Source organism: Pholcus phalangioides, unplaced genomic scaffold, assembly GCF_987345545.1.
Source record: "Pholcus phalangioides strain wild (caught in Gottingen) unplaced genomic scaffold, Ppha-v1.0 ptg000039l_1, whole genome shotgun sequence".
NCBI classification, from domain to species: domain Eukaryota; kingdom Metazoa; phylum Arthropoda; class Arachnida; order Araneae; family Pholcidae; genus Pholcus; species Pholcus phalangioides.
In genome coordinates this window covers 364,534-486,429 of record NW_028301625.1, presented here as the reverse complement: position 1 = coordinate 486,429, position 121,896 = coordinate 364,534, and the positions used below count along the sequence as shown (strand labels likewise).

General features: G+C 36.2%; 3 protein-coding genes across 8 annotated transcripts; 1 reads left to right on the top strand and 2 right to left on the bottom strand.

Annotated features, from left to right (window-relative positions):
- The first annotated feature begins 246 nt into the window (after positions 1–246).
- On the top strand, positions 247–36,907 carry RNaseX25 (Ribonuclease X25). Of its 3 annotated transcripts, none has more exons than XM_089253506.1 (9): positions 247–529; positions 3,881–3,971; positions 7,277–7,323; positions 18,612–18,681; positions 19,320–19,387; positions 23,022–23,135; positions 24,881–24,929; positions 26,821–26,892; positions 36,712–36,907. In XM_089253506.1, exons 1-9 carry the CDS (start codon positions 465–467, stop codon positions 36,874–36,876), a joined length of 741 nt encoding a protein of 246 aa, XP_089109632.1. In that variant the 5' UTR covers positions 247–464; the 3' UTR covers positions 36,877–36,907. The 3 variants fall into 3 exon arrangements, with proteins under 3 accessions (XP_089109632.1, XP_089109631.1, XP_089109633.1); XM_089253505.1 differs by having other exon boundaries at positions 264–529; positions 3,866–3,971; XM_089253507.1 differs by lacking the exon at positions 247–529 and adding an exon at positions 709–765.
- Positions 36,908–37,957: 1,050 nt separating this feature from the next.
- LOC149065434 (alpha-(1,6)-fucosyltransferase-like) lies at positions 37,958–83,443 on the bottom strand. Of its 4 annotated transcripts, none has more exons than XM_089253502.1 (10): positions 83,197–83,443; positions 70,529–70,737; positions 69,257–69,342; positions 66,726–66,900; positions 59,478–59,592; positions 58,538–58,775; positions 52,247–52,484; positions 48,590–48,766; positions 47,499–47,649; positions 37,958–38,882 (listed from the first exon to the last, which is right to left on the bottom strand). In XM_089253502.1, the coding sequence occupies exons 2-10, from the start codon at positions 70,723–70,725 to the stop codon at positions 38,559–38,561; spliced, it is 1,701 nt and encodes a 566-aa protein (XP_089109628.1). In that variant the 5' UTR covers positions 70,726–70,737; positions 83,197–83,443; the 3' UTR covers positions 37,958–38,558. The 4 variants fall into 4 exon arrangements, with proteins under 4 accessions (XP_089109628.1, XP_089109629.1, XP_089109630.1 ...); XM_089253503.1 differs by having other exon boundaries at positions 38,127–38,882; positions 82,995–83,440; XM_089253504.1 differs by lacking the exon at positions 83,197–83,443 and adding an exon at positions 83,008–83,027 and having other exon boundaries at positions 38,127–38,882.
- Positions 83,444–102,323: 18,880 nt separating this feature from the next.
- Positions 102,324–106,831, bottom strand: LOC149065433 (uncharacterized). The gene is made up of 4 exons (XM_089253659.1): positions 106,169–106,831; positions 105,428–105,553; positions 105,171–105,231; positions 102,324–102,535 (listed from the first exon to the last, which is right to left on the bottom strand). The coding sequence occupies exons 1-4, from the start codon at positions 106,262–106,264 to the stop codon at positions 102,486–102,488; spliced, it is 333 nt and encodes a 110-aa protein (XP_089109785.1). The 5' UTR covers positions 106,265–106,831; the 3' UTR covers positions 102,324–102,485.
- Between the last annotated feature and the right edge of the window lie 15,065 nt (positions 106,832–121,896).

Below are 121,896 nucleotides of genomic sequence, written 5' to 3'. Positions count from 1 at the left end.
TTCATTAGTTAATACTTTTATTGATTAATAATTTTTTATTATTATTTTTATTGATAACAAACAACCAAAAAATATATGAAAATGAATTGACCATAATTTGTCCCGAAAAATATCGAAAACTTGTGAATTCATAAATCGGGATATATGGTCTGAAAAATCCTGAGTCAAGCTTTATCGTTAAATTTCGGATTATTTCACAGAAAATCGCGTACAAAGCTGCATTAAGAGTTTTTTACCTTTTTTTTAGCCTTTCAAGCGGCTTTGATCGCGTATGATTGAAATGAAATCGTAAATCGTGTTTGATAAATAGAGCATAGATTAATAATTATCGAACCAATAAAAGCAATTTCTTTTAATGCAAGGGGAGTTGCTGGAAAATAATGACGATTCAAATATCGGAAAACAAATATTCAAATATTATGGTATTGGTTTACTGAAAGGAAATCGTTGAAAAAAAAGAAACCATGTGCAAGTGCAGTTTATCCATTCGAATATTAGGAGTGATTTCGACTATATATTTTATTATAGAGTAAGTTAGAAGAGAGAGAGAGACACGACATTTATGAATTATTGGGAGAAAAAAATTAATTATAATTCATAATTCGATTGTGTCATGCTTTGCTCCTTTCATTGGAAATAATCCACAGAATTTCACAATTGTTAAGCATAAACAAAGGCGCAAAGACCAATTGTATTTATTCAGAGTAATAAAAACCCTTTAGAACCCTGTCTAATATTGAATTGAATGTTTAATAATCTCTTAAAGTAATAAGTGTCATTAAATAATATATTGTCATTTATGTAATTTACTTAATTAGATTGTGAAATAAGTATTTATTCATTGTAATCGTAATCTGAAATAGTATATTTATTGAGTAAATCCTGTCTAGTTGAACATCTTTGGCTTTGATAACATTTATGCAAATCAGAAAGGTATCCATTATAGAACAAAATTTCTTATGACATCATTAACAGGCAGCAGTGTCTGAAGAAGTGTTATGTACCTGAGGGTGCTCGGTTTGAGCTTTATACGGTATATTTTGAATTCTGGGAGTGATTAGACCTGTGGTACAGAATACTGTGGGTGATGGAGCTTCCACTGGTCCCCCCAGCTCTGACACCACTGCTAACACGCCTACATGATGAAGTATGACAAAAATGAATAAAAATAAATTATGCTTACAAGTACAGTCGAAGTGCAATTCCATGAATGTCCTATATACGAACCAACTAGTTTTTACATCAGAGGCACCGACATGAAGAAAACATTGGAGGGGCTTAAAGTTGCTGGTCGCCAGGGCCGCAGCTAGATGCTTGGTCATCCGGGGCAAGCGTGCATTTTGACACCCCACTGTAATGTTGAAGGAGAGGTTTCAGAATGAAATTTGCGCCCGGGTCATGAGACCCGCCTGCTCCCCCCCTAGTTTGCTGGTCGACACACGTACGTGCAGGACTTGACAAGATCCTGCGCAGGAGGAGAAAGGTGCATTGCATCTTTTTTTTTTCAGAAATTATTGGGGAAACGCAGCCTTCTTACAAAATGTATTAGGAGCAGGCTCAAACGGTCTCAGCCCCTAGGTTCTGGTGCCTATGTTTTACGCTAACTAGCTCTCTAGTTCTAAACAATGTCATTTTTTTAATGTCTTTCTGATAATTATGAGCTGATTTTTTGAGTTCGTAAAAGCGATCATCAACTTCATTCATGAATATAACATTTGGAAGATGTATATTTTTGTTGCTAGTACCTCACTGGGGGAAATAAATGGAGACAACATATGGAAAACAAAGAAGTTAGTGTTATGGCAAATATTATAGCAATTTTCTCTACACATTAATGCAGGGGTTTCAAACTGTGCACCGCAGCATCCTGGTGCACTTCCAATTTTTGTTAGGGGCATAGCAGAGGCTCATGACAAAGATTTTTCAAAGTGATTCTTTGTTAAACTGCTCTGGGGAGCCATGGATAAGTGTTGATTAGGAAAGGGGTGTCTGGGAAAGGGGGGGGGGGAGTTTGAGGACCCCTGCATTAATGTATGTATTGATAGGAATTTGTGTTTAAAATTTGCAATTATTCTAAGGTTTGTTAATTCAAGATATGTGGAAACTTGAGCAAGTATAGGTGTCCTTGCTTTTCATGATTCATTAGTTCTGTGAAATAATTGCATCAAGTGAGTTGAATGAATGTATGATAGGCGTAGAGGTTTCTCCACGATGATAAAAGAATGAAAATTTTACACCAGGCATCTTCATCCTGTTGCTCACGAGCACCACTGTGCTCCCTGAAGCACCCAGAGTGCTCAATGCTCGTGTCCGATTTCATGCTCACCAGCACTTGTTCAACATTCCAATTAAATACCTTGTAAAAATTGCAATCAAGGCATGAATTTGTATGCCAAACGTGCCGTAAGGGTGCACTTCTTTTGATGATGGGTATAGGTAGTACTCTCGACTAGAAAAAGGTTGAAGACCTCTGTTTTACACCAGTGTGTAAAGGCAGCAAACACAAGCCATAGTGGCAGAGATAGACTTGGGGTGGGGGGGGCACAGTGATGATTGCTGAAGGGCATGATGTCAATTCATATGCACCTATATGCATTAGATCAGTCCAAATAAATTTCTGGCTGCGACCCTGAGTGAACTGAGGCAATGATGTGCCTAGTGAATGAATTGCTTAAAGATTTCTCTCAAAATTCTGTTTGGTGAATTTAGCACAGTTTAATAACTAAGGCTAATACAGGGTTTTGTTATAAATAAACTAACACTACACTCAGACATTCTAATGGAGGTATTTTGATAAAACTTGGTGTATAGGATGCACAGACCATGGAGGAAAAGTAAGATATTCAATAAAAAAAAAAGTTCAAATTTTGACCACCAAGTGAAAAAGTGGCTCTTTTTATCACAGTTACCTTTTCCCATGGTCCAAATAACGTATATACCAAGTTTCAATGAAATATGTCTACCTTAAAGATCTTTTGGGAATGTGTGATGATCATATATTATTATAACTGGTGCTACATAAATCGGAGTAGTGTCCAGTATAATTAAACTGACCCTTCTCCACTTAATTATACTGTTACTTCTCCAACCTATGTAGCCAGTGCGGTCTTAACTGCTGGGCCCACCCGGGCACCTCAAGAAAAGAAGGGGCCTCACAAAAATAAGATCTGGTGGAAATTTTCTAAAATTTACCCGGTAGGGCCTCACAAAAATCACTTGGCCCAGACGCCCATGATGCTCTTAAGACGGCCGTGTATGTAGCACCCGTTGTGGTGAACGTATTTCATTCAAACTTTGTATATACGTTATTGCTCCATTTGAAAAAGATAACTGCAATAAAATCACCACTTTTTCACCTGGTGTTCAAAAATTGAACTTTTTTTTTTTATTGAATCTTCCTTTTTCCCCATTGTCCATATATCTACCAAGTTTCATCAAAATGCCTCCATCAGAATGGGCACTACATACGTCTGAATGGCATCAATGTATTTATAACCACCCTGTAATAATAATTTTAGCCTTAATTATTAACTCACAAATTCTCTCCAAGACCACTGTAAAAAGGAAGTACTGGAACATTAAACTTAAGGAATATTAGATGTGTAAAAGCATGTTCTGTTGATTCTTATTATAAAGGTTAACAATGTGAAACACTGTCAATGAATCTATTTATTAAATCCACCTGGAGGGCAGAGAAATTCTTTCCATTTTTATAACACTAGAGGAACTGTACTTGTGGAACCCTGTATATAGATTTATCCAGCTTCTTGTTAACAATTAAAAATAATTGGTGTGTGAAAAAATGTTTTATATTTTAGTTAAGATTCTGTTCTGTTATAAAGCAGTCTAATTCAAGCAATTGAAGGACTTCTTTTTTTAGATTTGGTGGTTGTCATCAAAAAGACTGGGATTACTTAGTTTTTGCTCAGCGATGGCCTCCAGCAGCATGTCTTGACATGGTTAAAGACAAGGTATTATAAAAATGAAACATTTGTGGAGGCAGCAATCAGATTAAATTTTTTTAATAAGCCCTGTGTCATCATATACAGTGTTTGTACCATCTGAATTTTTGTATATACAACCTCTGACAATAAAGTTCGGTGAATGAAGTCAGAACGGCCGATCTGGCAACACTGGCGAAGCAAAACGCTGCACATGCGTAGCGGCAGGTGTTGATCATCTGCCACCACCGTTGTTCAGTTGAGCGTCGTTTGTGTTCCGTGAAAGACTTGTTTTACAAAGTGCTTGTTTAGTGTGTTGGTTCTTAACTGAGAACAGGAAAATCCACAAGGAATTTCTACCTGAGGGAACGACGATGAATACTGCAAGGTACATTGAAATTTGACCTGTTTCATGAAATGTGTACGCAGGTACGACCTCAGTATGCACAACAAGGTTCATGGTTTCTTGTTCATGACAATGCTCACCCTCACACAGCCAATATCGTCAAACAGTTCCTGGCAAAAAAGGGGGTGGTGCAAATTGACATCCCCCATACTCGCCAGATCTTAAATCATCCAGACTTCTTCCTATTCCCACGACTCAAACTTGCTTTTAAAGGAAAGAGATTTGACGATATTCCTGACATCCAACGAAACGTGATGAGGCTTTTGTACTCTATCCCAAAAGAAGACTTCTTGCAAAGTTTCCAGGACATGTATAGGAGATCTCAGCGGTGCATAGTAATGGGAGGTGACTATTTCGAAGGACAGTAAGGTAACTTTCGTTAACATTTCATCTACGTTAATGTTACAGGACTATTCAACAAACTTTATTGTCAGAGGTTGTATTATAGAAAAAAGTACTGCGCATAATTCTATTAAGTTTTATGAAATGCAATTGGTTGGGATGCATAGTATTATTAACAGTTTTTAATGTTCTTAAAGGTATCAAGTCCGCCAAATCCTAGTTGAAACCAGTTAGTTAATGATACAGGTTTTGTTTTTTGTCTTTTTTAAATTAATCAATACTTTTGTGCAATAAATGAGAAAATAAGTACCTTTTGGTTTTAAGAAAATGAATTAAGGGAGTAAAATAGTCTCTGCATGAAAAAGCAAAACTTTTTCCATTGCAACACCAATCATTGTAGTTAATAGTACAGACCTGCCAACTCTCTGGATTTAGGCGGGAGACCAGATTTTTTACTCTTCCTCCCGCTCTCCGGAATTTTTAGAAATTTCTCTCAATTTTAGCCAAAAAATTCCAAGCGTCGAGTACACTATGCCATTTTCGGCATATGCTTTACAGGATGAAGAGTAGGGTCGCCAGATGATCTTGAGGATGGCAAAAATTATGCTGCTCTTGATGGGCAGGTATTTTTTCTACTACAAAATGAGTTCTTCCGGGAAAAGCTGCACTCGACTGACAATTCTGCCATTTTTGCTGTACAGCGATAATCATGCTCGTCTGGCATCAGCCTAACTGATTTTTATTTTTCCCCCTTTTTTATATGCAATGTTTCGGAAAACTAGTTCATTAGCTCCAGAGAATGCTAGATTCTCAGCATACAGCATATATGTAGATTTCTACAGCCCCCATTTCATTAATTCTGTCACAGCGTCAGAAACAGCCTCGCTTTCAAATCAGTTTTTCTTTGGTTTGGCATGGTACTGCACAGTCAGTGTGGGCTCTGCTTTATGTTAACGACTATGTTTGCCGTAGGTTACGGTAGCAGTGATGATCTATGGGAGCTCTTCACGGTCGCTGTTGTGTGCTGACCGCTTAGAAAAAGATTGGGCGATACAGTTGTATTGAAAATAAAGCTGAGGACATTCCAGATAGCATAAAAATTCAGTGGTAAATGTTTTGCATTATTATATTCTGTTCCGGCATAAGTACGCCAGACTTACCTGGGGGAGGGAGGACTTATGCCGGACTTACCTTTCTTTAATTAATTGATAAAAAATTTTTTTCAAAAATGAATAAAATTTTTTTTTGATTGGAGCTATTCAGATTTCTCTAGACTCTAAAAGTTGGCATGTGTCTGATAGTATTATAATTACAGTAGACTCTGGACTCTCCAGCCTAATGTGGTGGAAGGGCGGGTGGATAACTGAAAAGCCGGATAGGCCAGAATTCTATAAATGCTTACTTCTTACCTCCACCCAGTGTTATCCAAAAATATAATTTTGAAAAGTAATTTCACTTGAGGCATGCTTCCAAATAAACATAGTGTCCAAATAAACATAAAAAAAGTGTCCAAATAAACATAGAACTCATGTGTCATTATGTTGCAAGAGGCCATATAGTTGTTAAAATAAAATATTAACTTTTTATATGGACACCTTGTGCTCAAAAGCCCAATTAAAAAGTTGTTGCCCTGTCTTTCCTGATGCAAAAAAATCCACATTTCCAAGAGATATTCAAATTCTGAAATATTCAAATAAGCTGAGATATTTAAATTAAAAAAAATGGAGAAAAGTTGGGGGAAAAACAACATAAACTAACATACACAGAATGCTTTCTTCCCTCATTTATGTCTTTTTTCTAACTTTTCTCTGTTTTTTAAATTCAAATATTTCAGCGAATATTTCACTTAGAAACATGGAATTTTTTTTGTTGGCATAGAAGAGATAAGGCAACAACTTTCTAATTGGATTATTGGGCACAGGGTGTCCGCATAAAAATTTGACATTTTTATTTTAATAACTATACAACCACTTGTAACATGAATATCATCTCTGAGTATTATACATTATTTGGATATTTTTTCTAATTGGAAGTATGCTTATAGTATCAACGAACGGTTCACTAGTAAAGTGCCATACGCCCTGTATATATAATATTTTTTATAAAGCATCATTCAAAGCTGTGTATATATTTTATTAAACAAAATTGTTTATTAAAAATTACTCATGCAAAATCAACTGAATAAAACAATGAATTTCTATGCTGAAGATGTGATTTATTGCCTTACTCCTTCAATATGTTTTCATCAAACCTTGCTTCTTCAAACAATAATTTCAATTCACATTTACCATCTTCACCATTAGGCAAATCTGTAACAATTCATGTCTCCTATAGACAATGTGTTCATTTAAATTTCATTCTTTTGAAATTTACTACGTAATGATAATTTTCTTTTGTAGTTTCACTTATGATGTTAGTTATAGCAGGTACAAATACTATTTTATTTAGTATTAATATGATCTCTGTTTACCTGGTAAAAAACACTTCAGTCACCAAGAAAAATTGTTCTTTTTTTATAATAATCCAATTTGAAATTTAGAATAGAATTTCTTTTGAAATACATTACTATAATTTCTGTAAATTTCAGTGTGTTATTCCAGAAGATGTGACTGATTGGATTATCCATGGCTTATGGTAAGTATCTTTTTATTCACCAGCTTTTGAAATTCTCTTCATAACTGATGCAAAGAGAACTAGCGGTGATATTGCAAGGCTGCGCAGCCACTGGTTTTTAAAGAAAGAAAATTAATTATTATTAAAAATCTGTTTTATTAGTAATTTGTTCACTTATCGCCATTTTATAAAGTAGTCTTTTTTTTTTAAAAAATCCGTAGATCTATTTTATTTGAAAAATTGATTAAAGACCCAATTAAATCCATTTAAACATCAACTAAATGCCTACATGATCATGCTTGTTTTGCTCATTTTTGTCACACTACAGCCATTCAAGGACTCCCAACTTCAAGGGGCAAATGCGAGCTGATTTCCCAGTTAAAAAGTTTTGTCACAGAGAGCAACAGGCCTACAACAATACAATTATTCAATCAGGGCCATGGTGTGCCTTCTCGGAGCCCTGAGCAGACTTTTCCTTGGAGCCCCTCTTGAAAGGGTTATTATTATGCAAAACAAATGTCAACTTTTATGGGGCCTCCATTCGGGCTGTGCTTCGGTTGCCTCGGCCTAGTAACGGCAATCATTACACTCATAGTTAGAAGAATAGATGGCAGTACTGTAACAAGCATTACACATAAGCAAACAGCCGCCTGGCAGTCGAGTGGTTAAGGAACTAGCTTCTCACTGTGCAGGTCTGGGTTCGAATCCCGGTTTGGACATGGATGTTTACTAACACTAACAAATTCCCTGGAAGGATCATGCTGATCCCTTGGATATACGTGAGGATCACATTATTATGAAAAAAAAACAAACTTCACATCAGATTCACTACACGCACATACAGATTCCAACATGTACCAATTTGTTAGAAGTTCCACAGAGGAATATGGACGAGATGCAAATGTGATTCAGTAATAGTACCCCAATAGCAAACTATATCTTGAGTAAATCAAACTGATACCGGTATGACATTGCCAACATCATACCGGTACCGGTCCAATATACTGACGATATAGTGTGCTACTGGGGTTCGAGGGCTCACAAAGGCAAGAGACAGAAACCTACAGTTTATTGCAGATTCCAAACTGTAGAGTTTGATACATTTTTTCTTATATGTCTCATCAAGAATCCTTTAATGGCGGACCACCTATTGTAGCATTGCTTTCTGTTGCTGTCCTGTCATGTTATCGCCATTTTTTTTATCTACATGTCAGAAAGCAGAATATTTTTCAGCCTTTTGACATTGTTTCCTACAGATTCCACTGTGCTTTTATGCAATTATTTAATGTGTAATTTCTTTGCCTCTCTCAATGAAACAGACAGGCTGATCTCCAGTTATTGCTTTCCGGTTTTTAATTTTTTATATACTTTTTTTTCAAGACAGTCAACCCTCTTCATTCATTATTAATTAATTTCTAACTAATGCACCTGTTAAAAAGCCATGTACAAAACAATGACAATCCTGAACAAAATGAGTAAGAGCTGAGGCCTATTTACAGGGGGGCTAAGCAGGCTTTATCCCAATGCAGTAAGTTCCAAAGGCAGCAAATTTTAATATTTGGTGGTCAAGAACATCAAATTAGAACTAGAGAGAGGCAGCAAAATTTGAATAGCCCACAGGCAGAAAAGCCTGTGGCCTTTTTCTGCCTAAATCCACCTATGAGTAAGAGAAACAGACTCAAGTAGGATAATGAAGCAATACACAGTGTGTTCGTAAACTGTTTAGAAAAAATTTGATGGGGGGAATAGTACCATATCCAGGTAAACAATATTTACAATGGAACCTATGGTCACAATCCACTGTGTCAGAAAAGCGAAACTTAGAAATATGTCCAACAAGCACAAGTCCAAGCACAACTTTCTAGAAATTTTCATACAGCAAATGATTGGTGATTATGTTCTGGAAAAGTATTGCTTCTTGAATAGAGCAGAAGTGAGCGCTTTTGTTTGTTGGACATGTTTTTAAGTTGTGCTTTTCTGACCCTCTAAGTGGATTTCGACCATAGGTTCCAAACCAGGCTATGAAAAAATCATGATTTTTTTAAAATTAAAATATTAACTGACTGCTTGTTAATTAAAACAAATCTTTTTAATCATTAAGAATGCATATTTTCACATCACCTTAACTGCTTTTCTCTCCTAATCGCTCAAATTTTATTAAACATTAATAAATAAACAACAAATGAACTATAAGCAAAAATATGAACACCAAAAATCTATGTTTATGTAACATGAAAGGTGATTGAGCACAAATTAACTTCATGGATTAAAATTTTTTTTGTAGAGAAAAGTGTTTTTGTTCATGAACCCCCACCCCCATTAAAATGAATGAGTGGTGGCATCGCAATATCACGTATCTGGTATAGACATGTCAATTCACTCAATGTACCAGCAAAGGGCCATTCAGCATCAACTAAATAAAACAAATTCTATATTGGCAAGATTGTTTCTTGCACAATGAATGGATGTGTTTCTGACTTGCATGATGTTTCTTAATGGTTTACACATTTTCATTCTTTCATAGATTTAATGAGTTTTGGTAAACAATAAGCAACACAAAATTTTAATACAAAAAAGTAAAGTCGAAAGCCCAATGATATGTTGGTACAACATCTATTATTGTTTTTGAATCAGCAATCAGGGCCTAGAATTCAAGCCTTGGATCTATCATCGGATAGATCGTAAAGATCTCTTGGGAATACGTGATGATCATATTATTAAAAAAAAATAATAATTCCTCTGTTTTTTAATCATTGGAACCCTAGTGCCATATGGCAATGCATTGAATATAATGCAGTTCAGCTAAGTTTATCTCCCTAAATTTTTCTTAGAGGTTTTCCATGCACAAAATCTAGAAATAGAGCAGCTCTCTTTCTGCACTGTTTCTAGGGATTAAGTTCACGTCTATATGTACCCCAAAGATCTATGCTTCTTTTAATCACATATCAGTAACATGCAAACCATATCAGGTTACATTTACTTCAATATCATTGAATTTATGTAAAGAAAAAACAAAATTTAAATTTTGTGATTTAAATCAGCATACCCTGTTCCAAACAATATTACTATTGTAAATATTGTTTGTTTTGATGGGTACTATCACCTCTCTAATTTTTTCTAAACATTTTACAAACATCCTGCATTTTGAAAGATGAGTTTAGAATAAATACACTTATTGTCTAGAAAAAAAATTCCCCTTTCCCTGCCATACATAAATAATATGTATATACATATAATCATGACCCTGTTCTAGAAGTTATCACTCACACAAACTGGATATACAACTAATCACTCACACAAACTGGATATACAACTAATCACTCACACAAACTGGATATACAACTAATCACTCACACAAACTGGATATACAACTAATCACTCACACAAACTGGATATACAACTAATCACTCACACAAACTGGATATACAACTAATCACTCACACAAACTGGATATACAACTAATCACTCACACAAACTGGATATACAACTAATCACTTACACAAACTGGATATACAACTAATCACTCACCCATCTTGCTCCATAACTAAACCTTGACTTAAAAAATCAGATCAGACCAGTAGTTTTATTTGTTAAATCTAGAAAATCATTGAGTCAGGAACTTGAATTCTTGGTGAAGTTAAGATATTTTGTACATTACTTTCTGAAAAAAAAAGGTTTGATAGGCAAAATATCCAAAATTTCTAAATAACTATAAGATTGTGTTGAAGTGTTTTTCTTGAAAATAGTGTTGAAAACTTTTGTTTTAAAATGTTTCACTTTGTGCATTTATAAAGTCAAAGCTTAAAAATTCACTACTACTTTCCACGAAAAAAAACTGTTCTGTTTTCTTATAAGATGGTTTATTTTACTGACAAGCATTATTAATTACATGCATGAAAGTTTTCAGTTTGTAATTTACTTGTTATCTGCTTGAAGCAATGGAAGTAAAAAGTGGTTTTTTTTTTTAAAGACATATGATGATGTAAATTATCTTGTGTAACTACACTACTCTTTATACCATATTTTCCTGCATATAATCCATGACTCATACATTAAAAAATATATGAATTTCTTGATATGGATCGTACTGCATTTTATCTGCAACTTTTTTCCAAGAGGCCAGAATAGAGATGATTTTTTTTTTAGACTATAGATGCAAGTAGAAAATTAATATTTTTTTCTGCAAAAGTGTGACCACCTCTTCTATTTCTTAAGATTTCATTATTGATGAATATGTGAATTATACATGCCATGGATTATACAGAGGAAATTACAGTAATTTTAATTTTAAGTACATACAGGGGTTGGACAAAATAATATGAATACCAGTGAAATGAAACAAAATCTTTATTAATAGGCTGTTGACCCTCCTTTTGCATTAATTACAGCTTGTATCCATCGTGGGATGGACAAATACAAGTCATGCACCACAGTCACGGGGATACGTAGCCACTCCTCCTGCAAAAAGGTCACTAATTCTGAACATGTTTTTGGAGGTGCAAACCTACTGCACAGTTTGGCCTCCAAAATACCCCACATAGGTTCAATTATATTAAGATCAGGGAACTGAGCAGGCCACACGATGTAATGTAGTTTGGCCTCCAAAATACCCCACAAAGGTTCAATTATATTAAGATCAGGGAACTGAGCAGGCCACACGATGTAATGCAGTTTATCATCGTGTTCATCAAGCCAGTCTCCGACAATTCCAGCAGTGTGAATGGGCGAATTACATCTTGGAACACAGGTCGAGAATCAGGGAACTAATATTGCACCATTGAATGAAGATGGTCGACCAGAATACTGACATAAACCGATGCTTTAACCCGCCCATCCAGGACAACAAGTGGGCCGATACCACGGTGAGACATGATGCCCCACAGCATCACTGATCAACCTCCATGCTTAACAGTAGAAAGGAGACAGTCAACATCGTAAGCTTGTACTGGCATTCTCCAAACGTAAACACATCCGTTGATCTGGAATAATGTGAACGACGATTCGTCTGACCAGATGACATTCTACCATTGTTGTTGTGTCCAATTCTTATGTTTGTGACACCATGTTCGTCGTTTCAAGGCATTGCATTGTGTCACCGATGATTTTGGAATAGTCGCTCTACTTTGTATGTTTGCTGCATGTAGTTCACGGCAGATAGTTTTTGTCGATACACCTTCTTTTAGATGTGTGTTCATCTCAGATGTTATCTGGGATTCTGTTATCTTGTGCTTTCTGGCCACAATCCGCTTCAAAACCCTTCTGGGTCTATCAGCCATCTTCGACTTTTGGCCACTGTAATGCTTGGTAGATGATGTCTTTCCCTATTTGCTATAGGCTGTCATTACCATCAACACAGTATTTCTTCCGACACCAACAAGGGTGGCCGTTTTCGTTACTGTGGCCCCGGCAAGACGGGCTCCAATAATCATGCCTCTTTAGAAATCTGTGAGGTCAGCCATAACGAAGTTTTAACGCCCCAGTATACATCGCATACGAATGCTATCACTGTTCGTTTAGACTGATGTGTGCACATTATCGCCCACTAAGTGGAACTCTTCCACACTAGAGGGCAGGCGTATATGACAGGTTCCCTCGAGTGTTGTTTTTTGCACAGGTGTTCACATCATTTTGTCCAACCCCTGTACTTTATAACCCTATTTTCTCTATAAAGCGAAATCATCTATATAATCCATAGACTAATATTATTATTGTGTAAAGTATCATAAATTCTCTTTCCTTATAAAATAGATGAATGCAAATCCAGTACTATGAGATACAGTTAGTGGCTGTTGATGATCTTGACAATTATGACCATTTTCTGTTTTGCGCATACCAGTGTCAATGAATATTCATCAAGAAAAAACAAAGTTTTTCACACATTTTCCATTTTATTTGATAAAAATAGTGAAAGCCAAAAATCTATTTTCAAAAAAAAAAATTGTACTTTCAAAAAGTTGAAAATTATGGTAAGAGGCGGTTATAAAAATTAACATTTAGAACACTAAATGGTAGACAGAAAATTGTGCATTTTATTTTCCATTGTGGTTGTCATCATTACACTTTTAAATAGTATTCTTTTGAGAAAGTAATGATCAGTTCTTGTCCCAAAGCTGAAAATGATGTTAATGTGGAAAAAAAATAAATAAAAGTAATTTAATTTGCACTGCACAAAAAATTTTCTGTGAAGGTATTTTATAATACAATCTAGGTTTGAATCTCAGTTCATGTAGATGGTTGTAGCGATTCAAAATAGGTGTCTGCCTGTAGGTTCATGTGTAGTTGGCACTCAGTGCTGTGATTACGATAACATCCAGACCTTAAACTAATAATATGCTAGAGAAGAATTCGAAAGAAAAAAAATTCAGCATAGCCAATACCTTACTGCCTTCCGACAACAAGATTGTCAATATACTGTAAAAAAAAAGTTTGATTTGGTTCTAGTGTTCTTAGTGATGCAAGTACTGCTACAAGAATAATGGAATATCAGAGAAACTGCTGCCTAGGGAAAAGGGAACGTTCAGCCATTGCAGAACATATGTGGGAAACCGGTCGCAAAATTAAATTTGAAAATACTGAGGTGATATCGTCTGAGATGCACTACTATGCTCGCTTTCATAAATATTCAAGCACCACAACATAAATCAAAAGGAGGAGATGATGAAGGTGCATCCCATTTGAGTCCCATTACTTCAGTGGCACAGAGAGCCCAGATTTGCCCACGACAAGAGTCAGAGAGCTATCAAATGACTTTGACAGCCATTCACCACTAGACCCCACACACAGCCAATCTGAGCACAACACATCCACTCAAGTCAGCCAATGCAGCTCTTCCGTGGCTGATCAAGCCTCAGCAGTCTATATAGAGAACAACTCGACAACACTAGATTTATGAAGCCTTTTTCACTTGTTGCAGAAACCCATATGTGTTTAACCTGAGAAAATGCCTGCCACAGATGTGGGCAAAATGTCAGGAAGAAATGCCTTAGAACATGACCTAATAGCCCTGAAACTGCTTGTAACTCAGGAAACTTCTTGTTCTTGTACATGCGTACTTATATTTTTTAAAATTTTCACTTCATACTTAATCACATGAATTATTGAAACCTGCTTTAAAACGTTTTCACACGTAGAAAAATTATAAATCAGCGAACCTGTTTTTTTTTATGAGTGGAACAACAGGAAAATGAAGTATACATGCTCATAATCATCCCCTACCCCAAAGAGATTACAGTCATTCCCTAACTTAAAAAATTCCAAAGCTGTGAATAAAATATTATGGCAGCCTCAGCCAACCCTATAGATATTTAGATTGATTTTAAATTAACCCCCCCCCCCAGAGTGGCCTTGGCAGTATTTGGCAAAAGTTGTTCAAATTTTCCTGATAAAGACATGATAAAACTACTGTATGCTGTTTAAATATATTATCAGTAGTAAATTTATAAGCATTGTTAAACACATTACTAGACTGGATCAGGCACAATGCAACTACAGTACTATGCACATGATTGAAAAATCCCCATTTGGATGGACAACTATGCATAAACATGCTTATTATTTCTTCAGAATAAGTCTTCAATTGGCCACAAATAAAAAAAAATTACATAAATAAGCAAAAATTCAAAAATAAATAAAATTCTACAGCTTCAATGCTATACAGTTTTGAGTTAAAGCACTTTTCACATGTAAGGATGGATTGATGTTAGATGTTCCAAGCATAGAAATTTTTAGAAAAGTCTACAGAAGTATTTGGAAGACCTTTACTTTACAGTTTTAAAATTGATTTATTCATTTTTGAAAATTATTTGATAGAAAAAAAATCTTGAAAAGGTGCAATGCGTTGCTGTTAAAACATGTTTACATGTTACAAAGTCATAAATATCATTAGATTGAAACAATAGCCTATGATAAAGAGAGGAAATACACCAGCTCTGAATCTCCATCACCACATTAAAGTTTTGATATTTGATTGCTTGTGATTCATCTGTCAGATCCATTGCACCCAATGAAGGGATAAGATAGAATGATTATATGGAATTCGCAAAATGGCAGAATGGAAAACAACTTGTCATTATACACTCATGTCCATAAATTAAGGATAATTCAGAATCACACAGAAATCGAAATCTAAAGTAAAAATTTCACCTGTAGAATTATCACACACATCTGCAAGAATGATATGCAAATTTCAGGAAGCCACCAGATGATGTCGATAGTAGGTCACAATGACGAGAGTGTAAGAGGGGGGGGGGGTATATAAGGAATGGTGGCAAAGAAGTGAAATTGTTCACAAGAGTTCTGTAAGGCGCTCAGTGCCATAAGCGAATAGTTATGACACAGAAGACGCATGTGGATGATTTTTTACGTGGTAGAATTATCGGCCGCCTGGAATGTGGGCGTACTCAGATGGAAGTATCCGAGGAACTTGGAATTGCCCAAAGTGTCATCTCTAGGCTTTGGCAACGATTCCAAGATAACGGAAATGTCAGTAGACGTTACAGTACAGGTCGCCCCGAGTTATAATGCCGAATAAAGACCGGTATTTGGCAGTAACTGCCAAAAGAAGCAGACGGAGCATAGCATCCAATCTGTCTCGTCAGCTATCTGCAGCCACGGGTACCACAGTTTCAAGGCAAACCGTGTACAGACGTTTGGGAGATATTGGTCTATATGCTCGCAGGCCTGTCAGACGTGTTCCGCTCACGGCAACTCACTGTCGGCAGCGATTAGCCTGGAGTGGAGAACATGCAATGTGGACATCGTCACAGTGGGCTTGTGTGATGTTTTCCGATGAGTCCAGGTTTAGCTTGCAGTCTGATTTACGCCGGACTTTCATATGGAGAACGCCAGGTACCCGTTACCACCAAGACAACATCATTGAACGACACCGTTACGGTGGTGCAGCATTGCTCGTTTGGGATGGAATTATACTGGGTTCCAGAACAGATCTGCATGTTCAAACCGGAACCATGAAAGCCCAAATTTATCGGAACATCATTCTGGAACAACATGTACATTTGTTTAGGGGTGCCATGGGCGCAGAATTTGTGTTTATAGATGACAACACCCATCCTCACCGAGCAAACATCGTAAACGAATGCCTTGAATCTGAGGATATAACCCGTATGGAATGGCCAGCATTCTCACCTGACTTGAATCCGATAGAGCATGTGTGGGACATGCTTGGCCGACGAGTTGCAGCCCGTCAACCACCTCCTACATGTGTACCGGAACTTCGGAGAGCATTGCTTGCTGAGTGGAGTGATCTTCCCCAAGATCAGATCGATAATTTGATACTCAGCATGCCTAGGCGTTGTACGGACTGTATTTCATCGCATGGGAGACATACAATGTATTAACCATCATACCAACCATGTAATAGTAAGTTTTTGTAAAGGAGATATTTTTTACAATTGCTCCAGGGAGCAAAAATCGTAGTTTTTATGAATGGTATCTACATACACCATCGTTTTTGTTCTTTATCTTTTGTTTAATAAATGGGCTTTATGAATAAGTAACGTTTGTTTTGTTTCTGAACCTTTATTTGCCGGAGCTGGCATTATCCTCAATTTATGGACATGAGTGTATAAAGTATAGCCAATTGAATAAGATTCAGAGATGAAGCCTGAAAATGGAAAACACAATAAGTGCCTAATTGCAAATTTTACAGGAAAGTGAAGAATAAGTTTCAGGTCAATTTTGGCACTTATTACATTTTCCAGGTCTGATACTTACTACTGATAATGATAATATATGCAAGGGTAATCATGACACTTCCTCCAGTCTCCAGGTCATCACCTCTCGCAGTACTTATGTCACTGGCGACATCTACCAATGCATTCAACTAACTTAGAGTGAATTGGACATTTACACTGTTTCCTGGGTTGAAATCTTGGTATATTTACTACATTTTGATGTGGAAAAGAAAATTTTCTTTTGGTTCTCACTGCATTTTCCATTTCTAGTCCTCAATATTTAGACACAAATATATCAATTCATCTTCTTCCCATTTCAGTCAGTCCGTGAAATTATTAGAAAAATTTCACTGGTCCACAGGTGTAAAAAGGTTGAAGAACACTGTTATAAACAATATAATGACAATAAAGAGGAAGCTAATAATAAAGGCAAATAGCAAAACAAAATCCTTATGTACTTGGAACATACTGTGAGTTCTACCTTCATAAGAAAAATATAACCACTACCACACATGCTGATCAGAGATTCCACACTTTGAGTTGTTTACCAAATCTTAAAAATCCTGGTTGCTTAGTATATGTCTGAAGAAATCGGACACTGCTATCAGAATGAAGCTGAATGCTTGCATGAAATCTTCAGTGGTGATGACAGTGAACCCAATCTACTCGTTACCATTAGGGATCTCATCACAGAAATATTTGGAATAATGTCCTGTGGACATCTACAGTGAATCCTGCTTATAACATTCCCATTTAAAACGTTTTTCCACTTAGTAAGAGTTATTTTCATGGTCCCAATTCTTGCCAATATTCATTGCGCTTTCTATATATTCTTTCTATATTTCTATTCATATTCTATTTGAAGCTTTTTCCTGCTTACAACATTCTTTCATGATGATTTTTTTAAAAACATTTTAAGCAGGATTCACTGTATAACCAGAAATCTACTGATGATACTGATTGGGGAAGCCTATGTTTCTTTGCTAAAAGTTTTGTTCCTATTAACTTCACTTTCTTCATTTTTAGTCATGTTAGAATAGTTTTTATGACATGAAAAATATATATATTTGTCCTGATAATTTGCAAAAAAAAATCTGCCTCATTTATTTTTGGTCAAATCTCTCAGTAGGCTGACTTTATTGGTGCATTATATTTTTATCATAATGTCTTTTAATTATGTCTAAAATTTGGAGTACAACAAGGATAAAATTAATTTATTTTCCATTAATGCAATTATGAGTTATGTCAACCCTTAAACTGCTCAATCCCTTATGAGCAATTAATTTGATATCATAAGTCTCGATGGAAATAACATTTGAAAAAAAAAAAAATTAATGTAATGTGACTTCTTTAGAAATTATGTACTGCAAGTTGTCTTGAGCTGATGTGATTCCTCAATAAATATGTTTCAAATTATTTTTCCTTTAAAATGAAAAATAAAATCCATACAATGTAATCAGAAAACAAATACAGAATTTTTGCTCAGTTTAAGTGTTAAAAAACAGATTATAATGATTTATAGACAAGTTATTTTAAAATACAGTGACTTAAACATATGCAAAGTTTAGATAGTTTTATGAGAATTATTTAATAGTGTGTTGTTTTTATATAATTTAGGCCAACTTATATACATGGGTATCCAAGTTTCTGTAACAATACTTGGAAATTTAACAGCAAAGATGTTGAGGTATGCATAATTCATATCTTTTAGTCTTTGATTTAGCTAAGCTGAAGCAAAAACAAATCTCTTGTATATTTTGTGGCAAGACATCTGAAAGATTATGAGAAACTTTTCATTTTATTTACCACTGATAATATGCCATTTTCTGTAAGTGCTTGTGTAAAGTTTCAAGTCTGAATCTGTCAGGTTGCTATATAATGCAGTAACATTTAAAATAATGAAATATCTGGTTTATATCAAAAGCATTACGTGGAAATTAAAAATATTCAAGACTGGTTGGCTTGCTGCCTGCCAGCCAGGGCTGTCTTAAGAGCATCACGGGGGCCCTCCATACCAAATTTTAACGCTTGCGTTAAGATTTGGTATTCAACCCAAGTGGGAAACTCGGTCAGCGTGACTAGTGGTTAAATTTTCCTCTGAAGACGGCACCCATTGGTGTTGAAATGCATTAGGACTTTTTATTTTCGTGTATTTGCCTTATTCGTTGGTGTCTTTTTAATAAATGAGAATGAGTCAAAACCTCAGAAATGCTCATTTCAAGATATTTTCAACATAACTCGAAAAGATTTTGCCGAAATTCAACGTCTAAAATAAATTGGGCACTAACAAATTAATTAATATAAACATAAATTTTTTATTTTCAGCCAATAATACCAGAGCTAGAGGTGAAGTGGCCCAATTTAATATCAGGGTCTTCATCAACTTCTTTTTGGTATGTATGATTTTCAAGTTATTTGGCAAATAATTTCACATTTTTTACATCTAAATATAGGATCTCACCTATAGGTGTTTGTGAAAAAATACAGGCAATACTTCTTATTACATGATTTTTGTGCTTGATCGATTTTTGATATGTGATCTAAAAGTATGGCGAATATTATTGCTGATTGCCATCTAAAGGGATACCGGAAAAATTTTACCTGGGCTACTTTGGTAGAAATGCATAGTATATTTTATTGTACTTGATTCATTCAGCCTGTTTGAGCTACTAATGGAAGAACATGTTATTCAAAAAGTGTTGTAAATCATGGATCATAAAAACTGTATTAACATGAACAAATGTATTCTGAACCCAGAAGTTGTTCCCATCAAAAAACAGTACAGTGTGTTCTTGTCACTCTATTACCAGATTTGAAACCATGCAACTTCTGGCTCATTCCCAGAATCAAAATTCAAATGTTTCAAATAAATTCAAGACATTGAGAAGGACACAACAGTACAGCTTGAAACACTCACAAAAAAGGACTTCCAGCCCTGCTTCAAAAAATGTCTAGAGTGATGTTGAAATTCATCAAAGAAAGATTGATATTGCAATTTTCAAAGCAAGGAGTACGCAAGGAGTACGCAAGGAGTTTGAGAGAAACTAACTGTAACTGTGAAAGAAGTTTTGATTGACAACGTACAGAGCTATCATTTCAACTTTTTCTGAGGGGGGGGGGGGGCAAAGAACATATACTCAATGTATGCACATATATATACATTTGTATATATATATTTCTAGTGTATTTTTTAAAGCCAGGGGAAGCAAGTGCCCATCTCCCTCCCCCAAATGAGTCTGGCAACATATATTTTTTATTTAACTATTCACCATATTTTCTGATCATATCTTATATGAGTTATTAGAGTCAATATGATAAAAATAACCAATGTAAGCGAGTCTAAAATATAGTATAGCAATAGCTAAATGCATATTTTGGAACTTGGAACTTTGAGAAGTTCTTCCCTTAGTATCAAAATAATAGAAAAATAACGAACACAATAAAAATACAAAAATATGGTAATTTTGTATGTAGTACTTTTTGTGCACACCCTTGTAGCACAAGGTTTTTTTTTTTGTGTGTGCGTTCTGTTGATCAAGGAGATGCAGTATAGTCCTCAGACCACGAGATGAATTTTCGCTGCGTCATGTCACGTCATGTCGGATGATTTTATTCAATTTTTTTTTGGTAAAACGATTGCACATCGAGAAAAGTTCATCAGTGACTGAGCTTTCACGATTGGCATGTCCTTCTAGGATAAAATAGAATTGTTTGACGTGCCGTAGCCAAATCTCATCTCGTGGTAGGAGGACTATAGTCCTGATTGACAGCTACAGCTTTAAGAGGATTTTGTTCATCTGCAAGCTAGTTCAGGCAAAACCAGGTGTCATAGGCACATGATGTAAATGCATTGGATGCTGCTTATTCTTGTGCCTGAGGATGTGAGGCACAATTATGGGGGAAGGGTGTTCAAGATCAGTAACCAGTATGACCGGGAACGCAAGCTGACTATTATACTCTTCCCCTGCAGCAAACTAGATGCGGGGAAGGGGGGGGCCTTAGTGGAATTCTGATATTTTTTATTTTATTTTGTGGACTGAACACAACACATAAAACATGCAATCAAAACAACTGAGAAAAACACACAAAAAAAATCCCCCAAAAAAATGACATCATGATGACACAGACACTTTGACCCCAAGGAACTGAAAGTCTTTCCAGTAGGTCAGTATAAATTAGATTAAAGAGTTATCGGATATTAGTATCAGATTATGCAACAGTCTTGTTACAGTACTAATTGGTTAATATTTTATGAAGTCATATATATATTTTGAGATATTTTTTAACTGAACAAAGAAAACATACATATATATATTTAAATACAAACATATAAAATTACTCAGTTGACATACACAGAATTCACGTACAATCATATAATCACATGTACATTTCAGTTGATTAACAGGAATGGTTATATTTTTAGAATTGCATGTTTTATGTGTTGTGTTCAGTCCACAAAATAAAATAAAAAATATCAGAATTCCACTAAGGCCCCCCCCCTTCCCCGCATCTAGTTTGCTGCAGGGGAAGAGAATAATAGTCAGCTTGCTTTCCTGGTCATACTGGTTACTGATCTTGAACACCCCTCCCCCATAATTGTGCCTCACATCCTCAGGCACAAGAATAAGCAGCATCCAATGCATTTACATCATGTGCCTATGATACCTGGTTTTGCCTGAACTAGCTTGCAGATGAACAAAATCCTCTTAAAGCTGTAGCTGTCAATCAGGACTATAGTCCTCCTACCACGAGATGAGATTTGGCTACGGCACGTCAAACGATTCTATTTTATCCTAGAAGGACATGCCAATCGTGAAAGCTCAGTCACTGATGAACTTTTCTCGATGTGCAATCGTTTTACCAAAAAAAAATTGAATAAAATCATCCGACGTGACGTGACGTGACATGACGCAGCGAAAATTCATCTTGTGGTCGGAGGACTATACTGCATTCCTTGATCAACAGAATGCACACAAAAAAAACAAAAAAAAACCTACAATATTTCTGAGAAAATCTGCTACAAGGGTGTGCACAAAAAGTACTACATACAAAATTACCGTATTTTTATTGTGTTCGTTATTTTTCTATTATTTTGATACTAAGGAAAGAACTTCTCAAAGTTCCAAAATATGCATTTAGTTATTGCTATACTATATTTTAGACTCGCTTACATTGGTTATTTTTATCATATTGACTCTAATAACTCATAGTATTAATAATAATAATAGTAATTCATTCACTCCAATGCATACAGGGTGCGTAAATACTTGACATTTTGAACACTTGTAGAATTCATTCTTGTCTATCACCAGATCTTTACATACGCTGCATCTAGAATTTTCCATTTTATTATTTACTAAAGCACTGTGCTTAAAAAAAAAGTGAATTTTTAGTTCATATTTTTCTTTATGGATGGCAACTCTGTATTTCTTTGCTCAGTTCGTTTGTTTCAACCAATTACTAACACATTCACTTATTTTTTGTGTATTATTTCATCTAAAATTATATTACCATAACAGATTTACAGACTCTTTTTGTTCCAGCAACTTCAAAAACTGAGTTTCTGGCTTATTTATATCTATACGACACTTATATTTTTATAATTAATATATATTTTTATATTATTATATATTTTTATATTATTATATATTTTTATATTATTATATATTTTTATATTATTATATATTTTTATATTATTATAATTTTGCAAGAGCTGTCCGATTGCGTGTTTGTAAACATTGATGGCCTGTTGCCAGATGATGCCCCCATTTATGGTCAAGAAGGGCAAATCAGTTGTCATCCTATCAGATTTTGAAAGGAAATTGAAGTATATGACAAGGTTCAATTTAAAATTAAATGCACATATTGGCCACTAAGGCTACTAATATCAGTGTATTATACTTTTGTACAGCAGTGCATAGTGTTTAATGATAGATGTGTTTTTAGAATTCCTACTAAGTTAAAACAGCTGTGTATGCTGCCTAAAGTTTTTTTTTCTATGTGATAATGGCCATGCTTTCATGATAGGAAACATGAATGGCTCAAGCATGGTACTTGTGCTGCATCATCTGAAAATCTTCATGGTGTATTGAAGTATTTCAACTATACATTACAGCTACATGAAACATATAATCTGTATGAGTGAGTATACAATATAGAGCTATATAAGTTAAAACTATTGTGTTGCTATTTTTTTTTTTAAGCTTATGTTGTTCTTCCCTCACTTTCAGCAATTTTTGAACTGAAATATCTTGACTAAAAACACACTTAGCAACATGGAATTTTTTGTTGGGCTCAGAAGAGACAGGACAACAACTTTGTAATTGATGGAGGACCGTATAAAAAATTAAATTTTATATCACACTACATATACGGCCAGTAAAAGAAATGATATATCTAAAATGGGCCTGTTATTTGAATATGTTTCAACACCAACCATTCAAAAAGCAAAGGGTGTATGAATACATGAATTTACACCCTGTATACAGTGTGCACAGAAAATTTTTTACCCTAGACATGTTTTTTTCCAACTGTTTGCTACAGAAACACTTTTAATTTGAAAAAAGTACCCAAATAATGTGCCTATTATATATATATATACCTATGTCATATGTTTTACTGGGAACCGTATATGTAGTGAGATACAAAATTTAATTTTATATGGTGCCCCATCCTCCAACTTGCAATTAAAAAGTTGTTGTTCTGTGTTTTCTATAAGCCCAACAAAAAAAATTCTGTTTTCAAGTGCAATATTAGCGGAGATATTTGTGGTCAAAAATTGTTGAAAATGAGGGAAGAGTATAAATTATAAGGAACAAATTCAATAAAAAAATTCAAAACATTTGTTTAAAGTTGCAGTTTATTAAAACTTTTATAAATTCCTTAACTTTCAATCAGCAGTATCTCAGTAAATATTGCACTTAAAAACATGGAATTTTTTTTATTGGGCTCAGGAGAGTCAAGGCAACAACTTTCTACTTGGATGTTAGAGGACCAAAGGACCAGATTAAAAAAAAAATGAAATTTTGTATCTAAGTACAGGGACACTTTATAAGAAAGTCAAAAATAAAAACAAAATTACAAACACATGACCGATTTTGGGGAGGGGGCACACAGATTTCTTTTCCAGAAAAATGTTAAGTTATCAACACTCAAAAAACATTTTGAAAAAGAGAAATTGACAAAGATAGCATATAAAAGTATTTCTTTTGGTAATTTAATTTTTTTTTATATGTGCCACTTCCCTTCCCCTGCATATGCCTCTGGTTAGAGATAATACAAGGTCACTTTTCAAAATTTCACTGAACAGTGTTGTTTATTATTTTGTCAAAATTTAACAAAATAAAAAGCTACCTTGATTTAATAAGACATATTTTTTAAATTTCATCTTATCAGATTATGTATTGGGGCAAAGAAATAAATTCATTAAGTTGATTAAACTTCATTATTATTTTCATAGTGTACCAAAATATTTTTGTTATTATTTTTAACCAGTCACCTAGCTAATTAATTTCTCCTTGTGGTACCCATGGTACCTTCCTTTTAATGAAGATGTGCACGTTTTTTTCCTCTTTTTTGAAACTAATAAAATATATTTTTTGACTGAAATTTTTTATGAATACAATAAAACTGAGATTATCATGTTCTTTGCTGTTCTTTAGAATAAAATCATGAATGAAAAAAGTGATTGAAGTAAATATCAATTAGTTTTCTAAAGCAAAGTATTTAGTTCTTAATTATATTCGGGATAGGCCAGAAATTGGCATGATGTTCTATTCTGTCATAACCAGAAGGGTAGAACCATGGCTGGTTAGTGTATAAATTAAATCATGATTAATTGTAATGTTTGTATAAATGTTTTTGAAAATGATTTCTTTATTTTTCAGAGTTTTGAAAATTTCTGATATTTTGCCAGAAGTTGGAAGACCCTATGTAGTAAGTGATGGTTGTGATATATGCAGGGTACATAGCAAACAGGAGTATGGAATTTTACTGGTGAACCGTTGATTTTAGAGGTATACTTCCAATTAAAAAAAGTTTCCAAATAATGTGCAGTACTCAGGTATGTCATTCATATTTCCAAAGGACCACATTGTTATTAAAATAAAAAAAAAATCTTTTTATACAGTCCCAGTGCTCCCCAAAACCCAATTAGAAAGTTGCCCTGTCTCTCTTGGTTCCAACAGAAAAAAAATTCCATGTTTCCAAGTTCAATATTCACTGATATTTGAATTTTAAAAAATGGAGGATAGGTGGGGAAAAACAGCGTTGAATGAGGGTAAAACAGTTTATCCATATTTAACACTGTTTTTTCCAACTTTTGTGTTTTTTGTATTCGAATATCTCATTTAACATTGCACTTAAACATGTGGAATTTTTTTGTTGGCATCAGGAGAGACAGGGCAATAACTTTCTAATTGAGTTTTGGGGCACGGTGATTGTATAAAAAGTTAATTTTTTTCTCTTAATAATTATGTGACCCCCTTGAAACATGAATAACATACCTGAGTACTACACATTATTTGGAAACTTTTTCTAATTGGAAGTATACCTCTAGGATCAACAGTTCGGCAGTAAAATGATATACTTCCCGTTTGCTATGGACCCTGTATATACTGATATGCATAATTTTTCAAATGCGATTGATCATGGTTACTCCCTTCAATACATTATCTTAACATAAATTTACTCATGAGTAATTAACACATTTTTATACCTAGTATCCGATGGTCATTTATATGATAGTTTTGTGTGAATGGTAGAAAAAAGTTATTTCATGATACAGGAGATTATTGTCCTAAAATATGGCATCATGTGGGATGCTACCCAACATTCTCGAAATGAAAACAGGACCAAATAATGAAATATGTGATTAAAAATGGTATGTAATTTTTTTGTATATGTACGTGTATCCCATATTTGTGTGCATAATTTTATCTCAACTCATCTGGTCATCATTAGTTTCACTTATTGTGTATCTTTGGGTATTGCTACATTCATCTTTAGTAGTGTGACCAGTGCCGTCTTTAAGGCATGGGCTCACTCGGGCATGGCCCGGGGGCTTCAAGAGAAAAGGGGGCCTCAGAAAAATGGGATCTGGTTGAGATTTACGAAAATTTTCCTGGTAGGGCCTCAGAAAAATCATTTGGCCCAGGGGCCCCCATGATACTCTTAAGACGGCCCTGAGTGTGAGCTGTATTTTATGGGCCATTACCATATTTTAAGCGATCCGAACTTTTTTTACAGAAATGTTCTATTTTTTCTACAAAACTTACTTGAATTTCTAATATTTACTGAAATTGTTATTTGATAACTTTCATATTGTATAAATTATATTTTGACAATTTTAAGTATAAATATTTATCCTTTTTTTTCATCGTGTTCTCAACTGCTTTTTTTCCCTAGTGAAATACATTTTAATTCACTGCAATTTACAGTAGCCCTTTCTTTCCCACCTGTTGGTCAATTTTATCAATAAATTGGAAGGCAATTTATACCTGTGTTTAGGATCTTAACTTCATGTATTTTCCCCTATGAAATATGGTCAGCTTAATCTGGTCAAGCCAACTAGAAATGAAGACAAAGAATTTAATTTTTTTCAGAACTCAAAGACCATTTATGATCATAAGGCCAATTATAGGTGAAATTTTTTATTGGGGCAATTGCTTCATCAGTGGTCTGGCTATGCCACTGATAAGAGTTTTTCCCCCTTACAAATTTTTAAATTGTAAACAAGCTTGTTGGTGATTTAGTTTTGTATTCTATTTCATTTAATTCATTTTGGAATATTTATTTTTTTTAATCATTCTGCTATATATTTTTCCAGTTGGAGTTTATGGAGAACAGTCTGCACACAGTAATGGGAAAGAAACCAAAAATATTTTGCAGAAAACATAAAGTATGTAAATCATGAATTAATTTCCATGTTGTAATGAAATTTTAGCTTTTGAGAAATCAAGTACTTAGAAGGATTCTGTAACGTGTTGTTATATATTATAATTTTTTTGTTTTTTTTAATCTTATTTTCATTTTACCATTGTAGAATATTTTTAGTATACACATAATAGTTCTCACATCTATACTATGTTATTCACATTTTACTTTGTTTCATTTTTTTTAACGAGAGTGAATGGATGAAAATATACAGAAACTATTTACTAATGACACATACCAGCGTTTCAACCAAACGTGTCCAAGAGAATAAAGTTTCTACAGTTTATTTTGAAGTTCAAGTTAGATGAGCATTGGCAGAAAAAAGAGGGAATTTTTCTGTGAGGGTTGAACCTCTGATAGGAGAAACATAAAAAAAAATGTAATTTTTATACATCCTATTTCAAAAAATCCCTCTATGGTATATTCTTCATATATAGAAAAATTGGTAGAGGAAGCCTTGTCAACACTCTTTGATGATATGAAGAAGAAGAAACAGCAAACAAAAATCACAATGTTCTTTCAGAAAACATCGCCAACAATCATTTGCACCCTTTTTTAATTCCCTTCTACCTCTGCATCATCCTGCTCTTCTCATGATATTAAATGAACGAAATATACAAAAAAAAACCCATGATTGTGGTTATTCACAAATTTCCTGTATTCGCGGTCAACCCTGGAATGTAACCCCTGTGAATATAGGGGGGGGGGGGCAGACTATACTAAATTTTACTACATACTGAGATCAAATTTTTTTTGTCAAGTTACACAATTAATGTTCAATTACACTATATGAAAATACATAAAAAATGTTAGAATTTTTTTTTTCAATTATTATTTACATATCTTTTTTAAAATAGTCTGAAAGTTTAGAATGATGCATAGTTTTTTCTCTTTGAGCCTTCACAGTGTCTATTATCATAGTCTATATTATCAAGAGCTGCAAATAATTTGGGCCCTATCTCAGTTTGCTCCATCAGTATTTTTACATCATGTACAGCATTCTTTACTGTCACTTTTTTCTAATTCTTCTGGATCATCTTCTGGTGTATTTTCATCACTCAAGTCAGTCATACATTCAGGGCCGTCTTAAGAGCATCATGGGCCCCCAAGTGGTTTTTCTGAGGCCCTAGCTAGTAACTTCTCAAAACATTCAACTACGTCTCGTTCGGAGACCTCTCTTCTTTTGAGGTGCACGAGTGGGCCCATGGGTTAAGGCGGCACTGCATACATTCGGCAATAATTTAGATATTAGTCAAGGTGCAGCAAGTTTGTGATGAACTGTCCATTTTCACAAAATCAAAACTGAAATTTAGGCATTTGTGTTTTTTTAGTAATTATTATGTTCCTAATGTTCTGAAATTTCATCTTTGGCATTTTTTAAGCATCATTGGAGTTTGAATGAACCACCAGATCTGATCCATCGCTGTGGCAGCGCAATCCTTGGCCTCTGTCCATGACCCAACCCATTCGTTTTGGACAATTTCAACCCCAATATGCATCATTAGTTTTATGCACCTATGTTATGATTATTAGCAGATACAGGATCTTCAAATGGAGGGGGTAAGGGCACAGGCAATATTACACCCCCCAAATTTCATACCTGTACCACTACTTTTTTAAGTAAACTGCTCCTTCCCCCGTCAATCCTAGTATCTGCATATGATTGACAAGATCCATCAGTATCATACTACCATTAATATCCTTTCTTATCAGTTTCTTTCACCTCCAGAAAAAAGCCAGATTAGTGTAAAAGAAAAGGAATTTCCATGGTTTTTTTTTAGTATCATTGTGGGTCCGCCATCGAGATAGAGAATTTTTGAAAAACACTTCAAGACACGCAGGTGAAAATACACTGATTTAGTACAATAAATGCAGGAATTTTTTTCTTTTTCAAGAAATAGTTTCAAGAAAGAGAGGTTTGACTGTATAATGTCTGAGGTATACGGTTATGTGTCAATCTATCTCCTAATTTAGAAACCTGTATCTGTTACATGGTCTAGAACAGTGTTTCTTAACCTTTTTTTGCCCGTGGCCCCCTTTGAACCATATTTTTTTTCTCGTGGCTCCCTTGTCTTACCCAGAGTTTTCGACCCTCATCTAGAAGCAAGATCCTTTATACGTATTCAATTGATTTTTTTCAGTGAATTTATACTGAATGAAAATTTTTCAAATAAGATTGGCCTCCAGACCACTGGCCTATAATTTATTGAGCGCTAGTCAGAGTTCTATTCGGGGCCGTCTCAACATCATGGGCGCCTTAGGCAAAGTGATGCTATGGTAGTCTCATACTTAGCTGGAAATAAACAGCCTACATATTTCCAACTTATTTTCAAAATTTATTGTACTATACAAAATATCATAAGTTGGGGTCACTTATGAGACCCCCGGGCATGTCCCCTCACAAGAGTGGGAGTGACAGAGCTGCAGCCCATGTCTAATATGGCTTTCATAATTTTTTTGTTTTTCACACTATAAATTTAATATAGAGGAGGGGTCCGTGAAAAATGTAGCCGAAGGTCTGCGAAAAACCCCATCCTAGGGAAACCTGCTGTGAAATGTAGGCGGTGAGGCCCGGATGGGTCCATGCCCTAAGACAGCCCTGGTTTTATGGGTGGCTTTGTTAAATTCTGTAAGTGTATAGTAATTAATATGAAAGCTTTATTTCTTCACACCATAATTTTTCTTCTCAGCTCTCTGCAGCCCTCCAAACTAGCTGTCATAGCCCCGTTCTCCATTTTCTTCCGTGGCCCCCTTGAAATATCTCAGTCCCGGTTGAGAACCACTGGTCTAGAACACATATGATATACTTTCTTTCTTGTAACTTAAATTATTTTAAGAAATTCACCCATATACCCTTCTGAATGGATGTTCCACCCCCCCCCCCCATCCATTTCAGATACCTCCACATCTGAGAAAATTGTTTCTTATCAATCCTACAAATTATTCTTCATATATCACCTATTTAGTTTTTCATTGCCTAATCTGGATATAGTACAAATTATTGTGTCTGATAATGAATGCAGTGACTGACTCACTTTTAAGAGAATCCTCAGATTTAAAATCACTAGTGGAAAAACAATTCAAAAATATCCTATTATATTTTATGTTTCATCTTTTCATATTTTATTCATTCAGTATGACTACTACAGCCAAACTTTCATATCTCTAAGTGCTTCTGGCTATCAATAGGCCTATTACTCAAATTTATTATCCTGATTAAAATTCTACAAGAGATTGAAATTGTTTTTAGACACCAAAATTTCAAGGTATAGGACTCATTAACCCTAGATAACGTTTATCAACGTTTACACTAAGGCAATAATCTCTACAGAACTTTTCCAGAATATTAATTTTTTTCTGTAATCCTGTCGGCTATCCACCATTATAACTGCATCATCCGCGCAAAATAGTGTGTTCCTATGTGGTTATTAATGCAGATTGTTGCTATTTCTGAGACATTAAGTTTCTTAACTAATTCAATAAGGTACATTGAGACAAATATTGACAACAGAATTTCACGCAGGAGAATTTCCCACCTAATTTAGTTCTCACTCTCAAAGAAGCTCTTGCATACATTTCTTTAATCAGGGCAATAAATCGAGGGCCTAGGCCAAGTCTCTCGAGTGTGAGCTATAGCATATAATGTGAAACCAAATCATATGTAGAAACGAATTACCTTTTGGGTGAGATAATACTAGGGAAAGACCAACGTGTGTAGACCCAAAATTGCAAAAAAGAACCATGGCTAAACACATTTTGGAATTATATGAAGTTCCTTCATCAGTAGCAAAGAAAAAATAGTGAAAATACTCCTTATAGCTGGAGTTACTCGCTGTTATAGAAAAATAGTCAAATTCAAATTGAAACAAGAACAAAGGAGGAGGAAAGAAACAAAAAATGGCAGAGCCAATCACAAACGAGAACGTGATGCCGATGATGAAAAAATAATTATTGTAGAAACTGTTGCCAGATTTTTGAGTAGGGTTGTGTACTAGTTAGGTCATTGACCAACTGGTTTGAGTTTTTGTTGATGTGGAATTATTCGAAGAAGTCCAAGTCAGACGGTGAAGGACATTTTTGAATAATTTTGGCAGAAAAAAAGTCAAATTTATGGTCAAAGGACTAGCAATGTTAGGCTATGGATGAGCGGTTAAAGTCTTGGTTGGTTATGTATCTTCTATGCTCATTTTAAACAATATTTTAGGGCACGTTTAGTTTGACCTATATATGATAATCTGCATTGGCATAAAATGATGTAGATGCCCCAGTTGTTGAGTGGGCCAATGGGATCTTTTAGTTTAGAGAAACTGAGTTTATTGACACAAGTGAAAATCACAGAAAAATTATATTTTCGAAGGACTTTAGCATGTAGATGTCACTAAGTAAAGGGCTGAGAGGATTTCCCATGCCAAGACCTTCAGTCATGCGATAGACTGGTTTTTTGTATTCTCTTCTCGTTTTTACAACTCGTTTGTTTTTTTCGACTGAATTATATCTCGAATTAACAGATTTTACAATTTTCGTCTTAAAAAACACAGATTCTTGAGCAGCTTCATTTTCTCCTTGACTGTAAATGTAAGAAGTTGGTTCTGAGTTTTATTGCCTTACAATGTAATTTAACAAACTTGCCCAGGATCGCAAAAGTACTACGTAACTCCAAACTCATTATTTTAAGAGCTCATTGAACATGAACTTTTTGATCTCCATTTAACTCTTTCCAACACAATTGATGACTGGAATGCTATTGAAAATAGGTCTCGGATAAGAACTATGCAATCTGTAGTTAACCATATAGAATGTCTCACTAAAAGAAATTCTCCAAACTCTTACATAAGCATGCTACTCAGAAACCTTTTCCCCTCCCCAAGGTTAACAACAATAATGGGGTTAATTTATTGAAAACTGATATTAATGACCAGGAGCTCTGCTCCCTAAAATTTAATAACAATTTCTCTGTCCCACGTAGACCTTCTGCTATGCAATTAGTTACCCCCCATCGAAAGCTTTCAAGTTCAGCTCTCTGGCGCCCACACAAAAAGAGGTTTTAAGACAACTGAGCCAGGGGCGTAGCCAGAAATTTCATTCGGGGGGGGGGGGGACCAAAGTGACAGAACAATGGATTTGGCCATCTTTTTCCCTTTTTTCGGTCATTTTCTCACATTTCGGGGGGGGGGGGACCAGACCCCCAAGTCCCCCCCCCCCTCGCTACGCCCTTGAACTGAGCGTTGAATCCGTGGATTTCAATGCTAAGCCCCGCCATTCCCAATCATGTATGACTGCCAGCATGGTAGTCAAGAAATTAAGTTTTAACTCAGACCTAAGGATAACCAAGGCTGACAAAAGCAGGGTTGTAGAAAAAGTGGGTTTTTTGGGCAAAATGGGGAAAATTGAATTTCCTTTTCCCACAACCACAAAATATCTAATTTAAACATGTATGTACATTCTTTGTGTACATCTTACATTACGCCTAAATATATATTTTTAGTGCATGTTAAACTATGTATTTGATTAATAAAATTGACCATACAAAAAGGGAATAATTGTTCACTTACAGCCCGGGCGGGGTTTTTGGTCAAAATGGGAGGAAAATTGAATTTCCTTTTTCCACAACTTCAAAATATGTAACTTAAACATGTATGTATATTAGGGTGGGTTGAAAAAAATTGAAGTTTTTATTTTCAAATCGCTATAGTGCAGAAAAGTTGCCTCCTTTAATAAGAAAAACAACATAAAAAATTTTAAAATCGGTTGATATCTTCCGATTGTGCATAGTACTTGAAGTTTATGGAAACTGATGAAATTGAACATTTTTCTTAATTTTTTTTAATATTACTTAAAATTGAACGATCGACACTCAAAAGTTTGTTACGCTTATTTTAGGGTTCAAGTAAAATAAATTGAAACATAATTTAATTTCCAATGTTTATCGATCTCGCAATGTGTTTGAAAAACAGGAATGACCAAATTTTTGCAAGTTTCATTGTACAGCTCTTCGCCTACTTTGTCAGAACAAAATGACCCAGAGGTGGCTGCATGTCGAGTTCCCTCTACACCCTATCCAATTAACCATCCAAAGTAAGAGAGTGTGTGTATTGTTTAAAATGAGCATAGAAGATACATAACCAACCAAGACTTTAACCGCTCATCCATAGCCCAACATTGCTGGTCCTTTGACCATAAATTTGACTTTTTTTCTGCCAAAATTATTCAAAAATGTCCTTCACCGTCTGACTTGGACTTCTTCGAATAATTCCACATCAACAAAAACTCAAACCAGTTGGTCAATGACCTAACTAGCACACAACCCTTCTCAAAAATCTGGCAACAGTTTCTACAATAATTATTTTTTCTTCATCACTATCACGTTCTCGTTTGTGATTGGCTCTGCCATTTTTCTTTTCTTTCTTCTTCCTTTGCTCTTGTTGCCAGTTAATTTTGAATTTGACTATTTTTCTACAACAGCGAGTAACTCCAGCTATAAGGAGTATTTTCACTATTTTTTCTTTGCTACTGATGAAGGAATTTCATATAGTTCTGAAATGCATTTAACCGTGGTTCCTTTCTGCAATTTTGGGTCTACACACGTTGGTCTTTCGCTAGTATTCAAATCATATGTATTTTTAAAATCAACAAATAAGACATATAATCTGCCTTTGGGCTTTCTAAGCATCTGTTGTATCAAACAATGGAGGGTGAAAATATGATCTATGCAACTATATCCTTCTCAAAAACCAACTTGTCCCTCAGAGATGAATGACATTGCACATGTTTAACCAAAGCTTAAATCTATTATTCAGTATTATAGTGAAAATTTTTAGTGTTGACGAGAGCGAAGAAATCGGGCGGTAATTTTCCACTCTGCCCAAGTCTCCTTTTTTAAAGATTAGCACCACCATTGTCTCCATCCAACTAGCTGGGACCCACCTATTGGAGAAAATATTGTTGAACGCAGCTAAAAGGTAATTCTTCACAAACTCATTCAGCGAGAGGTCTGCACCATGAGCCTTACCAGGGTTACATTGTATGATAACCCTATTTAGCTCCACCATAGTGATCTCACTGTCCAGAATGGGATTAGAGGATGCAATAAAATTTATGTCGGGTTCCAAATCAAGGTTTAATGTATTAAATGTTTATCAGCAAAGAGTCCCGAGTAGTTACGAACCCACTCAGTAGCATGTATAGGTGAAAATGATTTTCCACTTCTTCTGAATTTATTGATAATTGTCAAAAACTTCATCAAGAGAGCAGAAAAAGATCCACATCTTTCCGAAACAAAGGGATTTGTATTTATTTCTAAGAGTTCGGTATTGAGTAGCGGATTCTGCTGTATATGATTTACGCATGTTACTAAAGCTATGATTAAGTTCATGTTTACTTAAGCATTCATTATCATACTAGAGGTTCAACGCTATCCGCATAGCAGGGCCCAGAGTGTGAGCGATACCTCTGACTAGTTCGGGAGACAATGATTTTGCAGTAGGGGTCAGATTAAACGTGAATGTCTCAATGTTGGCATTTGCAAACTCAATCTAACAAAATCGCATATTTAATACATTCTCGAACAGTGGTTTTGCATTTCCATATCAGTATAATCTCAGGAGGGAAACGATGACCTGTGGAGTTTTCGAAATATGGTTTCCCAATGTAGCAAAATTAAATTGTGTTATAATTGGGACGTAGTTTGAAAATGGTTCTGGTTTGATTCGAAATCTTCCACAAACTTTTGAGTATAATGCAGATAATACGAAAAATAAATCTATAACACTAGCCCTATTATGAGCATAGTACATAAAACTTCCTTCTCCGAGGGGCATAAACTGTTTAGTAAAATTAAGTCTGTTTGAAGAGCAAAATCAAACAGCTTAAGCCCATGGAAATTAGAAATTTTGTCTTTGGATTTTCGTGCGAGCATAACAGATTGACTATTTTGAAGATTCAGTGGAAAATACAGTTTGTCACCCATTTTGGCATTAAAATCACCCGAACCTTTATGTATTTGTGAAAAATACATATAACTTTCACAAAGGGTGGTAGCTAATGATAAAAATTGCAAAAAACTGGGATCGTGATCGTGGCTGGGGGGGGGGATAACAAAAAAAAAAACCCAGTAAACTGTTTTTCAAATTATATAATAGGAGCACTCTATAATCAGGTAAAAGTGGTCCCTTTTTTAGCAGCTTAATTTAAGTATAAAATTCTTTGTTATAAAATAATGTTGAGCCACCACTAGGTCTGCCAATATTAGAATGTCCGTACACAGGTTGATCAATTGCTTCAAATTTTGTACTGGGTTTGGGGATGTTTGCTCTATCTTTTGGCAACACAGAATGTGTCAATTGTATGCAAGTTAGGCCAAAACAAGGGTAAAATTATTTTATTAGCTATGCCTTCTATATTATAAAAGGCAATTTTAGAGGTTATTATATTTTGAGAGATTGATTTAACAAATTTGGAAGGGCAATTGCAGACCCAGTGGTGGGTACATCAAGATCAACAAGGTTATTATTAGTACAGCCAGTTTCGGGACAGTTTCCTAAATTGTTAAACACCATTACATCTGACAATAGAGAGAGAGAGAGTTTAATTTTATATCAAATGTAAATTTCACCCCATCAATGGATAAACTTGAGGCACCCAAGTTTCTAGAAATCAGGTTGTTTCGACAAGAGTAGTTTTTAGCATTGACCAGTTTCCTTGAGAGCTGATCATTGTAAACATTGATGGTTGGTGGCCAGCTCTTCAAGCCGTTTTTCTGTACTTTCACATCTTGCATTCAGATCCATCAATTTCATGTCAATGCGATCCAGCCTTTCTTTCATGGATCAACCTTTTTCAGTGTTTTGGAAAATCAGATCCTTGATCTCTGTGATACAGCTATTTCGTTATCGTCTGCCAGGTGTGGATATAAATCTTGTGGGCAAGAAATAATTCTTGGGCTGTTGTTAGAGTTCGATGAGTTGCTGATTGGTGATTTTTGTAGCTTGTTTCTTGGTCTAAAAATATCAAAATACAGGCCCTTCTCATCAGTAGGAGTTGGTTGCATGTGGACAAGCTCATAGGTTACACCATTTGTCCCTCTAATGGCTCCTGCAAAGCTATTTTGAAATTTCTCAACATTTAACAAAAGCTCAATGAGAGACATGTAAAAATTCAGGGGTAAATGCGAATGATAAAAATTTAATTAAAATTCAAACTTGAAACTACTTTGCATGTTAAAAAAATATTTCAGACAGCAGAGCTCTGAAGAAACGTGGCCTGACCAGGTGAGATCAGTGTTGCCACCCATCTGTACTTATGTATACCATACTACTCCAACTAGTGTTGTTCCTAATTCAGCAGCTTAATTTATCACAGACTGGAACCACCAAGACCCTTCTTCAAACTTAAATTACTTGCATTCATGCGGTAAATGAAACATTGTGTCTTGGGGGGGGGGGGGGCAATATAAGTTTTTCTGATTAAATTTGCAAAAATTTTATCTCAGATTATTTGGAACCTCAAACTTTGAGAGTCTACTAAGTAATGTTTTTATCAAACATGACATTGCGAAACCGTGTTAAATTGTAAAATAATTCCAACTTTTTTATATAAAAAAGAGCCACCCTCTCTCAAAAATGAATATGGATAAATTTAAGATTGATAAAAGAGAGAGATTGGTTATATGCTACTTAATTCAGAATATAAGATATCATATAGTCTGTTTATATGCTGGCATTTAGTATTAAATATTTTTTTGTTTTTAGGCATTAGATTAATTTATATTTTCTGTTTCACTTTCTAGGAATACGATTATTCAATTTTAGACACTGTTTATGTATGCATGGACAAAAACTTTGAGCCTATTGATTGTGATATCAGTGAAGAAGCATCATGTAAAGAAACTTATATTTTGTACCTTCCATTACATAGTCATCAGCCCACATGCCCAAGATTTACAGAACTTTGACTGTATTAAAATTATTAAACTTGGCTGGTTAGCTATTGTTTTTTTTGCATAGAAAAGAATGCATATAAAGGTGTGATGAAGAAAAATATTTTCCATGAAATTTAAATAAGATGATTATTATTAATAATAGCCATTCTCAAACCCTCTACATTCATGGTACACTCGGAAATTTTAAAATATCTTCTGGCTTCTCTGCCGATGTTGAGACTGCATCCTAAAGTGATATAACACATTTATTGGTAAATTACTACTTCTGATATAATTTTTCCTCAAAATACTTCACTGTACCCCTGATCAATCTCACCACGCTCCAGGGTGCTTCAGAACACCATTTGACAATCACTACACAAAAACTTGTATATCTTTATCTGAAACATTAAATAGAGGTAGATAAAATTTTTTCAGGGGAAATGTATAGTATGAACTATAAAAACTTCATTATTAGAAAGTTAAACTGTTTTAAAATAATAGCAAAGCATCAGAACTTTCGGAAAATCATTTCTACTCAAAAAGAGAATGTTGATGAATATTTTATAACAAACATATACATTCAAGATTTTTGAAACTTTGACTTCAAATTTAATAGCTAAATGTTTTGATAAACATTATTTTTTACTTCCTGAATTTATAATTTTCAAATGTTAATACAACTTTTTTTTTCTAGCAACAAGAAATTTGTATCAATAATATAATCTAGAATTATAGCGTTCCAATACATATCTAACCCTTGTATTTTTTGTTGTGATTGGATTTTCAATTTGCCAAATAAGATCATGAAGAACTAGAACCATAATCAGGGTTGTAGTGTGCCTTCTCAGGGCTCCAGGGCAGACTTGAAAAGCTTATTATTATGCAAAACAAATGTAAACTTTTGTGGGGGGGCCCCCCCCCCCTTTTGCTCTGTGCCCCAGTTGTCCCAGCCTAGTTACGGCCCTGACCATAATTATTTAGTATGTCAGATGCAAAGAACAAAAAGAAAAAAATCATCTATCGTATCACTGACCAAAACAATAGCCATCATATTTGTTTTGCAACGACTAAAGTTAGAGCAGGAAATTAGTAATGAAGTTTCAAACAGGTAACAACTAATTTTTATTTCCCTCATTTAACTGAACTGGCTGACCCTTGCTTCAGTTAGGCGAGTTAAGAGAAATTCTACTACATACTATGTCAAAGGATTAATACCAAGTTCAACAAAAAAAAAAAACCCCATAAATTTATCAGTAATTTAGCAAACATACTAAAAAATTAGAATGCACACAAACTTTATTCCTGATATAAAAAAATATATTTCACATGTTAATAAAATCTAAAACACATGACAAAATTTGTTTCCAATAACTTAAAAGTATGACGACTGCATTACAATGCATTTTTTTTTTCAATTTACATATACACAGTTTTTTAACCTTCCATTGAGCATGCCTGATCTAGTTGATACACATCACATTTTTTTCTGAATTCATCTTCTGATACTGGTAAAAAAGGCACAAAAATGTGTTTTCGTTTTTAATCTTTTACCTATATCTTTGAAATAAAATATGTTTTTTTACATTAATAATATGTTGCACTTATGAAGTATTTTCTAAAAACAAAAGAATAGATGCTGTGATCATTTCAATACACTGTACCTGCTTTTGTTACATCAGAAACTGTGTCCGAAGGAAGGTTATTGAATTATTTCAAGAGTTTTCATCCACTTCAGAGTATGTAGGAAAATCAACAATGTCAATTCTTTCCACAGTTTTATAAGAAGGATATAATCCACTTTTTTTAGTCCTCCGATTCACTCCCTTGGAGAAACCATCCCAGTGGTTTCCAGCGATACCAATGATATCACCTTTTACCAATTCAATCTCATGAGCTGAACTTGGAGTGTGATTGTACACAACAATTTGATTATGATCATTTTGTCCACCAAAGTAAAAGATGTCATCCAAGGAATGAAAATTGAAAGATGCATCTGGATGATAATCTTGCATAATTTCATACGCAAGGCGACATACCTATAATAAGAATTTTTTTTTTTAATTTTCCATTTTGTAAAAGAATGTACTCCAACCTCTGCAAAAGTTATGAGGTATAAAGTGGAGGGAAATTTTTTTTATCTTATTCAAATCAGTCAACACTCATTATAACGATTGGTAGGATGCGTCCCAAATGTCTATACATATAACAACTATTCTCTACATATTTTCCTTTTTATAAAACAACCACTCGAAGTAACATTTGTTTTTGATAAAACAATGGAGAGTCATTATAATAAGCATCAACTGTATTAAATTTCTGCTTTATTAACCCTCCAGCCACAGGCAACATGAATATTGTATGCTTCACATATTCTATTAAATTTTGTGGGATATGTTATTACCATGTTCTATATACATAATGGATAAAAATAGCCCATGATTTTGCACAGAAAAATTCAAAAACCGCCCGCGGTTGGAGGGTTAATATACCATGCAAAATGAGTTTTCTGAGGAAAGGACACAAAGTTCAAAAAAGTTGTTTATATTAAACAAACTTCTTATCTGTGTGCTCTTAAAAAAGCCTTAAATTTCTAAAGCAATAAAAGAGCAAAAAATGGTTTTAGAAATTCACATATCAGCTATGATCTCATTATTTAAGCTAGTTTAACTGTATATGAAGTTCTCATGCACCCAGGGGTGTATGAAAGACCTACCTTTCAGAGGAGGCGGGGGAAGGGGGGGGGCACAAATTCGCGGATAGATGTTTGAGGAGGGGGCCTAATAGAAAATATGAATTGGAAAAATAGTTTTGTACAACAAAGCAGGGTTAAGTTGAAATGTACCGCGAGTCATTCAGGTGGTCTGAAAGTGTGCCACGAGCCGTTTGAGTAATCTGGAAATGTGTCGCAAGTCACTTGGATGATACTAAAATAATCTATAAAAAATACATTGAGCCACTTAAAGTGTTAATGTATCGCAGACCATTAAGTGATCTGTGCGCTGTGAGCCACTCAAGTGATCTTGAAACGTGCCACTCAAATGATCTGTAAATGTGCCTCCAGTCACTTACAGTATAATCTGCAACTGAACTACATGCCACTCAAGTGAACTGGGGGTTTGCTGCAGGTTGCTCAAGTGATTTGGAAATGTGCTTGGGGTCATTTAGCTGATCTGGATATATGCTGTTGGCAGCTTGAATGATCTGCGAATGTGCCGCAAGCCACTGAAGTAATCTGGAAATGTGTCCCACTTAAATGATTTGATGATCTTTGTGGGCCACTTGTGTGGTTTTGTTATTCGTCCTGGGCCACGTGAGATAACTCTAAGGGTCATGGGTTAGCGTGTTTGTTTTAAGGCATACTAGGTTCAAGCGTATGCTATTGACAACCTGGATGTCTATTTTTTTTTAAAGACGCCTACCCTCGTCTGTGAAAAAAAAAAGACATTCATGAGCATATGCAGGCCATTATAATCATTGTATTCTTTGAATGTAATGTAACTGCAGGAGATGTTACATTAAGGGTGTTCAACATTGAGTAGAGTGTGGGCCATTTCATCGATTTTGAAATGTGTCGTGGGTCATTTAAGCTGACCTGGGTCAGTTGAGTACTCTGGAATTGCGCCACGGTGATCAGTAAATTTTCCGCGGGTCACCTAAATGATCTGGGAATGTGTCGCAGCACACTGAAAGAATGTGGAACTGTGGCGCAGGTTGTTGAGTGACCTTTAAAAGTTTCATAGGTCAATTGAGTGCTCTGGAACTGTGCCATGGTGATCTAAATATGCTGCAAAATATTTAATGATCAGGGAATGTGCCGCAGGTCACTTGAATGATGAGTAAATGTGCTGTGGGTCACTTGAATGACATGTAAATGTACCTCGGGTCACTTGAGTGGTCTGGAACTATGCTGTGAGTCACTTAAGTGTTGGTGAACAGTGTCCCAGGTCACTCGAGTGATCTAGGAATGTGCCACAGCTCACTTAAGTGAAGTGGAACAGCAGCTTGGGTAACTTGAGTAATCTGTAACTGTGCTGTGGTGATCTGGAAAATGTGATGCCACTTGAATGACTTGAAACTGTGCTGCAGGATTTCTTGAACGATCTGGAAGCATATCACTTAGTTCATTTTTTCCAAATTAGGTTTGAAAATGTGGGCCACAACAGATGACTCTGGGGCCACATTCAAACTGTGGGCAATGGGGGTTAAGCATGCATGCGCTACATTTCTATGGCATCTAGACAGTTTTTTTTCCTTTCTTCGAAAAGCGAGGGGGGGGGTTGATTAATTTCTTTTTTGTTTTGCCATTTGCATTGTTTTTGATCCCACATTCTGTGAAAATAAAAGATTTTTTAAATTCATTAGAGAGAAAGAGAGAGAGAGAACTTGAGTTTCTTGAAATATCAGTAGATAATACTATAATTAAAATATATAGGGTGTGAATCTCAATGACACAACATTTTTAAATGCCACAATAATTTGGGAATTACATTTTTTCTCTCCTATTTTTTGTCGGTGGTGTTCCTGTTTTTCCTACTTTTTTTTTTTAAATTTTCACTTCTACGCCTGGGATGGGAAGTTCCCTGAATTATGGGGATAGTAGCCAATAGTTTCAAGTGTAAGGGTTGTTTGTAGACAGCAAGATTACAGCTCAAGGTCAAAGCATTACGAGAGAGAGAGTTAGGGTTTTGGAGGGACCTGGTATAACGGAGCCACCTGTTGTCAAAAAAGCAATCTCCACAAACAACAACAAGTTTAGAGGGGGAATGGGTGGTTGAGGATGAAGTAGAGTGGGGGAATAGGGGGTGTAATTATCAGCAATTCTATGATTGGGGAATAGGGTGTGTAGGGATTTTCAGGGTTTCAAGCACTGTTGTCTTCCTGGGGGGAAGATTAGCAACGTTCGAGATGTTTTTCGTCAAAAGTTTCCTGGTCAGGTAATCCTGTGGGTAGGAATGAATCAGGTAGGAGCATATATTAGTGAGTCTCTGTCAGCTTACTGGGACTCACTATTATCTGCTCAAAAAAGGGGAGGGGGGTTCCAGATGTGTCAGTGATTCCAGCACTGCCAATGGGGAGTAGCAGTAGGACCCACCAATTCAACTTAGCCTGAAGGACATTTGCTCCTCACTTTGGGTCATGTTTTTGGAGCTCTCTACATTCACTGATAGGTGGCTTCGTAGAGATGGGATTCACCTGAATAGGAGGGGGAGTCTGGGAGGTTTACGATGGGCTTAGGTTAGGTTTTTTTACTCCCAGACCACATAGATGGAAATGCAGGTTAGTTAATGACAATAACAACAGTATAGACAGGGAATCACACACCTCTGATTTGGATGGCTTCTCAATTCATCTTATATCACAGGGCAAATTAAAATGTGTGCTAATAAATGCCTTTTAATAAAAACTTTTTTAGAAGCTATGATTGTTGTGGTGGGCCTAGACCCTGCAGTCATAACAGAATCTTGGGCAAACAATAAGGGTGAATATTTCTTACGCATCTCAAGATACAATACTTTTTTAACAAATAAATCTGATAGGAAAGGGGGTGGAGACTTGATTTATGTTGAAATCATGTTTGAAGCCTAGAGAGTGTAACGTACAGAAAAGTGATATTGAAACTACACGGATTGATCTTGAACACAAAAAGTGTCATAAGCTTTATTGCAAGAGTTAGCTATAACCCACCGAATCGGGATCCAAACGACAACCCTAAGTTTCATGAAGAAATTTTGTATATGTGTAAACATAAGAAGGTAGTAATATTAGGGGATTTTAATTATCCGGGTATCGATTGGGTGAACCAATCAGCTAGGGATGAATATGAGAGAGATTTTTTTAAGTCAGTGCTTGATAATTTTCTGTATCAGCAGGTATCAAAAGCTACTAGGGGTACATCTATTGTATTGACTTGATTCTCACTAGTTCCGAGGATTTTGTTGAACATGTTTTGGTTTTGGACATGTTATGAGAAAACTTTTCTTCTAGTGATCATAGGGTTATTAACTTTTTTGTAGCTTCGTTACAAATTCAAGAATCAAATTGAAGCAATGAAAAAAATATTATTCAACTCAATTTTCAAACTGCGCTACCCCATCTGAACGTTGGAAATTAATAAACACAATACTTGAATCTGGTAATAAAAAAAATCATACACTGCCTTCCGATACTAATTTACAATTGCTAACAAATAATTTTAATTTCCACTTTATAAATATTTCACAACAAAATCATGCACATGATGATAGTTTTGAGCAATTCATTACTCACAGTCAGTGATAAATCCATTTTTCTAGCTCCCACTGACAGTAATGAAATCCACAGAATAACAAAATCACTCAAAGACAATGCCTCTTGTTACAATACTTTAAGTACAAAAATTCTCAAAAGTCTTCCTGCATGCATGTTTCAACTACTGGCAGATCTAATTAATGATTGCATTGAAAGAGAATTTTCTGAATCACTTAAATCAGCTATTGTTATTCCTATTTTTAAAAGCGGTGACCCAAATAACAATAGCAACTACAGGCCTATCTCAATATTATCACCTATCTCGAAACTAATTGAAACACTAATTAAAGACAGGATTTATTCCTTTTTAAATAACAATAAATTCTTTTCTAATAATCAGCATGGTTTTCTCTCTAATAGAAACATAGAATCTGCTCTTTTAAACCTTTCTAAATACATCTACAGGAATATTGATCAATCAGAAATGCAATAGGCATTTTTCTTGACATAAGAAAAGCATTTGACAGTGTAAATCATAAAATATTGTTATCAAAACTATTCCTATGGAATAAGGGGCAATGCTTTCGATTTTCTCAAATCTTATCTCACCAACAGAACTCAAAAAGTCAAATGCAATAATTATTTAAGTAATGCCATGGAGATAATCAGAGGAGTCCCACAAGGATCTAATTTAAGACCATTATTATTTATAATTTTTATCAATGATCTCTGTAATATGAATATTAAAGGTAAAATTATCACATTTGCTGATGATACTGTAATATTTTACTCATAAAATGACCTACCAACGATATAAATACTGCCCTAACAATAGTTCATAATTGGTTCATTGCTAATGATCTCCTAGTCAATGTCTCCAAAAGTAAATTTATCAACTTTGTTTTACAAAATATTCCACCTATTGCCTACGACATAATTTTGCATGAACCAATTTGTACTATTTATAATTCATGTAACTGTCAACGTCTAGAGCAAATATCCACCATAAAATACCTTGGTATTTATATTGATCAAAATTTAAAATGGCTCTTGCATTGTAATTATTTAAAAGCAAAACTCTCTCTGTTTCATTATTTACGAATTGTACAACCTGAAACCATATGTAAACCAATCTTTTTTGTTAACGCATTATCAGGATATGATTGAAGTGTTTAGAATTTTCAATGGAATGGATTAAATGAAGCATGAGTTATTCAGAGATGCAATTGACGCGCTGTAACACGTCAAATACCCGGAATTCTGGAAAAGGACGCATAAAAATTTTGTTCACGCATCCTCCAGGATGCATTCTTTCCTAGTTTTAAGAAGAGGAAAAACCTTAACCAACTTTTTTCCCTTTCTTTTTTTCTTCTTTTTATAGTGTATCATTATCGCACGACCTTGAAAAACTGGTTTTACTACTTTGTACACTGTATTGTATTGCAGGGGTGGGAAGTGACAAAGTCCATTGCGGAGCAGTTTTGGAGCAGCAAATTCAGGATTCAGAGCAGTTTTGGAGCAGCAAAATATAGGATTCTGAGCAGATATTTATAAATTGGAGCAGTGAAATTAACAAGAATATTTTCGTTAACCTTCACCCCTTTTCAAAATAAAACAACTGCACTGTCTTTTGCTATGAACCATCTTTTCATCAGCTTGTTTTTTGTTTTTGGTGTTTCAGGCTTTTGACACCTTGTTTGAAAGAGCGGCTGTCATAAAATTTTTCACATCAGTCTATTTAAGATGATTTTTGCTTACAGAGGGCACTATTTGCTGTCTTTAACAGCAGCACTTCAAATGAGCTAAACTTTTTGTATAAGTTTTCAAGTTTTTTATACTCGGAAAGAAATTGTTGCAAAATGGGGGAGAATTTCGGAAGAATCAACACGATGTTTGGCGATTTAATGCTCGTTATTCAGACACTGCCGAATAACGAGCATTAAATCGCCAAAGTTTCTAAATTAACATTCGTAATTCGGCTGACATGCGTTTTTTACTCCCGGAATGAAATTTTTTTCATGAAACATCAGGATTTGACGCAATGACGATCGGCTACAGTAATTTCTGCTGCTTCCAGTGGCGACTTTTTTTTAAAAATGGACACTGACTCTCATTTACGCTTTAAAGCTGAAAGACATTGCAAACCATCTTCAGTTCCGCGATCACGGATAATATCGAGGTTTCGCGATGGAAAGCCCGATGAGGGGCCGATAGTACAATAGTAATTCCATTGTACTTAAGTACAGGGAAGAAAACACGCTCTTCTCGGAAAGAATCGTTTCGTGACTAGCAGGAACAAAAACATTTTTGACGTCCTTTCCGAAATTCCGGATATACTGCAGCAAAATTTGCTATTTGGTGCAGAAAACTACGAAAATACACTATTGAAGCAGGATGGCGCAAGATGTTAGTTTTGGCGCAGTACGGCGCAGAGTTCCCACCCCTCTGTATTGATATACACGCGGGTTGTTGAAGAATAAGATGGCGTATATCTAGTTGCTTCCCTGAATGAGGTACAGAACCTATGTACAGAAGTTTCAAATTTTGGATTTTTTATTACCCTTTTTTTTTCTCCTCCTGGTTATATACGGGAAGTTATGGTACTTTTGCGGCTATCGGCCGGCATTCAAAGACAGTGTCTCTACAGCGTAAATTCATCTTGTTCCTACAATATTGTGAATGAGAGTTTTTTTTTTTAAAATCGTAAAGGATTGGAACGCCCGTTCAAATTGTAAAACTTTCCTCATATCATGAAGAAAACCTGACCTTGAATATCCACAGTTTTGTCATCTGCTGCTATGCAGTAGTCACCATTTCGCATCGCTAAAATCACGGGTGTGTAAGCAGAATCGGCTTTTGGAGGAGCACAAGGATCTAATTCTTCACAGACAGTATAAAAGAAATTATTTTATTCCACTATTTTAATTCTCTACAAAAATATTTTTAATTTTTATCTCCGTGTGGGGGGGGGGGCCTTATAACCCCCCCCCCCCCCCAAATTTTGCTTTTGGTGAAAATCCATGTTTGGAACTTGCGATTGTGCAATGGTAATCGGCTAAAAATATGATTTTCTAAAGATTTCAAATTTTGCGTTCGCTATTCCTTTGAAAAAACTTCTGGTTGATACAGCGATCACACAGACCTACAACACAAATATGCATACATCAAACTTCAAATGCACGCATTACCAATTTGGAGGATAGATGTAGGGCCGCAACTGGGAGGGACAGGCGGCCCTAGTTTCCTGGAGTCTGGACTAGAGGGGGGCACCAAATTCACCCTTTATAACTGCTTCTTCTACATTACATGAGTGCCAACATGTGTCTTGCCCATTTGAGAAAGTATCTAATTGCAGCGCTAGATAGATGGCACCATCTACTGAACACAAAACACGCCAAATGCTGGGCATGCACACATAAGTACACCACTAAGTTTCTCAAACACAAATCTGACATAGCTCCCATATTCAGGTGTTAAAATAGGTGGCAGTTAAATGGTGACAGATCAGAATGGTGGACCAGCATATAGGGAAGGAAAATAAAATCATTCTACCAGGAAAACCAAAGTATGAATAGGGAATGAGAAGATAAGTGTCAGAGAGGAGAAAGAGAATCTAATTTGCTTTGAATTTGATCAGAAGATATTGAAAGTGCTAAGATTTTTTTTACAAAATCAATCAGAATGCATTGATTATTAGTAAATATATAAATGTGTACCTTCAACTGTTAAGAGTCTCAACGAAGAAATATAAGCAGGTGATCAAAGACCTGGGGCATGCTGGAAGAAAATCCATAGAGATACCAGTGAATTATGGGAGAGGGGGCATAATTTTTTTTAAGATAAATTTTTTTTGAGAGGGACCCACTTTCACTCAAAAAGAACCCAGATTTTTCAAAGGACCCAGGTAAATTAAAGTCCAGTCGCATCTCTGGTTATTAATACACTGTCAATCAATTGCTTCGACTAGAGAACACTGGTATTGATTTGTAAGGGATAATTCTATGTTGTGGTGTCGTAGGGAGTTTTTCTCTGATAGGGTTGTGAATAAATGGAATAACTTACCTCTGGGGGGGGGGGGGGTCCTGAAGTCTAACACAATTGACATGTTTAAAAAGAAATACGATAAACATATTGGGATAAATCTCAAGAAGCTATCCATACTTAGATGTGACAACCATAATTTTTTATGGCAGTATATTTATTTTTCATAATTAGTGGTTTTTTATCGCTCTTATTAATTTGCTGTGTTTTTGATATAGTTTAGATATGTATCCAACATCCATATTTTTTATGAGCATCTTTTTTTCAGCCACCTTGTTGGGCATTTTGTCTGTTGTGGTATTTGTATTTGAAAAAATAAAATGCATCTGATTAATAGAGGAAGGAAAAATTCGATCACTCAAAAGGTTAGAAATTATAATTACCTGAGAAGAGAAGGTGCACACAATATAATCACATTTTGATAGCATGTGAATATCTATGATCACACCTTTCAAAGATTCTGTGGAATATCGGCTAGAGACAGCTGCAGTTTTGGCTACAGCAGCATCTCCATAAAACACATGTTTTGGATACCTGTAATGGAAAACAAAATGTACATAAGCAAACATGGGCGGCGATATGGGGGGCGCCATGGGGGACATTGCCCCCCCTCCCCAGCGTCAAAGGTGGAGTCGACTAATCTAATTGTATATGTGTATATATGAATTAACATCATCGTGCCTCCCCAGCAAAATAATGTCCATTCCCCCCCAGACTTTCAAGTCTATCTCCGCCTATGCTTACAAATTACACCATTGTGTAAATAAAACACATAAGCTGTGTAGAAAATCTATATCCTTCCAAGCGTAGGAGTTATAAGACTTTAGGAGAAGCTATCATAAAGGATCATATTTAAAATTATATAAGTGGTACTGAGTAAGACAATTTTTTTATCAGCCCAATATATTAAGAAAAAGAACTTGTTTTTTTTCTGGATATTATGCGGATTTGAACTTGGAAACAAGTCTTCTGGTCTGACTTGGGTTGATGCTGAAAATGAATAAAAACATTATTTTCAAAGGTTCAATAAAACCTGTTAGAGTATTTTTAATGTTATCCTTAGTTTCCTATGGTTGAGATTGTTTATAGACCACCATCATCAACAAAGAATAAAGAAATTCAGTAATTGCTATTCTAAATATTATTCTAGACGTTTTTCACAGAATAACGTCCAATTAGTTTGGACTAACAAGGTTCTGTGTATCCTCTCATTATTACTGTTGACCCCAGAGAATATTTATGTTCACTTTTATACCAAAAATCAATCTGCCCAACTTCACAAACTTCAGAAAGTAAACTACAGCTAACACATATTCTTCAACCATATCCAACTTTAACAATGTTTAATTAATAAAGTAGCTTATTACATTGTGGTAATAAGCTACTTCACTCCCTTGTGACAGGTATCAAACATACATCTCATATGATTACTGATTTTTTCCCTATTTAAAAAAAATATATAAGAAAAACTCACTTTTTTCTACTTTCAGTCAAAAGATTGGGGTCATCTGTAGCCAAGTATATCCTCCTAGTTATCCCAGGATTTATTACTTCTAACTGCTGATAGTATTCTTCGGCATATTCCATATATTCCTCAATACTATGAAAGGCTGCTTCTGTTCCAATTTTGTCTGTCCGTCGGACATGAATCCTTTGACCAATAATTTTGAAACTTCAATAATTTTACAATGTATATATATATACAAGATTAAAAAAATTATATATTAGAGCCTTAATTAATGGGGGGGGGAGTGAGTTCAGATTCACCTTGATAATGAGATCCTTGACTGATAAAGAGGTTTTGGAGAGGTTTTTGATCCACAAAAATGTTAAAAATAAAAGCTTGTAGAAAGTCAATTTCTCAGTAAAGTTTCTAAAGTCAAGGTCTCAGCCAATCAGGTAACTTTATAAACAAATAAAAACTGAACTTCGATACATAATGATAATGGTAAAAATTATACTAAAAATATTTTTAAATCACCAGTTGAACTGGTTTCCTTATTTGCCATGTGCCGCATTACACCAGTGAAAGTTATAGGTGACCATTCAATCTTGGTCTGGCCACGTGTCTTAATTAACAGAGGTTTACTTAATCAAAGTTATACTATACTGTGGAGAGAGAGGATAAAATATAAATTTGTTCAAAGTTTCTACAAATTGTTTTGATTCAGCGAAAGTGAATATCATTTTTCTACTTCTTTGTTTCACCAAACATTGCATGTATATAAATTTTAAATCGTCTTAAAAAAAATCTGTATTTATTTCTACTTTTTATTGGTTGGAGGAAATCATCATTTGTTATAGGTTAGTATGACAATGAAGCCAAGGTCATTCATACTCTGATAAAAATAAGATTGTTAAGTAAAACTGAATTACATGTAACTTGGTATACAGGTAGGTGTGTGACAAGATGAGCAAAATTTTTAAACAAATTTTGACTTGATGAACTAATCTAATCTAATCTTGCAATACGAAAAAAATATGTATACCAAAACCTCCTAGAGGGAGACTAGTCTATGAAAGACTTTGTGTATCTGTGCTATCTGTCTACCATCACATGATCGCAACTAAGCATATGGCTCTCATTTTTTCACTGCAGGCAAGGCTGTCTAAATGAGTTCAGGATCCAGGCCCAAACATTTTTTGGGGTTTCATATATTATTTACACTGCTGGCCACCCAAATTGCAACACCAAGAAAGACAAGAGATATCGCAACAATATTTATTTTGTAGATAACATGTTGACCAAGCATCAAATGATTAAATTTATAGACTTCTGTGAAGTGTGGTTCCTGCCAAAATCAGTAGCCATAGTAGCCGCCATTGTTGGAGATCACCGCTGCCACACGCCTCGGCATTGATTCAAAGAGACTTTGGATGTGTTCTTGGGGTACAGCAGACCAAGCAGCTTTCACGCGTTGCCAAAGTTGATCTGGTGTGGCAGCTGGGGATGTAATCTGGGTCAATCGTTGAGCAACCATGGACCACATGTTTTCTATTGGCGAAAGATCCGGAGAGCGAGCTGGCCAGGGAAGCAATTCAATCTGGCGATTGACGAAGAACCTTTGGACAATGCGTGCCACGTGTGGTCGCGCATTATCCTGTTGAAATATGGCTGTGGGCAAGCCCTGAAGGTAAGGAAGGACAACTGGCTCCAACACCTCGGAGATGTAGCGCTGGCTTTTTAAAGTACCGGCAATGCGTACTAGAGGGGTGCAAGAGTGATATCCAATACCGCCCCATATCATAATACCCGGTGCAGGACCAGTGTGGCGGTGCATAACGCAGCTGTTCAGCATCCTCTCTCCACGGTGTCTCCAGACTCGAATCCGACCAGCGTGGTGTTGCAGACAGAAGCGTGACTCGTCAGTAAAGACAATTTCATTCCATTGTGCCGTCCACATCCTTCTTTCATCGCACCATTGGCGGCGAAGACGTCTGTGGTTCTGCTTCAAGGGTAGATGAAGTAATGGACGTCTTGCGGACAGACCACTCTGCTGTAAATGGCGTCGAATGGTACGCGCAGACACTGGATGATGCGGTACAGACTGAATGTGCTGTGCTATGGTTCGTGATGTGGCTGAGCGATCCGTCACTGCCATACGCACAATACGCCTGTCATCACGTGAAGTGGTGCACTGAGGTGGATGCGATTGAACACGTCGGTCCGTCGTACCCTCCTGCATCCAACGATCACATATCCGCATTACAGTTGTTTGGTTTCGTCCAACACGACTACCGATTTCCCTGAAAGATAATCCACAATCTCGGTAGGCCACTATCCTTCCTCTGTCGAACTCGGATACTTGATCAAAAGATGATCGCTGTTTTCTACGAGGCATAATTGATAGTTTTTTTGAAAAAACCACAAGAAAAACACAATTGCCGTACTTCAAATCGTCGAAATCTCCAAGCCTTAAATAGCGCTTTGAAGTGGTGCCACAGGCGCGCGTGATGTGCGTCTGCGCTGAAATTCTAATCATTTGCATATCTCACCTCCGCTAATGCATGTTGTAAATTTCATATTATTTGCATGCTTCCTTCAGGGTGTTGCATTTACGGTGGCCAGCAGTGTAGATGAAGGTCAAAATTAATGGGGCTCTTTTTGCCCATTCGTTAAGACACCATTAATTATGGGAATGGCATTTATAGCACAAGCCAATGAAAGATTGCCTCACCTTGTTGTGTGTTAATGCAAGTAAGGATTTCAAAGCGAAAATTAATCATGATCTCCCATTAACACCTGGAGTCTACAAGATACACGTGCGGACAAGTCTTCAGGTATATCAGTACTATAATAAGATCTGTAGTTACAAGAATTAAAGAACATGAAAGACAACAGATTGAGACAAACAGAGAAGTCAGAGGTGGCACCAAAACCACATAATTAAATTATTAAATTTAGTGAAACCAAGGTCATAGTATATGTTGAATATTATTTTCCAGACATCTTCAAAGAAGCCACAAATACAATAACAGCTGCGACAGGAGATAAGAGACAATGAAATTAAGTTGATCTTTGATTCCTGCTCTCAAAGAAGCTCTCCCTTCCACATCCAGCTACAAAATTACAGCAGCAACCAATTAGGTAAAACTTGATTTGAACCCTTTAAGTGGTTTTAAAATTTTTCTGATCCTCATTATAACTGCCACAGTGGAAATCACTAAACCTTTTGGAGATTGCCACCTTTTTTTTACAACAACAACACTTTATCAGTGAGAAATATAAAATACAGAGAAAGAGGGAAAAAATCACCAAGAAGCCAAATTCCCTTTAATGGCAATCACAAATTATAATTTTGTATGAATCATGTATAAGCAAATAAATAAATAGAAAGATAAATAAATTAATACAACTCGTATATGCAGAAAAAAAACTAAATACAGTATGATATTTCAAGATTGCAGAAATATAGCGGATCAAGTTGGGCAAGATATCTCGTCATTGCCTCTGCAAAGGATAATTAGTAATGGACATAATCTATGGAAATTTGGTTCTTTTTTTTGTGCAATGGTCAAACTAATAGAAATTTTGATTGCTATCACTAATGAATAAAACATTGATGTTGTTGAGCACAATTTCATAAAAATTATGATTTTAAAGAAAGCAAAAGTTCTATTAATAACTTACCCTACAATTGGGTGTTTTAATCCAAATTTTTCCTCGACTTTTTTTAGTGTCTGTTTCATAGTATCTTGAGGCCTTAGCAAATATTTCAGGAACTGATTGATCCACCAAACAATAGGGTTGCCATGCAGACGTAGTATCCTATCTGATAAATCTCTTGGTATAGCTAATGGTAAGAAAGGTGGCCTAGGTTGAACATTGTCGATGATTGGGAGATCTAAAACCTGAGTATCTTCAGTACCTAAAAATATTGTAGATTGTGCATTGCTGTTAGTTTAGAAAAATGTCTTTTTTAAAAAATTAAAAATATACATTTTCATTTTTCTTAAAAATTGAAAAATAAAATAAGAATTAAAAACTATGGTTTAAAACTAAGACATTCTTGCATTACAGAAATAATGTTTCATATCAAAAAGTTTGTGCAATATTATGAAAATACCATGATAAATTTTGAAAAAATATGCAAATTATTATTATTTTCTGTCAACTACTGTCTTTCTTTGATTTAAGGCTGAGAAAGTAAAGAAAAACTAAAATTCAAAGTAAAAAATAATTTTTTACTAGCATTGTACGATGCCCGGATTCAATCTCAAATAAATTATGGCCCCATAGCATGGGGAGGAGATTATATCACAAACATTAAAGAAATTTTACGAATACAAAATAAATTTATCAAAATTTTATCTAATGTTAAAGGAAGTATAACTATGACTAACTACATAAACCTTAACATCTTATCTGTCACACATATTTTTATACTACTCATTTATATTTTTATAAAATCTGCATTGCCATTCACAAAAATCGAGTTCAGTGCAATAAACGCAATGTTATTAATCCCAGAATGAATCAAATTTTAGTTGTTGCAAAACTGAATAAAATTATTTATATAAAAACTTAATTTACTTAGCTCCAAAGCAATACAAAAATACTCCAAAGCAATAAAAATGAATACTCCTTTAAAAAATTGTCGAAAAAATTTGTACTTTCCATTACTAATATTGAACAATATTTTCAAAATGCAGTATCTAATGTCTTGTTTATTTCTCATCTATTTTTCACTCTAATTCTGAGATAACACTATAATGACTGATATTATATTTTATTAAAACTGACAGTGTTGTTTGCCACATAATAAGATGAATGATAATAATAAAAAAATAAATACAGTAGAAGCTCTCGCAACTGACACCCATTGGACTAAAAATTTTGCCCGCTAGTGGAGAGTGTCTGCTAATGAGCAGATATGATGTACAGTGGAACCTTGTTTAAACGACTTTCACATTTATAGGGTGTTTGATTTCATTTACCATCGGTTCCTATAAATTTTAATGTTAAAATGTATATATTACTGCAGGGTAAGACGATTTAAATCACTTGATTTTTTATGCTCTATTTTTAGATTCTGTGCATGGAAAACATTGCAGAAAAATATAGGGAGCTAAACTGCACTATTTTCAATGCATTGCAATGTAGCACTAGCATTAGGGTTCCCATCATTAAAAAACAGGAATAATTTTCTGTATGAAGCCTTGCCCTAATTGCTGATTCAAAATAATAATAGATGTTTTACCAACTTAGATATCATTGGGCTTTTGACTTTACTTTTCGTATTAAAATTTTGAGTTTGCTCGTTTTTTTACCAAAACTCATTAAATCTGCAAAAAAATAAAAATGTGTGTAAACTATTAAGTAATATCATACGAGTCAGAAACACATCCACCAATTGTGCAAGAAACAATCTTGCCAGTTGAATTTGTTTTATTTAGTTGATGCTGAATGGCCCTTTGGTTGTACATCGAGTGAATGTAGATGTCTGCACCAAATGTATGATACTGAGTTGCCACCACTCATTCACTTTAATGATGGAAGGAGTTCATGAATAAAATCACTTTCCTCTACAAAAAAAAAATGTTAGTCCATGAAGTTGGGATCAATGATATTTCATGTTACATAAACACAGATTTTTGGTGTTCGTATTTTTTGCTTATTCATTAATGTTTGTAGTATCATTGACATATTGAATGCGTATTCATTAATTGTGTTTGTAGTTCATTCATTAATGCTTAGTTAAATTTGAAGAATTAGGAGAAAAAAGTAGTTAGATGATATGAAAATATGCATTCTTAATGATTAACACGTTTTATGTCATACCATGTATTACTGTGTATAAAAGTGAACACTAAAGCAGTTGTTATGCAGAATCTCCAATTGTCTGGATAAAGAAAAGTTTGATTGAAATTTACGTATAGAAATATTTATAACCTTTCTTCTCTCATTAAACCAATCAATTATTTTTACCCTTACATGATACGTGCAATATACAAATTTTGCAATAAAAATTAAATTATACTAAAATATGTGTGAAGAAGATAAAACAAAAACTATTATCAGTCTTGTAATTTTGGCTTCTTCACATGTATCAACATGTGCAAACAAAACCAGCATTACCATTCGGAACAACCATCCTGGACTATAATTATGTTCAGTTAATCAAGTAATTAATTGATGATCTATCATATTTACCAGCATGAGCTTGGGATGATACATAATCACAGTTGAATATGATAAATTCTTGACTTATGAACAAAAATTAATAAATTAGAGTTTGGGGAAAAAAATTACGAGTTTGCCTTATTTCACTGTCTGCTAATGGGGAGTGAAAGCCCTATTCCACAGTACCGGGGATCAGAAAAGTGTCAGTTACAGAAGATTCCACACAACTGTATAATTTTAAAAAAAGCGAAGAAAACTAGGTTAAATCATCCAACTATCCTAGGTTAAATATATTTTTAGAAATTAGTGAAAGTTAAAAATCACATAATCACAACTAACATCACAAACCATTTAATGTAAAGTTCAGTGATTAAAAAGTAAATGTACCATCACAGATGATCATCAAATGAGAGTTTGAAGGCTACAGGGATACTAGCTAGTTCCCTGGCATTAGCACAGCTTATCTAACATGGAGTCACATACCAGTGTATTATGAGAGAATTTGCTTTTGGTGTGAATAAGGATTATAATGAGACAACACCAATATGATAAAGGTAGTGGAAATCGTATAAACTCAAGCCTGTTTAAGATGTCTCAGATAGTCCCAAACGTTCTCTATTGATGACACATCTGTGACACCATTGCTGTGTGCAGCCAAGCATTACACTATTGGAAAGACATCTCTCCCGTACTCATCTACGCCGCTGAAATCTGGGACCCCTACACCTCCACTAATATAGACAAACTTGAATCAATTCAAAATAAATCCACCCGTTTCATTCGCGACTGCTGGCCACCTTTTGTTTCCATATCCTGACTTAAAAACAAACTTCATATCCTTCCCCCCCTTGTTACTCTTCGCCTTATCTCTCAACTAACCATATTTTATAAGATCTACCACGGTCATCTTAATTTTGATACTTCTGGTATTCTAGCCAAACCATCCCACACCCAGTCCAGAAGACCCTTAAAATAAAATCAATTTTTTTCTTCCACTGACTGCTTTAAATACAGCTTCTTTCCCCATACTATTGGTGAATGGAACAAACACCCCAGTTCTGTTGTCAACGCCCCCACTATCACAAGTTTTTTGCACATTATCAAACAATATCTGTGTCTCATTCAACCGCATTCTCTTGTATAGGCCTAGGGCCAACAATATTGTATAAATAAATAAATTTTGCAATAAAAATTTAAATATCAATGCTTTTGGATAAAATTTATTAATTAAAAAAATGGGAAAAGACAATGAATGGATTACAGATGAATTGAAAAAAAATGATATCAAAGAAGACTTGTACAAAAGATTTAAATTATATAATGAAAATAAGGAGTTAGAGGTCGACTATAAAAATTATGTCAAAATACTCAAAAAAATCAAGATAACCAAAGAAAAATATTTTTTCAATAAATTCTGTAACTGCAATAATAAAAAAAAGGAAAATTATAAATTACTTAATAAACAGAAACACAGGATCTGCAAAGAAACCTGTCAATAAAACTATCGAAAAATAATAATAACTGAAGAAATAAATGAATATTTCATCAATGTAGCTAGAATTCAAAAAATGAAACAAACAATCATAATGACCGTATTCCTCAATAATATGTAAACAATCAGATGAGCTCCATATTACTTACTCCTATCGAAGATCAATATATAAAAAACATAGTTATGAAATTGAATAATTATAAAACTATTGGATACGATGGCATAAATGCCAAAATATTAAAAGCTATCAGTAAATATTATCCAAAATTTTTATTTAACATGATAAAGACTTCATTTAACCAGTCAACTGTCCAATTAATTTCTCCAAGCGTTACTCGCAGTGCCCACTTTTTTTTGAAGATGCGCGCACTTTTTCCCTTTTTTTCTGTTTTCTTGGAAATTCGAAATATTAAAATATTTTTTACAGCTCCAATGTGTCGAGACGTAATAGGACACCCCAAAAGTGGGGGGGGGGGTTCACATAATGTCCTGTGACTACAAGAAATGCTGCTGATGGATTTATGTGGAACCATAGTAGTTGAACCTTTGCTAAGAGATATATGAGTAATAAAACAGATGCATCTTCGCAAGGGAATCGGAAATCAAAAAAAAAAAAAAAAAGCGATGTGGATGCAGCTTTACAAAACATGACAAAGATAATAGTAATAATAGTCTCAGACCTTGAAATATAATTGTCAACTCCATCTAGTGATGAGATAATAAAGTAGAAGGATGGCTGTACAGAAATGGCAGCACATGTATGACAAATTATTTTGCCATATCCATGTGAAAAAGATAGAAAAGTCTGCGTGTAGGCAAATGCTGTCGTAGGAAACACCATTACGTATATCAGTGACGGCAAATGCCGTCTTAACCACTTGACTGGTGAAAAAGACAGAAAAAAGTCTGAGCGTCGGCAAATGCCGTCGTAGGCACCAACATTGCGTATAGCAGCAATGGCAAATGCCATCGTAACCACTTGACGGGTTAAAGAGGGTGTGTTCATTGATAAATTGAAATATGCTATTGTTAAGCCTATACATAAATCCGGAGATATAAATAATTATAATAACTATCATCCTGTATATATCAATTCTACCAAATATGTCAAAAATAATAGAACAAGCAGTTAAATGCAAAATAATGAGCTTCCTCAACTCTAAAGCATACTTTACTGAAAATCAATTTGACTTCTTGAAAATAGAAATACAGAAATGACAATTTTGAAACTTTCTGAGTATATATATAAAATATTAATAACAATAAAAAAACTACTGCAATTTTTCTGTCAAAAAAAAATATTGTGAAAAATATTGTATGTTATGTTGTGTTTTTCTGACACGAAATAAAGTCCGGACTCTGCCACAAAGCTGGGGTAGAAGAAATCTCGGCAACGGAAGAAGTCCAGTGGCAAAGTTCTGGCGTTCATTCATTCATGCAATTTTTTTGGATTTATACAAAGCATTTGACAGTGTCGATCATAGAATGTTGTAACTGTGAACAGATATCAGAAACCAAGGAATTTAACTATGTGGGTATTGCTTTTAATAAAAACCTTACATGGTAATCCCAAGCAATGGCAATAAGTAATAAACTGAAATTAATCAATTATCAAATTCATCCACTCATTGAAAAATATCATCTCCCCATCTTTCTTTGAACAATATATTTTGCTTGGGTTCTGCCAATTATACAATATGCTATTACAGTTTGGGGTGGGGACTATGACTCTAATATTGACATGGTCAAAAATGCTTTGCAAAAAGTAATTAGTAATATATCCCAAAAAATCTGCATGATCCAGGACTGCAATAATGATTATAGATTTAATACTAAAAACTTTAACTTTACGAAATGTTATTGTTTATTCAGAAAAACTTTGCCTGGTTCAGAATAAAACAAACAGTGAGACGAACTGGAACCCAATATGAAGTTATAAAATCAAATAAAACCGTAACTCAAAAACAACTTTTATACATTGCACCTGAAGAATATAACAATTTAAATCATGAAATAAAATCAGAAAAATATAGGAAAAAATTTAAACGGTTATTAATTAATCATACCAATCAGATTTGTTGAGTAAAAAAACAGAAACCAATGTGTGTATATTTCATGATTATAACTTGATTAATGTAAAATATAAAAAAAAATGGTCTGTTGCCAAGTGTATACAAATCATGGAATCCTGGACGGATTGTGTATCCTTGGGTGTATATTTAGAAAGTAATACATGTTTTGTATCTGTTTTAACTGTGATGTGTTTGCGTTTAATAAATTTCAATTTCAAATAAAATGAAAATTACCAGGCCATGATGCCCTACTTTTTCCACTATCATCATTGCAAGTTTCACTTATCGGAAGAAATACAGATTCCCAACCTCTCTGGGCATACCTCCAGTTATGAGAACGCAATATGAGAGTTCGTTTTGTCCCATAAGCCACAATAAAACAATATGTAGCATGATGTATTTGGCAACCATAACCACAGCCTTTGTTTAAGTTACAAACTATTTTTTTTGCCATACTGCAATCTTTCGGGTTCTGCAAAGAGGAAATATACAGAATATTTTAACACCTTTATATAATGTAATACATAACATAAAGTAGAAATATCCTCCAGTACCATTCAGAGTAAACCAGCCTCTAAGATATTTTCTTACAGTTACCAAGAGAGTAGTTAACAGCATGAAGATTCAATCTAGTTTCGAAATCAGTGACCTACCTAAATTAACTAATTTGCCAAACGACTAGTTAGATGTAAATAAAATCCAGGACTTTACAAATAGTGTAATATATTAGATTGTGGGCAGCGGATCTCGTAAATTCTTAAATGCTTTTCTTTATTCCTGTATTTGTTTACACCTGATGAATAGGTTCATAAAATGACTAAAATGATTTTTTATAGCATGATAAATATTATATAGCTATTAATAAATATTTGTTATATGAAATTCACACTTTAATAACTGATTAAAAATTGAATCAATCAAAATTTTTCAGTAAATTGGTTTCAATTCTAAATTGATCAGCCTCAACAATCTGCGATATATTTGGGGAAACTTTTTTCTTGCAAGTATAAAGTGGTATATATAGATATCTGACTATTTGTGCAGTTTAAGAATTGATGACTAAACATATACAATAAAGTCATATTCCTATTACTCAGATAACAAACATCATGGTGATTACTTGTTATATCTATCATAGATATATTCTTAAAAAATGTACAAATGAAAATTTCACCTGAAGATATTGTAGTCTCCGTTGAACAAGATTACTCAAATCTTCTGCTTCTTGAGCACGCCATTCATCCATACCATCCAAATCCTTCAACTTTTGCATGTTATACATTAGAGACCTGTGACAAATAATAACTATCACATTTTAAAAAATTATAAACCTTAATAACCCACAATTTCAGTAGAGTGTTTTTATATCTTTTATACTATCTTTTCAAAGACTCTTAAATATACACAAATCCAGTTTTAAACCAACTTCAGGGAACAAAATATTTGGATTACCATGTCCTCAGGTATACTGCATCTAATAAGAAAATAAAAATTCAGTTTATATTTTTAATGATAAAATACAATTCTCTCTTTTATTTTTATATTTCGAATTTCAGGACAGTCCTACATTGTCAAGATGAAAAAATATTTTCCATGGCTTATGTTCTAATCCTTGTAAAGATTCTAAAAACTGATGATAAGACAGGAAAATAGTTATGTTAAACACGCATAAGCTCCAAAAGTATCTGCATTTCAGAAAAATGATCAAATCAATTGCTTTAAGGAAAAAATCTTATTGCAAAATTCATGTTAAAACTCTGATAATGTTTTAGATAAAAATCTTCAATTAGGTTACAAAGCATGAAAAAAAAATGTACGTAAGATGATGAGTGCAAATATTTTTAGAGTTAAATGAGTTTAAAAGGTGGTATAGTTTGATCACTGAAAGACAGCAGGTCATGCCACATGATGATGAAAATTCTATTCATCTGTTTTGGTTAAATAAATTGTAAGATAACCAGTCTCTGCAAGTGCAGTTGCGCATTTTTGGTTGGCGTCTTTTAAATTATTTTGTGGATTTTGTTTTACTTGCGTACATTTGTAAAATGTCGGAATCACGCACTCAATGTTTTAGTTGTGATCAGTCATTTTTTTAAAATGATGGAAAAAAATTTGTCCTTAAAATTATTTCAATTTTATTTTTTTTATTTTTTATTATTTCCTTAAAATTATTTCAATTTTAAGAGATATAATTTAAAAGCAGTCATAGATCATCTGTAACTGTTATGATTCCATTTTTAATATGTAAAAGCTTTCTAAGGTAGCTAATTTGTGCAGGGCCACCCTCAAAAGGCATGGAGCTTATTGTGAAAATAATCATGGACGTCCATGGAGTTTCACAAATTACTCATATTATTTTGATTCTTCTTGAATATTTCCATACTTGAAGCATGGCCATGTTTTTTCTTTAATTGCAGAATTTTTTTTTTTCATTTGTAATACTGCAACTGCAGACCTGCCACTAAGCATGAGGTTTACATACTTCAAAGGATGGCTTCAAATTTGCATTTTGGGAAAACATGACCATGTGTGAGAGTTACAAAATTGATGTTAAACTGGAAAAATGAAAAAATTATGAAAAAATTATTAAAAATAATTATTTCCAGTGTCACCAATAATGAAGAAATTTTCTTCAATTCAATTAATTTAGAATGAGCTGCAAGTAATAATTTATATAAGAAAAAAAATTATTTCAAACATTTTACTTGTGTGTAAATTTGCTCTTCTCATTAGTGTTAAGCAATAAAATGTTTATTATATACTTACTAAACTTCTTATTTACAAAGGTTTTTAACAACTGACTGTTGCGAAGATGAATTTTTGGAACGAGAAAAAATTCAACTGCCTTTGCAGGGAATCGAACCCACATCCTTTCACTTTCCGGGTAGACCTAGACCACTAGACTACAAAGGCAATGAATATCTCAATCTTTCCTTGCAGCTTGTGTGCACTGAAAGGGACCATACATGGACAGCCGGACCTGACTCAGGCCAAGCTTACAACTGTTGATGCTGCCACCACATGACAACTTATGAAAGTCGCCATATTCATAAGTTGCCATGTGGCGGCAGCATCAGCAGTTGCAAGCTTGGCCTGAGTCAGGTCCGGCCGTCCATGTACGGTCTCTTTCAGTGCACACGACCTCCAAGGAAAGATTCAGATATTCATTGCCTTTGTAGTCTAATGGTCTAGGGCATTCACCCAGAAAGTGAAAGGATGTGGGTTCGATTCCCTACAAAGGCAGTTGAATTTTTTGTCGTTCCAAAAATTCATCTTCGCAACAGTCAGTTGTTAAAAACCTTTGCATGATAGCGAAGAGTGAAATCATCCTTTCATTGCTTATTTACTTTGTAATATATGGGTAGCCGTATTACCTCTTGTTAACTCTAATGTATCAATATGCTGTTGTGTCTCCATTTAATGTTTGTTTATATGTTGCTTATTCCTTTTGTATTTTTTGCATAAGTAGAACAAAGATGATAAATTTTTGAAAAAAAGGAATACATAAAGAAATTCATTAAATTTTTCACCAGAAAAATTATATGAAAAATGGTGAAAACTATTTAAAAGTAACAAAAATTACCAATGCCAAAAATCAATAGACATAGATATCTGCAATGAAAAACCATAACTAATACACACAGCTTTATTAACTTTTTGTTGATTACAAATTGCCCTGTACATATTGAAAGAACATTTTATTTCATTGAATGTAATCAACATTGGATGTGAGTAATTAATATACGTTCAATAGAGCTTTTCAGTCCTCGAGTTTGGTCAAAAGGAAGTTCTCAAGTTGGCAGTCACTATCACAGGGTGTTAGTATTTAAACTGACATTACTCTGAGTCATCTGTAGCTCGACCTAACAACCAGAATAACATCAAACTTGGTAGATGGACTGATGACAACATGGGGAAAATGTGGTACTGTTTCAGTCTATATAACCGAGAATTTTCGTAAAGCGTAGGTAAGAATTCCAAATGCAAATCATGCTTATGTAGAAGACAACATCGTCAGTAATTTAGGATCTAAAGACATGGGGGTCATTCCATGTCAAATCACCCAGCCATGACACCCATAGTCTCAGATTTCAATGACTTTTTTTTTATTTGTTGCATTTACCATCCTTATTAACCGTGTGAAATATTATTTGCATATCTCTAAAACTTTTTGAGAAAAAAATGTTGAAATTTATCAAAAACTGATGCAGATGACTTTTCCGAGGCTCAATTTTTAAGCGGCTTTGTCTGAGAAAAGAAATCATAACTTTTTCAATTTTCAATATATTCAAATGAAATTTTCACTAAAGTGTTCACAAAAACATACAAAATATGAATAAAAATAATTCATACACTTACATTTGAAATTTACATGCAAAAAAATTATGTAAACTTTGTTTTTGTGGAATTTTTCGTTAGAAAAAATACAATTTTTCAAACATATTTTTAGACCAGAGGCACAGCAGTTACCAAAACAACTTTTATTTTAAATTTCTCTTAAATATATGAAGTAAAATACTGGAGAAAAAAAATAATGTTTTTTTGGCCGTTAATATGTTTATTCTGGCTCGCAACACAAAATTCATTGAAATAAGACTGGATCGTTACGATTTCAAATCATTCAGCTAGATACTGAAATGCAACCCATCATCCCGGATTCCAATTATTATTTTTTGTTTATTGCTTCTACCATGCTTGTTGACCATGCAAAATTTCATGTGCATATCTCAAAAACTTTTTGAGAAAAAAATGTTTTCTAACCCCGTGAATGACGTGTCTAAGGCTAACCATTCAAGCAATATTATTTATGAAAATATATCATAACTTTGCAGATTTTCAATACATTCAAAAGACATTTTCACTAAAATGCTCACAAAAAAATGCATATTATGAATAGAAAAACCTTAAATGCCCTAGACACGTCATTCACAGGGTTAGAAAACAATTTTTTTCTCAAAAAGTTTTTGAGATATGCACATGAAATTTTGCATGGTCAACAAGCATGGTAGAAGCAATAAACAAAAAATAATAATTGGAATCCGGGATGATGGGTTGCATTTCAGTATGTAGTTGAATGATTTGAAATCGGAGCGATCCAGTCTTATTTCGATGAATTTTGTGTTGCGAGCCAGCATAAACATATTAACGGTCGAAAAACCATTATTTTTTTCCTCCAGTATTTTACTTCATATATTTAGAAGAAATTTAAAATAAAAGTTGTTTTGGTAACTGCTGTGCCTGTGGTCTAAAATATGTTTGAAAAATTGTATTTTTTTTAACGAAAGATTCTACAAAAACAAAGTTTGCATAATTTTTTTGCATGTAAATTTCAAATGTAAGTGTATGAATTATTATTATTTATATTCTGTATGTTTTTGTTAACACTTTAGTGAAAATTTCATTTGAATATATTGAAAATTGAAAAAGTTATGATTTCTTTTCTCAAACAATGCCGTTTAAAAATTGAGCCTCGGAAAAGTCATCTGCATCATTTTTTGATAAATTTCAACATTTTTTTTCTCAAAAAGTTTTAGAGATATGCAAATAATATTTCACACGGTTAATAATGATGGTAAATGTAACAAATAAAAAAAAATCATTGAAATCTGAGACTATGGGTGTCATTTTGGCATTTTGCCGGGTGATTTGAAATGGAATGACCCATGGGTAAAGGTCTGAAAGGCATTCTGTGGACTAATCCAGCTCAACATATATATCTTACATATCAGTGCAAGGCAGTGTCCACTCTTCATGAGTTTAGAATTTGGTGCTGTTTAGTGATGTGATACTACATCGATTACGAAGGAGAACCTAACAAAAACGTTAATAAACATCCAGCAAAGACATACATGACATACGTGAGCTGACTTCAAATGCTACACTGTTTCTATTCTGCAACTCATTATAATAATAGTAATATCAATAAATTAATAACATCTTCCTCCCTTTAGGGAAAAACAATAAGTTGCTTATAATTTGTGAGAGTAAGTCAGCCTGGATAGTGGCTTCACCAGGCAATCCGATCTTGTTACCATATAAGATCCATTATCCTGGGTTGTTTGTGATGATGGGCATGCTACCTGTTTCTGCAGTGTTGGAGCCTGGCATTGGGGTGATATCTCATCATTGGTTGAACAACGATTGAGTACAAACCAGAAAGAAATGGTCCTACGACTCTTGCATCTTAGGCAGAGAAGTCACAGTGTCTTGGTGGTGACAGGCTGGCTGTGAAGCTGTTTGCTTGCTTTCCAATATTTCTTGTTGGACACATGGCTTATTGGCTGAATTGCCTACTTCTTCTCAACGTGGAGCCCTCAGTTATATGGATCTCATATGTGCACATGCTGATCTGTTTTGTTTTATACAGACTTCCTCCCAAATCAGTCTCTTGTGCAGAGGGTTCCAGTGCCACACTTAAGCTCCGGTACGCAATGGTGCAAGATGTTGCGATGATCAGTTATGTCACTGAGTCATTCTGCCTTTCTAGTAACCTTTCATGGACTTCAAGAACCTGCAGTACAGCAAACTGCAGGTCTTCCAAAGATTCTTTGTACTGGGCTGCACCTTAGTTGACCATCTGGAGTGTTACGTTGAGCTAATATGCCCAGGAATGGATCCTTTCCTGAGCAAGTACACTTTTTGAAGATAGATTTCACAATTTTAACAGCAGATTTCACCTGACCATTAGAGCTTGACTTGTCTCAGAAATTTTGCTTGTCTTCGCAAAAAATGCTTCCCAGTTCTGGCTCTAATGTGACGTTAGCAACTCTGATGAAATTGCTATGTTGCACAGATATAAATTTGATCACTTGTGGAAGCCCTAGAAGTGGTGACAATTCCTGGTCGACTATCAAAAAGTCCACTGTGTGGTGCAATCCAGTCTTAGGGTTATGTACCTCAGTGACCTGCTTTTGATAAGTTCTGAATTATTCCGCATTTTTTAGTTTGCGATGAGACGGCAACACATTTGTATTGTGTGATACTTTTGACCTGGGTAATAGGTTGATGGATGCCCCTGTATCTAACTGGAACACCACTCTTTGTCCGTTGACATGGAGAATACGCTTTACAGAATGCATATTTACCGAAGACACAAATGCAACTTACTGTTATTCAAGTTCAGGATAAGTCTCATCCAGGTCTTGCCCGATTTTCCGGATCCACTTAGCTTTGGATCATCACTGTACTTGTATCTGGCCCTTCACTTTACACATACACATGGTCTCAAAATGATTAGTTCTGTTGCATTTTTTGCACACGTGCTTCCATGCAGGACAAGATTCCATTGACCGACCGCAAAAGCATCTCAGACCTTTTGATCACCTTCTTTGGATGAGAAATCCAGACCATCATAGAGTCATATGGTGTCATCATCTAAGCACAAGAGAAAATGCACTACTTGATACGGTTCTGGCTGGTAATTCAGTTGGTAGAGAGTGAGGTATTTGCTCCACCTTCGACGAAATAACTTCCAATTCACTTCAGATTTTTTTCTGAATGCAAGGCTTGGTAGCTGCAAACCACGGACAGGTGGCGGTCGTCAGCTAATTGGTTCATGCTGTGCTACTTCATTCATATCGAAGCAATTTAGCTTCTTCCCTGCTTAAAGATGGAGTTACAACACTGCTGCTTCCATATTTACTGATACGAAACTACATTGATTACGAACAAGAACATAACAAAAAAGTTAATAAACATCCTGCAAAGACATATATGACAATAACCATTGAGCCAACATTTGAATGCTACACTGTTGCTATTCCATGATTCTTTATATCAATAATAATATCAATAAATGAATAACATCTTCAACAGGTACAACCTGCACTATCGATTAATGTTTTGAAAGGCATGATTTAGAAGTTTGAAGAAACAGGCTCGCTTACTTTCAATGCTTGGCAGAGAACGGAAACTTTGTGTTGACAGAACAGACAAGTACAGATGTTGCAACTGCAACCATTGACAGCACACAAGGGACTATTGCTGGTACTGACAGCAGCCAGGGATGTTGTACAGAAGATGTAAAGTGTCCACAAGAGAACAGCTGTCACATTAAAGGTGGCTGATGCTTTTGCTGGGGAGAAGAATATTATGAATAAAGTGTGACATTTCACTGCAATTTTGTCTTTGTTGTTCAGGTTCTGCTTTTTGTAACTCCTTTTTACAATGCACAGCACCACATTTTTCCCTATCAATGAAATTTGAAACTAAAACTTTTGCAGAATCCTTTTTTCTATGTTAAAATTAGTCCTCCTACCAAATTTGGTGTGATCCCAGTTGTTAGGTCAAGCTACAGATGATTGAGTAGTTTCAGTTTAATTACAAATACCCTATATTGATATATTTTACACAAGGTTTGAAAACAAATTATTAGTTATATAGAGTGGATAAAATATAATATTTTGTAAACAGTGACTTATACCTTCTATGGCCAGCAATATTCCTTAATACATGATCAACAGAGATAGCTTTGCCTGAACCAGTTAAACTTTTATTTAGCTTTTTGAATTCCGACCTAACGTAATACCATAATTCTGTGATGCCATTTTCAATCAGGCGTCTTGTTTCTTCAAATTCCTTGCTAGGTTCTCGTGGATCTGTCATGAAATGAGAAAGAACTTTAGACCTACAGTCACCCATAGTTCAAAGTACAGTGGTTGAAAAAAGGATGAATTCAAAGCTAAAATAATAATACAAAGCTGTAATAATATTAAATACTATTGGGTAGAATTTAAGAATTCCTGACATTGAGGAAATTCTTCAACTAAGGAAATCATAAAACCCTATTTCAATATGAATACAAAGGCCACAACAGACAAAATGCCCAATGAGGTAGCTGAAAAAGATGCCCATAAAAAATATGGATGTTGAATACATATCTAAACTATATCAAAAATATAGCATCCCAATAAAGCAATAAAAAACAATAATTATGATAAAATATAAATACACTGCCCATAAAAAATTATGGCTGTCTCATCTAAGAATGGATAGCTTCTCGATTTATCCCAATAGGACACATTCAAAAAGAAATAGGATGAACAATCGTGTTAGAATTCACCACCCCTGGAGGTAAGCTACTCCATTTATTCACAACCCTATTAGAGAAAAACTCTCTGCGACACCAGAACCTAGAATTGTCCCTTACCAATTGATACCAGTGTCTCCTTGTCCAAGCAGTTGAATGAGATGTATTAATAACTCATGGTTCATTTTATCCATTCCGTTGGGAAATTTAAATACTTCAATTATACCCCCCCCCCCGACATCTGCGCTCTCTAATTTAAACATTTTCAAAAAAATCGAATCTCTCTTCATAGCTTAAACCCTGTGTGCCATTAACATCAAGAGCACACATGGCTCTTCTCCGCACCCCCTCGACCAAGTATATGACCAATATATAACCATACTATCTGTTACACGTGGCTTTGCTTACGTAGATTTGGTAATCTAAAAATTCCCCCTTAAAACCCCTTTAGGGGGGTTGAATTTTAAAAAAATCTCTTCTTAGTGTGAGTCTCTACATTATAAAATAAAACTGCTGATCAAATTTTATACAGGGTGTCCATAATTAAAAGACCCTATTTTAAAGTAGCCTACAAGTGAAACCAGTCATCAGAAAAGAGTGAAATTTTGTGGAGGACTTCATAAAGTGATGGGAATTTGTTTCGATGGAGGTGGGATTAGTTGCACATGTCGCCAGCAGAGGGCGTTTCACTTTGAATACCTGTAGTAAACATGTAAATTTATGTGATGTCATGCAGCAGCAGATTTTTGCAAAATCTTTTGCTTTGTCTTGAATTATTGGTCCTGATAATGGGATTGAGTGAGATCAATCGGATTTAAACCACAAAAGAGTTGCTTCTTCTACGTCACTGAAGTCTGATTTTCTGCTTGGTTCATAAGAAGATTCAAATACTGACAAAATTTTTTCATTATTTTTGGCAAATGTTGAAATAGTGTTCCGTGCAACTCCATATTCTTTGGCGAGTTCACTCTGCGTTTTACCCGATTCTAGTTTATTCAAAATTTCAACTTTTGATTTTAAAGTTAAAGTATTAAGTTTGCGTGGAGATATTGCATTCACTGCCGTCGATTACTCACAATGAAAACCAAATGACATATTCAGCATCTAACCAAGCTTTAGCTCTTTTTATTTTACTCCTTTTCCAAGAAATCGTAAAACTGAGTTCCACGGAAAACATTCTTCATAACAGACAACATCAAAACTCCCGATAAGATTTTCATCCCTATCGGATGTTGACAATATCCACACTCTTTTTTGACCATGAAAAGAATGAAAGACCTTTTTTGGAAACGCCACTAAAATAATAAGCCGGCCAACAGGTTTCAAACATTCATTCTTCACATGCACTCCCCCTCCGCCCCTAACACAAAAAAAGGACTCATCATAGAGAACAAAGAAACAAAGGAATGTCCAAATATCCATGAACAATGTCAAAAAATTCTTAGAACTGGTAACACAAGTCCAATTGTAAAAACCAGTCATGGTCAAGGGACAAAAATCGTAGTCCATTTAAGCGGAATTAAGCCAAAGATGTGTTGAGTTAGAGAGTTTTCCCTACATTGAAATTAGTATTGTGTAAACCAAAGGAATAATATATGTCAAGTTACCCGGATAGCCGAGTTATCCACGTGTATTTTCTTCTTTACTTTATTTTTTTTATTCCTTTATTCCACTGTACTTTTAGGGTGTTGAGTTATCGAGGTTCTACTGTAAATTGTTTTGTTCACTGTCAATGTGTCTTTTTGCCTGGCCATTTGCGGCAATGTATACAAAAACCTTTAATGCAATTAAAATGATGCACTGTATGTTTAACAATACAATCTTAAGCTTAAATATTTAGCACTGCATGACATATTTATTCATTCTTAAGAGAAATTTTCAAATTTTGAAATTATGTACAGGCAATAAGCTAAAAAAAATTATACCTGTACAGTGAACAGAAGATTTCTTATGAGCTTTTGTTTTGGCTTCCAACTCTCGCATCACATCAGATTTCAGATCAGGGGGAAACCTGTAATTAACAGATATTGTGCAACATTTTACACTTTACATATGATCCCAACCAACGTTTGCTCTAATTTTTATTTTTTGTGAGCAGACCTGTATTTTCTGTGAAAATATAAATTTTGAAAATAAAAAACGTATTTGATACAGCTATTGAAACAAAAAACCTATATCAATAATAACAATATAAATGCATATTAGCCATTCAAAATGTTAATTAAAATACAAAACCAATAAAAGTAGCAAAACCAAGCCACTCTTAGTGTTAAACACTCATCCACCAGCTTCTGCCAGAGCAACCCACGACAGGAAAACTTGTATTAATTCATTGCATAAATTTTAAATTAAATTTCGAAAGAAATTCGAGTCTGTCCAATTGGACAGCATCAGACCTTCAAACACTATATGTTCCTGTTAAGATGTTTCAGACACACTTAGATTACGATTACTATGTCTGATGTGCTACTCTCTTTTTAATTTACCAAATTGATCATGTGAGGACTAGTTCAAGCTTGTGAAAATATTTGGTACGCTCCATTGTCTTAAAATTCTTATGATGGCAAAGAACCAAGGAAAATAAAACAGTTTGGTATAGAGAACTTTAAAAGTGTTTTGTTGAAGATATAAAGGCAGGCTGTGAATCAGCAAAAGAAAGCAAAGAAAAAAGAAGTTGTATTCTATGCTTCATTAAAAGAAAAAAAAGAATACTACTAATCACAGGGATTAAGCTACTGTCGCATTTTTTGCAAAATGCAAAAGAAGTAGCAGCTACTTTTGCAAAAATGCGTACAGGAGGTACAAAACAAGTAGACACATCCAACCATCAATCATTAGCATTGTAGCATTTTGCAAAAGCTTTCACCCCAATTTCGCTTTTTTTGCTAAAGGAATTTTTTATCTAGCTTAAACCCTGCTATTAATAGAAAGATATGACATCTATAATTAGCTGTAATCTAAAATCATGAAATAAAATTTTCAACAGAACTTTCAGATTCTGAGGATAGAAATTTTGGTACCTCCCCCTTTTAACTTGAGTAAACTGATTTTCTAGTAAATTAAAAAGTTTGTTATGAGCAGTTAGCATATATGTATCATTTACTTTTACATCTGGAAAATGTTTGAATATTTTTGTGGAAAAAGAGTGAAAAAAAATGAATGTACTGAAAATTGTCATAAATGCAATGTTACACTACTTGAGGAAACGCAAGAGGTTCCGTATTTCTTCATTTTGCACTTTCAGAGCTTCCAGCTCACCAACAGCTCTTGAAAGACGAGTCACAATCTGGTCATTTGGCTCATTGTTTTGAAAAAGGGGACCACTCAACATAACAATGACCATCAGCCATAAGGCTAGCAATCCAAGGACAATCTTACCAGTGCTAAATGCCATCAGAAAAGAAATCTGAAAGTAAAGAATTGCCCCTTGATTAACAATAAAATAATATTTATAAAGTGAGTGTTTCACAAATGAAGAACACTTTTTGTTAAGTTATATCAGTAGCATTAGAGTATCACTTGATTGTTTTTGTTGCATAATATTGACTTTATGCATATGAAGATCAATTGCACTAAGAACTAAACTTTAAAGGGATTCTGAGTAATTATGCTTCCATGGCTACTTCCATTTGTCCCTTCCACTGGATTTTGAACAAAGATCTATTTAAATGAAAGCTGGTACCCTAACCAAATGGCCACTAGGTAAAAAAAAGCAGTGTAACCTGAAAATTAATAATAGTTTTCTTTCACTGTCATGCTGAAATATACTTGAGCATGTGGTGTAGCATGACACATACAAGAATGGACGAGGCATCTTTTTATAAATGAAGAACAATATTTAATCACTGTAACAATTAAACACACATTCAAAAGAAATGAAAACATACAAGCACAGCATGGGCACATGACCACTCTGACATAATCAACCGTGCCGATTCTCTTTTTCTTAGTTTTCAGCAGACACATCTCCAGATTTTGACTGAAACACCATCTTTTGAAGTTAAAATGTAAGTCTGAATTGGGGGAATTTTTAATGAAAAAAATATAAAGGAAAAAGGAGAGACCTTTCTACTAGGATAGAACCTTCTATCCAAATATTCCAACATTTTTTTGAATCGGCCTATATTTACTTATCTTGCTTCTGAACACAATACTGAATTGGAGTGTGAAAGACCAATCATCACAAAGCCTTGTCAGATGTCTCTTAGACAAATGGAGATTTTAAGAGCAGAAGTGAATAAGATTAAGATGTTGGATCTAAAGGTAATAGAACCTGGAAAGTCTGGCTTTACCTCTCCACTAATCCTAGTTGAAGTTCCGGGAAAAGATCCGAAACCCTGCATAGATTATCGAATATTAAACAAAATAAATAGAACTCAATTTTTCCCTTTCCTTAACACCGAACTTATCAAAAAGATATCAGCAGCTCTTCTGGATCTAACCAGAGAATGCTGGCAAATCCCCTTGAAGTATACTCCATAGTATTCTGCTTTCGTCACCAGCTTTGGTACATTCAGACAGTTAAAGTTATCTTTTGGCTTGAAAAACACACTTTGTTACTTTATCTGTTTGATGGGTGGACTATTAGAGAACTGTGATGAATTTTCAGTGCCATATTCTCTCAGACATGCTCTTCCCACTACACAAAGTAATAATAATAAAACAAGGAAGGAAAAAAAATGAACTTTGTTTTTTTTGCTCTTACCCAAAGCCTTAGTCACGTGATCATAGAAGCAAAGGAGGTTAGTTACACGACTTCCCCTTCCTGAACCCATGCTGATTATCCGACAATATATTATTCTCGTCTATCCACTTCACAAACTGCCTTTTGATGATAATCTATAAAATTTTCGAGAGGGAGCTTGTCAAACTCACTGAACAAAAATTGGACACAGCTTCTCTACTACCTTTCTTAAATATCGGAACATTAGCAAGTTTCCAATCCCTTGGGACCATACCCTCAGAAACACTACTCCTGTAAAAAGTCATTGAAAGCACTACACATGCCTACATTGCTCTCTAACCTAGACCCTCCTATCGAGAAGGGGCCAACTGTCCCCTTAAATCCATTATTGACGTATCTAAAAAATTATGTTGGGTCAGAGCCAATGTTATCTGCCAAACATAGATTCAACTTCCTTTTTACTATCCTTTATCGCTTTCTTCAATGCTCTTCTTTGGCGAATTATCGAGAGTCTACTGTATGTAAAGAAAATTAGTAATTACTTCGATTATTTAAAAGAAAAAGAACATTCTTGGTTTTTCTTCCATTCTTATATATATATATAGATCCAGGAGAATACTCTTGTATACAGTACTCACAGCATGATGACGAATCACAATGAGGAAAGCATATCCCAATGCTTGATGACCATCAAATGGACTCCTACTGACACACGTGTTGTGTCTTATATAAGAATGGACGACGCAACTTTTTATAAACAAATAACAGTATTTAATCACAGAAAGCATAACAAACACACATTCATAAGAAATAATAAGAACATACAAGCGCAACACATATACAGCAACATGGTGAACAACACCAACTTTCTTGCTTTTCAGCCAACACATCTCTTTTGTGCCTGCAGCACCATCTCTTGCAGTTAAAATGTTAGTCTGAATTCCTTCTCTTTTGAAGAAAACTTTTCTCCAAAAAGAATGAAAAGAGGGAAAAGTTTTCTTATTACAAAGTTCAAGTAAGTACACATAAAAAAGAAATTCAGTGAATTCAACACATACACAAAGTTCAGCAGGGCTGCAACTAGAAAGGAAAGTTAGTCTTTTGCCTAGGGCCAGTGTTCATTTTGGTATCCCCCCTCCTTCTGTAATTTAAAACAGTAAACTAAGTGCCCTTCCTGACCCTGTGCATGGGCACATCAGACCTCCACTAGTTGCGGCCCTCTCTCTGAAGTTCAGTAAGACATATTTTGAATAATAGTGCCCTGAAACAAATAATAAGAGAAAAACATAACATATACAGGAACATATTATATTAAGACTATTATTGGTTACAGGGCACCATGTTTTTTTTTTTTTATTCACAGCAAAAATATTATAGTTTATCAGATGATTAATAAACTGTTGGAACAGTGGTGGTCGGCTGAAGTTGGTTTTCCTCAGTTCCCAACTTTGAGGCATGAATGCGAGCTGATCTCCTTGTTAAAAGGTCTTGTCACAGAAAGCAACAGGATTACAACAGTACAACTATTCAATCACTTCACTCGAAATTTGAAATACAGATGGCAGCACTAAATATTCACAAGAATTATTGGATACATATTTAGACTGTGTTAGGTACACACACTAACACTTCCTTCCAGCACAATTCACTTGGTAGTAAATTACCCATGGTGATAGACAGAAGTGGTGCTTGTATTGGAAAAAAGATTAATAAAATTCAGTTAATTTTTTTCGCCTTCTGTAAAGAAGTTCACCACATTACACTCTCATTTGATCATTTTTGTCGCACCACGGTCATTTTCTGCACACGAGGGCTAATTAGATCGGGACCTACAATTTATCTCCGATTCCGAACGGCAGGCTTGTTTTTTTATACTCATCGAGAGGTTGGTGCGATAACCTCTCGATGGGGGACTCCCTGCGGTAGCAATTTTTTGCTGCGGTCAAGTCGCCGTTTTTTTGTTGTACCCCCGTGTCAGGAAAGTTTTCTGACAAGGACGAACCGGGTATCGAACTCGCGACACCTCTAAACATCCTTTGGTACTTTAGGCGAGCATCTTATCGACCGGGCTACCGCACCCACATTACACTCTCCTGTAATACACAGAAACTACTGATACCGGCAACGCGATTAGCAGTTCCAGTGATCAGGGGTGCAAAATACCAATGTTATTTGGTGTCATTGGAAGGACAAAAAACAAATAAGGGTCATTCTCAACAAATTGGACAAAAAAAGAAAAAAAAAAACAAAAAAAACCCAAAAATCCAAAAAAAAATCTTAGGGACTTCTTAAACTTCTTACCTAATTATTCTTAAACTTCTTGACCTACTGATAAATAAAATATATTCAGTGGCAAAGTTTGTTCGAAATTCATGGTGAAAAAATTTGATTTAAGTTTAACAATCGTAAGAGATAGGAAAATCTGACATGGCATTTTGCTTATTTCAGCACTAATTTGATATTTATACATGACACTCCCAACATATTCCATCTATTTTGATTGCTCATCTTCATTTTAGACAAGCACTAACCCCAGTAGCACACTATACCATTAGTATATTGAACTGGTACCAGTCCAATATACTAATGATATAGTGTGCTACTCGGGAATAACTGACAGTTTTTTTTTGCCAATGACATTTTTATTTCTTTTTTTGTTTTTCTTGCTACTTTTTCTTGCAGGCCTATCAATTTCATAAGGAGAACAGATTTATAATTTGCCTTAGAGCACAAGAATACTCTCAAAGCAGTCTTCAGATAAAACATTACTGCAGCGTGATGTTTTAATCCAGAAATCTAGATTTTCTTATTTCTTATGATCAAACACCTTCCTTTTGGTTGCCTAATGCCAGGAGAAAGACATTTTTACATGTTTTGCAACACTGATAAAAAACTATGCATGTTGAAAACATGTGCTCTCTTTAGGAATAATAGAAGTCTCTAAACTGAAACATGAGATAAAATGAAAATAATTTTCAATTACACATTCCTCACAAAAATAGTGGCCAGGAGAAGGAAATTTAATAAAAGCACTCATCTCTTTTTTCCTGAATAAATCTAATTTGTGAATTAATTTAAAATTTTGATTTTTTAAAGGAAATTCAATTGATGGCTACATTCTTAACCTTCTCAACACAAAATTTGATATGTGCAACTGGTGTAGGATTTGAACCAATGTTGTCCAAAGGTCACAAATAGAAAAAGAAAAGCTGGGGGAAATTTTTATTTGGCTATAAACAATTAAGAAAAAATATTTAAAATTATAAAAAAGATGAAATATGAAAAAGTGTACCGATCTTAAAAATATAGGGGAGAGCAGGGTTATACCGAACAGCAGGGAATTCAGATCACAGATGTTCTAGCTCACTGTTTGAATCTAAAGGGGTTTGATTAGTGTTTGCAACCTGGCAGCGTCTGCCGTAGTCATTGAGCAGGTGAGTGCTTTTCTAGCTCTGTTATTGCGAGTGGTGTGTGAAAAGGTTGTTTTCAGAACTTTCTTTAATAAATTGGTGCTGATTTAAATAAGAGATAAGTGATACATTCGCGTTCAGAGTAGTGAGCTTGATATTAGATTCTATGTTTCTTTAGCTATTTATTAAGTAAGGAGAAAGTTTGGTTGCTGTGGAAATTTTGAGGTTAGATTGAGAAATTGCCACAATGTGTCATTGTCATTTGGGGAAATTCCAAACAAAGTGTTCAGAATTGTTCCGCTGGTGTTTGGTATTGTCCTTAATGCTCTGTTATGGGGAAATTTTGTGAATGAATAAATATTACTGTTTTATTATTGCTGAAATATGGATTACTTATATTAGGGTTTCTTAATACTCTTTATGAATACCCTGTTATGGGACATCAACATACAATGATATTTTAATTGAAAGGAAAACCCCACACTCAAGTGTAAATACCGTTAATCAAAAACCTGAAGTTTGTGGATCAATTCTATTGAATGTGGAAATTTCTACACCATCTGCTTCTGGAATGATGACATTTAAGTTAGGAATGGAAGAAATTTGTTTAAAAGTGGTAAAACCTGGTTTATTACAGTAACATTCAGTGGTTTTTACATGGACACAAGATAAAAACCCCTTGAAAATGCATCTAAAGAAAAAGAATTAAGGCTTAAAATAAAAGAACTAAAGGAAAAGATTAAGGAAATGAAATTACTAAAGAAGCTTACAAATGAAGAACAAAAACCATGAGAGAATCTCGGAATAAAAGGAAAAAGTAAATTAAGGAAGACTAATTCAAAGGTTAACAAGACCGAACCAGAAGAAAACAAAAACCCAAGAAAAACTGTATCTAAAATCAAACCCCCGATACGACTTTGAAAAAGTGCAGAAGAAACATATCTTTTGAATCATCATCGGAAGATGAAGATAATATTGATGAAACATTATGTAATGACAATGAGTTTGATGACGTTGCTCTAACAACCTTTATGGAACCTCCATTGGACCGTTCAAGAGATGGATCTAACTCAAACAACAAGTGTATTATGTGCGGTGAATTCGGTAAGAACAAAGAACTTTGGTTTAGGTGTCGTTTGTGTTTTAAGTGGATGCACTCAGAGTGCAGTGGTGCAGAGACTGCAGAAAATTTTATTTGGTATTTTTGTAGGCAACGTTAGGTTCTGAGCTAGTTTCAACTCTGCTATTGATGTTTTATTTTTGTAATTTTTTAAGAACATAGACACAAATGTTACTTAAAATAAAAGTATTCATATTGATTAAAAATAATTACTAGTTTTATGTTCACCTTAGTTGTATATTTTCACAGGAACATTTGATTCTAGAGTTGATTATGTCATTTAAGTAATTTAATTAATTAGCTTTACAAAAACTACATAATTTATCCTACATTCTTTACTTAGCTGAGGCTGTTCAGTAATGTCCCGACCCTCAGGGCAATTCCAAACAGCGTAAGCTCTTACAAAAACTTGAATGTTTGAATAGTTATAGATTTGCCTCAGATCTTCTGCAGGAAATGTTTTCTTTGGCTATGGGAGTTTAATGTAATTTTCGCATATTTCTATTTTGTGGCAGTCAAAGTTCAACTGTTTCCTTAATGAAGGTTTCTCCTGTGCAATCTTGAACATGTTTTCGTTTTGCCTTTGAGTTCTATATTACCCTTTCATTTACAGCTGAGATTAACGAGGACAAGGTAGTCAGTATATGGCTCGTTTCAAGTCTTTCATCAGACACAACACTAATCTTGACACTTCTTCACCTTCCAAGTTCAAGTCGTCCATTCATGAAGTTGATTCTGTATCTTTATTTTCCTAGGTTGTGAATTGTGAAAGTTCAACATCTACAAAAGAGTGGGGGTTGTTCACACTGAGCAAGAGATACTAGTCTATAACCTTCAATACTAGTCTCCTTTACATGTTAACGATGATTTTCTTCTAGAATCCTTTTGTGTGTGTCTTGACTTATTAATGATCCATCTTCCTTAAGTGATATGGAATCTTGAACTTGTGTTTTCTTGCAGCTCACATGATACTCTAATGCTCTTTCCAACAGCTAGCAATACTAACAAAAGTGTGTCAGAGTACTGTTGTATATATTCTTTTCACATATAGGTTCCTACACCTATTTTCCAAGCGTATGTTTTCTCTGGAAAAGAAAAAAAATTGAACTGTATTAAGTAAAAAAAAAACTGTATTAAGTAAAAAGAAATTCTCCCAAATTCAATTATATGTTAGGAAAAATATATCCTAGCAACTAAGTGTTAGTTAAGCCTACTGTTATGACCACTTTACCCCATGTTGTTTAAATTACTATAAAATATGAAATATAATGATTACAACTTACCAGTGAATGAAATAATGTTCTTGAGAACACTTCTGGAGTGTCCTGCACAGCCAATCTATAAAACGTTTGAGCGACTAAAATGGTAGAGAGAAGTTATTCAGGCACTCAGAGAATGGAACCCGAGCTTGAATAACAAAAAACTGTTTATTGCCACTAAAATGTTGCTTGGCATAAAATTTTAAGTGAAAGACTACTACTTGCAAGTGAAAGTTGAAACAGAAATTTGGTAGCAATATCAATTGAAATCCTGAATGAAGTTATGCCATTTCATGCTCAGTATGACCATTTTACCCCACCAGACCCTAATTAATTGATTAAAAATTATAATTTAATAATTAACTAAATAAAATCATAAAGGTGTGGTTCTAGTTTGAAAAGTGCTCAAAATGTGTTCAAGAATCACTCTCTACCAGTTTCATGAGTAAAAAATACAGTGTGTCATAAAATAGAAAATATAAATTTTTATATGGTCCTCCTGTTCTCTAACTTCCAATAAGAAAGTTATGTAAGTTATCTGAAAGTTATCCGTGTTTCCTGAGGCAAAAAAAAAAAATTGTCCACGTTTCTAAGCACATTTGCTGAGATATTTTAATTCAAAATCAGAGAAAAGTTGGAAAAGAACAGCATAATTGAGGGGAAAGAAGCACCCATTAGTTTATGTTGTTCTTTCCCCTTTTTTCTCTGATTTTGAATTCAAATAGTCAGTGAATACTGCAATTAGAAAGATGTAATTTTTTTTGTTGGCCTCAGAAAAGACAAAGCAAAAACTTTCTAATTAGAAGTTGGAGGGCGGAGAACCGTATAAAAATTTACATTATTTATTTTATGAAACACTGTATTTTCACTGTCAAAAGTGGTACAGTGATTTTTGAACATATTTTGAGAATTTTTTAAATTGAAATCATACCTCTACGATGAACAGTTGATGAGATAAAGCCAAAATTAGGGCTTACAGTACATTCAGGATCCTGTATAATGATACTCAAGGGAGAGAAACATATTGTTAGGAAGGATTTATTGTAAAAGATGGAATATTTAATACTATGAAAAAGCATTGGGAACAGAGATTTTTATTATTATATAGGGGTGGAAGATTTTCAATATATTTGAATAGATATATACATGTAGTCAAACTTATGTTTATGGGAAACTTCTAATACGGGACACATCTATATATGTGATCAGTGTCCTGATTTGTGTCCCTCTGAATGAGAACTAATTTATCTCTGAATGGGGCGCATTAGTGTGACATCACGACCGACAGCGCTGATTCCAAACAAACATGAGCTGGGCGAAATTATAAAGGAAAACGCCATACGACGTAGGTGAGTCTGTTTAAATTACTTTTCTAAAAAAAATATGATCAAATAAGACTTGTGAGCTCTTGAAATAGAAACTTCAAACTCTTGTGAACATGCAATGTTAAAAATATATGAATAATTTTCCTCTAATTAGCTATGAAAGTTTTTTATTTCTCGCATGCTATCTGTTTAGTCGTATTTATCCTAGTAATCATGCATTTGATTCTTGCATTAAATCCATGAATCAATTGAATCCACCTTTAATCATTGAATCATTATTTAGTGATTTGATTGAACAAATTGTTTTCAGGTCATTTTTTTCCCTCTATGAAAAATGGTGATGTGTTTTGTGCCTGATTGTAAACACTTTCACAATGCCTGAGATAATTTCATCATCTCTATCGTAGTGAATGGATCTGATGTGTGATCAGAATCAATTGCATTTTCCCCTCTTTCTATCAGTTTAGGTTCTTCGATGGAATCAAGTAAATTATGAAACCTTATCATTTTTCCGAGCCATATTTGAGAAGAAACCTGATAACAAAAAATATAATATAGTCGAATCCCGTTATAACGAACTCTAAGAGACCGGAGAAATCCCTTCGCTATAACGAAATTTTTTTATAAAGGAATTCCAGGTTTCTACATTGTTCCCATGTTAACTTATCTGGGGGATTAGAAAAGTGTTCGTTAAAACAAGATTTTTTTTTCACTATAACGGTATTCGTTAAAACGGGATTCCACTGTAGATACTAAAGTGTGAAAACTAATTACAACTTCGCTTAGGCCAGGGCCCCCGGTCACACTTTTTACGGGCCCTTCTATGGTTAATTTATAGCGTGAAAAACCAAAAAATGATGAGAAATGTCCCGGGCCCTGTCAGCCCCACCCTTGGGGGTCCATGGCCAGGGGTCTTCAACCCTCTGAGCTTTTTGCAGCTTCCTAGGTAGCTAATTTCTATGTAAGCTTACATAGAAAAGAGATTAAATTCCAAAAACAAGAAAAATAGTTTAAAAAAAGCTCTGACTGCTGAAATCTGTATTGCTGTATTTAATTAGAACTGTGAGATGCGTTTCAGAATCAATATTAATGCATTTGAAACATTAAAGGGGGCCATCAGGGGATCCTATGATTTTATATAGGCTACGTATTTCGATAGGTCAAACTCTGCATCTAAGAAGTATACATAATTACTGAATGTATAAAAAACGCCTTAATGAAATAAATCATTTTTGCAACTATCTCCTCTCATTATCTTCAACGTCTCACTGAATACTTCTAATCTACCCAATGACTGGAAAATTAATAAGATAATTCCCATCCATAAAACTGGTTCACTGTCCTACCCTTTCAATTTTAGACCTATCGCAATCACCTCCTCTTGCTGCAAGCTCTTTGAACACATAATTGCCAAGAATATCCATACCCACCTCGATTCTATTAAATTTTTCTTCCCTAACCAACATGGATTTCGATCATCCTTATCTGTATCTACCCAATTAACACTTTTCATACATGACTTAACAGACTCCATTGACAAAAACCTCCAATCCGATATCATTTTCCTAGATTTTTCCAAAGCATTTGACAGGGTGCCCCATCATAAACTTCCACTAAAACTTTCAAACCTTCGTCTAAATGTTCAACTGCTTAAATGGGTGGAGGCCTTCCTCATTAACCGTAGCCAGTTTGTCTCATACAAGGGCCAGAACTCCCCATTCTTTTATGTCAAGTCTGGCACACCCACCTCTTGCCATTACTATTTCTAATTTATATAAATGATCTACACGACTCCATAAACTGCCGTATCAGACTCTTCGCTGATGATCGTGCCATCTACAAAACAGTGTCCAATCTTTCCGACCAAGAATCTCTCCACAATCTTAACATTATTTCCGCATGGTGCTCAACCTGGGAACTGCCCCTCAATTTCTCAAAAACTGTTTTTATGAAAGTTACCTGTAAAAGAATCCCCACGACTTCCCCTACTCTATAAACGACTCTTTGATCTCTGACGTTTCCCATTATAAATACCTGGGCATTATAATCTCTTCCGATCTCCGCTGGAACCATCACGTTGATTATATCTTTAATAAATGTCTCCAAAAACTCTTTTTCCTTTGCGTAACCTAAAATACTCCACCCGTCATGTTCGTCACTTGTGCTATCAGACATATATTCTCCCTGCCCTCTCCTATGCCTGTGAAGCCTGGGATCCCCACACCCAAACCAACATAGACAAATTAGAATCTATCGAAAATAAGTCCACTCGTTTCATTTTTAACTGTTGGTCTTCATCTGTCTCCATAACGAAACTCAAGTGCCAACTCAATATCCAACGGCTCTCCTCTCTTTGACTTATCTCTCGTTTAACTTTTTTTTACACAATCCTCCATGGGTTTTTTAATATTGACATCTCCAATATTCTAATCAAACCTTTACATTTCTCTGTTAGACTCAATCATTCCCAAAATTTACAGCCCATCTTTGCTTCTTCAGATTGTCACAAATTTAGCTTTTTCTTAAGAACTATTATCAATCGGAACAACCTACCATCAAATATTGTAGATTGCACCATGATTTTCGAATTCTCTGGTACCATCAATCGTTTTTGCCATATATAAATTCTGCATCCTCTTGTATAGGCCTCGGCCAATCAATATTGAATAAATAAATAAAAATAAATAAATAAAATTTTTAGAACTATTGAAAAAAATAATTTTAATATTAATGAAAAAATAGTCATAGAATTACTGAAAGCAATAATTGCAAAACTACTGATAGAAATCAGAATTATTGAGAATAATTTTGGAATTGTCAAGAGTTATTTCAGAATTGTTAAAAGTAATAAATTATGGAAAAATTAACAGTTTTTGAAAGAAATAAGTTCATAATTGATCATGGGCAGAAATATGGGCGCTCCCCCATCCCCAGCGTCAAAGGTGGAGTCCATCGAGCTTATATAAGCTCGATGTTGTAGTAGACCAGTGGTTCTCAACCTCTGGAATCCCGCGGCCTGGTTTCATTCATTTTTATAAGTGGAAGGTCCGGTCATACACATGATTAACAGAACATGAATGGGGGGAAAGGAAACGGCAGATCAGTCGCGGCCCGGTATGAATAATGTCACTGCCTGGCGGTTGAGAAAAACTGGAGTAGACTGATCTTATGTATATATGAATTGATATCATCATAATTGTGCCCCCCAGACTTCCAAGTCTATCTCCGCCTATGCAATTGATGAAAATTTAAAGTTAATTGAAAAATTAATTTCAGAATTATCGGGACAAATTTCAGATCTAATAAAAGGAATAATCGATCAAAAAGAGTTAATTAATGAAAGGAAATTATTTGAAAATAAATAAAAATTCCAATTTAATGATATAAATATATTCACAGCAATTAGGCCAAATGCACGTGAATGGATAACATGTGAGAAATAAAAAGCTTTCATAGCTGATAAGAGATGAACTATCATTATATTTTTAACCCTGCATGTTCACAAGAGTTTGAAGTTTCCATTTCAAGAGTTCACAAGTCCTTATTTGTTCATATTTTTTTTTAGAAAAACAATTTAAACAGTGGCCCATCTACGTCCCGTGGTGTTTTCCTTTATAATCTTGCGTAGCTCATGTTTGTTTGGAATCAGCGCTGCCAGTTGTGATGTCACCACTAATGCACCCTATAAAGGACACCTTTATTTGGGGGGGGGGGGTTCATTGAGAGACTTTACTGTATATATAAATATTAAAATTATCTTAGCACCTAAACCAGCCATCTACAACCTAATGTTATATTAGGATTGCAATAAAAGCAATAAATTAAATAAATTAGCTAATTATAACAAATAATTAATAATAATTACCGCAGAAAAATACCTCTAAAATAAATGTGTTAGAAAAACGATGGACAAAACCAGAACTATGGTTGGTGATCCGACTAAACGATTTCAGTTGGGGGATCGATTAGTAAAAAAAAAGGGGTAGTTAAAATTCACGAAGATGCTTCCGATTATTACCGTAAATCCAAGAATTATGATACTAATTGATAAATTTATATTAATTTACCGAAATTTTTCCCCTACGATTGCCATAAGGTGACACAGATTCAAATTCACGGTTACTAAGAATTGAAGACGGATATAAATATTATATAGAAAAATTATTTCTCTAAAATGTTCGCATATTCAACGATTATTTTAAAATTTTTACAAATTTTCAAGATTATAATAAATATCATATCGACATATTGCTTGTGTGTCGCTCCGCTCGGTAAACACCGGAACCATCAATGTTTACATGACAGATACGTAAACATTTGGAAGTGGATCGTTCGTTTCTGATGTACTAAAAAGAGTCGTTCATTTTTTCATTTATGATAATTAGGACTCGGATTTTTATGACCCAAAAAATCTTGAAATATGCAAGCATTTATGACCTAAAAAACGTGAAAATATGATCTTATAATTTCCCATTATTTAATCTATTTTCTTCAGTTATTGTTTATTATCTTATCAAAATAAAAGAATAAACGAGAAATTTATCAATTTATTTCCCCTTTTTTTTCTCACCAGATTCTAATGAAAACCACACCCACCTTTTGCACTGTTCTTTACTATATTCTATATAGAAGTGCATTGAATTTTATGAGATGCAGTTTCAAATGTTTAAGAAAAACTGCTATTGTTTAGATTATTCTGAGAAATATTTGAGGAAACTAATTTACAAATTTTTAAAAAAAAATTCGATAAAAATTACCAGATGGAACAATATTTGAAGGTACGTATGTCATAATGCGACGTGTAGTTCGAACCAACCTCCTTGAGTTCGAACATATTTTTAACATGTTACTGTTGGGGTTTTTGGCCCACCAGTAAAGAAAAAAAAATTTTCACTTGTGGGGCTATGACTACGGTGGCCATACCTCTCGTACTTGGCGGGACAGTACCAATTCTTTGTTTTTCCGACTGTCCCAACTTTTTTGCAAAAATGTCGTGATTTTTCTCGTATTTTCAGCGAAGCCAACTTGACTTTTATTCTTCAAATGAACGATTAAAATTATCTTCCCAAATCACATTACAATATTTACGACTACAAATAAGAATATTTATTTAATATATTTGTCATGTTTTTTTTTTCAATTCACTGCAATTCGAAGTGGCTCTTCATTTCCCTAGAAAGATTAAAAAATTTTCTGTGATTTTAGCATGAGTTGTCAACTTTGCTTACTTTTGGCACAATTTTTGGTGATGATTGGCAATGTCCCATATTTTCCGTACTTCGGAGCCCAATTTCACGTATTTTCTTGATCAAATATGGTCAGCTAAGCTAGACCTACTGTACTTCAATCCAACATGACTCCCGCCACACAGGGCCGTATTTATGTTTTTCCCGCCTGTGGGCAATAAAAATTTTGTCGCCCCCTCCCATTTCAGTCTAATTTTTTTTTACCCTCCCTCCAGGCGCGAGCCATATGTTATCAGAGATAATCACAAAGAAGTTATGAAAAAGTGATATTGAAAGATATTTAAGAAGATTAATATTTTGAAGTTGAAGAATATATAAATCTGATAACAATTAGGGAAGCCTACCCCACCTCCTCGTGGTTCGCGCCGGGCGACCTTGTGTCGGCAAACGGGGGAGGTTGGCATAGTCGGAACAACAGTTCACCCGACGAAACTGAAGAAATGTCAGACGCAGGAAGTAGTATGAGTAGTGAGATCTCTGAACCTAGAACTCAAATCAGAGCAATAAGTAAAGTTAGGAAATTAGAAGAAGGAATTGAATCTCTGGGACAAATATCTAAGGTGACGAAGGATGCTATGAAAGGAAAGATTGATGAAATTTTGGTCGAATTTCGAAAAGTTGCCAAGAACTTTGATGAGCAGACTAAGGAGATCAGGGAATTGCGGAAAGTGCGAAGTCACTTAATCCAAGAAGTAAATGAGTTGAAAGAATTTGAGACAAGTGGACGATTATTGAAATCAGACCTGGAAGAAAATTTTCAGAACAAACAGAAGAGCAAATTAAGATGAAAAGTCAGATTACAGATTTAGAAAACATCTTAAAAGTGAAATCTAAAGAAAAAAGCGATATGAGAAAAGAATGTGAAAAACAAATTGTAGAATTAAAAAATACTATAAAAGAAGAAAATAAGAAAAAAGGTGACATGAAAACAGATCATGAAAGACAAATTGCTGAATTTGAGATTCTTCTAGAAGAAAGAAGTAGAGAAATTAGTGAAATACAAAATCAATTGGACGAAAGTAAAATACAGGTACTTCATATTGAAATTGATTATGTTAGTAAAGATCAACATAATAAAGTTATACAGGAACATAACGAGGAAAAACAAATGAGGTTAGAATATGAAGATAATTTGGATAACATGAAAAAAGCTATAGATTTAGCGAAAGTTGACAAGGAAATGAAAATGTTATTAGATAGAGAAAGGGAAGAAAATATAAAGATGAGAAATGAGTTGAAGAATAAAGAAAAATAAGTTAAGGAATTAACAAAAAAGGTTGAAGAATTGGGTCATTTGAAGGAAGTACAGGACCTGTATTTAGAAGAAATTCAGATAAGGAGAGGTATGACAGATAGGTTAGAAGAATCATTAGAAAAATATGTGAGGGAAGAAATTGAACAATTTACTAATTTTGGAGTAGAAAGTCAAGAAATAGATATGGCTGAACTTTATAGTAGAAGGGTAACAACACAGCACGCTATTGAAGAACTCCTTTGCATGGGAGAAATAGGTGGAAAAAGAATAGAAATGATAAAGAAAATTAGACAAGGAATAGATGATACACTTATGTTAGTATTTAAGAACATAGGAAAAATACTAAGGATTGCAAGAGATAAAGATTTTAGAATGCAGAGGGAAAGTAGTCCGAAGTTAATAGAAGAAACTCAAGTTAAACAAAAAGTGGAACAAATTGAAGAAGATATTCCAGTAATTGGAAAGAGTGGAAGAGACAAGAAGAGAAATATAATTCGGATAAAAACTTTGGAGCAAACAGAAGATATAATACAAACTTTGAAAAAGGATGTTAATCCAGTAAGAGATAAAATTAATATAAAAGATCACTGGATCACCAAGCAAGGAGCGGTTATGGTGGAAGTAGAGAGTAATCAGGACATAGTGAAAATGCAAGAATGCTTGGGAAAAAACGATTTAAGTGAAAGATATAAAGTTGACCAAGTACAAGGAAGGGATTCAAAAATTATAATATATTCAGAGGATAAAAGTCTGTTAAAGAAGAAGAACTGTTGGAAGCTGTAAAGAATAAAATAGGTGAGACAGACCAAGGACAAATACGCATAGTATTTAAGTACGATCTGAGAAGAGGTACGAATTGGATATTGCAAGTAAATAGTGACGCATTCAAGAAAATTATGTATAAAGCAACTATATTTTGTGGATGGAAGAGTTATAGAGTGAAAGAATTCCTTAAGCCTTTACAATGTTTTAACTGTTGGAGATATGGCCATATGGCCAAAATATGTAAATGGGATAGTAAATGTAAAAACTGTGGTGAACTTGGACATATAAAGGTCGATTGTGTAAAAGAAGTGAAGTGTGGTAAATGTGAAGAATATAATAGACAGAAAAGAGCTAAATGGGATATTTTGCATCTCAGTACGTCAGTGAACTGCAGGTTATATCAAAGAAAAATTGATAAACTTAGAGAAAGAACGAATTATTGTTGTTAATTCGAATAGTGTAAATAATTAATGTTGTAAATCCCATAAAATTGTTAAACTGTGTATTGAAATGTGTAAATAATGAACTAAACTATTTTGATTTTAAAATAAGTGCAAGTTGTACTTTGTTTTAATAAAATTAAAATCTTTCCAGTCACGGGGTGGAATGGGAGCCCCAGACAGGGATAGATTAAATTGATTAAATTGAATGATATATACATTAATTTAATTTTATGACACTGGTGCGAGTGGTGCCAGCCCAATTTCTCTCCTACTGGGCTGGATTCATTCGCAACGTCCGACCTTCAGAATTAGCGCATGCCTTTAGGGGCGGGTCGCGTAAACTTATGAGCTTACCCTCTCTCCATCCCTCCCATGCCATTACTTATAAATCATAAACCAGGCATCTTCAACCCGTTGCTCACGAGCACCACAGTGCTCCCTGAAGCATCCAGTGTGCTCGATGCTCGTATCCAATTTCGTGCTCGCGAGCACTTGGTCAACGTTACAATTGAACACCTTGTACAAATTGCATTCAAGGGTTGAAATAATCCTGATTTCATGCATTCATATGACAACTTTTCGTAAGGGCGCTCTTCTTTTGAAGATAGATACAGGCAGTGCTCTCGTCTTGAAAAAGGTTGACCTCTGTCGTAAACAAACAAAAGAAAAAAGTGATACTGTATACAGTTGCGCCTATATCTAAATTTTACTTTTCTGTCCTGTATTCGGATCCTACTCCGATATAATGATTGCCATATAACGGGGGGTTCAATGATTGCCATGTGTGTTGACAAATTGTTCCAAAATTGTAACGTAACGTTCAGTAGTAATCGTTTCTCGCACGAAGAAGGGGCCGATAATGCCTCTGGTGCATACCGCAGCCCATGCAGTAACTTTAGGCGAATGCAGTGGTTTCTCTTCACACAAATGAGGATTTTCGGAACCCAAAAATCTCCAGTTTTGTTCCTTTTTTTTAAATTTTAAAAAATTTAAAAAAAACTAAGTTTTCGAAATTTCTGTACAACATTCTTACAGTTTTGCTAATAAACGTACCGTTTACCGCATAATTCTATTAATCTTTGTTGTAGAGATATTTAATTTTGAAATAAGGGCTTATTCGCTGATCACCCTGTAGGTATAGAACATGAAATCCTGTTACAGTGATATCCACTTTAAAATCACTTCAAACGGCTCTCAGAAAATTTCTCTTTTGGCACATGGTTTTATCTCCGATATAAGAAATATTGCAAATGTAAAATGTAAACTGTTCACTTGTCGTGTTTGTTACACATCTGAAAAACAAGTAATAGAGCAATTTAAAGATTGCAGAGAAAACACGATTTAACTGTATTAAGATCAGGATGCGAGTCAATTTCATGTGGCTTTTTACCCAAAATGGAACTAAAATACAAGAAATATTCCTCTTTTACTAGCTCAAACTTTTTTCAATTTATCGATGTATCGTATAAAAACACGTGCGTCTTACGCCTTATTGAATACAAGTATTACAGAGCAATCCAAATTATTTAAGATTGAATTGTGATGATTGTTCATAACTTATCATTAAAGAAAACTCTCACAAAATACAAAATGCACGAACCACGAACTTATCAGAAATGAGTAAGCTATATTTGACATTTGCTTACTTTGTGTTCGTCAGGAAAGTGTATATAATGATGAGCTTTTTTCCGTTTTTCTTGTTGGTAATCCTTTTATAACCGAATGTAGTTTTGTAATACTGTATACCAAGCGCGTATCGAGGGGGTGGGGGGGGGAATAAAATAATTAATAATCAATAAATAATAATTAATCCTCCAATAAAATAATTAGGGGAATTCCCTGACGAAAAACAAGCAGAATCATGTACAATCACAATATTAATATGTGGGAGAAACTTAATTATGGAAAATATGTGAGAGAGATTTACAAATACAAGGTCAGAAAGGTATGTCCAACGAGGTGGTTGCGAAAAAGATGCTCATAATAATTATGGATGTCATCATTAGCGTACGCAAAGGGAGGGGGGTTTGGGGTTCTAACTCCCCCCAAGCCGAGAGTGTTATTTAGCAGGAAAAAACGTAAACCTCCCCTCCCTTGAGAAGAAAAAAAATTGAACCCCCTTCAGAAAATTCTGCGTACGCCTATGGATGACATATTTCTAAATTACAGCAACCCAATTAAAAATGCAATTATAAAAACTAAAGACTGTATATATACTGTACAATGATAAAATATAATACAATACTCATAAAAATATTTATGATTGTCTAATCTAAGTATGATAGCTTCTCGATTTATCTCAACATTTTTATCGTATTTCTTTTTAAACATGTCAATTGTGTTAGAATTTATTATCCCCTGGGGTAAGCCCATTCATTAGCATAACAACCCTATTAGAGAAAAATTTCCTGCGACACTACAATCTAGAATTGTCCCTTACCAATCGACAGTGGCGTCGGAGCCGGGGGTGCTGTGGGTGCTCAAGCACCCACGATAATTTGTGGCATGCATCCGAGCACCCCCAGAATTGATTCAGAAATTTAAATTTCCGATATAAAACTAAAGATGAGCACCCACAGTTTCGAAAAACTTCCGACGCGCCTGCCAATCGACACTGGTGTCCCCCTCGTCAAAGCAGTCGATTAATAACACATGGTCTATCCTATCCACTGAACACTTCGATCATATCCCAGTGTTCATCTAATGTGTAAACATATTCAAAAAATGAAGTCTCTCTTCATAACTCAAGCCCTGTGTGCCAATCAGGACACGCGTAGCTCTTCTCTGCACCCCTTCAACCAAGTCTACGTCCCTCTGTAGGTCTCCAAAACTTCACAGCATACTCTAGCCCAGGACGAGCCAAGCCTCGGAAAAGCGGAAGAATGACTTTAGAACGCGAAGAGACCTTTTTGAAAATGAAACTGAGCATTCTATTCGCTTTTTTGACCACCGCTAAACAATGCTCAGAAAACCTAAGCCACTCGTCCATGAGAATTCCCAAATCAGTGACTTTAGTTGCATCCGGGATAGTGACACGATTCAACTCGTAAAAGAACCGTGAGTTGTTTGAACCAAAATGAGCGACCATGCACTTGTCAATGCTAAACGTCATGCTCCTTCATTTGCCCATGCTGAAATCCTGTTGAAGTTGCTCTGGAGCAACTCCCTATCGCTTTGATTGCAAACTACCCCCCATTAGCTTAACGTCATCAATTATAATAAATTATAATTTTTCAAAGTATGAAAAACAGGATAGCAAGCGGAGATGAAGTTCGGAAAGGAAATTTTCATGCCTACGCGAGAAATCGAACTACCAACCAGTCAGGAGCAGTGCTCTCTTGTGGAACTACAGAAACTGGCATTTTCTTCCACAGTCCACAAGGGTGGAATTGTCGACGCTCCAACCCCGATACGATTCTTACCGTTTTTTTTTTGTTCTTTTTTAGACCATAAAATTAATACGGGACTGCGAAAAGTCTGGCCTGGGGGTCCTGCTGCGGGATGTTAGGGCCATGCTTCCCTTAGATAATATATGAACGCTGAACGAGATTGCGCATGGGCAGCCTTCTAGCTCAGCTCGATCTCCAGATGTCGACATATAGAGAGAAATGATGTCTCTCTTTGCTGGGCATGCAAAGTACGAAAGACTAATGTTGTCAAGAGCTCGGAAGCTGCCTATTTGCTGTCTCGTTCAGAGTTCATATATACCCTAAGGGTGCGAATATAGTGCACGCTGGTTTCAGATTCTGCAAATCCGCGCCGTTACGGATTGATTCACCCTAAGGCAGGGGTTCTCAAACTTTTCCACCCGCATTGCGCCTTTCACTAATCAATGCTTCTCCGCGGATCCCCAGAGCAGTCTAACAAAGAGTCTTTGAAAAACCTTTGTCAGACGCACTACGGCGCAGTTTCAGAACCCCTGTGAAAAGAAAATGGCAGTCCTCTGAAGCTCAATGGTAGAGCACTCGCCCGAAATACTACTTAACCGTACATACACCTCTTCTGCAGAATTTCTAATGAATTGGTACACGCCGGAATGTGTGTTTTGGGTATATATGCGTGGTCCTGGCGCATTTATGTTGTCAGAATTGCGCTTGTTTCGCGTTCTTGCTGGTGCTGCCATCTATTTTCAATATATATATATATATATATATATATATATATATATATATATAAAAAAGTAAATATAGTAAATAATTGAGTTTTCATGTTACGTGTGTTGTAGTGTAGGTCTGCCTGCTCTCTGAGGAGAGACTTTTTTCAATAGAAGATCGGCTCGCATTCACGTCTCGAAATTTGAAAAATTTCAGCTGACCGCCACTGTGCGTCAACGAGGTTCGAACTTGGATCCTCACGATAAAACTAGACCCGACTGCTAGAGGTTGGCGATTCGATTCCCTGCGGGGGGAGGTATGTGAACTCTTTTCGGACTTCATCTCTTCTTGGTATCCGGTAAAAAAAATATTGCCTCTTGTCGACGAAATTGCAAATATTACTCCTTAATAACCCTTGGTGAGAAGTACTGCGATAAAGCAAGTTTGCAGTGATTGGCAAATATGCGAGATTGATATTTAGGCATATATTCGTTGTAAAACGATTTATAAATAATGCAAATTACCCTACATCTGATTCTAGTGTGAAAAAAATTAAGAATTAGAAGTCGGCTTCGTTGAAAAAACCAGGAAAACTCCGCATTTTTTATGAAGAAAAAGAATTGGAAATGACAAAATATAATGGGAAAATAGGGCAATGTCCCGTATACGAGTTATGTCAATGAGAAGCAAGTCGGGGTGTCGAACGTGTAATAAATCTTTGATTTAACACCAGACATCAATAGAAAGATAGACCAACATTCCCTTGATGTATAAGGGGCCGTTCAAGTATTACGTAAGCAAACTTTTAGCCATTTTTGACCCCCCCCCCTTGTCAGCAAAGTTTCGTTATCAGCCCAGCCCCTCTGAATCCTAACGCATATTGGTGGGATCAGAGACGTACAAGGGGCTCGTGCCCTCTCTCCAAGATCAGAAATTTATTTTTTTAATGCAAAAAAATGTTTTTAATTGAAATTTCAGAAGACAACACCTTTATATGTTATTATAATCAATTTCTGTTAATTTCAATGTTATTTGAAGGCTATGAACTCAAAAAAAAAAAAATTATCTTTAATAAATTCATTGCGACCCACCCTCTAAACCATATAATGATAAATCGCATAAAGGCCTTTGGCTCGCGGACCAAATATGGCCCTGGGTTATCTGATGCGGCCTGCCCCTCTCGAACCTAATTTTGTAAAAATTAACTAAGCGGCACATTTACAGATCGACTAAGTGTCCCGTGGTACAATTCCAGAACATTTAAGTGGCCCGTGGCACATTTTCAGATCACTTAAATGCCCCGGGACACAGTTCCAGAACACTTAAGCGATCCGCGACATACACTCATTGCCATAAAAATTTGCGCACCCAGAAGAAGTCGTCAAAATGAAAGGAAATTTTACACATGTAAGTACTACGTTGATATACGTAAGTGATTAGAAAATCCAAGAAAAAGGATCATTTATTGCAGAAAAAAGTACAGATGAACAGAAGTTTTAGTACTCTGTTGGACCCCCTCTAGCGCGAATGCACGATGCGATATGAGCGGGCATTGAGGCATACAAGTTCCGTATGATGTCCTGAGACATCTCGTTCCACAGTTGCTGTAAATGCGCCTCTAGTTCGACCAACCTCGTAGGGTGTTCAACTTGCCGTCCCAAATGATCCCAGATATGCTCGATTGGTGACAAATCTGGGGATAGAGCAGGCCAGGGAAGGGTGGTAATGTGGCGGAGGCAGTCTTGTGACATCCTTGCTGTGTGTGGCCTAGCATTGTCTTGTTGAAAAATGGCTCCTGGGAGCCCTGCCATAAGTGGCAACACATGTGGCTGAAGGATGTTATGGACGTACCGCTGGGCTGTCATTGTGCCATGGATCAATATTAGGGGTGACCGTGTATCGTAAGCAATGGCACCCCATACCATGACACCAGCTGTGGGAGCGGTGTGTCGCTGTAAAGCGAAGGCAGGATTGAAGCGTTCACCACGGGGCCTCCACACACGAACACGATTGTCATCACTGCTCAAGTTGAATCTCGATTCGTCGCTGAAGACGACCTGGTTCCATTCCGTTGCAGTCCAATCCCGTCGTGCTCGACACCACTCCAAACGGAGGCATTGGTGGGTGGGGTGTCATTGGCAGCACACGTAATGGGCGCCGCGATACCAGATGTCCTTCAGCCAGGCGCCTTGCGATGGTTCGGGAAGACACAGGGGCCCGTAGTGAAGCTGCTGCCTGTGTCTGGATAGCGGCCAATGAGGCAGTTGGCTCTACGCGTGCGTTTCGGATGATGTGACGGTCTTCTCGACGACTGGTCTGTCGAGGGCGTCCTGAACCTGGTCGCCGTGTAAATGACGTCTCTTCTGTCCACTGGTCCCAACACCTCCTCACAGTAAAATCAGAACGGCCTAGTTGACGAGCTACTCGCCGAGCTGACCACCCAGCTTCCATCATCCCGATGATTCTTCCCCTTTCGAACTCTGACAACTGCTCATATGGTCTTCGACGGCGGCGTAACGGCATGTCTACCTCAGCATTTCCTTTGCAAACGATTAAATACACTCCAGCAAGCTCTGCTTACCTGTTTTATACACCAAGGAGAACGAAGTTCAACGCCCTCTAGTGGCATTACGCAATGCGCAATCACGCTGCATTTCTAATCATTTGCATATCTGCCCGACATGTACCTCCAGGCCAACTTTCGTTTCGATCCCACAATTATTTCTTGGTGCGCAAATTTTTATGGCAATGAGTGTATTTAGATATACCTTGAGTGACATGTGACGTAGTTTTAGAGCACTTAAGTGGTTCCAAGTGCGGTTCTACATCACTCAAGTTACCCGCGGCCCATTCTCAGATTATTTAAGTGTGTGATCCGCGGCATATAATTACGGATCACTTGAGTGATGCGTGTCAGTTCCAGAGCACTTAAGCAGCCCGGACACATTTCCAGATCACTTGGAATCGCGAAAAATTTAGAGATCACTGAAGTGGCTCTGTAGGGCACTTATCTTAGCCCCAATAGTGGGGGGGGGGGATGTTACTTCGAGTGCCCACAAACTATCGAAAGGTTTTCTCGTTTTTGGCGCAACGAGTAAGATGCCATTAAGTATATTTCATATTTTCATAAAGGGTGGTTGATGACGTAAGCATTATCCAAACCCCCCTCGTCATCAAAAGTCAGCAAATCGGAACACACCCCCCATCGATGATGACGTAATACTTGAACGGCCCCTAAGCCATAATTCTGGGAATTTCTTGGGAAAACGCCATAAAAACGAAAACAAAAGCGACGAAAAATGTGTCATCATATCCGAGTTCGTAGTGTTTTCATCGACGTTATAATCAAGATTAATTAACATTAACCTTTATAGAAACCAGTCCGGGAACTGCCAAATATTATATTACATATAATATAAAATCAAAACTAAAGAAAAATATATTTCAACGTATTTCTATTTTCCAAAATTTTATTGTTCAGGAAAGATACGGGCAATGATACAAATTTAATAATTTTAAAATTTTGATGATTGCAAATCAAGGCCTAAATGCTGAAATTATTTGACGAGAGGTTTTTCTTCCATATCTTTGTTATCCTGAACTTCAAAAACAGCTGTTGGAAGCTTAAATATAAAAGAATAATTCATTAAAATTACATATTATGTAACATACAAGTCAAACTTCAATAAAAGCAAATAACAAAGTATGAAACGTTAGTTATTTTTGTTCACCCTGAGAGAAATGTTAACATTCATGGTTTGAAAGTTAAATTATTAAGTTTAAATGTCAATATCACAAATTACTTATCACCAATAATTTTATGATAAATTTATAAGTAAAATACGGCAAAAACGTGCTAAAATTTTAAGAAATGAATTTCCACACATACAGAGACACAAAGAGAGGGGGAGGAACGAACAAAACTGGTGGCCGGGGCATCGGATCAGAAGGATTCACTAGGACAGATCATATTATATTATTACACTGCCTGGCAAAAATGAAAGTGACAGTCTACACTTTGTTGGATCAGTATGAATTACTATCGCAGTGACAATAATTTTATCAGGTCATGCAATATATGCATTAGCTAATTTTCAACAAACCTGTTATAATATCATCATCCTCCTCAACGCCCTTTCTTACGACGAGAAGTACGGCGCTTCTTCTTGCCTAATCAAAGAAAATGAAATTTATGTAAAAATACGCTGATAGAAATCCCAATACCAAAAAATTGATTTAGATAAATGAAACTCAGGTAACACATGATCTACGTGATTTATTGGATTTCATATAAATTACAGTGTTATAGACTCGGATTTCCCTAGATATAAGTAATACTGTACGCACGCAGTTATCTGAAACGTGCGTCTATCTTAATAACCACCGTGCTCGCCACTTGAATGCAAGCAAGTAGGAGTACGTGCATTCTATTGTAGAGATGTCGGATGGCATTCCGAGATATGGCGTTTCATGTCTGTTGTACTTGATCAGTCAAATCGGCAACGGTCATAGCTGGTTGTGTTGTGGATGATTTTGGAGCTGACACGTCCAATATTGTCCCCTTTTTAGGAAAACTAAAAATAAATAAAATTTTGCGTTAGTTCATGGAGAAACAGCGAAGCGACAGTTTTTTAAATTAGTATGAATATCCATGTAACAAATTGTTTAAATTATATTTGTTTTATGGACACTATTTCTTTTTTTAATTCAGCTACTACCTTTAGCAATTTGCCTGCTATGGCCTTTGAATTTATATTGATTAAAAACTACACGTACAAGGTTTTGGCAAGAAATTTAGATTAACGAATCGGCGATAAATATGGTAACCTTATCCTAACCACACGTTGGAAAAATGGGGGAGGTGAGAAAAAGAAGGAAAAAGTATAATAGATAATATAGGTAAGTTTTTTGTAGAGTCCTCTTCTCACCCTCACCCTACGTGTTCTCTTTCGTGCTTACATGCATATACTTTAGTAGAAAGATATATTATTAAGAAAGGAGGGAAAGAAACAACAACTTCCGTAGATAATAGACAATGGCGATTATAGAGTTGCTATAAAGCTTCTCAGTGTGGTGAGAGGAAAGAAAACACAGAAAACTTATTTGAATTTATTTCACTGGTGTGGACGTAGTATTACGCCCGTGATTATAAAGAGGTTAAAGCTATTTTTGGCTAACGTTGCGTTTGCACCACGCTTTAAAAACATTTTTCAAGTAATTTTCATACAAATTTTCGTAATAAAATAATTTTTTTAAATCGAAAAGTCTAATGAATGTGCGTCATTATTTTTTAAAATTCGTTTACAAAGAAATTAAATTTTATTCTGATTTTTGATCGGAATTCGTTTTCCGTCCTGACCAGAAATAATAAACAGAAATAATTTTTTCAAAAATAGTTTTTTTCCATCACATGATACGTGACACTTCTCATAATCATAATTATTTTAATTAGAGAAAGTTAATTAATTGAAAAGTCACATTGATTAAAACGAAAAACTTACTAATTTTTTGAAACTTCCCAAATATATTTTGTAACCAGTAATCGTAAATAAAAATTGTGTGAAATTTGGTTAAGAATTGGAACAGTCAAAAATGTGTAAAGAAAACGCATCTGAACTACTATAGTTGGCGGAAAATTAGGTTGCCAAGAAGAACATGTATAAAGTAGTGAAACAGACAAATAGATCAAAATTTTGTTAAATTTTTACTCAACAGTACAAAAAAAACTTACAAATTAGTTGTGGAATTATTCAAAAATTAGCAGGAGGTCGTGCTGCTTGAATAATTTAATTAATTAATTAATATCTATTCTAATATAAAAATAGTGAATGATTATACATACCTTTGAAACACCCTTTGTCCTCGTTTAATATGTTTTTCAGAACAAGCGTAGGTACAGCACGAATTCACCATTTTCAACAAAAATAAAACAACGAAACAGACCAACAAAGAAAGGGTCCAAAGATGTCATCCTCAAAAATTATGAAAAATGAATTTAAGTATATTCATCTCACCCAGAAACATAAAAACAAAAAATTAGCTGCGGAATACAATTATTAAAACTACAAAAAATTATTAAAAATGATAACAGTTGGCTACTCGTCGCCTCACACTTCTTGGCGATATATATATAAAAAAAAGTTCTTTTCCCCCGCTTTTCTAGAGAAACCAATTGTGTGTTTCTCTTTCTTTCTCTATCTGTGCTGTATCTAATCTTGTGTTCTTTGAATGGCGTCGCATTAAGACTTCAGGGTTGCGGGATTTTTAATTCTATTCTTGGCCTCTATTGGCATTCAGGATATTAATATTTGCATTTTTTTTTGAGTGACCAATAATAATTCCACCGGATATTTTTATATTTTTTTTGCATATTTAAATGAGTAGAATTAACGGTAATTTTTTCGAAACTTTTTTGAGGATGACACCTTTGGACTCTTTCCTTGCAAGCTTCCGAGAGGCTACGGTAAACACACAGAAAATTTCCGCGGATGGAGAAAGATCGCTCAAAAGTCACGTGACTACTCCTATACCTCCATGTCCTTGACACCCTCAGCTATAGCCACTGGAAACCACAGGCCGACTTTATCCAGAACCTCCTAGAGATAGAAGGCCTCCGCACTCAGCTTGTGACGTCAGTAAGCAGTCCATTTTCCCTTAGAATATTCAGAGAAAAAAAATTCCCTGCTCCAGTATCATCGTTGTGAGGAAAAGAAATGATCGGGTTCAGAATTGGCGGTTTCTATGAACCACATCCAATCACTACGCGGTATTTGTGAGCCAATTAGGAAGATTCTACGCCAAAATAAGAAACGAAATAGGATGCTGTGTTTCAAAATGTGGCAAACTTGCTAGGTAGTCTGAATGATGTTTATGGCAAACAGCGCAGAGGCCTTCTATCTGTAGGAGGCGATGCTTTATCCCCCATTTGTCTGCAAAGTATGACAATATTATCGCTACAGCCAATAGCAGTTCCCATGCAGTTTTTTTCACGATTAGACATCACTTTTAATAGAAAAATTGTTTTTCCACACAAAAACGGAGGACGATTAGTTCGCTAGATATTTCATAGTTGTCTTACCCCAAGCTGAGGCGCCTTGAATATACCGGGGACTCATCGACTTTCATCTTAGAGTGGCTAAACAAATTTTCTGTTCAAAGTGGCATAGGGAGTAGGTATTGGTTGTATAGCAAACGACTGGAAGCCCCAGGCCGACTCATCATCCGTCATTAGTGTCAACACCATCTATAGCAGAAGGCGTCCGCTTGAAGCTCGTGACGTCACTGAAGAAGTTATTTCACCTAGTCGCCTTAGCTATATCCAATGGCTACAGGCGAAATAGCTTCAGCGACGTCAGAGCTTCGTGCAGAGGCCTTATGCTATAGATGGTGTTAGTGTGCACCTTAATTGGCTGTAGTGATAATACCGATGTCACGCATCACACAATTATCCCGGATGAGCTAGCCTGGGGTTTCCAGCTCACCCAGTCTGACTTATCCGCCATCTTTGAGCGAAGTGTGACGTCATTATTGCCGCTATAGCCCCACACACACACAATCACTGTTCCCCAACCTTCTTTTTTTCATGATTAGACGCGATTTTGAACAGAGAAGAAAAGCTGGTTTTTTGCAACTCTAAGATGGAGGATGAGTCCACCCGTTTATATAGGCATCTAAATCTGTATGTGGAGAAGGACGCCCTCTCCTTTGTTAATGCAATATATACGGAAAACTGGTTGTGTGAAGAGATATTGATGTTTAGGAAAGGAAAATTCATCACCCTCACGGGGACTCGAACTCTGGCCTCTAGACGAGTGCTCTACCTCTACGCTATGAAAGCAGATAGAATATTCCCTCCTTTAAGCAACTTTTTCACTTTTTCTTTAAGCCAATTTTTCACGTCCTTTCACTTTCCAGGTGAACGCCCTAGACCACTAGACTAGAGAGGCAACGAATATCAATCTTTCCTTGGAGCTCGTGTGCACTGTGAACACTTTCTTTCTCTTTTCACTTTTTTTCCCTCTTTCCAAAAATATATCTCCGTATCAGCCAGCTGTTAAAAACCTTTGTATGGATAGCAGAGAGTGACATCATCCTCGGATAAGTCGCCATCTGGTGGCATTGTCAGCAATTGTGAGCTTTAGCCTGAGTTAGGTCCAACCGTCCATGTACGGTCACGCTCAGAGCACACGAGCTCCAAGGAAAGATCGAGATATTCTTTGCCTCTGCAGTCACCCGGAAAGTGAAAGGACGTGGGTTCGATTTCCCGCAGGGGCAGTTTTACTTTTGGAAAGAGAAAATTCATCTCCGTATCAGCCAGCTGTTAAAAACCTTTGTATGGATAGCGGAGTGCGACATCATCCTCGGAGGTTTATACTTGTTTTTCTTACATTCATGTGTACAGTATATAATAAAAGGATTAGTTCTGAGAAAGACATTTTATGTGTGTGTGTGGGGGGGGGGGAAATCCTAAAACACGGGAGTATAGAGATTTAAAAATAGTTTTTTTTGAGTGTCAAAAGTGCTGCTCACTTCTTCATACGTCTCTACAAAGACGGTAAATTGGCGGGAGGGGGGGGGGTTGCCGTGGAGGATGAGAACAGAGAGGGAAGCCACACAACACACACAAATTTTTTTCGTAAGGGTTGCAATAATTTCGCGTATAGGAAAAAAAAGGTTGAAGAAATAGTCAGCGTGAATTCTTCTGGCATTTGGACGCAATATTACGTCCCTGATCGTAAAGAGCTACACCAAACTGCAGCAAAATAAAAGTGCATTTTACAAAAAAAAGTTCAACTGTGGCAAATATAGTATAAGAGATTAATATTTATACAGACATAATTATAAATATAAGGGGAATCAGGAGCAGCTTCATTTATTTACGATTTAAGTAAAAGATTAAAAATTCACGTTTAGGTTCATTGAAAAAAAACCCGGAAAAATCTACATATATATAAAAAAGCTGAGCAGGTCAAAAAAATGTGGAGAAATGGGCTATGGTAAACCCCCCCCCCCCCCAACCTTCATAATGGGTTTGTAAACGCGTAGGATTGCTGAAGTGGCGCCTATAGTTTAAATTCAATTCCGAACGGTGAGCTTTATGCCCATGCCTTATCAGGCGTATCGATTCAAACCGGTTGCGAATATACAACCAGTAGTCAAAAAATTTGGAACATCCTGTTACTCGTCACTATTATCGTGTGGGACCTCCCCCGGCTTTGATGACAGCAGATATTCTTCTAGGCATGTACTCTACAAGTTGCCGAAACCGTTGAGGAGGAATATTAGCCCGTTCTTGCGAAATGGCAGCTCTTAATTCCCTCAGATTAGAATGTGGCGTTTCGGAGCTTTCAATAGACCTTTCAACCTCGTCCCACAAATGCTCAATTGGGTTGAGATCGGGTGACTGAGGAGGCCATTGAAACTCCGAATCATGTTCCTCAACCCAATTCCAGCCCCGTACTCAAATCTCTCGCTTTCCACATGAACAGGCAAATTGCAATGTTAACTAATGCTTCTGACAAGGAGCAAGCTTTTTAATCAGCAAATCCGGTTTATTATGTCAGCGCACGTGCCGCACGGATTAGTCGAGTTTGAGTGAGGGGTATTTTTAATTTTTTGGCCACTGAGTATATTAAAGTGTGAGGGATTTTTTTTTGATAGCGTATATATATCAGATTTGTGTGTTTCAGATTCAACTTTATGATTGCATTTTTGTCATATACAGGGTCTTAATTATTTTAAGTTCCACTGTGAAATTGCCTTAAAAGGAAAACTACTGGACAAAAAATGTTATCAAACTTGGTAAAAGTTTACAGAAGGTCATGGGATTTAATTTTCCACAAAAAAAAAGTTCAAAACTCCCCACCAGCGGGGAATGGCACCGTATGCCATATTGTTAAACGAACGCCTTCGGCGTATTCGTCGAATTACGTGCGATACTTTCGCAAAGCACGCCGCTCATTGCTATCGCATTCATAACACTTAACGAGAAAAGCACGGTCTTGCATGGATACAGACATCGTCGACTCGTAACAATGAAAGCTCTGACGAGGCTAAATTTTATAGCTGAAAAATCGAATGACGTGTAAAGCGCATTTGCATAATTCTAATTCCTCCTGCCCTATGCCATTTAGATATTGAAATTTTGCATAATCCCACAAAGTTTCGTTTTAGAAACGATAAAAAAATTTAAACCGATGTCTTATTTCGTTTAACAATATCGCATACAGTGCCATTCCCCACTGGTGGTGAGTTTTTGAACCTTTTTTTGCGGAACATTGAATACCACGACTTCCTGTAAATTATTACCAAGTTTGATAACATTTTGTCCAGTTTTACTTTTATGGCCATTTCAAAGTGGAACTTTGTAATGGTACTCCAAGCTTTGTAATGTACAACCCTGTATATTTCCCATTTGATCGCGAGAGAGAGATATTTAAAATTTAATTTGCACATATATATTTTTGAATGCGGTTTGTGAAAAAGTTATTCTCACGAAATAATTTTTTCTGAACCAAAAAAAAAACAAGTTCGACTTTTTGTCGATAGAGGGCACCGCACGAAAGCACACTCCTGAGGAAATATGCAAATCAGTCTCCTATAAAATGCAGTGTGCGTGATTAACAGTTTATTTCCTAAATTTTCCGGTTACTAGGGCTTACATGAGGTTTTCATTATGATGTTGATATTGGTGAAGTTGTTTAATCTTAGCTACGAATCGCCGGCTGAAACTTAACGAACGTTTCGGAGGCAGAAGGAATTCAGTGGAATTCATTTGATTTCATGCAGCGGTCTCTATCGACAAAATTTAAACCAAGTTTTTTTTCTGTAATAAAATACCCCCCCCCCCCCCTCTCGTGAGAACTTTTCCGTGGACTGCAGGGGGCCCTGTAAGTGCTAATGTAGCCTTTATTTCACCAACCGTCCGTCGCAGAGGTAAGATTCCAATTTAGAAAATGTTCAAAATGTGTTCAAATATCACTATCAGATTTGATAGTGAAAATAGTGCCACAAAATAAATCCAAATTTTTATACGGTCCCCTGCCCTTTAATTTCCAGTTAAAAAGGTGGTTGTCCTGTAAGTTAAAGGGCAGGGGGGGACCGTATAAAAATTTAGATTTTTAAATTCTTTTATACACTAATTTCACTCTCAATACTGGTACAGGGCAATTTTTGAACGCCTTTTGAGCATTTTTTAAATTGAAACTATACCTCTATGATGGACGATTTATGAGATAAAGGCCGCATTAGCACCTATAGGGCACCCTGTATATCCAATCATTCAATTCTTATAAATTTTTAAACTATTTACGAATTAATGAGACACCCTGGATATATATATACACGATGTAATAGTATTAGTTCTCAGTACTTGAAAAAAACTTTTCGACGCACTGTGCTTCGAATTTTTATTGCATCTTACTATCAATATTTATTGGAATGAAACATAGAAAATGCTAAAAAGATATTGCAATATGTTTCTTTAAAAAAACTGATCGATCAGAAAATACTTAACGCTGGATTAAATAGACTCGATGAAATGCTTCTTCATAATCATATCAAGCTCTTTTCAAAATCTCGACCACCAAAACAGCTGTTGAAAGCTTAAATAAAAAGAGCAATTCTATCATTGAAAACATTCAAGGAGTCATTAGTGGTTACAATCAGTCAAGGGAAAGATTTTCAGGCCCGGCCCGCCTGTTCTGTTAAGGCCGCATGAGATTGTTGGCAAGGGACACGGTTAACAGTTGTTATTAATGTAAGGGTATTGTTATTAATGGAGTAGTAGTTATATAAGTTGGATTGCAGAATGCAGTTTGGAAGAGATTTTCATGTGAAATTGACATATATAATTGGTAATACACAAAAATACCATATGCATAATACTAATATTCAGAATTAATATGCATTACATTTTTTTTTATAAAAACTGGGTAGAAACCACACAACTTTAAAGCAAAGCCTGCTTTACGGCATCATGCGCTCTTTACCTAGTTGGTAGTGTCACCTACCAATTTACATACCGTATTTCTTTGCATTAGCCAACATGCCGGGAAATTCGAATCAAAGATTCTGGGAAATTCTCAAATATTTTTATTCTAAAACTCCATTAAATTGGCTGACCAGACCACACCCCAACATTCAGAAAGCTGGTGTCCCTCGAGTTTTGTGGCATGCCGGCTAATACGGTGCGTATTCTCGAAAACTATAGTGCTAGATATTATCATGATGAAGGCCCCCCTTTCCTTTTAGAAATTCCAGTACGATTCGAAATTCAATCAATTGCAGCAATCGGTGCATTTCTCTATTGCAACCGTTTTTTCATTATATACCTTGAAAGTTGTAGCGCCATTCTTCAGACACACTGTACATACATGATGTAAAACAAAATACGTATAAAGTCAGAGCCTCACTCATATCAAGCCTAATAGTCATTCGCAAATATTTGCCTTTCCCCGATACAAAGCAACTGCAGCGGCGTAGGCCGGCTACACACTGGCCAGCTTGGCCCAGTATTCCTTGGCGAATATTTGCTTCCAGAACACTTTGTGTTGTGGCTGTTGGCGTTCTTCGACCAATGTGCGACCAGACGGATTAAGAAGATCGAGAAGGAAGGCGGCACCTTTGACTTAGGTTGGAGCTGGAAGGTACCGGTCGTTCTGTTCGACCAGCCTTCCAATCTCCAACATTTGACGAGCAGTGCCATGGTGGGTGGAATGACCCCCAGCCTTGGAACGGATTGGGCCAGCCTTGATAGGAGTGTGGCCCTGGCTTTATGCATGTAGTGCATTTATCTACTGGGAACATAGACTGGGTAGATTACTTCTAGACGTCTCCCCCGCAACTGTGGCGAAAATCTTCAGGGAAATCAAGAAAGGGTCTCTGCAGCAAGAAACACATTCAGTCCATCCTGAAGTGAGCTTTCCCCGTCTAGTCCTAGACTTTTGGTGAGTCGCAGGCCAGGATTTTTGCCGGTCCTATATTAAATTTCAACTATGACTGCCCAAGTGAGGGGCGTAATTTTCGTATCTCTTGCTGGCCGAAGTCGAGTAGAATGTCAAGAAATACAGGGTGTCCCAAAAATTCGTAAATAGTTAAAAAAAAAAAATGTAAGGAATTGGTATATGTGAAATGGTTTGCGAAAAAGTTATTCTTCCCGAGAATTGGGGGGGGGGGGAATTGTACATTAAAAAAGGAAAAACTAATTAAAAATTTTGTCGGTAGAGGGCGTTGCATGAAAGCAAATCACAGAATTCTAAATCTGAACCTTTCTTTAATCTAAAGTGTGTCCCAAACGTTCGTAAAGCTTCAGCCGGCGATTCGTGGCTGAGGTAAAATAACTTCACCAATAGTGCTTTATCCACCAATGTCAACATCATAATGAAAACCTTAAGCAAGCGAGTGTAACAGGAAAATTCAGAAATGAGCTGTTAATAGTACATCCTGCATTTTATAGAACTGATTTGCGATCATCGTAATTAAAATAAATTTTCACCGAAGTATTTTTCCTGTAAATTGATTCTTTAATAAAGGTCCTAAATCGTGAAGCACCCTCTATCGACAAAAATTTTAACTAATTTTTTTTACTATACTAGGAAAAATCCCCTTTTGTGAGAATAACTTTTTTTCGCAAACCGCATTCAAATATACCAATTCCTTAAATTTTCATGAATTGTTAAACTATTTACGAATTCATGGGACACCCTGAACATTAATTTTTCCCGGATAACATGGCTCAACAGCAGGAAGTTTATGTAACATCTAACACCGGCCATGAAAGCCCCAGATTATATTTTAATGCGTGTCACATTATACAGTAGATTTGGTCTGCGGAATATGTGCAAAATGTCACAAATTTTGCAATGGATACTTCATATCCATTATAAGCGCAAGTACAAAAAAAATTCGAATTCATCGATTTTTAATCCTTTCTTGATCAATTCCAATTTTTAAAGATCTCGTGTTTGATTCGGAATTTATGAATACATCCACTCTCCGACTTACAAACAGCTCGGTACGTAAGCCGAAATTATGCAGTTTTTTTTCTTTTATATTGCAGCTTCACATACATTCTCCACTACACAGATGCAAAAAATTAGATTTGCGTTTGTTTTGGGACCACGCACTAACTATTAACGCAATTAAAAATAAATTTTCATCGACGCATTTTTTCCTGTAAATTGATCCTGCAATCATTTTCAAGAATTTAATGTAAAGAATTTATTTTAAACAACGAACCTTTGATTGTTTCATCCACATCTAAATCAAGTTCTTCAGTTATCTCGGCTGATTCAGCTGTCTGTAAAAATGATAAATTTTCATTCTTAAAATTTTATTTTTAACTTTCTGAATTTTTTTAATTTTCTGAAATTTAATTCTTTCTAGATTTTCTGAAATTCAAATTTCTTGAATTTTTCACAATTAATAGAGATTAATTCGATTTTTGAGAAAAAAAAAATTTACAAAAAATTTCCATTGTACAAATAATTGCCTACCGGATCAGGTTCGGCTGGCTTGGCCGAAGCAGCAGCGGCTTCTAGCTGTCCATCATCAGCTGATAACTTAGCCTTTTGTTCAGCTTCCAATCTCTGCTTAAGAACCAGTATCTCTCGTTCCTGTACCTAAAATAGAGAGTTTAATTTATTTCGAAATAAAGCATTTTCGTGTCTCAAATTTCTCGCTTTCTTGTATATCTCCAACTTAAACATTTCTATTACAATTTTTTCAAAACCACACGTCGGGGAGAGAAGGGGGGGGGGGTTGCAGGTACGGTGACAACGCTCCACGTTTTGGGAGGCGGCCCAGTCTAGTTATAATTGAAAGTGAAAAAGCTATTAATTTTTTTTTATGTAATAATGAAGGCGGCTTCAACTATGAAAAATTTAAATCTTAGAGTGAAAATTATTTTCTCCGGGGGACCCCGAGATTGGTAAGGGTGCCCCCCCCCCCGAATTTCGTATTAATGATACGGTTTCGTAGGAAATCCATGGTAACATGAGAATGCATATTGAATTGAATCATGATCCAAAGACGGATTTAACGAAAGACCCCGGAAAACCCCAACTTTTTAATAATCTAATTTAAGGGGCCCCCAATATTTTTTTCTCCCCCAGGGGCCTCAACCGACCCTATAATCCGCTTCTGTCAATACTCGACTTAGAAAGATTGTTTTTACATAAAAATCGGGGTAATTTGCAAATTTTTGCAATAATTAGAAATAATTTGAAATAAAATACCTTGAGACGGTACAGCTGCCCCCTCAAATAATCTAGGGCTTCATTCAATGACCTCTCCTCCCTCTTCAGTTGCCGTATAGTAGGATGTCCAGGCATGAGTTTCAGATTGGCAGAATAATTCGACCACGAGTGACCAGCTTGGCTAACGTCGACCGAATGAAGGCGATTGCTTTTCGGTTAATTTCCTACTGTTTTAAGGGTTGCCGTATGATTATTTCTATGCCGCTAGCTTGGTGAAATTATCACCCGCTGCAATGCGTGGAGATTCCATCCAAGCATTTTCTTTCCGGGGGCTCCAGGTAAATTGAAAAATGCCTTTTTTTGAAAACGAGATCTGGTAGTATAATGTTTTGAGAATTAAGTGTGTGTGAATTTTTGCTCGCTGGTGATTTCGGTCTTGTAAGAGTGTCCACGATGCTAGCCCAGCTCTGATGGTGCCCCGGGCACAAGGACCGTAGAAAGAGGGGGAGAACCGGGGGGGGGGGGTCCCGGTTTACAGTGAATCTCCCACTTGGTCTTATACAATAAGGATTGAAATTCCTTAAACACGCGTATATGAGGTGCGATCAGAGGTGCTACTGGGGGAGGGGGATAGCCAGTGGGTCTGGTGCCCCAGCCGATGAACCAGGAGGCCGCCGAATTCCCCCTTTGCCCGTTCGTTCACCCTCCGGTAGATAAAATGCATTTTTGTTTCTATTTGCGGCCCTGTAGGTGACCTTGTAGGATATGTATGCACGCAGTCGCGGATCCAGGAGGGCGGCGGCAATAATATGGAAAATAATTTGCCTGTCCCGTAAAATAGAGGATGACCATATGAACATACACAATTTGTCGCTCCTCCCGATACATTACCCTAGATCCACGTCTGCAGGGGGGAGGGACGCTCAGGATAAATCTCATAAATTTTTCAAAATTTTCTCTCTCAGATACTATAAAGTATATTTACTAGTATGAGGTTCAGGAAAAATTCCGGCCTTGCGGAACAATCAAACTGGTATCTAGAGTTGAAATCCAATTCTGACTATTTAGACCCAGACCCCTATACGCAGGGCCGTAACTAAGAGTCAGGGTCATTTTTATCGGGCTAGGGGGTTGAATTTTGCGAGACATAAAATTTTTTTTTTGTTATGTGTTGAGTGAACAAAAATTTTATAATCTTCTGACCAGTGCCATCTTAATGCATGGGCCCACCCGGGCACCTCAAGCGAAGAAGGGGCTCACAAAATGAGATCTGATTGAAAATTTTCTAGAATTTACCAAGTAGGGCCTCGCAAAAATCACTTGGCCCGGGGCCCATGATGGTCTTGAGACGGCCCTGCTTCTGACCTGCGCCAGAGTCCAGTGAGCTTCTTTCTTGTGGAGGAGACGGAGGTTTAAAAAGGCTAATACAGCAACATGGGACTCCCCAGGCACAGATTTATTTTGATGAGACACTACCTAGCTGGAAGTAAGTTTACACATTTACAAACTTACCCTCGAAAATCCCATTACCAGACCCTCGTCACGCCCTCTATGAGTGTTAGCTTAATGCGTGAGAGCCTGCTAGTGGATTCTGAAAAGTAGTCACAATTTTTCCTACTACAGTAGCCTATATTTGAGCTTTATTTCTTCATATCTGTTATTTATGCCCCCCCCCCCACACATCCGGGCCTCTAGGGATCGTTGACGGACACCTCTATAGTGAATTTGTAGTGCGAAGAAACAGAAAAAAAAATAAGAATCGTCTCGATGCCAGGGCTAGAGCCCTGCCCTTGTGTGGGGGCCATGTTTATACTTTTTACAGCTCTGTGCCCCCGCCCAAAGAACATAGGCCACATGGATTCTTTCCACTTGATCTTCCTCCATGACTCCCTCTAGGGCAGTGGTTCTGGAGAAGCGAACCGGTATCTTATTATCCGGATAAATATTTTCTTCTGTACCCGTCAGACCAGACACGACCCAGGCTCTGTCCCTCCCGGGATATAAGCCTTTTACCCGTGTGGGTTGGGTCGCGCTAGGGTGTATTATATTTTTTTAAAATTTATTCTGTACCCAGGGCTCAAACCGACATTAATCCACCTCTTGATCGGCAATAAAAAAATATTTAGAATAAATGAAAACGATGACGAATAAAAAAATTTTTTGATTACTTTAGGGGCCTCTGTTAAATTCGGATGCGGATCCAGGACGTCGTGTCGGGGAGGGCTATTTTTTGTTAAGTTCGTTGGATCGTCCCGTATTTTTAACGGGACAAACAAATTTTTTCCTCTATTATTCGGCTCTAGAGAAGGGCGATTGCCTCCCTCTCAACCCCCTCCGGATCCGCACCTGATCGTGGCGTGAATTTCCACAGTGATGGAGCTCTCTGTGCCTTGCCTTCTATGTATACATCTCCAGCCGATGACTCACCACTCCAGACAGAACTACACTCGTACGCAATCAAATCCATCAACACTTTCTCTGCACACACACGCGCGCAACCTTTTTCCCGCAAATAATTTCTTTTCCTTCTGATGGCATCTTGGGCAACCGGGGGGAAAAAAGTATGATTCTGGTGGTCCTCAGAGAGCCATTAAATTGCCGATTTTCTGATGCAACCCGAGCAATCCGCTGTTGGTTTTCGGCGCGATGTGTTTCCTCTTCCTCAAAAAATATTTGTGAATCATCAAGCTAACTTACCACATGTTTGTTTGTCCTCGAAACTGCGATGGCGAGTTTTGGTGCCGATCCTGGAGATGTTGGCGGGCCCCTGAACCAATGCCGTCTTAACGCATGGGCCTATCCGGACACGGCCCGGGGGCCTCAATAGAAGGATACCTTAAAAAAATGAGAATCGATTAAATTTTTAGAGAATTTGTTAGGTAGGGCCTCGCGAAAAATCACTTGGCCCGGGGGGGTCTATGATGCTCTTAAGACGGCCCTGTCCTTAACCATTTTTTTTTTTTTTTTTTTTTGCGAGGGCACCGTGGCAGAAAGAGCAAATTAATTTTCTAGAAGGAATAATTTATACCATTATATAATAAAGAATTAATGTTGCTATACCGGGTCAAAACCACTTTCTATAGCAGAAAGCCTTCGCGTGAAGCTTTGACGTCACTGAAATCGTCCATTTCACCTGTAGCCATGTGAATGTATGCGAAATCTTTACCTCTTTTGCAGTATATCCAATGACTGGGTGAAATTATAGCCACTAGAATAAGGGCTTATCCTTATCTAGCCGTCTTAGGTGAAATGGACGACTTCAGTGACGTCACGAGCTTCGTGCGGAGGCTTTCTGTTATAGTTGTTGGCAAAACACGGTCAGTCTTGAGCCGCGTGCAGACCCGCCACGCTATGAGATTCCGAGCAGATTTTGAACCGGTTTTGAGTTGTAGCTGCGCACAGCGCGGTCGCTTTGGATAACGAACAGCGCACCATTGCGTATCTTTGCACTCACTGGAAGTCAAAGGCCGGGTCCAAAACGTGCATTTAGTGACGTTGCACCACTCAAGAACCAGAGAGTGGGTTCAAAAAAGAGCAGAAAAATATAGAACAGTGGTTCTCAACCGGGCCATACTGCCCCTTCTGGTTCTGAGATATTCTAAGGGGGCCACGGCTGAAAATCAGTTGAAAGGAGGAGCCATGAGACGAGTGGTGAAGGAGATCACAAAGAACCGTGAAGAAATAAAACCTTTCACGTGAAATATGGTGGGGGGGGGGGGGAAATGTGATCACTTTGAGAATCCAGCAGAACCAGGGCCATCTTAATTTATGGGATCCTCATGTGGGCATGGTCTACACGGTGAGTCTGGTGCTATGATTTTCAAATAAATCATCGATGCAAATATGTCAGCTGTTACTTCTCCAGTTAAATCACTTTGCCCGGGAATCCATGATGTTGAGACGGCCAAGCATGAACCCCCAACAAGAAAAGGAAGCTTACTAACTAGCCCAGAAAGGCGTGGACCCAGGGTGATGTATCAGGAGCATAAGAATAAAGGCCGCTACACACTACTCTGACGTTACGTGCCCACGTCACGTCAGAGTCGTTATGAATTCTGATGCGATGTGGGACCAACTCACGTCAGAGTAGTGTGTAGCGGCCTTAATAAGACCCTATTCTATGTCGGGAGGGTCAATTTATGTGTATAGGTTCGTTGGATCATCTCGTATTTTTCAGACCAATATTTCACATGTGATTCGGCTCTTGGTAAGAATGATCACTCAACATCGCGTGTACCCGCACTCTTTCTGAGCACGGTAATGGCATGAATGCCTCGGAAATCGTAAAAAAAAATCGTTAAAATTTCACGTCACAAAGACGAGAGTATCTAGTAGGCGTCCACTGTACCAATATTAAAAAAAACATAAAATAAATAGAAAACTTCTAAGAAATAAATTGTTTAGAATATATAATAGCTTATGTATAAAAACAGTGCCATCACCGTCAGCATTACTTCTTGATGAGCCAACCCCTAGACGCTATAGTTGTACCAACTCCCAGTAGATTACACTTCGACGAGCTCGAGGATACGCAATGTTGCGCTCTGCTCACCGTCCAAATGTATCGCACTGTGCACAGTTCTACCTCAAAAACTGGTTTTCCGCGGATCGGAGCGGCGTAGCGCTGCGGGTTTTGATGTGGCTTTAGATACCGTGTGTGGAAACATGCTATAGGGGCGGGTCAAATTAAAACGAAACAGTTGTTATAATTTGGTTTGCTTTCATGATTGTGGCGAAACTGTGTAGAAGTAGAGCGAGAGATTGGGCAACCTCTATAGTGCGGTATGCACTTGCTCTAGGTCAGTGTTTCTCAAAGTGGGCGATAGAAGACACGGATTTAATATAGGATCCTATGGGTTCACTTGAGTTGGGGGGGGGGCGATGAAAGAAAAAATTCTGATGAAGGGGGCGATGGAACAAGAAGTTTGGGAAACTATGACCTAGAGCATAGTTTCCCAACCTTTTTTGTCCCACCCACACACACCATCGCCCCCTTCTTCAGAAATTTTTTCTCCCATCGATCCCCAACGCAATCTAACCCATATGATACTATGTTATACCCGTAGCTTCTACCGCTCCCCCCCGGAACATTCCATCGCCCCCAGGGGGCGTTAACGCCCACGTTGGGAATCACTGCTCTAGGTAGTCGCGCGAAATCACGTGATATGTACTGGCGGTCGGCCAGGGGCGTAGCCAGAAATTTCGTTCGGGGGGGGACCACTTTCATTTTGGGGGGGGGGGACCAAACTGACAAAACAATGGATTTGGCCATCTTTTAACCTTTTTTCGGTCATTTTCTCACATTTCGGGGGGGGGGGGGAACCAGACCCCCAAGTCCCCCCTCCTCGCTACGCCCTTGCGGTCGGCCGACAGTATCGTCTAACAGGCACAATCGGTTGTTTTTTCATCTACGTCTGCGGAATATTAGTGAGTAAAAAAGAGCAACGTGGTATTATTGGTTTTTTAGTGGTAGAAGGAGTTGTGGAGTTCGCGAAGTGCATTGGCAAACGAAGGCAGTGTACGGTGAACATACAGTTTCATTGAATCGTGTGCAGGACAGACAGATGCGTTTCCGTAAGGGACGGGAATCTGGGGATAATGATACTCGACCTGGTCAAAGTCACATCGTCATTACAGACGCTTTTGTGAAAGAAGTTGACCAGATAATCAACCCAAACTAACGACGCACAACAAAGGACATCGGCAAGAATATGTGAGTGCATTTCGGTTCCGTTTATGCCATCATTATAGAGAAACTCCACTACCCGAAAGTGACGGAACGCAGTGGAAACGCTTGTGCCAGTCCTGCACACGAACCAATGATAGTGCATGTTCACCGTACACTGCCTTTGTTAGCCGATGCATTTGAAATTTGATCATTTTTGTCGCATCACGGTCATTTTCTGCACACGAGGGCTAATTAGACCGGGACCTACAATTTATTGCCGATTCCGAACGGCAGCTTTTTTTTTTATACTCATCGAGAGATTGGTGCGCTAACCCCTTGATGTGCGACTCTCTGCGGTAGCAATCTTTTTCTGTGGTCATGTCGCCGTTTCTGTGACCCTCTATACCCCTGTGTGAGGAAAGCGTCTGACGAACCGGGTATCGAACTCGCGAGACCTCTAAACGTCTTTGGGACTTCAGGCGAGTATCTTATCAACCTGGGCTACCACGCCCGTTGAAATTTGAAATTTGTGTGGGTTAAAACGGGAAAAGGCCAATTGGAAAAACACAGCAAAGCCAATTACAAAGATGCAGAATGTATTCACGAAAGATATACATAGACAAAATAAAAAAAAAATAAATGAATAAAACACATAGAAATTGATTTAAACGAATTAAAACCGAACTCCAACTCCTTCTGCCACTGAAAAAAAACCCGAGTATAACGAATATCACCACGTGGCTCTTCTTTACTCACAAACATTCCGCAGACGAAAAAACAACCGATTGCCTGTTGGATTATAGTGTCGTTAGTCTATCCGACCGCCATCACATATCACGTGATTCCGCGCGACTACTTGGAGCAGGGGTTCTTAACCTGGGGGTTTCCAAGATGGGTCGTTCAAATTCACTTGCAGCCGGGGATTCTTGAGCTGTTTTCTTTCAAACCGAGCACAACTCTTGTCTATTGCCATGGACAATTTACTACCAAGTGACTTGTGCCGGAAGTGTGAATGTGTGTACCTTACAGTCTGCATGCGTGTATAGTGTTGTGTCTGATTTTTTCAGTGCTGCCATCTATATTTTGGAAGTGAAGTGAGTGAAGTGTAAACATTGAATAATTGTACCGTTGTGGGCCTGTTGCTCTCTGTGGTGACACTTTTTAACGGGGAGATCGGCTCGCAATCGCTCCTTGAAGTGGGGAACCACAGAAAACCAACTTCAGCCGACCGCCACTGGTGATGGTGGGGTTCCAACCCAAGGATTTTTGAGCTACTACTACTTCACCAAACACCAACTCTGGCCATATCGCTATACTGCAATTTTAAAAATTGCTCTGATTCTTGAGCCATGGGTCACGATTCAAATTTGATTCGCACGTGCTTCCGAAATGGGTCATAAAAATCCACTTGCAGCCCGGGATTCTTGAGCTATGGATCGCAATCTAAGTTTGATTCGCAGGGGGGCTTTCTAAATGAGTCGTAAAACTCCATTTATGGTCCTGTTATAAATGCACTTATTGGGTCATTGGTTTCTTGGTTTCACTAATTTCGAAAAACAAACAGTCCTGTGCATGGGCAGAGATACGGGGGGGGGGGGGGCATTGTTCCCCCAGCGTCAAAGGTGGAGTCGACTGATCTAATGTATATATGTATACATGAATTGAAATCATCATCATCGTGCCCTCCCAGACTTCCAAGTTTATCTCCGCCTATGGCCCTATGGAACGCGAAGCTTATTCTGTTGTTGATTTCGGGTCGCGGCTAAGAAAGGTCAAGAACCCCTGACCTAGGGCAAGTCCATTCCGCAGGGTAGGGATTGCCTTCCCGCTGTATCTCTCCACACTCATGCAAAAACAAATCAAATTATAACAACTGATCCGTTCTCAATTTTATCCACCATTATATTGTGCTACACACTACTATGATGTGACGTGGGACCACGTCACGTCAAAGCAGTATGTAGTAGCCTTATATAAGAGTCGAAAATTTCATTAAATTACAGCAATAATATGAAACATCATCGAAAAACGTGTCTGTTCATTGCTTATTTGAGTAGTATAGTGTACTTTGGAGAATGGTGTTTTCGAATCGTGTTTTCACAAGGGAAATGGCCAACCATCTTTCACGTGTGTGTTGTTCTCCCTTCCGTTTTCAATCCATTTAAGAGCTTTAGATGTTAGTAAGAAAAGGGGGAAAAAACAATCTCTGACGAATCACTGAAGTTCGACGAATCCATCAGAAGAAAATTTAGCGATTTGCCGCAATCCGAGTTCACACAGAAATCAGATCAAAAAACCATTCAATTTATGCTGAAAGTTTTCAGTCCACCATCTTCTTTTTTCAAATGTATTCGAACGTCGTCGGAAAAAAGTGCGTAAATCGATCGATTTCCATTTTAACACACAAATATATTCCTTTCCTTCTTATACTATTCATACTTATGCGCGCATACGGCACGTATTACAGGGGAGCTGAGCTAAGCGGGCTATAAGCCAAGCGCGGATCCAGGGCGGGAGCGAGGGGGGGGGGGTGATCGCCTCCTCCTAAGAGCCGAATAATATCGGAGAAATTTGTGTGTCCCGTAAAATACGGGATGAGCCAATGCACCTACGCAATAAGTCGCTTGTTCGACACATCTTCCTGGATTCGCCCCCCCCCCTCTATTCGCAGCTGTAGGTGACTGCCTTTGCTCCATTTGTGGCTGGAGATGTCTGCCTCCACTCCAATCACAGATGAAGATGTCTGCCTTGCTTGTTTGAATCTGAAGATGCTTGCCTCCGCTTCATTCGCAGTTGAAGGTGTCTGCTGCCGTCTCTCAGGCACGTGACCGGGGGGGGGGTGATAGGAACGATCGCTCACGGAATAATATGGGAAAATTTATTTGTTAATTAAAAATACGGGACGGTCCAAAAAACTTGCATAATTTGCCCCTCCCGACACATCGTCCTGGATCCGCACCTTCTATAAGTCCAGGGCGTCAAATTTGAGGAATTAGTGTGGTGAAGAAAATTGTTAGAAAATAGATGAAGGGCAGCAACACATTTGCATATCTTTGTTAATACAATATAGAGAGTTTGCAAGCTTGTGAGTGAATTAAGGAGTGATCAATTGGCCAGGTCAGCGAATGACCAAAAGAGTGACCTACAGAGAGAGGAATTAGGTTAATGAATGACAAAAAAAGTGACCAGGTCGTGAGTGACCCAAAGAGTGATCTAGAATGTGCGTAAGCATGTGAATGATCAGAAGAGTAACTTGGAGAGCAAGGGACCATTTCAGTGAGTGATCAAAAGAGTGATTCACACAGTGAGGTACCAGGTGGGCGAGTGTCCTAAAGAGCTTGCAAGCATATGAGTGACCAAAGAGTGACGTAACAAACATTTTACTAGATCAGAGAGTGACCTAAAATTTATGAAAACATGTGAATGACCAAACGAGTGACCTAGAGAATAAGGGACCAGGTCAGTGAAAAACAGTGTGGTCAATGATCAAAAAAGTGTGCAGGCATGTGAATGGTAAAAAGAGTGACTTTGAGACAAAAGCGTAAGACAGGGGTCCCCTGGAAATGTTAGAAAATGATAGCTTTGTTTATGGAAGAACATGGTTAAGTCTATTATTCTATTACTCCCCCTCTGAAATAAATTTCTGGTTACGGCCCTGATAACAGTAATATTTAACCCTCAAGTGCACGGGTTGGGTCTGTGATGCAACATGCATTTCTCTCATTTACCGACAGGTGTTAGAAACTATTTTCTTGAGGCTCCCGCTACCTAAGGTAAATTATATTCGTTTTATGTTTATAATGCAGCTGAAATGATATGATAATTAATCAATCAATTAAAATATTACAAATAAAACTATGTATAAATATCTTATGTAAAACATATTCAAAGATGGGTTCTGTGAGAGCAGACCTATGCACTCACAGAACATTTTATCACCAGTGCACTCGAGAGTTAAAACCGTCGAGTCTGAGAATTGAGTTTCTACTCATCAGAGATAACATCCACTTGGCATCGTTATTTGAAGGTTTTTAACAACTGGCTGTTGCGAAGATATATTTTTGGAAAGAGAGAAAATTCAACTGCCCCTGCGGGGAATCGAACCCACGTCCTTTCACTTTCCGGGTGAACGCACTAGACTACAGAGGCACAGAATCTCTCAATCTTTCCTTGGAGCTCGTGTACACTGAAAGGGACCGTACATGGACGGCCGGACCAGGCTCAGGCCAAGTGAAAGGACGTGGGTTCGATTCCCCGCAGGGGCAGTTTCTTTCCGAAATATATCTTCGCAACAGCCAGTTGTTAAAAAACCTTCGTATGGTAGCGGAGAGTGACGTCATCCTTGTATAATCGCTATTTGGCGAATTTTGTTGCATTTGTCTCTTTTGTTTTTAAGAAAAGGTGGTTCACATTCATAGACATTCACCGTGTCGTTGTAGAACACGACAAATATTCTTTAACATAAAACCAATGGACGTATTCATATTTACCGCATCGTGGCTGCGCCGGCGCAGACAGACACATACCGCGTCCGAGCAACATCGGAGAGAATATTTTGTCTGAGCATATCATATGCGTGTTTTGTCGGCATGAGACTCCGATGCATCATCGTAGTTCGTTTTCTCACGCACTACAAATTCCATTGCGTACGAACTATGAATTTCTATTGAACTCACGGAAAATTATGACGGAAATTTATTATAAATTTCCGTCACAATTTGAATAATAGAAAGTACAGTGATTGCAGTGATGAAGCATCACACCACAGTTATTTATTGTTTGTTTCCTGTTAATTACAATTATATATTTTAAAAATGAGTTTTAATATACATTTTTAGTGAAATCTCGATATAACGATGGTTTATGTTTCAAGAAAAAATATCGTTGTAGAGTGTTAGCAAAAATACCACCTGCTCTTTAGATGTAAGTGCATTGTTTACGTTTTAGATGAAGGCATTGTTAGGTTAGATGTGTAAGTTTTTTTGTCCGTAGCATAGTGACACCTGCCAAATGTCTGAAGCTGTACTATCATGTGGTATCTCATTCGAATTAATTAAACCTCTCATATTAACCATGTTGTCTTTCTTTCACGAAGCATCTCATTCGTTTAGTTTATAAGAGGGATTATCGTTATATCGAGAGTGAGTGTGGTCATTATACGCCACCAAATTTATGATGTCGCAAAAACTTAAAACTTGAGTTGATTAATAAGATTCAGACGTTTTTGCCGCATTATAGTGGTTTACACTGCATCATACTTTTGTTGTACTACTCAAAAAGCAGCAATACCAACAACTTATATTAGCGCTTTCGGTGATCAGGTAACGTAAAATACCGATGTTACTAGACGCCTTCGAAAGAAAAAAAAAACTAGAGGATGTTTACACACAAATATATAAGTTGTAAGGTGATTTATCAAGATATAAAAAAATATCGTTGTGTAGCTCTCTGTTTCGTAATCTCTTGATAAAATATCGTTATAGAGGGTTTTATCGTAGGGAATGACCCTGTGTGTGTTGAGAGCAGTTGAAATTAGACTATAAGTAATTCCAAAGAAAATTTGAAAAAAAAAATATCGTGTACAAATACAAAAGCTACAACAGACTCAACGAGGTAGCTGTAGAGGGATTCATCGTTCTATCGAGTATAGTAGTAGCGAATTGTATAATGAAACCTCACTACTACAACGATAGGATTGTTATCACATATTTTATTATGTATATATGTTATCTATATCTATCACAAATCACCGATTCGGAAAATACGTCAAGAAGAGCATAAATCTTGCGACGTATGATGATAATGCTGCTTCTCGATACAACGATAATAATACCCGCTAAAAATATTTTTTTTTGTCCACAGTGTATCGTTATACATATAGGAATTTCACTACGTTCAAACTCGGTTATAACGACAATGTTTCATGAAATCTTCGATGTCATTATAAATGACTAATTTAAAACAAAAAAAAAATGCTTGCGTGTTTTTCAGAAGTTTTTTTGTGAATGCCGAGTCATTGCCACTCAACACATGACATCTACGTTATGCGGTCATGTGTGTGATGGGCATCGTGATCAACTGACAGCATAGTGGTGGTCGGCTGAAGTTGGTTCTCTGTGGTTTTCCAACTTTGAGGCGTGAATGCGAGATGATGTCCCATGTCTCCCCTCAGAGAGTAATCAGGTCTCTACAACATTTAAAAAATTCACACATAACGTAACAGGCAAAATACCGTTGCTTTCGGAAGACAGCACTTTTGAACACACATAACCAAGCGTTACTCAGAAACTAATTTTATGTTAGGAGAATACATACATGCACATTTCGGCACAAACCGATTCGTGAGAAATTCTACAGAGGTACTACTACATGTGTAAAAGGTACATACGTAAAAATATTCATCTTCTAGCATATTTGTCATGTTTTCTTTTTAATTGACTGCAATTTACAGTAGTGCTTCATTTCCCGCAATTGGCGACTTTTCTGTAATTTTAGCAATAGCTGGAAACCTTCCTTACTTTTGACATCATTTTTGGCGATAATTCGCCACGTCCCGTATTTTCCCGAATTTTAAGCCCAGTATCTCGTATTTTTCTCCAGCAAATATGGTCAACATATGCATACATTATTTTTTAAGGGGGGTATTTATAAGTACAGCCTGATTTTCCCCAAAGAGTGTTAGAATGCTTTTTTTTGTGGAGGGAAAAAGGAGGAAAAAATCCCGAAAATGACAAAAGGAATAAATTTTAAAAATACATATATGAGGACGCATAAGTTTAATCGTTGATTTGAAGAATAAAAGTCAAGTTGGCATCATTGAAAATACGTGAAAAACCGTGACATTTTTGTAAAAAAGTCGGGACAGCCAGAAAAACAAAAAAACCGAGACTCTCCCGGCAAATACGGGACGTATGGTTACCCTACTGCTACCACATCAAGAGAAAAATTTGAATTTTTTTTGTCCACGTCAAAATACACACGTATCCTTAAAATTTTTTCCAGAATTTGACAAGTACAAATACAAACACAAAGGTCACAATAGGCAAATTGTCCAACGAGATTGTTTTCCAATGCTGAAAAAATTATGCTCATAAAAAATATGGCTGTCAAATATACAGTCGAATCCCGCTATAACGAACGCCAAGAGACCGGAGGAATCACTTCGTTAAAACGAAATTTCGTTATAAAGGAATCCCAGATTACCTAGCATTGTTCCTATGTAAACTTATTTGGGGGGATTAGAAAAGTGTTCGTTAAAACGAGATTTTCGCTATAACGGTATTCGTTAAAACGGGATTCGACTGTATAACCGAAATACCCAATACAAAAGCATATATCACCTAAAAAATAATAATATATAATACACTGTCCAGGGCCGTAATTAGGATTTTTGTTGCTCCCATAACTTCGATAAAATTCGATAATTTTGTAACGGTGTTCTTTGTTCCCATCTAGAACTGCCACCCCTTAAATTTTGCAGCTCGGGGCAGTTGCTCCCCTCGCCCCCTAGTTCCGGCCCTGACACTGCCCCTAAAAAAAAATTACTGTTGTCATGCCTAAGTATGGATAGCTTCTTGATTTATCCCACTACGCTTACCGTAATTCTTTTTAAACGTGTCATTTGTGTATAATAATTATAACCCCCGGAGAAGGTATAAACTATTCCATTTTTTAATAATCCTATTAGTGAAAAATTCCATGTGACACCACAACCTGGAATTATCGCTTACTAAACGACACTGGTGTCCCCTTGTCGAAGCAGTGGATTGACGGTGTATTAATAAGTCATGGTCCATCCTATCCATCCCGTTGAAAATTTTAAGCATTTCGATCATACTCCCCCTAGATGCCCGCGTTCCTCCAATGCAAACATATTAAAGAAATCAAGTCTTACTTCATAGCTCAAACCTTGTGTGACAACAAGAGCACGCGTAGCTCTTCTCCGTACCTCCTCAACTAAGTCTATGTCCCTCAGTAGGTAATGGTCTCCAAAAACCCGACGGCATACTCCAATCCAGGACGAACTAAGCCCCGGAAAAGCGGAAGGATCACTTTAGGAGAACGCGAAGAGACCTTTTTGAAAATGAAACCGAGCATTCTATCCGCTTTTTTGACCACCGCCGAACAATGTTCAGAAAACCTAAGCCATTCGTCAATGAGAATTCCCAAATCGGTGAATTCCCAATATGGTGACCTTCACCATAATTTCAACAACTTTTCTGAAACAATGCAGCACTCATCAAAATTATTTTCAATAGAAAATATTTAAATGTGCTAATAATTATCACTTAAAAATTTCCATACCTTCACATACACAAGTTCTCAAGACATGACGGGGTTTTATCAGGTTTCCTTAAACCTTTTTCCACCACTCCATGGTGAAGCCTCTGGGGCAGGATTTTTCAAGAGCCCCTTTCCAGAGGCTAATTCGTAGAGAGCTTAGGCATATCCTGGTCTGACAGGGCTACAGACATGCAGCCCGGGCCGATTCTCATCATTTTTTTTTCACGCTATAACACATAACTATATAACGGGAGTTGTGCATAACAATATGCACAACTCCCGTGTGCTCAAAAACCGGATCAGAAAGTTGTTGCCCTGTCTCTTCGGATGCCCAAAAAAAAAATTACATTTCCAAGTGAGATTCAGTGTGATTCAGTGAGATATTCGAATTCAAAAACGGAGGAAAGTTGGGGAAAAAACATCGTTGAATGCGGGTAAAACGGTTTTTCCGTTCGCCCACTTCCGTTTTCCGAAAAAGTTTTTCCAAAACCTTTTTGTAATTGAAAGTATGTTTGTACAGTCAACGGGTACAGACATATCCGCTGTGCAAACAATTCGGAACCGCCTGTATAGAGGGGCTCCCCGTGAAAAATCTGGTCTGCGGACCAGCGAAAAAGTCCCAGCCTAGGAGTCGTGCTCCAGGGTGTGGGCCATGTCCCAGGGTGGAAAGTCCGGTGGGGCGGTAAATTTCAGGAATGAGTGGTCAAGAAAATTGATGGAATATAGGGGAAGAGCAGCAAAATTTATATAGCCTACTGGTAGTAAAATCATAAATCCGTCTCTGCCTAGAAAGCGAGGGACTAGGCCAGTCAATGACAAAAACCCTACAGAGTTTGTAAGCATATGAGTGACCAGAAGAGGACGTCGTTGAATGACAGAAACAGTGACCTACAGAATGAGGAACCAGATTGTGACCAACCCAAAGAATCATCTAGAGATTGTGGGCTATAGCTCAAGGTGGCAAATTAGTGGAATGAGTGGCCAAGAAAATTGGGAAAAAATGGGAGAATGGTGGGAAAACCATAAATCCGCGGCGCCTCTGCCCTTTTCCAGTTAGTTTATAGAGTATAAACATAGAAAGATTCACCCAGGGTCCCGAGCAACAAACATGCTTACCATCATTAATCTTAAATATTTACTCGAAAAACCTTGATCCGTCTAATCCAGCGTTTCCCAACCTTTTCCAACCCATGGCCCCCTGTCTTTGGGCCTCTACCTCTCTTCCAAGAGTGAGACACTTTCTACTCATCGAATTGAATTTAATCAAAACTAAATTTTTGAACAAATATAAATAAGATCGATCCCTGGAACCCTGGGCCTGGCACAGATCCAGAAGGTGGATGATCATCCCTCCTAAGAGCCAAATTATATGGGAGAAATAGGTCTATGTAAAATACGGGACGATCCAACGAACCTGCACAACGAATCGAGACTGCCGACACATGCCCCTGGGTTTGAGTTCACAGTGAGCTTCCTTCTCTTAGGGGCAGACTCAACATCATTGGTCCCCGGGCAAAGTAATGTTCTATGAAAGGGCCCCATATTTATCTTACATATTCACATACAGCATTTACATTCAAAAATCATAGTACCAGATATCAATGAGGAGGGCCCCCTATACGAGACCCTGGGTCACACCCACATGGGCCCGTGTGTAAGGATGTCTTAGGCTCTATGGATAGCTCTGCTGGATACTGAAAAAATAGTTAACTTTTTCTCTACCATATTTCACTTGAAAGCTCTATTTCTTCATGGCTCTCTGTGGCCCCCTCACCATTTTTCGGGGCTTCCCCCTTTCATCTGATTTTCACCCGTG

Excerpts from the sequence above, each read along its gene's own strand:
- RNaseX25 (XM_089253505.1), top strand. The coding sequence starts at position 465 with ATGTGCAAGTGCAGTTTATCCATTCGAATATTAGGAGTGATTTCGACT. Across the intron at positions 530-3,865 it reads ACTATATATTTTATTATAGA|GACTTCTTTTTTTAGATTTG; the intron begins GTAAGTTAGAAG and ends AAGCAATTGAAG. Across the intron at positions 26,893-36,711 it reads TATTTTGCAGAAAACATAAA|GAATACGATTATTCAATTTT; the intron begins GTATGTAAATCA and ends TTCACTTTCTAG.
- LOC149065434 (XM_089253501.1), bottom strand. Across the intron at positions 52,485-58,537 it reads AAGTAGGGCATCATGGCCTG|GTACTGAAGATACTCAGGTT; the intron begins GTAATTTTCATT and ends CAATATTTTTAG. Across the intron at positions 38,883-47,498 it reads TGTGCACCTTCTCTTCTCAG|GTATGTCGCCTTGCGTATGA; the intron begins GTAATTATAATT and ends TTCTTATTATAG.
- LOC149065433 (XM_089253659.1), bottom strand. The coding sequence starts at position 106,264 with ATGCCTGGACATCCTACTATACGGCAACTGAAGAGGGAGGAGAGGTCA. Across the intron at positions 105,232-105,427 it reads AGCCAGCCGAACCTGATCCG|ACAGCTGAATCAGCCGAGAT; the intron begins GTAGGCAATTAT and ends TCATTTTTACAG. Across the intron at positions 102,536-105,170 it reads TGTGGATGAAACAATCAAAG|CTTTCAACAGCTGTTTTGGT; the intron begins GTTCGTTGTTTA and ends TTTTTATTTAAG.